This window comes from Chenopodium quinoa, unplaced genomic scaffold (genome assembly GCF_001683475.1).
Source record: "Chenopodium quinoa cultivar QQ74 unplaced genomic scaffold, ASM168347v1, whole genome shotgun sequence".
Lineage (NCBI taxonomy): Eukaryota > Viridiplantae > Streptophyta > Magnoliopsida > Caryophyllales > Amaranthaceae > Chenopodium > Chenopodium quinoa.
In genome coordinates, this window is record NW_018744656.1 from 504,519 (window position 1) to 612,573 (window position 108,055).

Genomic DNA, 108,055 nt, shown 5'->3' on the forward strand with positions numbered 1-108,055 from the left:
AAATTATTCTACTTAGCTTATTTTTTAGAAGTACATTGTATAATATTTTTTTTAACTAAATTAATTCATTAATAAAAATTCATACGACATCTACATTGTGTAGTTTTATTGAGAATAACATGCACTATTAATATAATATAATATAATGTATACTACTTTTAAATATCTTCAACACAACTAATCAAAAATAATATTTTTTTTTTTCTCAATTGTAATTTTAAACATTTTTGCCTTATTATTTCATTTTTCTTATATGCATTGCATTTGTTTATTCCACATGACTTGCCTCATCTTTATATTATATCACAAATTAATTATGGAAAAAAAGATTATTACTACTGTGCATCGTACGGGCACTAATCTAGTACTATATACTAAAGTAATCACCAGAGTTATCCCTAATGTACACATGTCGCATTCACAACATAAAATTTTCCATCAAAAACTTTTTTTTTTTCTTTTTTTTTCCCTTGAAAAATAACATAAAAAAAAAGTTAATGAATAAAAGCTTACAATAATTTATAGTTTTTTTTTATATAATATATCTAACAAGAGAGTTCTAAGGGTAGACGACATTAAATGAATTCAAATTAAAAAAAAAAATATATAAAATGTTATATAAGTCATTTTATTTAAACAAACTTTATTTTAATTGACTTTTATTATTTACAAGTCTTGTTATTATAAAGCCGTATATTGTAAGGGGCAAAAACTAGTGTGTTGTAAAGCCCTTAGCCCCTTACCACAAAATTTAAGCAGTTAGGCCCGTAGCAGCCTGGGCATAGATGATAAAACATTTGAATTTTGAAAGTCCAATCAACTTTGTGGTGGTTTCTATAACAAACTCGTGTGAAATGAAAATGTACAACCATAGGCCATAGTCATTTCTTTTTGAAAGGCCGTAGTCATTTCTTAATCACTTATTCATTAGATCTTTTTAATTTTGATAATTCTGTGCTTAATTACCTTCTTTGGCTCATTTAACAGGTTACAAACTAACAACCTACAAAGGACAAATACATTTATTTTATGGGGACATGGTTTATGACAAAACCACAATTTGCATGCTATTATCTTCACGTTTGGATGGTGATAACGCAATAACGACTATTGACATGTAGTTTTAGCTTGCCCTACCAAATTATGGCACTAGCTCCATACAAGAAATGTTGAGTGCTATTATATTCTAGATTTCTAGCTCGATCAAATAGTGTTCTTCCCTATTTGTTTTTTAAAATTAACATTAAAACTTTTGTCTATTCTATTAAATGATGAATTTATTATCAATTTCTTTTTATTTATGTTTAGATGAAATTTACATTATTGCATTTTGTAACTCTATAGACGAGGAAATGACGCTCTTTCCCACCGTAGCTAGTGGCTAACGAAGAATGAGCAAGATGTGTGTAGAAGTGGGAGGTAAGTGGTGAAAGCGCGAGCTTCACACAAGCCATTGATAAGACAACGACGTGGAGCATCTTGTGGACTTGTGGTGGCCCTGCACACTTGGCGGCTTCCTTCTCCGCTCACTTTCCTTACACTTTCCTTTTCTTGGACTCAATCAAATCTTTTTATCTTTCCTCACATCTTACACAAAATTAGACCAAAGAAAAAAATAATAACAGCAGCCAATATGATTCCTAATTTCTCAGAATTTGTCAGAACACATCTTTTTCAGGTTTTAGTGATTGGAGTAAAAGAAATATGCCATGGAATGAACCAAAAGTAAGCGGTTTAAAATAAACACGCATCACCTTCAATTACTCCAAAGTCCAAACGAAAGGTATCACCACTTCAGTTCTTAATCAAGGAATAAAGTTTGTACATACGTATAAACAAATGTTATAAATTTATAATATTGGTGCCGGGTATCTTCAAGTTCACACCATCTATTATACTCCATAATGTCATTATCGTTAATGATCATCGTGTATTACGAGTATTAATTATTATCATCAGACATAGTATTAAAAAAATGGACCTAGTTGTACATTTGGATATTATTCATTTGGATATAAAATATATTTCAATTAAATTTGGATAAATACGGATAAAATACTATTCAATTTCATTTTACAAATAAAATTAATTTTAATTAAATTTAGATAAGTGAAAATCGTTTTTTTTAAATAGATTGCACTGTAACAAATCACTTTTTGTTATTCAATTATTTAAATGCAAAAACTAACGAACGCCTCGAAATTGGATAAGATAACTAAAAGTAGAATTATTAAATTAAAATAGTGAACATTAACAAATCACTTTTTGTTATTCAATTATTTAAATGCAAAATTAACGAACGCCCCGGGGCGTTAGATAAGATAACTAAAAGTAGAATTATTAAATTAAAATGAACATTAATTACACCAATCGACGCGTGATTTTGTCATGCATTTCCAAATTAATACCAGTTTAGGTAGTATTTTAAATACTTATCTAACGCGCTGGAGACGTTAGTTAGCAAGATCCTTATTTTAAAGTCTTTTTTTATTTTTTTTTGGTGTGTGTGACATGGCAATTTGCATGCCACATATGATGATCACATTATGACAACCATCCCCATTTTCCATGAGCTTGAGAATTTCAAATAGACTTGGACACTTGGTTAGTAACGTAAAATAGTCAAAATGTCAAATAGACCCCTTCCTCAAACAAGGTCAGTTTTAGTGTTTTATACTTTAAACTTTAAAAAAAAAAAAAAAAAAAAAAAAAAAAAAAAAAAAAAAAAAAAACTTAATTTAAACACACACACCAAAAAAATAAAAATAATAAAATCTGCAAAACTGGTAGTTAACTTTCTCTTCCCGCATCTATATATTCGCCATTTCTTCTTATCTCCCTCTCCTCCTCGATCCATCCAACCACCTTTCTCCCTCTCCTCGAGAAATGGCTGACCCTCATGAACCACTCCTCTCCGCCGCCACTAACTCCGACGAGGGAGAATTCGAACCAACCGAAAAAGTCCACGTGGTAGGAATCAACGAAAACGACGCCGCATTAGACGACTCCAAAACGCCGCCGTTTTCATGGAAAAAACTCTGGTTATTCACTGGACCAGGTTTTCTGATGAGCATAGCATTCGTAGACCCAGGAAACTTGGAAGGTGATTTACAGGCTGGTGCTATAGCGGGCTACTCTCTTCTATGGCTACTGTTTTGGGCCACTGCTATGGGCCTGCTGATCCAGCTCCTGTCGGCCCGTCTTGGTGTTGTTACGGGCCGGCACTTGGCTGAGCTTTGTCGTGATGAATACCCGAATTGGGCCAGGTATCTGTTGTGGGTTATGGCGGAATTGGCGTTGATTGGGTCGGATATTCAGGAAGTTATTGGAAGTGCTATTGCTCTTAAGATTTTGAGTCATGGTTATTTGCCCCTTTGGTGCGGAGTTCTCATTACTGCTTCTGACTGGTAATTTACTGCTTCATTTTATTTTTCGTCTCTATTTAATTGTCACGTTTCTAATTATGTTATGTTATTATCAGTCTGATAATTAATTTCAGACAAAAAAAAATATCTTTGCTAATTTTTGGATTTTTTTTTTTTATTTGTTTTTTTTTTTTTTTTTTAAATATGATTAACTGGTTTTGTCAAAGTGAGGGTTGCATCAGTGTCAGTGAGGCATTTTTCTAATTAATTTTATTTTTAGGGTAAAATGAAAATTTTAATTTTACTTTTGGTATGGTATTTGGTGGGCTCGTAGAAAGGAGAATGAAAATAAATTTAAATCTTGCTAGTAATTAATTTCATTTCATATTTGGATTTTGGAGTACGAGTACAAAGTTTTAATTTTTTGGTAAGGCTTGTTTTTACCTAAGATTTTTTTACATGCACCCGATATATAATAGACAAGTTGGTTATACAAATTTTAGAGGTCAATGTACTGTAAACTTATTTCAAGTGTAATAGAATTATGTTTGGATTGCATATGTTTACAATGCAGGTAAAAAGATGCAATAGAAAAATGTTTGCTTTATTACTCTCTAATTGACTTTTACTAGTTAAGTAGATTTGAGTTTTACTTTGACTGGTTGAGACAAACTTAAACTATTCTTACTTTAGTGATAAGTCCACTTCAGAAACTGTTATGTTGAATTTGTTATACAAATTAAGTTCACTAATACACTCCAAAAATTGAAAACTTTAGCCTGAGGTTTCTTGGCTTTGCTTGATATATCGTTGGAACGTTTACAAGACACCTTAGGGGCTGATATCTCGTGCTCGATTTAGCTAGAACTAGCATATCTTACCATGAGTGTTTATATTGCAGTTTCATGTTTCTATTTCTCGAAAGCTATGGTGTTAGGAAGCTTGAAGCAGTGTTTGCTGTACTTATTGCCACAATGGGTCTCTCTTTTGCATGGATGTTTGGTGACACAAAGCCTAGTGGTTCAGAGCTCCTTGTTGGTGAGCGAATGTGCCTGAAACACCACATTCCTTTTTAGCAGTGTTTAGTGACGATGGGATATATTTCCTGTTTCATTTCTAAATGGTGAAATGGCTTTTCATTCTTGCAGGTGTTGTAGTTCCGAAGCTGAGCTCAAAAACGATTCAGCAAGCTGTAGGTGTTGTGGGCTGCATAATCATGCCTCATAATGTTTTCTTGCATTCCGCCTTGGTACAATCAAGAGATATTGACAAAACCAAACGAGGGCGGGTTCAAGAAGCTCTCAAACTATTCAATAGAGTCCACTTTTGCCCTCATTGTCTCTTTCATCATTAACCTGTTTGTCATGACCGTTTTTGCTAAGTCATTCTATGGTAAACCGGAGGCAGAGACTATAGGCCTTGTGAATGCTGGTTATTATCTGCAAGAGAAGTATGGGGGAGGGCTGTTCCCAATTCTATACATATGGGCCATTGGTTTGTTGGCCGCTGGCCAAAGCAGCACTTTAACTGGCACATATGCCGGGCAATTCATCATGGGTGGATTTCTAAACCTTCGGCTGAAGAAATGGATAAGGGCGTTGATCACACGAAGTTGTGCAATCATCCCGACTATTATTGTTGCTCTTTTATTTGATACGTCTGATGACATGTTAGATGTCCTGAATGAATGGCTAAATGTGCTGCAGTCTATCCAGATACCATTTGCTGTCATTCCACTCCTTTACTTGGTGTTTCGGGTGAAAACAATGGGACCTTGCCGAAGGTCCGATGAAATGGAGAAAACTAGATTCGATCCAAGTAATGTTGGGCCGAAGGTTTCCTGCACAGTAAACACACGTAAACTAGCCTCGGGGGTGTTGCCGAGGAAGGTCCCTCCGATGCTAAAGTCAGTACAGTGTGTTGAAAGAGAAGACTATGCAAGAGAATTAGTTGCTTGAGGCTTTGCTTGAATGAATGTACAAATGTAATATTGATGGCTTTTATACCTCTTCATACATGGAGAAGTTGGGCCTTAGCCCAATTGGCTTGCCTTGAGAACTGATCTTTGACTTTAGCACAATTGGAGAGATGAACCTTGACCTTGGGCTTTTAATTGGATCATTTAATGCCTAAGCCCAATTGGACTAAATTGGACCCAAACAACTTGCCTCCCAGACCCGATTTGGAAGGATGACGAGTCGGGTTTGATTTAATCAGAAAAGGAGGGAAGTGAATGATTTAATTAATCCAAAAATTTGAATTTAAACCGTAATTAATGAGATAACAACGGTTAAGGTGGATGATTGTGGAAGTTGGACGGATAATGGGCAGTTTAATCGCAAGGTCGTGTGTTTAATAGTTACTTAGTGGGTATTTAAGAGAAATTGAAACGCGGACTCCCCGTATTCCCATTTCTGGAGATATAATCAGAGGCGCGTCATCTCTCCTCACTTATTCACCAACACAAACCCAGAATTCTCGAGAGAACCCAAGAACCCGCATCAAAACTTCGCAAATTCCCCGAGCATTAAGCTTAGAAACTGAGACTTGCCACTACCAATTCGTAAATCGACAACTTTCGCTTCAGATTAAGGTAAATTCCTTTGATTTTAGTTTATTTTTCTTCGAATTCGAACTCCTTCCCTCTTTTTTTTTCGACTTTTTTCTTCGAAATTATCAATGGCAAGAGGAGTTAGGGGTAGAGCCCGTGCTCCAAGAAGAGCAAGGCCAATTCCCGATCCTAGGAACAAGATTAGGACCTGGAATGGACAAAGAGCAGAGTCTGACCCTGCTGAAGGGATTAGGGCGACTCCAATTTCCTCGGCTCCTTCTCAGAGAACGGAGGGGTCGAGCGCTTCTGGGCGGGACGATGAAGTTCCCGCTGTCCTTTGGGATATCCTCCCCGGGTTTTCAGAGTGGGAGGATGCCGAAGTAGCTTCGGCCATGATAAAGAACCGCCCCTACTCATGGTGGGTGGAGAATGCCGAACAGTATCGGTTTGCCGAACAAATTGAGTTGCATTACGGCATCCTTGAAGCTGATGGGTATTGGTGCCGAATGCCCGTGGCATCCGATAGAATCCATCGTCCACCCCCGGGGTATGTGGGGGTGTACACAAGACAACTTCAGTATGGGCTGAGGTTCCCTTTGGACGTATCGTCCGAGACTTGCTGATCCATTACAATATTTCCCTATGTCAGCTAACTCCTACTAGCATCCGAAGGGTGATGACATACTTATGGGTCTGCAAGTTCTTCAAGTATGTGCCGAACCTGCACTGCTTCAAAAAGCTTCATCGGCTAGTGCCAAATATTCAAAGTGGGCACGGAAGTCATGGTTCTGGGTGGTACCGGATTGAGTCTCGGCCCCAGTACCTAACCATGTGGCCGAACGACTCTTCAGACAAGGACTGGAGAGGTCAATGGATTTGGGTTAGGGCACCCATGGACCCGGGCCACCCTTGCGTCTTCAGCGCTCCCCGATACCTTGCTGAGCCTGATCTCGACATGGGAAGCTTAGGTCCCCCCGCAGATAACGGCCCAGATCCAAACCTTAATCAACAGAATATCTTCGGCAAGCTGCCGAACCGGGGGGGCAGCGGCCGAATGCAGCATATCCCGGAGACTTGGCTCCCCGATACGCATTATGTTTTCCAAGAGAACATGCTAGCAGCTGTCGGCCTCAGCCGAAAGTTTAAGGATGGTAAGCTTCTTCGGCTGGGGCCGAGGCCTTTTAATTATCTATTTTTCTCCTCTCACTTCGCTTTTTTATGCTGTGCCAACCTAACTGAACTGACCTTTCCCCTTTTCTTTTTCAGAGCGGGACGAGACCAACGTCGGCATTAACTACGCTCGTCTTGGCGTTAACCGAGAACGAGTTGTAACTGATCGGGCCCGCTCTATCACTGAACCGAGGCATAGGGAAGTTCATCTAGACTCTTCCCACTTCCAAATTGAGGCTGTTGCTCTGTATCAGAGGCAGAAGCCTTGGTGGAAGAAGAGAGATCCCTGGTTTCAGCTGCTGGACGAAGAAGCTGAAGCTGCCCGTACGGTCGAAGAGGTTGCACGGGTTATTGAAGCTTGTGAAGGAGGAGAAGGGTCCTCCAGGGCTGCTGAAGAAGAAGTTGCAGTTAGGGCAGCTGAAGAAGACGAGGCTTTGCTGAAGACCTCGGTGAGCTTTCAGACTTAACTTTGTCTGTTTCTGTTTTTTTTTTTTTTTTTTTTTTGTACTCACATTCTTCCTCCCCCCTGTCTTTTACAGTTTGAAGAGAGTAACAGACACAGAGAAGGGAAAGCCCCTGTTCGTCCCGAAGACCAGATACAAGAAGAGTCTTCAGACTCAGACATGGACGAGCAGCCGCTTCAGAAAAGGCGCCGAAGAATGGCCATCATCGGCCCGCATGACTTTCAGCGGAGGCCGATGACCATCGGCGTTGAAATAAGGGAACCCGAGGAAGGCAATGGATCGCCAAGGGTTCCCCGGCCACCACCTCAATCACCTCCAAAGACCCCTCCGCCACCTCCTGAGATGGAGGTGGATCAGAAAACTCCCGAATCTAAGGGAGGGGTCCAAGAAGAAGTTCAGGAGAGTGCTGCTGAGCACAAGAATGAGGATGCCGTGATGCCCAGTACTGAGGGTTTCACGGCAGACATTGCAAGAGGGGTTGAGGCTTTCGTCCTCACCCCTGAAGAAGCAGAGGTCATAATAATTGACTCTTCTGAGAAGGAGGATGCTGAGCCATCCAAAGTTAAAGAAGCTCCGTCATCATCCTTTCCTTCCTTCCAGACTCTGCAATCTGGAGAAATGAGTTTCTCGGCCCCCCGAATTCCAATCCCAGATCTCATCTAGGACCTCATATGGGGTCAGAACCGAGAAGGTGCTGCAGCCTACTTCGGCGATTTTGCTGGCACGTCCGAAGTAGATAGGGCAAGAATCTGGTCGCTGAAGGCCACTGCTGGGATGGGCGAATCCAGCAGATCAGTTCCTGACCCAGCCAGGTCTAACCAACTGCTGATGATGCAGGTGATTTTCCTTGCCTTTATTTCCTCTAAAATTCAGCTCTATTTTTATTATTATTTTTTTATTTTAACTTGTGCTCTTGTTTTCAGTTCGTGCACAATCAGACTCTCACTGTAGAGCTGATAGATACCCTACAAGATAGGGTAGACGCTGCCGAGCACGACAAAAAGGTAGCCGAAGAGGAGTTAAAGCTTGCTAAGCTGAAGCAAGCAGCAGCTGAAGAGAAGCAGCAGAAGGGTGAGGAATACGAGAAAAAAGCTGCTGAAGCCTTCAAAACCTTCTGCGACGCTATGGAGAAGGAAGTTTTTCCCCCACTGATGGAAGGGGAAAAATTCCTCCAAGAGCACATGGAAGTGGACATCTCCAAATTCAAGGCTACCATTGAGAGCCGAATCCAGGAAGGAGCTGCTGCACAAGCTGAAGTGCAGCAACGGCTAGAAGCTCTTGAAGCCAGCAGAATGGCTGCTGAAGAGATGCTCCAAGCCAGGGATGTCCAACTCTCAGAGGCTGCTGCTGCTGCTGAAGCTCAGAGAGCTAAGCTTCAAGAAGCTGAGGATCAGCTGATGGCCAAAAAGGAAGAAATGGCCCAAGCTCAGACAGAGGCTTCCCAAGTTCAGCAGGAGCTGAATGAGCTGAAAGGTTCCTCCTCCAAGCTCGCCGATGAGCTGAAGAAATCCAAGGAAGACTTGGAGGAGACCCAGAAGAAGTTGGCTGATGCTGAGGCTCTACTCAAAGTCCGTGTCTATACCCAGGAAGAATATGAAATGGGTTTCAGAAACGGGTTCAGAGTGTGCCGAAGAGTCTGCCTTCATGCTGAGCCGAAGCTGGACTGGTCCAAATGTGCTGAATGGGTCCAGAATCCCGAAGACCCTCATATGAAGTATGCAACTCCAGTCGAAGCTGAAATCCTTAAGGCTGAGGAAGCCGAAGAAGAAGCTGAGAGAATGGAGTTGGAGGCTGAACAGAGGGAAAGGGAGGCTCGGCAGAGTGCAAAGCCTGCTTCTTCTGCTGCTGGGGCTGAGACCACCATGGGGCTCAACAATGCTGACCAGTCTGATCCTCGGGCTGAAGCATAGGAACTCGGGCAGTCGTCTTCAGAATCTTGCGGTTCATCATGCGCTCAACTTTAGACTTGCCGCTTTCTGAATTTTTTTGCCTTGTTTGTTTTTTGGTTCAGCTTGCCTTGTCGTACAAAACAGTTTATTTTTTTGCTTCTATACGTATTTCGGCAGCTGTTATTTTCCGCTTGTGGGCGGCTGCCGATACAGTTTATTTGAACTTGTAGCTCAATTTCTGAGCATAAATTATTATTAATTTGATGTTCTTTTCTTCAGCTGCTTTGTTTTTGAAAACTTTACTGTTTCTTCAATTCTGCTGAACATAAATTTGCACTGGTAGTGCTTCTTGCCCCCCCAGAAATTGAAGTATGGCTTCAGCTGAATAAACAATTTCTTTATTTCCTAAAAATGGGTATTCGAAACACAGGGCCAACTGAAGGCAATGCTTCGGATAATGGCTTTTTGGGATAGGCAATATCCCAAAATTGTCCATGGACTCACGCCTTTAGGGAACAAATCTTACTGAAGCTTGACTTCAGCTGAAAGACTAGAGTTCTTTGAAAAATGGATATCCGAAACACAGGGCCAACTGAAGGCAATGTTTCGGATAATGGCTTTCTGGGATACAAGGCTCAGTTAAGACAATATCCCAAAATTGTCCATGGACTCATGTCTTTGGAGAACAAGTCTTACTGAAGTTTGACTTCAGCTGAAAGACCAGTGTTCTTTAAAAAGACGAGTTTTGTCAGCAATCTGAAACCCAGTTACCCGAAGGCGAAGGTTTCAGACGAGGCTGAATAAAAAATTTCCAACAGTTGCTGTTATCCTTGATTTTCTGTCTATCATTGAAAAATGGATATCCGAAACACAGGGCCAACTGAAGGCAATGTTTCGGATAATGGCTCTCTGGGATACAAGGCTCAGTTAAGGCAATATCCCATAATTGTCCATGGACTCATGTCTTTGGAGAACAAGTCTTACTGAAGCTTGACTTCAGCTGAAAGACCAGTGTTCTTTAAAAAGACAAGTTTTGTCAGCAATCTGAAACCCAGTTACCCGAAGGCGAAGGTTTCAGACGAGGCTGAATAAAAAACCCTTAAAGAGTAGATAGAACCGAGAAAACTTTGAAAGGATAAAAAGTTGTAAACATTTATATAAATGGCAGCTCCAAGGCCTTTCATTAGTTCAAAATGTACTTACAAAAATTGTTCTGCCCCGAAGGGTTTACACATGATATTTTTTCAGTACATCAGCGTTCCAGTGATTTTTCAACTCAGTTCCATCCAACTGCCGAAGTCAATATGTCCCTGGCTGAAGCTCATCACAGATTTCATAAGGCCCTTCCCATGCAGCTAAGAGTTTCCCATGGATTCGGCCTTTCTGAACTGCATCAGCATTTGGAAGGACAAGGTCTCCAATTTTAAGAGGCCTTGAATGGACCCTACGGTTATAAAATTTGCTGATTCTCTGCTTATAAGCGGCCATTCTGTCTCGGGCTGAGTCTCTTACTTCGTCGAGGAAATCGAGAGATTCCCTCATCAGTTGCTCATTCTCAGCCGAGAAGTGGTGCACTCGTAGGCTCTCAGAGCCAATTTCTACTGGAAGAACGAATTCGGCACCATACACCAATTCAAAAGGTGAATAGCCCGTTGCCTCTTTTTCAGTTGTCCGAAGGGACAAAAGGGTTCCTGGGAGCTCCTCCAGCCACTTGGGCTTTTGATCTTTCACCCTCTTCTTGAGGGCATTTAGGATCTGTTTATTTGCAGCTTCGACTTGTCCGTTACTTTGCGGGTGGCATACCGCTGAATATGCCAGTTTGATGACGAACTGATCTGTATACCGCTTCAACGGTAAGTTATCAAATTGCCTCCCATGATCGAAGACAAATACTCTCGGGATGTCAAAACGAGTGATGATATTCTGCCAGATAAATTTTCTGACAGTTTGCTCTGTAATGTTCGAGGCTGCTTCGGCCTCGATCCATTTACTGAAGTAGTCAACACCAACTATCAGCCATTTTTTCTGGTACACAGCCTCTGGAAATGGTCCCAGTATATCCAGTCCCCATTGGGAAACGGGAGTGGATTAAGGATCGGCTGAAGATCCCTTGCTGGCTGGTGGATAACTGGAGCGTATTTTTGACATTTTTCGCATTTCCGGACCAGCTCCTTAGCATCTGCGATCATGGTGGGCCAGTAATATCCAGCCCTCAATTCCTTGTGGGCTAAGGTCCTTCCCCCAATGTGGTTCCCACAGATGCCGAGGTGAATCTCCTGTAGGATATAATCTGCATCTGTTGGTCCCACGCATTTCAGCAATGGGGCTGAGAAGGACTTTTTCAGAAGTTCCCCCCTGAAGACAATGAACCTCGAGCTGGTTCTCTTCATCTTGGAGGTCAAAGCTTTATCTTCGGGAGTTTCTCCCCGAAGCTTGAAAGCTAGGATGGGGTCCATCCAACTAGGCTCTGGGTCAGCGCAGCACACTTCAGGTGCTTCGTCAACACTTCTCTCTCGACGCACTTCTACATATACAGATCTGTTCAGCTCGGTAAGAGATGAACTGGCAAGTTTGGAGAGTGCATCGGCTTGAGTATTCTGACCCCTTGGGATCAGCTGAACCTCAAAAGTTTTCAGCTCTGCAATGACTGACTTGGTCTTGGCAAGATAAGCTATCATGGAGGGCTCTTTGGCCTCGTAGCTGCCGCTAATCTGATATGCAACTAGCTGAGAGTCTGTTTTCAGGCAGACATGATCGGCTTCCAGGGAGATGCACAATTCTAGGCCGGCGATTGCTGCCTCATATTCGGCTTCGTTGTTCGAGGCCTTAAAAGAAAATTTTAGTGCATACTCAAAGGATTTGCCTTCGGGAGAAGTTATCACTACTCCTGCCCCCGAACCGTTTTCGGTGGAAGATCCATCTGTAAACACGGTCCAGATTTTCTTTTCATTGTCTAGCGCTTCTTGGTATGAGCATTCGCCAAGAAATCCGCTAGAGCTTGTGCCTTAATGGCAGCCCTCGGACGGTAGCTGATGCTGAATTCGGTGAGCTCAAAAGCCCACTTGGCTAGCCTACCAGATTTTTCAACCTTGCCGAGAACTTTTTCCAACGGCTGATCAGTTAAGACCACTATCTGATGGCAATCAAAATAGGGCCTCAGCTTCCGAGCAGCCACTACTACTGCGAAAGCGACTTTCTCGAGTAGAGGGTAGCGAGTCTCGGCATCCGTCAGTGTATGACTGACAAAGTAGATCGGTTACTGACTTTTACTTTCTTCCTTCAGCAGTACTGCGCTGATGGTGGCTGGGCTAACGACCACATACAGGTACAAAGTTTCTCCTTCTGCTGGGCTAGCCAGCGTTGGGAGTTGAGCCAGATGCTCCCGAAGCTGTTTAAAGGCGTCTTTTTGCTCTTCCTCCCAAACGAGCTCTTTTGTTTTCGGGAGTTTCAGGGCTTTGAAGAAAGGTAACCCCTTATCCGAAGCTCTGGAAATGAACCTCGAGAGGGCTGTCATTCTTCCGGTGAGCCGCTGAACATCCCGCTTTGTTTTCGGCTCAGGATCGAGCGCTGCTTTGACTTTGGAGGGATTGGCATCAATCCCCCTTTTGCTGACTATGAACCCAAGGAATTTCCCTGACTTCACACCGAAGACACACTTCTTCGGATTCAGCTTCATTTGATGCTTTCTTAAGGTGGCGAAAGTTTCAGCCAGGTCCTTAACATGGTCCTCAGGTTTTTTGCTTTTGACGATCGAATCGTCGACATAGAATTCCATGTTTCGGCCCTTTTGATCGGCAAAAACTTGATCCACCAGCCTTTGATATGTTGCCCCCGCATTTTTTAATCCGAAGGGCATCATTTTGTAATTGTACACCCCAGCGTTCGTGACGAATGCTGTCTTTGCTCGATCGTCGGGGTGCATGAAGATCTGATGATACCCCGAGAATGCGTCCATTAAACTAAGCAAGGCATGGCCACTTGTCGAATCGACTAGCTGATCGATCCTCGGCAAGGGATAGAAATCCTTCGGGCAAGCCTTATTTAGGTCCGTGAAGTCAACGCACATCCTCCAGGTACCATTGGCCTTCTGAACCATCACCACATTTGCCAGCCATTCTAGATATTGGCAAGGTTCGATGAAGCCTGCCTCCAGCAATTTTTTGACCTCGGCTGCGATGTCTCGGTTCTTATTAGCGGAGTAATTCCGCTTCTTTTGCTTAATTGGTCGACACGTTGGGTCAACATTAAGCTTATGGGAGATGAGGTCTGGACTTATCCCGGGCATATCAGTTGCCGAGAAAGCAAACACATCTCTGTTGTCCCGAAGTAGCTGAATAAGTTCACAACGGGTGTTCGGATCAAGGTCCATCCCGATTGTTACACATTTCTCAACGTCTCCTTCGGCCAACTCAACTGTTTCAGTCTGTCGGTCCATGTCCATTGCTGATGGACTGGACTCTTCATAATCTGGCCTGTTGCCTATGTCAGCAGGTGTCCCAGTCTTTTTGTTCTTCGGCTGGCTCTCTGAGTCTTGCTGTTCAGCTGAAGAGCTAGCCTTTTCCCTTTCGGGCCCTTTACCTCTGGGTTCAGATTCTTGGGCCGAAGCACTTAGGCCTTTCGGCTTTTTTGTGCTTGGCTCTCTTTCTTTTTCTTTCTCCTCCTCATCCTTGTCGTCATCTGGGCGACTACTGGATGGCTTGAGGTAGTTGCACCTTCGGGCGTCCTTTTGGTTGCCCTGTATCCTTTCGGGGAAGCCGGCGTCTAAGACGTAAATCATCAGCTGATGATAAGTTGAGACGACCCCTTGGATCTCATGAATTATGGGTCTCCCCAAAATCACGTTGTACACTGAAGGAGCGTCAATGACCAAAAATTCAATCATGACATTCCTGGCTGCCTCATCGCAGCCGATGGTGATAGGAAGTGTCACCTTCCCATCTGGATAAGTTGAAGCCCCGTTGAACCCGGATACCGGGTAGGGTACCGGCGTAAGGTGCTTGGGCTTCAGCTTGATTTGATTGTAGGCCTTTCAGAACAGAATGTTTGCTCCGCTGCCACCGTCAACAAGGACCTTACTGACGTCGTGGTTGGCCACCGTGGCGATGATCACCAACGGATCCTCGTGAGGGAACGTTATCCCCCGGCAGTCGGCGGCTGTGAACGTCATGTTCGGCACCGGCGATTGGGGAGACTGAATGTCAGCGTTGTTCACCTGGTGAGTCAAAGCCCTAAGGTGTCGCTTGTGCTCCTTCCGAGAGCATATTCCTCCCGAGATAACATTGATCGGAGAGAATTTCCCCTCCGGCTTTTTACTGTTCTTCTGGGGGAAGTCGAGGTCTTGCCGAGAGTCCTTTGCTGACTTCTCGGACTCTTTTTTCTCGCGGTGATCCGCGATGTATTTTTTCAAGTATCCCTTCCGGACCATGTCCTCTATCTGGTCCTTCAGTTGGATACACTCCTCAGTGTTGTGTCCCGGAGACTCGTGGAACTCGCACCACTGATTTTTATTTTTTCGCTGATACCACTCTGGGAGTGGTCTCGGCTTTCGGTAACTCTGCTCCTCCTTCGTCACGCTGTAAATTTTGGCGCGTGGAAGAGAGAGCGGAGTGTAGGACTCGTATATGCCTGTGTATGAGGCAGATTTTTCCTTCTTTGGGTCGCTGGCCGAAGATTGCTCCGAGGCCTTTGACTTTCCCTTTGCCTTATGGCCTTGGCCTTCAGACAAGGGTATTTGTCTTTGTTTCCCTCCCCCGAATTGAGGTTGGGTTTTCGCTTTGTTCCATTCTTCGGCTCGGATGAACTTATCCGAGGCATTCAGAGCTTCCTCCAAGGTCTGCGGGGTATGCATGACCATGAAGTCTAGGAACTTCCCGGGCTGAAGGCCATTCTGCATTGCAAAAACGGCTAGCCCCTGGTCCAGCTGAGAGACGCTGGATGACTCGTTACTGAAACGGGTCAGATAGTCTCGGAGGCTTTCGGTTTCCCCCTGTTGCAGACTCATGAGTTCTGCAGTAGTCTTCTCTCGGCGGTTTGCCGTGGAAAACTTGCTCCTAAATTTGGAGGACAGATTATCCTACCCCTGTTATGGAGCCTTGCTTTACTCCCTTGGAGATCCACGCTTGCGCGACCCCCTTGAGAATGGTTGGGAAATATTTGCACCAAGTCGCTTCGGATCTGGGGCAAAGATGCATATGAGTCTCATACGAGGCCACGTGGTCCTTCGGATCCGAGGTCCCGTCATATGTGATGTGCGACGGTATTTTAACCGTGGGCACGTGCTCTTCCAATATCCATTGCTCGAATGGCGAACTGGCGGGTAGCATAACGGCCTTGCCCTTGTTCCTGGCCGAAGGGACCGCGCTCCGCCCTCTTAGAGAGGTAGGAGTGGTTTTCGTCCCTGGCTGGGAAGTCTGGGCCTCGGCCGCAGGGAACGAGAGGCGACTGCGCACGCTCGGTTCCTTGCCGCAGAGTCGGTCGAGGACGCTTCGGCGAACAGTCTCAGGTTCTCGGTGAGTAGATTCTGGCCGAGAAGCTGAGCTGCTGCTCTTATGCGTTTCTGGTCGGGAGGATGAGGATCCTTTTAAAAATTGAGGGTTCTTTTTCCTCTCTTTTTCATTTTTCCAGGTATCCTCTTCCCACTCTTCCAGTTCCCGGAAGGAAGGAAGCTTCCCACCATCATGGTCTAGCTTCCTCCGCTGATGCCGGGTATGCGGAGGAGTTCGATCACGGGGTGGTGGCATATTTTGTGCCCTCATCGCCTCCATGAGCACTGCCAGCGCTCTTGCCACCTCCTCCGAGCTGGGCCCCGTCAAAGGGGTCCTCGGCCGAGTATGGGAATGAGGGCGCACAGTCGATGGTTGGCTTTGGGGCACTGAATGTGTCCTATGATCGGACTCACCCCTGCTAGACCGAGAGTGACTCGGCCTATGATGAGAGTCATGAATTACGGGAGAAAGGGAATCCTCCCTGTATGATCCTCCCCCCAAGCTGGCACCCTTGGGAGAGTTCCGGTCCGGCGAGGGTGATGGTGTAGGGGTTTTAGGCTTTTCGCCCGCTCCTTGACGGAGGCCTTTGCTCTTGCGGTTCTTAGCCATTGCTACTAAGATAATTGCAAGATGATCTTGGTTAGAAATTTGGCTTAAAGATTTTTGAAAGTCTTCCCACAGACGGCGCCAAATTGTTTCGGGTGAAAACAATGGGACCTTGCCGAAGGTCCGATGAAATGGAGAAGACTAGATTCGATCCAAGTAATGTTGGGCCGAAGGTTTCCTGCACAGTAAACACACATAAACTAGCCTCGGGGGTGTTGCCGAGGAAGACCCCTCCGATGCTAAAGTCAGTACAGTGTGTTGAAAGAGAAGACTATGCAAGAGAATTAGTTGCTTGAGGCTTTGCTTGAATGAATGTACAAATGTAATATTGATGGCTTTTATACCTCTTCATACATGGAGAAGTTGGGCCTTAGCCCAATTGGCGTGCCTTGAGGACTGATCTTTGACTTTAGCATAATTGGAGAGATGAACCTTGACCTTGGGCTTTTAATTGGATCATTTAATGCCTAAGTCCAATTGGACTAAATTGGACCCAAACACTTGGTTTCCAAAGAGGATGTCATGGGTGATTTTAAAATCGGTCCTGTTCTCAAGGTATGCTAAATCTAGCTTTACTCTGCTTGGCAGCCAGGGTTTTGGTTTATTTTTATTTCTCGTGCTTTTCTGGACATATTTGCTTAATTTAACTAATTAGATTTGCTATTTGTGAACACGACACTTCACTTAAAACAATCATTCAATTTCTTAATATTTGTCCTGCTACCAATAGGCCTTTAACATATTCTGCAGACCCTGGCTTGCTGAGGTGTCAGCGTGACCCTGATAATTTTAGAATAAGTGAGTATAACTTGAGAATGAAATGAATTGAAGTTGTTAAAATAATAATTACTAGTTCAATAATTGCTTTTTTTTTTACATAACTCTGCGCAAGTAAGGCCTTGCTCGTTTGAGCTGCTGTGGTCTGCTATGCTCTGCTGAGTATTAATAATCACTCTAGCTGTTTCTAGGCTTTTGTAGGTCTTTATATATGTTCCTCAGAATCATATCAGGTAGTTCTTCATGTTTTCTTCAAAAGCTAAGCATGTAGCTTTCCATTTGTTTTTCTGTTTACAGACACTGGCTTGGCTTGTAGCAGCCCTGGTGATTGTGATCAATGGGTATCTGATGGTAGAATTTTTCTCCGGGGAAGCAAGAGGATTGTTGTTTGGCTCCATAGTAAGCGTTTTCACAGCTGCATATATCGCATTTGTCGTATATTTGATTTGGAGGAGTGTTACCTTCTCATCTTGGTTTAGCTCCAGTAAGTCGAAGAATGTTGTGACCGTTGTAAACTAATTCCATGTTTACTGTGCACCACCCCCGTTGATTAGCAAAGGGCCAAAATAAAAGGGGGATACCAATTACCTAACAGAACAACTAATCAATCTACTGTTATCTCGCGTTCCATGCATGTTCGTCTTCCAGGCTGAGTGTGGTTCATTTTAATTTTGATTTCCACCCTAATTATTGAAGGGCCAGATTTGTACAAATCTAGGACTTGGCCTACTGTATTTCTATCTTTCTTCTATTTTTGAAGGTATGAAACTGAATTTAGGCCTGCCTTCTCTCGAGGCCTATTTGTATTTCGTTGTGCCATACTGCCATATGAAGTCAAGTAGAACATATTGTTTCACCTGACAGTGGTCATGCGCTACCTTACTTATTAGGAGAAAAAAAAAAAAGGGAGTTCTATGTTTCAGTAAATTTGTAATACAAGTAGTTTTTCAGCAATATGTATAGTGAGCACAATATTATTACAATGTACTGCAAGGGTTGCTGCAGGTGGTATGACCATCATTGCCAACCAGCAGATAACTCCTCTCTGTATACCTGTGGAAGTTGTTGATCTCAGAAGACTAAAGTGGAAGCAAGTGTGCTTTTTATTCACATGCTTAGCTTCAATTTTTACTCATTGTTTAGGTTCAATACTTCTCTTCTTTTTAAGTCTGATGGTATACCGAGTAATTTGAAAAAAATATAGCATTTGCATATACTGAGAACTTGATCTACAGTGCTCACTTAGCATCAACATAAAAATGTTAACTTTCAACACTAAAAAATGAGGAACATTATACGGAGTAATACAAAGTAATGAATTTTTTTTCCTTGTCAAAAAAAAAAAAAAAAAAAAAGTAATGAATTTTTTTTCAGTTTTGTCCCTTTAAGTTTGCTCCATATTATTTTTGGTTGTAAGGGACCATACATTTACTCTCAAAATCTCTACGTTTGGTTTCTCAACTATTCTCTCTCATTAATTTCTTCCAACTAAAAAAAAAAAACAACTTTACCCTATAGAACAAACAAAAGGGGAGAGAGAGAATACTATGCAAGCATCTATGCAATTATTTGTACGGCCTTTGGAATAGGTTATTTTAAAAGAATTTTTAAATCTAGTACAAGTACATGTCTCTTATATCAACCATCACGTCCAAAAAGCAATGTGATGGCTAGGTGGCTAGTGTACAAGTACAATTGTGACCAATAGGGCCAAGCCAATGTGCCTTAGGTTAGAAATATGTAACTTGATATGAAGATTTAGAATGTTGTGCTTGTATCGTACTTGTGCTAAATTTTAAAATTTATGTATGTGAATAGCACATGAGCACATATAAGCCTCTCACGTTACTACAGGCTTGTGATGGGTCAAACTTTTTTTGTGCCGTGCTTGATTGGCCTTTATGTTCGCCGGATCCATACCTTGCTCTATGCCTCTATCTATAATTGAAGCACAAAAAGAGTTTCTTACGCCTAGACCAAGCGAAACGTGGAAGGAGGGATAAGTATCATTTTGTTATTGTTGCACAAAGGTACAAAACTGACAAAATTAGCTTAGCTGGAGAGCGGTGGCTGTTTGGCGAGGGTTTAAACATGTTCTAGTTCTACTGTTCGACCGAAACGCAAAACAAACAATAACGATTGTTTCTGATTCGTGATATTTCTAGGAACCACAAACTTCTATCTGTTTTGCACTTTTGCCTCATCAAAATCTTATCTCTCTATTCGCTCAACCTTGAATCTCTGCTCATTTCACATTTGTCTTATATCCAGGTACGATTTTCTAATTAATCCTCTTTCTTGATAATTTTTTTTTTTTTTTTTTCATTTATCATATAATCTGTTTATGCTTAATCGCTTTGTCAAATAATTTGATGATTGTTTGAGGGAGTTTCATGGGGTTGGGTTGGATGTTAATTTGTTCAACAATGTCTGAAATTAGAGAACTTTTTTGAAGAATTGAATTAATACCTCTTTCAATCTACAACTAAATTGAACATTAAAGTTTGTGATTCTTGTACTTTGAAGCTTAGGTATGTTTTAGGTTTAACATTTATGATGATTGTAAATTAGAAAACGGTATAACTTATACAATCTGCTAAGAAACTGCTCTAGAAGTTAATTTACCGCTATGTATGAATATTGTGATCTTTGGTGAGGCGAAGAGGATTAACTAGTTAATATCTGAGATTTTTGGAATGATGCAAGTCTCAATCCAAAAATACTAGTGTACTCCTACAAAATCCCTTTAGAATTTTTTAACTTAAGGGGTTATTCTATTGAGATATGCATATATTGAAATTAGCATATCTTCTGTTGCACGGCAACAAACCTTTAACCTCCTTTTCCTGCCTCGTCTTAAAAGAATCCCTTTTAGAGGTGTGTATGGTAGTGGTTTATCAGGTTGAATATAGAGAAGCACCTTGGTAATGACTTAGTGTGAGTAAGGATTGTGGAGGTGAAATTTTATTTTTTTCCTAAAATTTTTCATGGCTAGTTTGGTAGCATAGAAATGGCCGAGGTGTTCATTTGTCTAGTTATGGTAATTAAAATGTGATTCAAATAGGCATATAAATGGTTAAAGAGTGGTGTAAATGAGGATAGAGATTTTTGAAGAATCAATGGTTTCTGACAATAGTTGCACCAACTTCCATTAATGATCCTTGGCTTCTTTGCACACATATAGACGATATAGTTTTAAAAAAAGTTAGTTAATTACTTTGTTCCTCTATAATTAAACTATATAGGCTCAACATATAAAATAAACAAGTTAAACGGTAGACCCATAACCATGCCTTTTTAAAGGGAATAGCGATGGTTCATGATTTAGCGATCAAGTAGAATACAATCAGGGGCCAAACAAGCCTAAATATTGGTGTTTCGTACTCAGCTAGAAATAATTTCTTTCTAGCATAATGATGTGACATCTGAATATCTGATGAAGCAATGAAAGTTTTGGTGTGTAAGGCAAATATATTTGCAATTTTGTATTTAATCTATTCATGCATCTTGTATTTTGATATGGATTATCTTCATATTGCAGCCCTGGCGAACGGTTACACAGAAATGGGTGATACAGAAGAAATGGTTGAGATCAATATGACATCCTCTATTGAGTTGAGCTCATCTCTGCTAGAACAGCTAGGGAAGGCATTAAGTGAGCTGGAAACTCATAACGAAACTTTCAGCACTCAGGTTCCATGGAATGATGTTGAAGCACATTTCCGTAACTTGGAGTCAATGACGAAGAAGACATTTGAAGAACTTGAAGCCAAAGAAAAGGATTTCACAGCTAGGGAATCTCACTATCACATGCTTTTTGCTGAGAAAGAGGCAGCAGTTGTGGCTAAGGAGCAAGATTTGTTAGATCAGGTGCAGGAACTAAAAGATGCTGCTGTGGCTGCAATCACTAAAGCTAGGGACAACCATAAGGTAAGCAGCTTTGTTGATGATGAAAATGCATCAATTGACACCCAAGAACGGAAACCTCCTCATAAAATGGGGGGAAATGTTGAAGGTGTTGCTGCCGAGGTTAATCCTTGTGCAGAGCTGACACAATTTTGTGAGCAGATGGATTCCTTAGGACTTTTGAACTTTGTCATGGAGAACCTAGAAAACCTTTCCTCTCTTTGGAAGGAACAGCTGTCAGTTGCACTCGGTAGTGCGACTGAGCCAGCACGTTTGGTGCTTGATGCACTGGCGGGATTTTTCCCTCCCAAAGAAATGACCCAAGAAGTGGATATTAGAGATGCTGCCCTTCATGGTATGCGTCAGTCTTGTCTAATCCTTATGGAAGCCTTGTCTGCCTTTTTGTCAAAGGCTGACTGTGCCATGGATGTCTTTCTTAACCCTGAAACCCAGCAGCAGGCGAAAGTTATTGCCAATGAGTGGAAACTTAAATTGGCTGGGGAAAGCATTAATGCTGCCAATGAAAATTCATTGGAAGCAGAAGGGTTTTTGCAGCTGCTTGCAACCTTTAGAATTGCTTCTGAGTTTGATGAAGGACAACTCTGCAAGTATGTTCTTGCAGTTGCTCATCACAGGCAGGCAACTGAGCTCTGCCGCTATCTTGATTTGACACAAAAGATACCAGGTTGGTATTCTTTCAACCGTCCTGTCTCTGAAGATTGGACAAGATATGCGTCAATGTTCTTTATAGGTTTATTCCCCCAAGTAATGTAGTCTGTTTTGTTGGTTATATGGCCTTTTTATTGTTTAAAGTGCCTATCTATTGTTAAACTGTTAAAAGTTGCTACTCTTCAGAACTTAGAAGTGTACCCATTTGAGGCTTTGAGCTCTTAATTCTTTTGCAGGTTTGGTTGATACACTGATAAGTAATGGGAGGCAAATTGATGCAGTACATTTTATTCATGCTTTCAAGCTCTCTGAGGCTTTCCCTCCTGTTCCTCTTTTGAGAGCATATTTGAAAGAGCTAAGGAGAAACTCACAAGGAAATGGCAGTGCTGCCTTACAGGTATTAACACATTGATACAAAGAAGTGATTTAGCATTATAGCTGTATTTAGAACCATCTATGAGGTTTTCGTTGGCAGCTTCTGATTGCTGAAATTTCTGTGTCATATTCAGAATGACTACAATTCTCGAGAACTTGAAGCATTGAGGGCAGTCATTGCCTGTGTGGAACAATATAAACTTGAAGCTGACTACCCTCTTGATCCACTCCATAAAAGGGTTGCCCAGCTAGACAAATCTGTCAGAGGTGATACTAAGAGGACAGCTGAAACCGGTCATCACCAACATAAAAAAAAGCCGCGATTTGATAGAGGATTCCAGGGCCAACGAGCTCGGGGATTTGGCCGTGGGAGACATGGCCCACCACCAAGGGCAGCATATACGGGAGTAACTGGACGACCAGAGAGGTACAATCCTGCTTTTCCAACTCCTCATAGCTATACCGTTACTGCTCAACTTCCTTATGCTGCTCAAGCCACTGATCAAAGGTTATATTATCCGCAAGATACCAGGCCCAGAGGCCCGTATTCTCCTGCTGCCCCTAGCTATGGCTCTAATCTGCAACCATCACACCAACCATATGCCTAAGATTCAAATGACATTAGATCCAACTTAGTCTAGCTTTAATTGATTATCAAAGGATTTTAGGCAAGCAGTTACGTGTGTTAGGAAGGTACATTTTGTATCAGATCATTGCTGAGCCAGTACTTTAAGGGTTGTGGTTCACCGCTGTGCAAGCAGTAACGTGTTGTTAGGGGGCTACAGTTTGTGTTATTTTCATCTGTGTTAAAAGGTTTTTGCGTATTGCCTTTTATTTAAAAATTATACCCTCAGATTGTTATTGCAGCCCCTGTATCTTCTTGTAAGATGCTGTTTGCTAGTTGCAACTTCTCTATGTTGAGTGTTGATTATTTTTTTTTAGAACTGAAGCATTTATACCGTGAAGTTGCAATTTCCATGTGAAAAGGAGTTTTGTACGCAAAGGCACATGTTCTTTTACAAACTTCCTGAAATGAAGTGGATAATAAATATTGGGGTATATCATCGCCTAATTTTTTTTCTTTTTTTGGGGTTGTTCATTACTGGCTTCAGTTTCCACTTACTGAAAGATTTTTTGTCATTCGAACAAGAGTAAAATAAGTGTATTTAGTTGGAGTTTGCAATGTTATTCTACAAGGTTATATACTAACATGCACGAATGCAAAATGTGGTGTCGAGTTGTATCTGCTTTGTGCTATTGTTTGGTGAGCCATTTTCGAGTTCATATATCAGGCTGATATGACCTAGTACCATATCTAACCGTAGAATTACTCTACATACTGTAAATTATTTAACCAAGATCCTGTAACTATAGGCTATTAGTAGATATTTCCTTCAACAACTATCACCACACACTGTTATTCCTGCTAATTCAACAAAAGCATGTGTACTTCATTCATAATAATTGGTGAGAGATATCAAGAATTCAAGATGGATAAAAGTTCATAAGACGAGCAAAGAGTATAATCACATGAAGTAATCTCAAAATGAGATTATATTATACAACTAATCATTATAAAATTTTCTCAAAATACAGATATCTATAGTTCGGTCATCAATAAACTATTTTTTAAAAGGAAAGTGTTGTAGCAGTGCTTCTTGTTATCCACTTATACCCTAATCACACTTCCAAATTATGCATTTTTTTTTTTGAATAGATCCAAATCTTGCATTAGTACATTCATTTATTATTAAAAAAAAAAAAAAAAAAAACAAAACAAAAAAACTAGTAGATTAAATAGTACAGTACATATTATCAAAAAAAATTACAGTGTACTCGTATATAAAAAATGCCGCGTCAATCACCTAACTTTATACGAGTACAGTACTTGAATCCGCAACCGTCCAACAAATATAAGTACATCTCTCTCAATCTCTCTCCAACTTTTGTTGAAGCTTCAACATCCTTCCAGTTCCCCTGATTCAAACATCCCGCATTTCACTCACTCCAACTCACCATGACGCGGCGACGGCTCCGATTCGCCGCCGTTACCACCACCACCATCTTCCTCCTCCTAATCTCTCTCCTCACCTCCGCATTTTCGGTTTCCTCCGCCGTAAATTCCACCTCCGACGACCTCAATCTCCGCCGTACATCGCCGCTAATTCTGCCTCTCTCACTTTCCCGGAAAATTCCTAGCGCTAAACTCCGGCGTCTTCTTCAAGCTAAACGTGTTCCTATTAATGCTCGTATGAATCTCTTCGACGATCTCCTCTCTAATGGGTATGTATAATATGTGAAATTCTCCCATTTTTTCAATTTTAGGGGAAACTCAATAATTTTGGGGGTTTTTTTTAGGTATTATACGACGAGATTGTATATAGGAACTCCACCGCAAGAATTCGCGTTGATTGTAGATACAGGAAGTACTGTTACTTATGTTCCTTGCTCTGATTGTGATCAATGTGGAAATCATCAGGTATTTTACTGTAATTTTTATTTAATTTTATGTTAAATTCGTTTTTTTTTGTTGATTATGATTAATTTATGAATGTGAGTGATCTGATTGGGAGGAACTTAGTAGAATTTGGATTAACTTTGGTAGTGATGGTTGGTGGATCTGAAAAGGATAGATTGATAATGTATAAATTAATTTGTTTCAGTGCTTTACAAGCAATACTTTATTTCTGTTTTAGTTATTATAATAAACGTGAAATTGAAGCTTCACTGCTCTACATTTTGTTGCCACTATGTGATTATTCGGAGCCAATTTTAGAAATGGATTTAAATTCGGATTATGGAGTTATATCAATGTGGAAGTTGACATAATAGCTGACGGTATAACTTTATGAGCATACTTTCCATTTGGGAATTCGTCGTGATGATGATATTGAATACATGTAATGTGACATTTATATAATTATTGCTTTATACTTATTGTATTCTACTCATGCAGCATTCCCACAATCCCACATACAGGTTTTAATTTAGAAACTTATCTAGCTTATCCGTTAATTTGGTTTCCAAGAATGCAAGCTCTAGTTCCATTTATATGATGATATCTGAGTGTGCAATATGTGGATGTGGCTGTTGTTTTGTGAAATTTTCTAATTATTGGAGGGTGTAGGCTTATGTGTGGATAAATATGTGTAAGCATCTTCTAGTTTGGAAAACGAGCTGCTTTATGTTACCTTTCTTGCAGAAACATTGGATTTTTGGGTTGAAACTAACCAAAATCGGAGGGTGGGTGTAGGCTTATGTATGGTTAATTACGTGTAATGATCTTCTAGTTGGGTAACTGAGTTGCTTTTAATGAAACTATATAACCATACTCGCTGAAAGATAGGATTTTTGGATTGTAACTATCCAATTGTAATTTCGAAGCATATAAAAAATATAGTCATCCTAGAGTATGGTTGTCAAAAACTAGACATAATGTGTTGAGGCAAGAGATTTGAATTTTAGATACTTTGCTTGAATTCTTTCTGTAGGAATATGTATACTATATTTTTTTTTGTTTGTTCTCATTTGAATTACATGCTTGGGTGCTGCATCCTTCTAGGGTTTCTCCCTGTAATTCCTGTGCGTGCTTTCCACGTAGTATATGATAAAAACTAGTGAACATTCGGAGTATATCATTTGTTTTCTTTCTTTCCTCATTTATTTACTTTTGTAATACATGCCTAGGTGTTGCATTCTCCAATTGTTTCCTTTTGCCATTCTTGCGCACTTTCTATGAAACAAAACTAGATGATTTTACTTCCCCTGGTTCTGTAAAGGGTGTGTTGGATAATTTTGTTTCCTTTCTTCTTAATTTTTTTTATCTGTTTATCACTGGTTCTTTGCTTAATTGCTTTACCTCTTTTTTTTTTTTTTTTTTTTTTTTTTTTTTTTTTTTTTTTTTTAATATAATTTGTAGGACCCAAAGTTCCAACCAGATCTTTCAACCACCTACCACCCCGTTAAATGCAATCCTGATTGTACATGTGATGCTGAGAATGCTCAGTGTGTATATGAGAGACAGTATGCTGAAATGAGTTCTAGCAGCGGCGTTCTTGGTGAAGATATTGTATCATTTGGCAACCAGAGTGAGCTTAAACCCCAGCGTACAGTTTTTGGTTGTGAAAATGCGGAAACCGGTGACCTGTACAGTCAGCATGCTGATGGTATAATGGGTTTGGGTCGGGGTGATCTGAGCATTGTTGATCAACTTGTTGATAAAAGTGTAATTGGTGATTCCTTCTCACTTTGTTATGGCGGGATGGGTATTGGTGGTGGTGCTATGATTCTTGGCTCTTTGTCACCCCCCTCCGACATGGTCTTCAGCCATTCTGACCCTGACCGCAGGTATGAGCTGAAAGGACTAAATAATTGTATAATACTTTATATATTTTCCTTAATATCTGACACATTTACTCTAGTTTCTGGATGCCAACAGTCCATATTACAATATTGAGCTGAAGGAATTACATGTTGCTGGGAAGAAGCTGGCTATTGATCCGAAGGTTTTTGATGGTAAACATGGAACTGTTCTGGATAGTGGTACAACATATGCGTATCTGCCAGAAGCAGCATTTGTGGCATTTAAGCGTGCGGTAAGCTTTTTTTTTTTTTTCTTTTTCTTTTTCTTTTTATTACTAACGACTTGTCTGTTAGCATTTTACTATTTCTGATTCTAGATGAGATGACAAAATAAGTTTGCAATTTGAAGATGCACTGTAGAATCTATTCTCCCCCCCCCCCCCCCTTCCTTAATTTTTGTTCTATTCATATATCTTGCTTTGACTAAATCTGTTTATTACGGAGTAATATATAAATACAAATAGTATTATGTATTTATATTTTTTACTACTCCGTAATAGATATGTAAGGATATCAATTGTTTAAGTTCTGTGTTGGGGAAAGTGAAAGTAGAAGGTAGACCAATTTTAAAAACGGAGGGATTATTATTGTAAGTCATGTCTTTGTTGCAATTCGACTATATGAGCAATTAAACAAGAATGTCTTAGAGAGAAAGAGAGTGAGGAGTGTCTTAGGTTTATTGACCACTCAATTATGCTAAGAATAGGGTTATATTCTGATTTATAATTGAATTACATAGAGAAAGTGAGGAGAGGAGTGTCTTAGGTTTATTAACTATCAATTATGCAAAGAATAGGTTTGGAGTTTGATTTGGAACTATATATAATCCTTTTCTTAACCATGTAAGCATAGAGGATGCTGTATCTTTCTACAATATATGTCAATTAACTATTATGCGTGATGTTAATGCAGTTAACTAGTGAACTCCATGGCCTTAAGCAAATTCGTGGACCTGACCCCAATTATAATGATGTTTGCTTTTCTGGTGCTGGAAGGTAAGTTTATACCACTGATGACTTGTACACTAGCAGTTGTTCTATCCCAAATTTTAAATTTCTGTCATACTTGTGTTTCTGCAGAAAGGTTTCCGAACTTTCAAAGACATTCCCTGCTGTTGATATGGTCTTTGAAAATGGTCTAAAATATTCACTATCACCGGAAAACTATTTATTTAAGGTGATTTTGGTGGTTTATTCCTTGTTTTTGTTGGCTTGTTTCTTTTTTTTTTTTTTTAAGAAAAAACTTTTGACAACGTTCAATTCTAGGCAAACTTCAGGTTTAAATAGTAGGATGGGGATAGTATGACGTAGTTAAACTTCTGATTTATATTAGAATTTATCTCATGCTCACATATTACTTCCTTATTCAGCATTCAAAGGTGCCTGGTGCGTATTGCCTTGGAGTTTTTCAGAACGGGAAAGATCCCACAACTCTTTTAGGAGGTATTGTGTGCTTAACTATTTATCTGATCTTCTAATTTAAATCTTTTCTGGTTTTTTTCGAGTTTCGATGTTTTGTTTATTTTGTGCTAACAGTCTCGCAATGTCCTTTTGCTTAAATTATAGGAATTGTTGTCCGTAATACTCTCGTGACATATGACCGTGAACACTTGAAAGTTGGATTTTGGAAGACAAATTGCTCTGAGTTATGGGAGGGACTTCGTGTGACTGATGATTCACCCACACCCGCACCTGCACCTGCCCCATTAAACGGGGAGGTTTCCCCTCCAGGATTGTCACCAACACCAGCATCAGCATCAGCTTCAGGACCAGCACCAGCACCTAAGGGAGTGCCAAGTTATGCTATTCCAGGTACATTCACCAAGTGTTCCTTCTTTTGTTGTGGTATTAGACCGAAGAATTTATTGCATTAGAATGACTTGTTCAAATGTCAATATTTCATCAACTTTGTAAATTAGAGTTTTTGTTACACGTTTATATGTTTGTTGACGTCTCTTTTCATTGATTTCATTAATCTCAGGAGAGGTAAAAGTTGGATTCATTACATTTGATATGTCTTTGAGCATTAAAGACTCGGACTTGAAGCCTCGCATATCAGAGCTATCTGGCTTCATTGCTCAAGAGTTGGGAGTCAATACATTACAAGTGAGTTGAGCATAAATTTGATCTTTCGTTAACAATTCTATTGGAGCTAAGATGTAATCAAAGTTTTGCGACTGCACTTTCCCCTCTAGCTATAGAATGGTTTAAGACATCACTTTACATCTTGAGCTCTACTCAGGAAATTTTATTTGCAGTCCAATAATCTTCTTGCTTTTCATCATGTGGGAACAGTCTTCAATGTGTCTAATAGTGGGAGTACCATAAGATATTTTTAAAGCAAACAGCATTTCACTTGTTTTTTGTTGTTTTAATTTATTTGGTAAAGAGCTCTTTTGTTGGTTTCTCCAGGTTCATTTACTAAATTTGACTTCGTCTGGAAATGGTTCCCTGATAACATGGGGAATCTATCCGGAAAGATCTGCCAATTATATAGCAAACACAACTGCAGTGGTAGGTTGTTTTTGATGAAAGATTTTAATTTTGAAGGAAGCTGGATTGTTATTTCCTAATATTGATTTGATCATTATCATTGCAGCATATTATTGCCCATTTAGCAGAACATAATGTTCAACTTCCAGAAACCTTTGGCAGTTATACGCTGGCTAATTGGAAGGTTGAGCCTCCTATGAAACGGTAAAGTCATTATTTCAGTTTCCCTAATATCTTGAATATGCTGGTTTGTGTTTTTCTTGTGTATTTTCCCCCTGCATACTTAATAATCAGTATGCATGTGTGTATTATTCTTTCTCTGACCATTCTGTATTTTGCGACTTTACTAGTCTGTGATTTTGTAATATCTATATTCCATACAGTTGGAAGAGTATAGTTTTTGGATCTTCTCAAGTATTTCTGTATATTTTGTTCGTGATGTTTCAATGAAGTGCTGATTGCTCTAGTTTCTGCTAATATTGAAGTATTCCCTTTGTCATATTTCACCTCCATGATCTCATGTGTTTACTTTTTAGTGGCATGAGTACCAATGCAATGAATCTCAGAATTCAATTAAAGTTCTAATCAAGGTTTCTTTTTTTTTTTTTTTTTTTTTTTTTTGGCTTTTGAGGTCACTGCTCAGTATGCAATTGATGATGAAAGAAAGCTTATGCATGTAGTTTTTGTGGCAAAAAAATTGTTTTCTTCGTAGGGAAACTGACCTTGTTCTTTCAGCCAAGTTTTGTATATTTTCTGCTCTCCTTAATTTGATTCTTTTGATGCAGGAGTTGGTGGCATCAACATTACTTGCTAGTGGTCATGGCAGTTATTGCTTCACTGATGTTGGGTATATCTGTTTATGGGATTTGGTTCATTCGGAAATGGAGGCAGCAAACAACAATACAATACAAGCCTGTTGATAGCGATACTGTTGTTCCTGAGCAAGAACTCCAGCCATTGTAAACGAATAATGAGCTATTCTCCCATTCTTTTACTTCCAAGATTTTGCTTGTAGCATTTTGTTATTGTAGAGCAAGGTAGAATACATACAAGTTTAATGCCTAATTAACGAGGGAGCTGTCCTTGATTAACGCAAAATGCCTAGAAGAGTTAAACTATTGCCAGTCTTCGTTTTGTAGATAAATTCTTAATTTCTAATACATGATGAAATCATCAATAGTTTACAAATGTTTCTTCTGTTATTGTTACATGACTTTTTATCAAGTGCATTTCTTTTGTCCTCCCAGCTCTTAAGTATCCTGAATAGTACTCTGTATTACATGATTTACATCTCTTTGGATTGGGTGTGTGACAATAGCTCTAAATACTAGTACTCGTATTTGTTTTTGAGCTTAAATATTACCAGACCCCAAGTTCATATCTTTCAATTTGTTTCCTCATAGTTCGATAAATGACATGATAGTGATTAGAAAAATGACAATACTATTTTGAAACAGAGTCACAAAAGTAATAATGTTATGTGGTTTAGTGGCTTAGGAGGACTCGAAAGAAGACCTAAAAGGCTAGAAGTCTTTTAATAAGTGGAGAGGACTTCTAGAGAACTTAGAAATTCAATTTTTAAGAGTAGAAAGTTTTGATACCGACTTTGTATAATGGTGATTATGTAATTGATGACGCTGCTTATAAGACCAAACACGCTCTATGGTAATATAACTTGCCAGGGAAGGCAAGGGAATTCCACCCCCAAATTGTCATTATGGGGATTGAACCTCCAACTTCATAGTTGGAAGGTGCTCTCCTTTCTACTAGACCAAGATATGAGTGTTGGTGTAGAGCTTATACATGTTTATGAACTTCCCTTCCTTTGAGCTTGCTTATCATACATCATATTTTTTTTTTTTTTTTTTTTTGACGTCAATGCATCATTTTCTTTGGTAGTAATAATATTAAGTAAAATTTTACAAAATGAGTTTATAATCCTTGATGAATTGACTAATCGGCATCAAATAAAAAAATAATTAAGCAACCTTTAAAAAGATTCAATTATACTTGGTAATTGTTTGATTAAAATGTAAAGAGTATACTTATGACTTATGAGAAATACGAAGCATACAAAAGTTAACTAATTGACAAAACCACTAAAAGTCTTATAATTATCGCACTTTCAATATGAAATGTAATATCTTAATTCCAATCACATAGACGACTAATTGTGGAGCATGCGTCAACACAATTGAAAATAGAAAATAAATTTTCTCAGTTTTCCTACCTTATAATTCCAGCAATCACACAATTTCCTTGGCAGTTCGTAACAAAATTGGGTGAACATTAGAACAACCTAGAAAATTTAAGATAAGTTGTTGTAGCTTTTTAATACGAGTAGCTTAGCTTGTTGACATTTTTAGTCAAGGTCTTCCCACAAAAAAAGCACTTTTTATATAAACGGGAAATTTAGTACAACAACTAAAACACGGTATAAGTATAACTCGACGTGTTTGAAAAGTCTATCTTTCTCTCTTCTTTTGTTTCTTTCGCCATTTTCGCTTATTTGTTCTTCACTTTCAGGTAGTTCTACTTCTTTCTTTATTCTGTTTTAAATACTCCTGTAATTGTTGATTAATCTGAACTAAAAGATTATTTCTTTGATTATAACTTTGTGTTATTGTACTAATTGTTTGCTAATTTGACATTTTTTTTTATTTTATTTTATTCAGAGTTTCACTGTTTGATTGCAAATTAATTTTCTTGTCGTTCAATTTGTTTGAGCCTTGAATTATTGATTTATTTTCGTGGTATTGGATGCTAGAAATGCGGTTGTTTATGTATCTACTTAGTTTCCGAGGTCGAAAATATTCTGTGGGTAATCTCTATCAATATGTATACTATGATATTTAATTTTTTGAAACTTGGATCAGTTGCATTATTTCATCTCATGTATAAGTAGTTTTCTAGGTCTCAATTTCATAAACTTGAATTAGAAGAAATTAAGGGGGAATGGAGAAATATAACGAGTAGTTTTGAGAATTTAGTTGCAATTGCATATATTTCATTAATTTGTAATTCCTACTCAATACTCATATAAATCAAAGGTTTAATAGGCTTCCTGCATGATTAATTCTTCTCGCGTGTCGCGCGTTGTATACTGATCATAATTCATGATAGCATAGAAAGATGGTGATATGTGTTGTTTTGGTACAGAACATGTGCACAAGAAGAATATAGAGGCATTAAGCTTATATATAAAAAGTCCCTCAAAAATTAGTCCATCATGGTTTCATACACTGACTTAGAACAAGATATAGCTGGAGATGTCAATCAGCAGCAATTGCACAATTCATCAGAAGCCGGCAAAATCAATGAATTAGGCATGATGGCTAAGGATCAAGATCTTCCTGCACCAGCAACAACAGGCACTCAGCAAAAAGAAACCAAGGATCAAAATCTTCCTGCACCAGCAACAACAGGCACTCAGCAAAAAGAAAGGAAAAGATATAATCCTAAAATTCGAGTTCAGTCGATGGGACTTTCACCCATGATTGTACCTTTGTCTGCAAGGGAAGGTCAAAATGAGGTTGCTGCAAGATTTGAGACCCATGTAAAGGAATTAATAGAAAATCTGAAAAGTACTGCACTTGAGACAGTAAGGGAAGCCACCTCTGAGCTCCGGATTTTAGCCAAGGACTTGGACAACCAAATATTGATAGCGAGTTGTGGGGCTATCAGCCCTTTGGTTGACCTCCTTCGTAGTTCAGACATGATAACTCAAGAAAACGCGGTAACAGCTGTTCTGAACTTGTCTATCAGTAACAACAATAAGGTCAACATTGTAAAAGCTGAGGCGATTGAGCCTTTGATCCATGTCCTTCAGACAGGGACCGATGAGGCTCGAGAAAATGCAGCTGCAACTCTTTATAGTTTATCTGTATTTGAAGAGAATAAGATTAGGATAGGGAATTCAGGAGCTATTGGTGCTTTGGTAGATTTGTTAGGGAATGGAACACCCCGTGGTAGGAAGGACGCGGCCACTGCTTTGTTCTACTTGTCTACATGTACTGATAATCGGCTTACAATAGTGAGATCAGGTGCTGTAAAACATCTGATAGACTTGATGGATCCTGCAACTGGGATGGTCGACAGGGTAGTGGTTGTGTTAGCAAATCTTGCCTCGGGTCCTGAAGGGAGAAAGGCTATAGCCGAAGCAGGGGGGATATCTCTTCTTGTTGAGGCGGTTGAGTTAGGTTCACCCAGGGGAAAAGAGAATGCTGCTGCAGCACTTGTGCATTTTTGTGCAGACAGTAATAGATACTGCAGAAGGGTGTTAGAAGAAGGAGCTGTGCCACCTTTAGTAATCTTGTCCATGTCCGGAACCTCAAGGGCCAAAGAAAAGGTACGGTACAAATTTTTGTGATCGTTTCTTACTCCTTCCGTCCCATATTGAATTTCCTTGTCCATGTTCGAACCTCAATATCCAAAAGAAACACTCAAAACGGCCCCAATTATATTAAAATGGGGTGATTATGAATCTTTGTGTATCGCGATTTGTTATTAATCAATTCTTTTGATGTATTGCAGGCTAACAGGATTCTGCAGCATTTGAGAAACCTACAAGCAGCTTATAATGACATAGCAGGCGGATCGTATACCTGAAATTTTGTTATGTCATATGTGGTAACTTTATTTTATAATCAGTTGAGAAATACATGGTATAAAATTAGTTGTTCTGAATTGTTTGATCTTCTGTGAATATTGTGTAAAAGAAAAAGTATACAAAGTATTTGCCTTGATAGTTAGGCAACTAACAGGATGTAAATTGTTCTGTTAGGTCAAGTTGGACAAGTAAGAGCATCTTTGACATTTCACCTCCTGTTATCTGCTCAACTGTTGTAGACAATTAGCCTTGCTCCTGTAAACCTGAGCTTCTGATTAGAGGATGATACGAAGTACTCCGTATTATTTTGAAATTACATTACCAACAGTACTACAAGAAATACGTAATTGTGCAAATGGTAGTAAAAATGATGTTCGTGTGACACCAAAGCATTTATTTTAGAGTTTAAAGTGAAACATACCGTACATAATTAATATTACTCATAAGAACATATTTTCCTATGTCCGTATATAATTTAAAAAATACTAACGTAGTTACAATTATTTCCGGACAAAGGGAGGGGAGACGATAGATCAAGTTGTTATTCTCAGTAATACAGTGACCCTAAGGGCACTTGGGGTTGCCCTTAGAGTTCACCATGTCTCTGTAGCAAGGACATTCATGTTTGTTGCCATAAGTCCCTGATGGTACACAATTACACTTAAGGCAACACTTGAGGCAAAATGTTAGACATCGGTCATGTCCTGATTTACTGCATCTCACCCCACACTTGGAGTCACAGTCCAAACCTGCATTCCAGAATCAATTAAATTCCAGCATTCAGTCTTTAATTTCAAAGGCTAGTTAAGTAAATGGAGAGAAATTGAAATTCTGAAATATTAATTTAGGAATCAGGAACCCTTCATTATTTTTTATTTTTTTGAATTTTTCGGTACTAGAATTTAACTAATATGTCTACTACAGTAGATAGTAGTCAAACACTCCCATAAAACATCAAATAACTTTGCTTCTTTTGAAGTTGTTAAAATGTGCATTTATATGTATAATTTTTGAACTGAATGTGCATTTACTCGTATACAATATAGAAATCTTTTGAATGGCAAATTTTTCATTTTCCATAAACTATAACTAATTGTTGAACCAATAATATTTGCTAACTAAAAAAAAAAACCTACCAATTCAAGCAAGTCACACAAGTTTTACATAGAGACTAGATTATCTTTGTTCAAGGAAAGTGCATAAAATTAAGCATATTGTATTTGATGAAAAGACTTCTTACTTGAGTTAGGCTTGATTGCATCAGAAAGAGCCATGCATGGATGAACTAAAGATGAGACAAGAACGAGGAAAACAATTGACAGAGTTGCAAAAACAAGCTTCATTTTTCTTTGATTTTATGGGGAATTGTAGCTTTACTTCTAATTACTATGGACTTGATTATATAGCTGAAGAAATACTAAGAAAGCTCAATTATTAACACATGTTCGGCTATTAGGCACTGCAACAGAAATTTTCTTACACAGGACACCGTATGTCGTCTGAGTTGTGACTCAAGCAAATACATATTGTATACAGTACACTCAAGCAATTAATCTTACTTTTAATACGTACTCTTAAAAGAGTAGGACGATTTGCTTAGCTAAATAAGTAGCTAAATACACGAAACGAGAAAATTGTAGTAAGGTTTAGGTACGTAATCTATGTAAGACGACTATTGTCATTTCACTTCTTTGTTAGTTGCCTAACTGTTAGACAATTAAGTTTGTTCTTGTAAAAATGAAGTTTAGGTAAGAAATCAGTTTATATTACTTATACATGTTACACAAATTACCAATATAATATGAAATTCATTAATACAAAATGGTACATATGAGTAAAATGATGTTGAGTGACACCAATTTATTTATTTCGGAGTTTCGAGTGAAACATACCGTACATAATTTACTCTTTAAAGCATACTAATTAAACCTATGCCCATACATAATTCAAAACAAATATACGACTATTATAGTGACAATAATTTGCGGACAGAGGGAAAGGTGACGAGATCTAAATTTATCCTGCGAAAAATCTTAAGGGCACTTGGGTTTGCCCTTAGAATTCCTCATATCTCTGTAGCAAGGACATTGGTGTTTGTTGCCATAGGTCCCTGATGGTACACAATTGCACTTCTGGCAACAAATTTGGCAGAATTTCATACAGCCTTCATGTCCTGCTTTACTGCATCTCGCACCACACATTGAACCACAATCCAGATCTACATTCCAAAATCAACAATATTCAAGCTTTCAGCTAAATGAAGAGAGAAACAGATCTTGACAAATTAAACCAGTCAAGGCACTTCCTTTAAATAAAACTGGCTTTTTTTGGGTTACAACTTCAACTAATGCTTGCAAAATTACTCAAACTAGAGGCTATTATTTTAAATATCATATTGTAGTATTTGAGTTCCATATGAACTAAGTAATGAAAATTAGCAGATTAGATAAAAACTATTGGGAAAAAAAAAAAAAAAAAAAAAAACACATAACACCCTTTAGTAGTACAAGTTAGATATACGGCGTAATGATATTGAGTGTGAAATAATAAGATTTGTAACTATTGCTAGTCTTGAGTTCAAACTCTATTATAAACGTTTTTATTGTCATTAATACACGAGACTTGTCTTTGTCCATACAACATTACTAGAAACATAAAATATATTTTCATAGAATTATGATGCTTTTAGTGTTAAGACTGTTAACTATAAATATAATAGTAGTGCATATAATGATGAAGATCAATGTTCAAAATTGACTTCAAAAGTTATTATTCTAGTCTTGTCTAAGGAAATGCATACAATAATTAAGCATATAGTACTTGATAGAAAACCACTTACTAGTGTTAGGCTTGATTGCATCATTAAGAGCCATGGATGGATGAACAAAAGATGAGGCAAGAACAAGAATAACAATTGACAGAGTTGCAATAACAAGCTTCATTTTTCTTTGATGTCTTTGCAATCTTTACTAAGACTTAATTTGGTTTCTTGACTTGGAGTTGTAAGGCTTTATAATGGGGATATATTAGCTGAGAGTGAGACAACAGTACGGTGTATAAGATTAGGTCATTCAAAGCATACTACACATGGCCAAACTAAGGACCCCTGTATTTTTAGAGCGTCCAAATGTATACATCATGGTATGAATATGAGATAGACACAACAAGTTCAGGCTACATACCGAAAGGGACTATATTTGTTACGTAAATTTTAAATCACTATGTACAATAAATGCGAGCTCATGTGCTCAAGATATGTTCATATCCAAATATCTGACATTGTACATACAACCCAACAAAAGTTTCTACGTAAAAAGTAAATAAGAAATCCATATAATTTCATCAAGAAAAGACAGACTTTTACGTTCTAGAAAATAGTTACTAGCCCATTATGAACGCGATGCGTGAGTGATTCTATATGTTTCATATGTTGTTTCCAAAATTTCCTAAAGGCTCGGACAATTTCAATCAGAAAAAAAATAAAATTGCAATATGCTCAAGATATACATGAACATGGGATCACATGCCGAATATGACAACACATAGAAGGGTGGTCCTATGTTGTCCTTCAGGTTTTTTGGAACTTTGGCTCTCGTTCAGTGAACATTAATGAGTCATATGCATGCGTTCGTGCATATGCCAAATTTTGTAGCGCACATAAGGTTGAATGTAGCATGAGCGTGTCCTTAAATAAGGGAAAATCGTGTACCTTGCACACTACTTGAAGTGTCTAAATAAACAGCTGCCCTAGCATCCGTGCTGCTTGGCGCGTCCTCACGATGAGGTTATGGCACCCCTGCATTACTGTAATACACAGCCTGCCTCTTTTAGGGGCAGTTCTTGCGGAACCTGCATTCATGATTCTGTACTTTAGGGTATGGGGCTTATCTCTGAAGACAATCTTTTGACAGTCCGGTTGATATTGTAATTGATGTTCTTAGCTCTAGGTACACCCAAATGTGTAATGAAGTTTGCAAACAATTGGTGAGTGGTGAGTGATTTATAATTTGGTGGGAAAGGATGTCAACATTGAATTAGTGCCAACTTCATCTACAAAGAAAAGGTGTTGTATATATTGTATGCAATTTTATATGATCAATTAATAATCTCCGCATCTATAACATACAGAGTAGAAAAAATACTTTGTATATTTATATGGAATAAGGTAATGTACAACAACACATTCATACAGGAAACCTATTTACAAGCTATCTCAATTCTTCTGAGGAAGATTTGATCCTGACCTGAGATGCAGAGGCCATGGTACTACAAATTGATTCAGCAATGACCTTCGAATATGAAGATGTAATTATGTAGAATTGCAGATGAAATTTATACCATTATACATTGCAAACTTAGTATGATATATATTTACTAGGATCAACCACCAAGGCTAAAAGACGGGCAGGACTGCTGTAAGTAAGAATCGTCTTCACCTTCCTCACTAGATGATAGCAAATTTACCTGCCAAAGCATGGTAAAAGTTAAGAATGTTTACAAGCCATGAATCCACAACTCCGCGTATACTAGCCAGAGAAAACTTGCATAAACAAAATTACCTTGATTATTTCACACTTGGAGTTTGATTGCGCATAAGAAGCTAAGATACTCATGTTGAACGGCTGCCATTTACAAAATAAAACAAAATCGTCAGATATACAGATTCACAATTACCTATACCCCTACAGGCCAATAATATCCTCTCTATTTTTGTTTATCCGCAGAGAAAAGATTACAGCAGGAACAGAAAAGGTTTACCCTGAAAGGATCACTCCTCAAGGACTGCACGAACATTGCTTTGTCTGAGCCCTTCCCCTGCAAATCATCCAGGAAAAAAATTGAGTACAGGGATGAATAAAGAAACTAAAAGTCTTACGATCTGGAAGAAGTTGTAAAATTGTCCCAACTCCCAAGCCCCAACCTCTCACAATTAAGGATATTACATGATCTAACAAATTTCCCCTCTATACTAGTGGTTATGCTATCTTCTCTCCATCACTCAATTGAAGAAGAGCTTAATATAAAACCCATTCATAAAGATGTATAATATTCATGGTAAGATAACATTTCCTGGACATTCTAAAGTACTATATATGATCTTGATATGAATTCCAGACAAATGGAATGTTTTCATGCTTGAAAATTTGTAATTCAAGAGTTACCTCAAAATAAACATCTCTCAGTCGCCTTCCTGTCTGAGCACAGCAAATGCGGACAACATGTTCATCAGAACTGCCAGTAATAATATAGTCGCTCCCATTCATGTAATATGAACGTGTATAGTTATGTGAACTTCCACTTGAAGCAATACCAAAGTCTGTGTGCAGTCTCCCGTCAGCAGCCAAAAGTTGTCTCACCTAGGCAATCAATTTCAAAAGGTCACAAGTTTTGTTCTTTTTACTTTAACATAATATTCAGGTTAAATAAGTTTAATAAGTGTCAACTGTCAAACTCATATAAGATCCATGTAGTTCAGATAAGAGCCAGTAAATCCATTTACGAAGACTACCTCATTATCTACAGCTGACACAAGCAGATACTGGTCATCAGGGGAGAAGCAAACCATCACATTGCCTCTTGAGCTAGTAGCAGTATAGCAAGGTCGAACCATTTTTTGTCTAATATCCCACATTTTCACATCATGATCAAATGATGAAGTCGCAAACATAAATGGAGAGAGATGGGAAAACTTGGCAACATTAATGGGCTCTTGATGTAGATTACTAAATAACTGTGAGCGTTTTCCAGTAACCATATCATACATGGCTACATTTCTCGTGTAACCACTCACAAGAAGCATTTCATCAGTTGAGTTGATATGAACTGAAGTCAACTGCTCAAACTTATCAGAGGCATTAAAGACACCATCATAACAGGAATTTGCACCCTTTGCCGAAGTTTTACTGATGTCATACAATCTTAAAATACCATTATCAGAACCAGCAAGTACCTGGTCATACCATACAGCTATTTTATTAGCTCATCCTATTCACCCAAACAGTCTGAAATTATGAAACAGGATAGAATAATATAGAGAAACTAATTTATATTCCATATGCCCTATTTTCACCTTATTTTCATTTGCCTGAAATCTTACAAATAATTCACAAAGCCACAAAGCTTATTCTTCTAAGGTTATTCCTCTTTACTGTTTTTCTATGCCTTTTCAAATTAACTATGTATAGCATCTAATGGGACAGAGGGAGTCCAATGTAAAGACAATCTAATTAACTTAATTTTAGAAACTGTCACAAATAATCTATTTATAATTTAATATGCATGCCAGTATTTTACAGTGCTAAATTTGATGCTTCAAAGACCATAAAACTATGCAAATTGTGTGTGTGTGTGTGTTGGGGTTGGGGGGGGGGGGGGGAAGCAGAAGGGGTATTCATTATTCAATATGATCGACACTTTAAAACGTGTGCCATACCTTGGAGGGGTACTTCTTAAGCCAACAGAGACCCAAAATGCTATTCCTTGCTCCCAAGGGTGGCATGTAAGCAAATTTCTTGCCATTCTCATGGTTGATCACCACCACTTCTCCATCCAAAGTTCCAAAATCCATAAGGCTTGAGTCGGAAGGATGATATTCAAATTGCCTAGGACGGAACCTCCTGCTCTCTTCATTTGTAGCGAAGCTAATATTAGAGAGGGAATTTAAATGTGGCCATGGTGATGCACCTAACTTGGCTGCACAAAGAGACCTTGAAAAACTAGACTGATTCTTCCTATGGAAAGAAGATTGCTTTGACTTAAAGGGAGTTCTACTGGATGCTATTTCACGATTATGAAGGATGCGGGAAACATTCTCTTCTGCATGTCTTTATATGGCAAGTACTCAAAATATGTTGAATGTATCACCTGAGCTAGTTTTTTGTCCTTCTTTGCAATAGGTAAATTGTCTAAAACCTCTAATTGCGGCAAGGAAGCAATCGTGAACTCCCTGTAATGTTTCTCGAAGCATAAAGGTGAAGGATAATATGAAATGTACTTCTTTCTTGCAGAAGCAACTGTTACGCCTTCATTGACGTCAAAATCATACCCATCTTGTACATTGGACTCATCACGGAAAGTCTGAAATGTACATAGTAAGTGAACTCATTAAAAATTAACAGTGTAACAGTAATTCGGGTGTGAAAAATACCTAGACAAGCATAAGTTATCCTTACCTTTTTCAAACCAGAATGGGAATCAGATGATAAATCCAATAAGCTTAAATTTTGTAGATTATCAGAACATGTATTAGTCTGTCCAGTGGAATAATCAGAGTTGCTGACATGAAAACTAAATCTATTGGTAGAATATGCAGGGCATGGACCAGTATCTTCGCAGCACAAACAGTTCTGAAATCGAAGTTCTACAAGTGAAGAAAGCTTAGACAGGGCAGTGGTAGTAGTCCAGAGATTAGCAATTCTTGTCTCACACATAGAAAGATGCATTAAGTTGGGCATGTTAGAGAAACAATCCTTGTGTAGGGTAGTCAGTGAGGTGCAAAAGTCCAAATTGAGCTTTCGTAATTGCATAAAGCTTCCAACCATGTCAAGCTTCTGAAGACTAGAAGAGCTCAGCTTTAAAACTTGACAGCACAAACCACTTCGAAATAGATACCTAACAGGGAAAACCTCATAGTGTTAATCATTAGCTAACCATGAATTACAGTGCCTGACAAGAGATTTGATAATTGACAAGAAAAATGTTATAAAGAGCAAAACAAAAAACTGAAAATTGAAGGTCAAAGCTGTTATTTGACTTAGGTCCTATTCTTTCAAGAGTTTCAACTTATGAAAATAAGGTTCAGTAATAATCAGTGGTTTATCAGACAAAAACACAAGTAAAAGGGCAAATTTTTTATAATCAATAAAATAAAATTGCAGCACTGAACCAAACAGAATGTTTTGAAGAGAATAGGACTTTATACATGGGTTAATAGGGAGAGAATAGGACTCTATAAGTGCTTTAATGTGATTATTTATGAAAATTGGATTGCCACCATAAGCACACATAAATAAGTAGCTCTCAAAACCACACAACAAACCTCAAGAAGCGTTTTGTAAATGGCAAATCTTGAAGACTAACTGTACGGAGTTTCCGGTTGGCTGCACACATCAGTGAAAGAACCTGATCTTCATTTAGAATGCAAGGTGATTCATCGAGTATATCAACAGCATCAACATCGGAAGAGTTCATTGCATTGATCATATCAATAAGAGGCAAGAAGTCAGCATCCTTCAGGTGGTCCAGTACAATGACGAAGTTACTTAGCCTTTGAAAAGATTTCTGACACTCAACCTGCATATGTAGGATAGCCAAATTTGTTTCTATGGAATTAGCATAAATCAGTCAAGATACTTGTATATTGTTTGTAATTCTATTAGTACGAGACCTCTTAGACCTATACAAACAACATGATCAATTCTAAACTGCTCTGCATCCTCGATAGAGAAGTAACTGATCACATGTATACCACAGTTGAATTACAGTTTTTGAGGCAGTGTTCTGTTGGTAGGAAAACCTTCACAAGAATTAGATTTGTGACACCTGAACCAAACTAAAGGTTGAAGTGCAAAAGCTGATTATAGTTGAAAAGTAATGTACTTGGAAAAATTGCAACTCAACAATGTTTTCATCCTAGAGAGTGTTAGGTTGGGTGTTTTCCAGCAGTTTTAAGCGTTTTGAACAAGGAGTTTCTTGGCACGGAACGATCTTCAAGCAAGAGAATGTTGTCAGAAGACTCAAAACTAGCTGATGAAGAATAGATGTGGAGTAGCACTTTTTAATTAAGACCTAATGACTTACACATACCTAAAAATTCCATCTTTGAATGCTGAAATCAATTTCATTGAACTACTTACTACTGATAAAGTGATAATAGCTCAGAAGTCAAAATATACCTTGGAAAGAGAGCTCAAAATAGCAGGATTAGGCAGCACCTTGTACCTTTTGCAACAATTTACATACCTAATACCACAAAATTATAACAATTTTTTATCAGTATACTATTAATGGTTGTTGCAGAATGAGGCACATAAATTACTTAAATGATATAAATGAAATTCATGCAAAATATAGTTAATCCAGTTATACATGCAGAGCACTTCAAACTGTTAAAGTTGCATCATATTCATTCAAACAAAGCTCAAGAAGTCACATTTGATTCCATAAGTTAGCAACACTTCCTAATTCGATATTACTACAGCTTCTAGTTTTCAGTATTACAATTTTTCAAACCGACTATACATGTACTTCATAAGTAGAATTAGTCTCATTTGCACTAAGATATTCATGTTAATTCTGAAGACTGGACGCAAAAAAACTGGAAACTACTCTTTCTAGCTCCCACAAACTTGTTCATAGCTTTTAAAAAATATGCAATGATTACTAAAAGGCCAAGCTCAAAATTGATTCAACTACACAACAAGTGAAATACTACAACTTCTTCTTTTCAAATGATCCTTATTCCACAATAGGCATTAACAAGGTTCGGAATAACAATCATTTGTAACTTGTAGTAAATGCACAAAATTTAAATTAGTCAACAATCATTACCTTTGCTTCTGGATAATCATATCATAATACTAATACACCAATATTTATAACTTGTAGTACATCATAATTAAATAATTGAAAAGATAAGATAAAATTTGGAAGAAATTATTTCGTGAAACATGTTTAAGAATAATTTGGGGTAATGAGAAAACCAAATGGAAGACAATCATTTCAATTTGGCAATTTGCTCAAAAACTACTCTAACAAATAATTGTACGGTTGGCTAACTAATTTTTTTTACAGTATTAAATTTCTTTGAATTTGATTGGTAGTGTTTTCAACTTTTGATTAATTAGCAATGTCTATCAACATTGTTGTAATTAACTTTAATTAATTATGGAGTAGGTTACAACCAATTTGGATTGATTTATAGGGATTTTCAATTTTGCTATCATATCCCTCGTTGAATTTTGTTTTTCCCAAAATTGATTACAAATATACGCAACATGCATGTATCCAATTTTATATCAGTAATAAGTACTTTCGATCTTTATGTAATCATATATGTGCGTTTTTTTTTTTTTTTATGAAAAATATGTATGTGGAATTTTTAATGTGATATTTAACATCAGTTCATTTAAACAAATACATTGATATTGTAAAATGCCTTTAATTGATTCATTGAGAGGGTGAGTTTATTCTCTTCTTCTTCTTTCTCAATTAAAATTTGATTTTCCTTAATTTACTTTTTATTATAGGCGACTATTTGACTAATCATTTGTCATTTATCCTCAATCCTATGTTATAATCTAAACTTGTAATCAATCCTAAAAGTGGACAAATATCACAATTATAAAAAAATGGTTTTTGTGTTACTATCTAACAGAAACAAAAATAAAAACTGTTATTATCAAATTATGATTGTGCTTTGTGTTGGATTATTGTTGATAAGATCATAAGACCTTTATTTTAATTATTATAAGTACAGTAGTACTCCGTATTTGACTTGCCTTGCTATTAAATTAACAAGTGACAACCAATATGATAAATAAGATAAGCATGCACTTACTTGTTTAATTATAAGTTTGTAACAAAGAAAATGTGAGCGAAATCTACCTCTTTAATTTGAGGAAGTAATTGTTAGTTAAAAGAAAAACGTAGGAATGTTTTAATATTTGAACCATCTACGAACAATATTAAAAGTCATATTCGTAGATGATAGAGTTATGAGAAAGAGAATGTTGGAAAGGTTAGAGAGAAGGAGAGAAAGCATAATTATATTGATAAAAGAATACAGCTATTTATTACAGTGTTATAAAAGAATAATCCTAATACAATCTCTATGATTCACAAAAATCAAAAATTATAATAAGTGATTACAAAATATAATATCAAAAGTATATATATTTACATAACATGTAGTATAATATATGTAAAAGAATTTTATAATAATATTGATATCAAGAGACTTGATATCTGATGCACAATTTCATTCCACAATACGTTCTTGATTTCATCATTAGATGCAGCAATATAACGAGAAAAAAATAGTGATACTTAATCGGAAAATCCTTGTTGATCTTCTTGATTGACAAACAACGTTAATCTAGGCCCACCTGTCTTAGTAAGGACGCATTTGTAAATTCATGCCGCTGACATGTACAAACACACACGCCTACGCTGTAACACATGCCATGTCATTCTTCGCCGTTTAAACGTTGCCTGACTCATTAGTGGTGAGTTTAACTATGGTTAGGGTTTTCAAACAAATCAACACCAATTTTCACTGTCTCTCACCTTCAACGACTGTCGCTGAACAAACCAGAACAAAAGGAGGCCTTCAATTTGGTAAGATTTAACCAAATGTGACTGTTTTGTTGCAAATTGTACTTCAATTATGAATAACTTGTTTGAATGATACAGGTTGGTCGTATGGGACAACTCGTTGTGGGAAAAAGGAGGCGTCCGATGAATGACGATAGTGGTGGTTAGAGGTGGCCAGTGGGCCGGGTTGGACCCAGCCCACCCTAACTCGCACGGCTGGTGGGTCACGTGGGTCCGACCCGGTTTCAATCCGGCACAGCCCGGCACAGCTCGGATTTAATCCGGGTTGTGTCGTGGGTCCAAAATTTTCGACACAACCCATTTCAACCCAGCTCAGTTTAACCCGTTTGATTCGACCCAAATCGCACAACCCGTTTTGACTCATTTAATTCGACACACCTAGCCCGTGAACCCACCTAACCCGACCCACCTGGCACAACCCAGCCCGCACGGCCCACCCGCACGAATGACCCACCCAACCCGCACGAGCCAACCCACCTAACCCGCACGCATGACCCACCCAACCCGCACGCATGACCCACCCAACCCGCACGGCCGGCACAACCCGCACGGCCCGCACAACCCGCACGGCCCGCACAGCCCGCACAATTCGCACGACCCGCACGGCCCGCACGGCCTAACATCCATTTAAAAAAAAAAACGGCTAGTTTTTTGTATCTAACGGCTAGTTTTTTGTATCTAACGGCTAGTTTTTTAAGTGTATGATCATCCATTCTATTTTTCCTATAAATACCAATTCCATTTCACTCAAATTTCCACACAAATTCAAGCTTTCTTTCTCTCTTACTTAAAAATTCTTATTGTTCTCAAATTCTCAAGTGTTATATAGAGTTATATTTTTGTTAAAAAAAATCTCCTTAATATTATTATTAGTATTCTTAAGATTCTAAAAAAAAAAAGTTCTTCTCCATATTATAATTAGTAATCATACAAAAAAAAATGAGCTCAAGAGGAGGAATGGGAAGGAGTCAAAGTGGTGGTCGAAGTGGTAGCCAAAGGAGTGGTGGTGCAAATTTTTCGTATGAAATTAATACGGAAAATTTAAACCAATTTGTCAATGAATATGGAGATTATGGTTTAGGAGATAGGCAAAATATTCAAACGTCTCCACCACAACATTTCTCCCACGAGTCCCACCAATCATCAAGTTCAACTATGCCACCTCCATCGCAACCAACATCTCAACCTTCATCTCAAGGTAATTTCTAATTAAATTTTTATTGTTACGAATATTTAAAAAAACTATTATTAATGATTATAAAGTTAGTTTAGTTTCCAATTTTCTATGATTTACAATTAGTTAATTACCATGAAAAATGCGTTTAAATAAGTATAATTAAAATATTTAAAATTTAAAAGCTTATTTTCTTGAATAGCATTTAAAAATTAATTTTAATAATTTGATTTATGAAAGGTGGTGGCGGTGAAAGTAGAGGTCGAGCACATTTTTCTTGGGTGTGGAAACATTTTGAACGAGTTGAGGTCACACCCCCGGGATGGCAACCTGGTCAACCAAAGAGGTTCACGTGTACATGCCTAGTTTGCAAGGCGCTAGGTGCAAATGTCAAGTCATATAATTGGAAAACGGGAGATGGAACCGGAACCTTGAGTCGGCATTTGCAAAATAAACACGACTTGTTCGAAAATGGCCCCCGTCCTTCGGGGGGTGGCGTCCAAACACAATTGGGTGGATACATGAACCAACCCGGCGGAGGTACACCTTTCATTTATAATAAAGATAGAATGATTGATGAAATGAGTACTTTAGTTATTGCTAATGAATACCCTTTTAGTTACGGTGAAAATGCAAACGTTGAGCATTTTAATAAAGTTGCATTACAACCTGCATTTACTCGTGTCCCCCGAAATACCCTAAGACGTTATACACAAACTTCTTATTATAAGTATAGGAGTGGTTTGATTGAATTATTTCGTACTTTTGATGGTCGTGTTAGTTTTACAAGTGATACATGGACTTCTAGTTTTGGCGAACCTTTTCTTTGCATTACTGCTCATTGGGTGGATGATGATTGGTTTATTCAAAAACGTATACTATGTTTTCAAGCTATGGAAGAAAGGCATACCGGTTTTAACATCAAAGTTCGTATTTTGGATTGTTTAAAAGAATTTCACTTGAATAATAAAGTTTTTTCTTTGTCTCTTGATAATGCAACTGCAAACACAAAGTGTATTGACTATTTGAAAAATGACTCCGAGTTGAATTTGTTGTTGGGTGGTAGTCTCTTGCATGTTAGATGTTGTGCTCATATTTTGAATTTGTCTGTTCAAGAGGGTCTCGCTGAGTTGCAACCATTGCTAAACCCAATTAGAACAGTTATAAAATGGATTAGGATTACTCAGTCAGTTAGAAGAAAGTACATAGCTATGTGTAAAGAGAGAGGTCTTAAGAAAAGACAATGGTCTATTGATACCCCTACCCGTTGGAATTCTACTTTCAAGTTGTTGAGTGATGCTATAAAGTATCGTGATATTTTGACCCAACTTTACAATGAGACTCGTGTTGATCCTACTGAGTTAATAACCGAAAGTCATTGGACTAATGCTTCTTTTGTTCGTGATGTTTTAAATGCTTTTGATAGTGCAACTCATATTTTCTCTTATATTTATGAGCCTAACGTTCATTTAGTCATAATTGAGTGTGTTAAAGTTGTTCACACCATCGAAGAGCATATGAAGATTGATGGACTTCGTCCCGTTCTTGATAGCATGAAACGTAAGTGGCATACTTATTTTAGTGAATTTCCAATCATTTATGGAATTGCTGCTATTCTTGACCCCGGTGTCAAAGCTGAAGGTTTGGAAAATCTTTTAGAATTTTATTATACAAGTTTAAGTATCGATTATGATGTTAGTGAATATATTAACAAATGCAAATCTGTTTTGGGAGACCTTTATGATCATTATGCATCTATTTATGGTTTTGATTTGGCAACACCAACTACTACTAGCACTTCCGATTCTAGATTTGGTTTTCTTGATAAAGTTATGAAAAAAAAACACAAAGCATCTACATCATTCTCATCATCATCTTCTTCAACACTTGCTATTAATGATTATTTGTCATATCAACATGAGACCAACAACAACTTTCAAATTATAAAATGGTGGCAAGAACATAAAAAAAGTTTTCCTATATTGGCGAGAATTGCAAAAGATATACTTGCAGTTCCCGCTTCATCTGTTGCTTCCGAGTCTGCTTTTAGTGCAGGTAGAAGAGTGTTAGATGAAAAAAGATCTCGCTTAACTCCGGAAAGCATTCAAATTTGTGTTTGTAAGAAAGATTGGGATCAAGCTGAAAGAAGAACTCAAGGTTTAAAGGAAGACGAAGACGATGAAGATGATCCTGTGATGATATTGGAGTCGTCAACGGATGATGCAGCTTCCGGGGATGATGATGCAACAAACATGGGTGGCTAGAAAAGTCTAAATCAGGTACGCTAAGAACTACGTGGGCTTTGATTCTTTCGGGATACGTAGGCAACTTATTTTTCGAAAATTACAATTTAATTGCAAAATTAAATTTTAGTTTTCTAAAGATAGGTCCAAGCCCCCCCCCCAAATTTCAAAAGAAGTACAATATAAGAACTACGCTGGCTTTGATTCCTTATTTTATAATATAAGGATACGTAGGCATCTTAATTAAGAGCAAGCCATCAAATTGTTAATTTTGTAAAAATTAAAACACCACACAACCCACCCGACCCTAACCCACGAACCCACCCGACCCTAACCCACCTAACCCACAAACCCACCCGACCCTAACCCACTAACCCACCCGACCCTAACCCACCTAACCCACAAACCCACCCGACCCTAACCCACTAACCCACCCTTCGACCCACCCTAACTCACTAACCCACCTTGACCCGTCTAACCCACGAACCTAGCTCGACCCACCCATGACCCGTCTAACCCACAAACCCAGCTCGACCCACCCACGATCCGTCTAACCCACAAACCCAGCTCGACCCACCCACGACTCGTCTAACCCACGAACCTAACCCTGGTGTGTCCAACTTCTCCGACCCAACCCACGACCCGGCCCACCCTACCCTACGTGTGTCGTGCCGTGTGTCATGAAACCCCAACCCGCGACCCACCTAACCCTAACCCAGCTCGCACGACTCGCACGGTGGACACCTCTATGGTGGTGAAGCATACGAGGAGGAAGACAAGTCTGTAAGTCGCTAATCACAATTTTGGTTGCTAAATTCTGACTTTAGTTGACAAGAATCGTTAAGTATAGAAAAATGGGTATAATTGTAGAATTGTTAATTTTGAATTGTTTCAGGACTACATATACTTGAATTGTTCACAAAATGGGTAGAATTCAATTATATTTCCAGTTCAATTTTTCAATTGTAGCTCGTAAGAGTTTTGAAAAATGTTTTAATTGTTGATTGATAACTCTATTATATTTCAGTTGGGATTATCTATTGTAGCTCGTAAATGTCTGAAAATGGGTATAAACTATAGTTTTGATTTGTAAATGCAACAACGGGAAATTGGTAATGGAATTGTTCACAAAACAATTGAATTACATCCTAGACTATTTACGGTAATGACTAATGTTTTTGTACCAAAACAATTGAATTACCCAGTAACAATTGTTCCATTTTAATACCAATAAGCTTACGTAGTTGATGGATTGTAGGATGACACGCTAAGTTTGGGTGGTTAAATGAAAGCAAAAGGGCAAGTGATTAATCAATATTCTGCTGCAATGCGTAGAGTGAGTTCCATGCTTAAACTGTTTATATAAAGATGATGGTATTGGTTTATTAAAGGTTAATGTAGGCTAACATATACATTTTGTTGTGTCAAACATGAATGGTAGCCCCTAAATATGACTTGTCGGGTTGAGTCCTTTGGTAGAATATGCCAGAAATTTGATGAAAGGAGGAAAAGATGGGTATGTGAGATGGGATTTGGGGGACTACTACATTTTGCTTCCCATATGCACTTACCCCGACAATTAGCATACTGGATTATGACACGTATTGATCCAATTAATAGGTGCTTAATTGGCACAAATGGTCCTTCGGTTTACTTTTCGAAGAACCAAGTGCATTGGATCTTAGGAATTCCTTATGGGGAACATCCTAGGATATGTCTGGGGTCGTTCAGAAGAAGGTGCAAAAATTATTATTAAAATACGGGAGGGCATGGGAGACGAAAGCTAATAAACATTGTTCCAAGACATATACTTCAGTTGGCATTCTTGTTACTGGAATGATGATGGATAGATTGGAGGGACATTTTGAGTCGCATCAGGAAGAAGAATTCAAAACCTTATTCCTCATCATTTCTCTACAAATGATATTGTGTCCAACACAATCACCTAGACTGTCATCTGATTTGTCACCGGCGTTGAGTTGTTGTATGGATAGCAAAAACTATGATTGGTGTGAATTGGTTTTATAAAAATTCTTAGATAGTGTCTCAAATTTTGTGAGACGGTTTTATGCAAATGGCTTTACAGGTGGAAGCGGTGGCTGTTCTATATTTGCAGTAGTGAGTAAATCAAAGATTTCATTAGAAATTTAAAAAATCAACGAATACAAATTTTGTTTTAGATTTTTAAGTCATAGTACTAAACAAAGATTTACAAATATTTTCGTAAAGAAAATTTTAAAGATCAAGACTAACCTTCCAAACATTTTCGTGATTTTGATGATTTTAGCCATTTGTTACCACCACTTGAAATGATCCAAAATCAACATCTCTCTGGAACGATCACTCAACTGTTTCAATCATTCTTCTGCCGCAAGAAATTTTCTACAAATTTGCTACAGTATGAATCTTGGAAGGGAAGAAATAACATTCAAACACCTAAATTTGACCGGTCTCTATCTACCAACTACCAACAATAAAAGAAGTCATTAATGTCCACCTTCACCCTCAAGTAACTCACTAACTCACCCACTAACTAATGGACCTAACAGAAGTAAACTACCGGCGTTAACATAAATCTTTCCGACGTGTACCTTCCTTCTGCTGAATCATCTTCCAGTCACTCAACCTGCTGATGTGGCGACAAAGATTAACAAAGTTTGTCAATCAAGATGATTAATTGGGCGGCCCTCATACTTAATAAGAGTTTAATTATAATTTGTTTTTTTTTTTTTTTAATATAGTTATGAAATATTTACGATATGCAAATTCATATTTAGAAAAGGCTGACATTGTTTTACCAGCTGCTTAAACTTATGTAATCTAATTTGTTTGTTTTACAAAAATTTAGTTTCTTATAGTGAATTTACTTAGTGCAAGTTGCTCAAATATGTTAGCAACGTCCTTTTCCTAAACATGGAATGATGTACAAGCCACAGCCCACAGGAATGTTGACGTAGATAGAATAGTTAGATATTTTGAAACTTGTTGATAAAGTATCATAGCTAGGAAGATATTTTTTGAATCATCAGTTTCGAGCAAAATGGATAGAATCGATGTGGTAAAGAAACTTTATTCGATTGTTAACATCATCTGCAAAGATGTAGCTGTTGATGTAGTTTTGAGATAGATCTTGCTTGTCTTAGTTGAAGATTGTACACTAGTGATCACTTTATTACTCTTGTAGATAAACGTACAAGATATGGAGCAGTAGATTATACTTTATTATACTTGCTGCTTCTCAGTCATAATATTGCCTTCATCCCTAAATGTTTAGTTTGACCTTTACATATTTTTCATTTTGTTAACTTTGAATTAAGTGAAGTTAATAAGAGACAAATTAGTTGGGTTAAAAATATTTTATGGATAGAAAAGGTCAAGTAGCTATGATAAAAAAAAATATTAAAGGACCAATTTCCTACCATTTACTCCATATGATATACGAGGCAAACATTTAGAAAAGGTTGCTTTGGGTCACGTTAGGGTTCTACATGTTCCTACTAAATATCAATTTGTAGACATTTTCACAAAAGACCTTCCACAAGACTTTATTTGGATTTCAGATCCAGGCTTACCGTATGACCTCCTCCCGCTATGACTGCAGGGATGTGATAGATATTATCGGTGTGTTTGGATTGGAGGAAATGAAGGGATTGGTTATCTTTTATTTGGATAACAAATGAAAAAGGAAGGGGATTGGAGGGGAGAAAAATGGAGGGATTAAATTGTAAGAAATTCATCTCTCCATCAATAGAGAAATTTGAAAGGAAAACTTCCCTCTCCTCTCCTTCCCTCCCTTCCCCTCCCTCCCCTTCTTTTCCTTCCCTTTTTAATATCCAAACACACTATATATTATTAGATTAGCAAAAGCTATGAAGGTTTTATATAATTAACCAGAATTACAAAGCTATATTTATAGCTAACAATGAACGAGATAATCCCACAAAGCTAGCTAACAACTATCAAGATAAACTAGAGGGATAAGTATATATCCTTATTAGTAGGAAAGCTAGAGTATGATAAGCATTGACTGAATAAATACAAAACATAAAGCTAAATAATACGATAATTAGTTTATTCCTTTACACGCCCCCGCAAGATGGACGGCCGAAGGGAAAATTCAATCTTGAAAGACGATTATGCCTTAACACGCCCGCGCAAGACGGATGGTCTGTAGACGAGGCCAATCTTGGAGCACAAGGGAGTGAAGTGTGTGACTGTAAGAGGTGTAGTGAGAGCATTTGCAAGTTGATCATCACCAGAAATATGTTGAATTCTAAGAGAGTAGTGAGTGGGTTTCTCCATAAGAGTTTGGAGAAATAAGTTTATGCTTGACAAAACTTGGTAGATAAATTACGGGTTGTCGAAAATGGTTTTGTTTCTCCGTAAGGGGTGTGGAGAAAAAAAAATGATAGTTGGCTATCCTTGTAGAGAGATTACAAGGTGCCGAATTATGGATTTGTTTCTCCGTAAGGGATTTGGAGTGAAAAAAAAAATTGATAATTGGCATTCCGTGGTAGATAAACTACGTGGTGCCGAGTTAAAAATTAGCTTTGCAGGCATTCCATGGTAGATAGACTACAGGGTGCCAAAGAGGGATTGTTTGTCCATAAGGAGTTTGGAGCTATCCGAGAGGGAAGTTGAATATGGTCACCATCATTTGTCGGCGTTGACAAAGGGTTTTGATGGTGTAGCCATGATAGTAGCGGAAGCGGAAAAAAAAAGTTGGATCAATAGCTCATGATACCATATTAGATTAGCAAAAGCTATGAAGGTTTTATATAATTGAATAATAAACCAGAATTACAAAGCTATATTTATAGCTAACAATGAACGAGATAATCCCACAAAGCTAGCTAACAACTATCAAGATAAACTAGAGGGATAAGTATATATCCTTATTATCAGGAAAGCTAGAGTATGATAAGCATTGACTGAATAAATACAAAACATAAAGCTAAATAATATGATAATTAGTTTATTCCTTTACATATATTAGAGAAATATTTGTCGTAGATTTCGAATATATTTTGTATATATTTTGTATCCTTATCGTACTATGTTTCTTAACTTGATTAGCACTAGTCTTATAAACGCTACATACATAAATACATTGATCAATGATACATTCTCTAGGTTAAAGAGATTTCCTGAAATCTAATACTTTGTAGACGTAATTAGAAGTACTCCGTAATATTTGATCACGGACTCACGGAATAGTACTTTTGCATACATTTACATACACATTAATACGTCATTGTCTAATTCCAAATCATGAATATAATCAATCATATATCACGGACCTAGGATTATTCGAAAAAAGTCTTCTCTGTGATAGTGTGATCTAACATTCTTCCTTTACCTTTACCATTCAGGTCACTTTCGTTCATTTAATGGGCTAAGATTTTCTTTTATTTCCCATTTGGGCCAGGGCTTTGCTAGAAATTATTGCAGATAGGCCCATATAACTTGCATAGTAATCTGGGCTGAATTTTCAAGTGATCCATATGAAATATACGGAGTACTTCCTTACTTCCTACATTCATAATTATTGGCTTTGAAACATTATATTCTGTAATGTAAAATTCAGCAAATTTTGATCTTTTATTTATACAAATTAGATATTAAAAAAATAAAATAAAAAAAATTAAAGTTGTAATGTTATTTGTTGGATTAGTCTCAAATCTCTCAATGTATAATGTATAAATTATGTGCTAGCAAGCTTAAGATCAAAATGTTGCAACAATTGAACAAAAGAAGTGTTAGTCTATACTAAAATGATGATAAGGAGCATAGTTTGAAAGAGATTTTTTTTTTTTTTTTTTCATAAAGAGCCACTAAATAGAAAGATGTATAATGTAAATAATATTTAATCTCAAATATTGTGAAAACTTTATATATACGATATACCTGCAAGATGTACTCAAGGTCAATTTAGCTCATTAGATGATTAAATAAGCAATAATCATCCTTTAATCATCAAAATGAGCAAAAAAATATATTTGGATGCACCTTGTGTTTGGGTGTATGTAACAACCTTTGTAAATATTAGGTATTATCACCACCCAACATTTTAACCAACACAGGTTGATATGACTATTTGAATGATATCTATTGAATGGGATTTTGCAATAACGTAATCAATTGAATAATAAAGCTTAGGTCTTGTTTTCGGTACCATAATATAAATTTTACTCTTAAAAACCAGTAATTTCATGACAAAATTTACTTGATCATGTGATTCGTGTTGTTATGTTAAAAAATTGTCCAACTTGGGGGCTAATATGTGACTAGAGCTAAGGCTTATTGTTAATGGGCTTAATGTGAGAACCCAATTCGACATGATTTTGTTAGTTTTTGGTTGAAAGTTGTGAACAAGATTAATCAGAAGTAAAATGACAAAATTTACTAAGATATCACCATCAAAGATATTCTAACTTTTGGTACTCGTAATTGCTTTGAGGTGATGTTGTTTTCTTTTGTCACGTGTTTATGGAGCCTAAATGCCTAATGAAGCGGCACATGTCATGGCTGTTTAAGTGCTAATGATAGTTAATGGATAAGTCGCAATTCACAGTTACTGCCGATTAATGTTTTAGTGCTAATTGATAGTTAATGGATAATGTTTTAGTGCTAATTGATGGTTAATGAATAGGTCGCAATTCACAGTATCGACATAATAGTTAACTTTGGATCGACCTAATAAAATAATCCGCGAAACAACTTCCGAAAAATTTACAACATTAGAAGATAAGCAGACAATTGAATTCGAGAAATATCATTTGAGAAATGAACAAAATTGACAACATGGGGATTAGGTAGATCTGAATAAATAGAATAGAATGGAATTGTATAATATAAGCTCAATAATAAATAAAATAATATTACAATCAATGTATATAGCTCAATTTGTCTAATTTCGATCCCGTGATATTAGTTGGACATGAGCTAGTAAATGAATAAAAAATTCATCAACACAAAAAATAAAGAAGAGATCGAGTGAGAGAAAGAAGAAACTAATCTATTTAGAAACTTTAAAAAAGAAGCACAGCAGCGCATCCGAATGCTAAGCTGACCACCAATTTAGTTGCCCATGTGATCTTCTCTCCACTCTGCCAATTTTGGATTTAAACAACATTAGTAATTGATTAATTATCAAACACATGATTAAAATATTGCCATAAATTAAAGAATTAGCCACTTGTTTGACAAAATTAGTAATTAATTTGGTGTATACATTGACTTTTTTTCATTCCAGTACAACATTTTAGGGATTTGTACAAGTTTAACTTGTACTCTAGTCACATTGAATCATTTAGGTTTTGAAATCATCAATTTGCTATTGTCATATTGTGAGTGTACAACAGCACACGTGGATACTCCACACAATCAATGTTCTTATATAATTAGTACATTGTCGAAGTTTAGTTCAACTCAATGTCCGCTATTAAACCTAACTCCCAAAATTTACCTAATCGGAAAACTCGATCAAAACCCTGAACATACTTTGTGTTCTAATAAATTTTTCCGTAGTATTTAATTGAGCTATAAATCATTCAAGCTTTAATGAATGATCTGATGTAATTATACTGTGCATGATTTTTCAGACCACAAACAAAAGTATGAAATAAATTTAGGTCAATTCCAACGGCTATATATTTGACACGCTAATAGTTCCATCACTTCTACCGACTATTACAGTATTACTCATATTAGTCATATAGACCACTTTATAATTCAACAGTGAAGCACAGGTCAAGTTGACATTTTTACTAAATATAAATAGTTCTATAATTTTATTATTCATTTTTTAACAGTCATATAATAAAAACAAAAATAATTTCACATGTATACAATGACTATAACGGTGTTACTTATATATCCGGTTAATATTTGTGGCACACCGCACACAAATACACAATTGTGAATTTGTAGGTAACATAATATATGAATATATAATGGACATTTTATATTGGAGCACCTTTCTTTACACATGTAAGTGATAAGGATATGATAATTTTAACAAATTATTTATTTTTCTCTATTATAAAAAAAAGTGAGTGGTGAAAAATAGAATTATAAGCTTTTTCCCATAAATGGACACCAGCTTTCTCCACCATTATTCCTATTGTGGCATTGCATGAATTATCTCGGGTATACTTTTGATTCCTATCTATTCGGTAATCGGTAGTCACGCAACCACCTATAATTGACATTATTTTAGAACGTACGGAAAAAGTTACTCGGAATTATGGCTCACTTAATTCATTGAAATTGTGATCATTATTAGCGAGATAAAATCTTTTAACTTATTCATACGGATTAATAAATTTTCTAATTAATGATAAATTAGTTTTCATATAAATGATTAATTCATACTCAATGATAATAAGTAAACAAAAGAAAAGTGAATGGTGAGTAAGTAGTAGTGGAGTAGTGTGCTTACCGAAGTATCATCCTCAGAAGGACCAGGACCGTAATCATCAAAGCCGCCGTTAGGTCCAGGAGCCTCAGTTGGCGGCGCAGGTGGGCTTAGAAGCTCAGCTGGAGCCGGAGCCGGGGTTGCGGCGCGATGCTTCTTACAATGCTTCTTGTTCTTGAATTTACAGTGGTACGGAGGTGGAGCGTGATGCTTCTCGGGAGCCGGAGCCGGAGCTTCGACAGTAGTTGGTGGAGCCGCCTCAGGAGCCGGCGCCTCTGGTGGTGGAGCTGGTGGCGAACTCTCGGGAGCTTTAGCCGGTGTTTTAGCTGGTGCTTTGGCTGGCGCTTTAGCCGGTGCTTTGGCTGGCGCTTTAGCCGGGGCTTTAACTGGAGCTTTAACTGGGGGTTTAGCGGATGGAGATGGAGCTTCGGCTGGAGTTTCCGAGATTACTGGAGCCGTAGCTGGAGCTTTTTCTGGAGCCGGTGATTTCGGCTTGGAAGGAGCTGGAGCAGCTGGTGTGGGTGAATCGGCGGCTTTAGTTGGAGAATCGGCGGCATTGGTTGGAGAATCGGCGGCTGGAGCCGGGGATTTAGTGGGGGAAGCGGAGGGAGATTGGGCGGTGGCGTGAGATACAATCAACAATAGTAATACGAGGGAGGAAATGTTTTTTATGAGAGCCATTGTTGATTGTTGGAGGAGAGAGAGAGAGAGTGGTGAGAAAAGTGGAAGGAGAAGAGAGAATAAATAGCCGTTTGCTTTGGGAAGTAAAGAGGAGTATGATTTTCTAAAACAAAATTAAAAATGGAAAATAGAGATGGAGGGAGGGCCCACGCGTGAGAAAGAGAAACAAGAGAATATAGGCTGTGATTGTGTCGGTTACCAAAGTGGTCGGAGTGTGTGATTAGGGCTTTAGGTGAACAAAACGGGTATGGGATTAAAAATCCATCCATACTTCCTCTGTTACTTTGTATATTATCCCATTGAGATGATGTTTGTTTTTTATTTTTGATTCAAGGGAGTTAATTTATGAGAGAAGTATTACTATCTCGGTATCTCCTGACTACAACCATTTACACTTTTTAGTATGCAGTAAACTCAAAGAAACAATTTAAAAATCAAAGTGGACTAAATATTCAGAGACAAATAGAGCAATTGGAATTGGAACTTGATGTATGTACACTCTTTATTCCAAAATACATGTCTTATTTTTGCACATCTACTAATTTAAAACTTTAATCGATAATATCTTTAAATATCAGTAAATGAGTATAAATTATAAAAAAATTGATATTTGTGTAATGAAATTCTAACAAATACACACATTACTGGATTTAGTCTAATAAAGTACAAATTACCCAACAAATACATACATGACTGTGTTTAGTCTCATACACGCGAAATTGAGCTTGACAAAATTGATTTAAATGTGAGCTTACATTGTTATCATTTTTGTTTGGCAAAATTGGGCGTAACACCCTAAAGTATGGTTTAGGTGCACTGAGCACTCTGAACTATGCGTAGTAGCCAAAACACCACCAACTATGGTGTTAGGTGCGGCGTGTGCCTTAAATGAAAATTTTCGGCCAGTTATTTTGTCGGAGGAGGTGAATCCATGCGTGTTAAGTGGATAGAAGACTACATAACTGTTCTATAGAGTGAAGATTCACCTCCTCCCGGTGAAATAAGTTGCCGGAAATTTTCATTTATGGCACACGTTGCACCTAACACAATAGTTGGTGGTGTTTTGGCTACTACGCTAAGTTCAGGGTGCTCAGTGCACCTAAGCCATACTTCAGAGTATTACGGTCAATTTTGCCATTTTGTTTTTGTTTCAAATATGGGTTTAAATTGTTTTAAGATTAGGTCGATTCAGCAATTTTATCCGATTTTAAGTGCTTGATTAACATCGTTTCAAGTTTCAACCGATCCAATTTCAAACAAATGAGAACCAAAATCAAAACTAAAACTACGGAGTCGTAACAACAAGTTTCCAATTCAATACAGTGATTCGGAACTAGAACTCTAATTCCGATTCCAATTTCATTTATTTATTTATTTTATTTTATTTTTTTTTTTTTTTTTTTGGCTCATCCATCCATATGACATAATGAATTATATGCTTACTTAAATGTGGTTGAGATGCATGTGATAAACAGGTAATACTCGAATAAGGATAGTGTGGTCTTTATTGTACAATACTTCTTGTGTGGCGGAGGGGGAAAGACTGAAATGGACGTAGCCGCGTTTATAATTTGCCTGGAATTCGGCGGACTTGCATCTTTTCCAGGTCAAAGTATCAAGAGTTGGTGGTGAGATCTTTCAGTTTGGAATTTGGATTATCAAATTATTTTTTTGTAACCGAAGCTTCTTAATCATTATCCCTATTTTGTACTAGTACTATGAAGGTATTTGATGACAAAGTACATTAATACAGTAAGACACTAAGATGGAGTTTTCCGGAGTAGTAATATACGAGGAATAATTAATCTCAAAGAGTAGAATCTTCCTAATCCAACAGTTATCTTAATGTTCTTAAAAATTTTCTCTGACGTATTACTCTAACCCGAAAAATCATATGAGACATAATTAAAAGGAACCTTACATGTGAGGAGGAGTGTGGAAAAATAAACCTTTCAAGTATCATCATATGTAAGTGTAATATCCCACATTGGTTGAAGAAGAGAAAGTTTTATCACTTTATAAGGCTAATAACGGGATATTCTTCCTATTGCCATATGGTTTTGGGATGGAGACTCTCGCTCATGGTTTGCAGGTGTGGCCCACGATATCAAAGTCAGACCCACAATATGGGATCCTAAATGGCTAAAGTTTAATGGGCCAATAGTAAGTCCATGTGAGGAGGAGTGAAAAAGTACTCTAGCCTAAAAAAGGGACCTTACATATGAGGAGGGTGTTGAAGAATACCTCTTTAGTATCACCACCTAGGATACATGGACACTTCATCCAACTGCCGGACACCGTGTCAGACACCGACACTCGTGGGACACACGACAATACGTCTCGGACCGTATCTTATTATGATATGGGTTGTTGAACTTTTTTTAAAAATGAGAAAATTTAAGTAAAATAAGATAAATAAGGTAATTCTTAAATAATATGGGTGTCTTTATATAGCTCATTGTTAATATGATATAGGACGATCTAATGAGAGGACGGAATAATAAATATACGGTCAAATTCCTTTTTTAAAATATATTACTCCCTCCGTTTTTTTTATAAGCTAGAGTTACTATTTTCGTCCATTTTTTTTATAAGCTAGAGTTTTATTTTTGGAAATCTCTTACAATTTAATAATACATCTTTACCCACTAATGTCTCCACTCTTTCTTACTTCATCATTTCTCACTCCTCAAATGATCCCCATTCCCTCTCACACCACTTTACTTTTCAATAAATAATATCTACCCCACTAACATCTTATCTTATTAAACCACCTAAAACTCCTCGCAATCTCATATCTAACTTATTAAAAAAAAAAAAAACAAAAAAAACGGAGGGAGTACATGAATTTTAACATCCTGTACTCGTATCCCTTATTTTGAGATATACGTTTTTCCATAGCCGTATCAGTATCCGTTCTTGTGCAACCTAGATCACCACATAAAAGAACCTCCTTTGGACTTTTCTCTTAGTTTACGGATGCGACTCAGACACGCATTTAACAGATTATTCATCAAATTAGAATCTTGTTTCTGAAAATCTTTAGCACTTAATATTTTATTTTTGTTTCACTATAAAAATTTAAACAATAATATCTTCATATCTATTAATAAAATATTATGAATATAATTTCCTTTATGCATGAATTGCTGTTAGAGTGAAATTCAAAATAGCGTCAAAATTAAAATCAAAGTTGAATTCTATTAAAGAATGAAGCAAATAACAAAATAAGGCCCCGTTCAATTCACCTTTTTTTACTAAACTGAAATTAATTTTATAGAACTGAAATTATTTTTGCTGAACTGAAATTATTTTTACCGATTCTCTGTTATATTTCTTCTGAATAGTTACTGATTTCTACTGAACTCAAATTTTTTTTGCTAAATTGAAATTATTTTTGTTGAAGTGAAATTATTTTTACTGAGTATTATTTTTTTAAGGTGAATGAACAGGGCCTGATACACAGTAAAAAGATTAGAATAAAATAAAAGTACTCCGTACGCGCGTAGTATGATGAATTAATCAGGAAGCTATGATTATAATTGGCTAAAATTGTACTACGTATAATTAGTGATGATTTAATTCATTATAATTAGAGTGGGTCAAGGTAAGCAAAGCTGGAGCCAAGCTGGTGATTAGTAAGAGGGGACAGCTGTGTTAAACGTCAAATCAAATATGCACACGTAAAAACCTTTTGTATTTAGTTAACGGCTGGCAATTGAGCTGTTAGCTATTAGCTTATTCGGATTTACATTCTTTGAGTTGAAGCACTTAAAAGGCAGAAGAAGTAATAAACTACGAGTAGCAATGTACTGACCTAAAAGCTAAGGTGAGCCTTTTGTGGGGGCATTGTCTTGTAGTTGCTCAATCTCTTTCAACCTAATTGTGCTGCCTATTAAAGTATTTATATAACCGTTGCCTAACGTTTTAGAAACTATATTAGGCTCCTGTACCATCATCACATGTTATGTGCACTGATTTGGAATGACCAAATTATTTATAATACACTATCTTAAATATAAATAAATGATTTTCTTTTAATTTTTCATTCTAGTGCCTTAAAATGATGTGAAGTATTGATGGAGAATATATTACAAGTAAGTAAATTTTAATTAAACAAAATTACATTATAATAAGTTTAGATTAGTTAAGACGACTATTATTATTGAATGAAAAGAATACACTTTATCCTACCATACTCAAGTCATGTCTAAAGAATTTTAAAACTAGTGTAGTAATTCAAAACATTCAATTTTGCTCATATTTTTAATAAGAATATATATAAACAAGTGCACTAAATTTTAATAATTTATAAGTTATTGTTATGATTCTTATGAAATTAATCTCCATAATCGGAGTAGCTACCTATATCTCATATGGAGTGCTACAAATTATAGCTATTTATATACGTAGTTGAAATTAATTTATTTTATGTTAATCAAGTGAAGATATATAGACAATATACTTTATTCTTGAGAAATACTATATTGTAGACTAACCCTTACGTCAAACATACGAAGAAAGTAAAAAAGTATAAATCATTCATTGAATGAGAAAAAAACAGTGTAATTAAGTAACCATGATAATGATGTATGCTGAAAAACTGTAATAACATGATTGGATAAGATGAAAATTAGAACCCAATCTTTGCAAAATGAACACATAAAAAATGTATGCATAAACTTTAGTGCATGCGATAATATGTACAATCATGCATCAATAGCTTACTTTATATAAAAAGGTTGATGAGGTGTTAGCCTTATCATTTAGCTCATTAATCTTTAGACTTCAGGGTGAAGTAAGAGAGGCTTGTAGGCTGAAGAGAACTTTGGAATGAAGAAAATAAAGCTATTGGATGGAATATAAAGTACCACGTACAAACATAATATTACCATGGATCTTAACTTAAAAGCTTGTCTTCTTTGTGCTAAACTTGGCTTACTAATGTCTATATGTCCCAAAAAGCTATTAATTTTTAACTTATTTTTCTTGATTTATTAAAGTTTTGTGCAAGTACATTTGCTTATAATTCATCTTCAATACACTATGTATACATGCATTTATGTTGCATTATTATTTGATATCTTCAATTAAATCTACATTTGGATCTTCTATATTCTTCCATATATACATTTGGTGAAAGACCCACCAGAATCATTACAAAACTTGTCAAGTGGTTAGAGCTCCCTTCCTGATTCCAACTGATCATGGGTTCGATTTTTATCCCTTGCTCTTGTGACTCTATAAACACTTAAAAAAATTACAATCCTACTCTTTAGTCGTCAAATCCTATCCCACTACACGCAAGTGCACGATAATTATTCAGCTTATGAAAAAAGAGATAATTTTTTTAAAATAAAAGAACATATCTCATTTTCATGTTTGTTTTACTCGATTATGAATTCATGTTCTTTTATCACAAATCAAAGTTCTTTTATTCCAAATTATATGCTCATTTAATTTGAACCTAATATTTACTCAGTAGTATGATGCAAATCATATTTTTGAGTGTATGATCAAATTACTAATCATCATATTAAATCATGTGTTTTTACTTAGAGCCACTTTACTACTTCTAAAATAAAAAAGCACAAATTTTCTACGAAGTATATTTCTCCACTTGACAATTAGGCCTTTTGACCCAACCCAAACTATACACATAACAAGCTGATAAATTCACAAGTCCAGATAAAAAGGTTGGCCCAATTCTAAAATCTTCAACTAACCCATTCAAAAAGCCCATTTTAAAATCCAATACTTCATATCAAGGGTCAGGATTCAATGCAGGAAAATCAACGGACAGAAAATCAAGAGACAAAGACACCCCTAAAATTCATTTTCAAGAAAAATAAAAAACGTTATCCAAGGAATTGAACCAAAAGAGCGCACTCTAGGAAACACACAGCAAAGAAGAGAGAGAAAATAGCAAAAATGGCAGGAACAATTGGGTGTGGAATGAAGGCGGTGGTTTTTGAGGGGAAGAAATCGTCGTTTTTTGGTGGTTTTCCGGTGATTACTCCGTCGACGTCGGTGTGTTTTCCGGTGGGAATTGGCCGGAAGTTTGGAGGAGTGGCGGCGTGTGCTACGACGCCGTCGACAACAAGGAAGCCGAGAGGAATAATGAAGCCTAGACCAATCACTCCTGCTCTTCAAGAATTTGTGGGTGCTCCGGAAATTTCTAGAACTAAAGCTCTTAAGGTTATCTGGGAACACATCAAAGCCAACAATCTTCAGGTCATCTCTTTTTCTGAGATTATTTTCTTTAATTAATGATTTTTTTTTTTTTTTTTTTTTTTGCGCAATTTTAGTAATTGTAATTAATTATGGTGCTTGGTAATACCCGTATTTGAACTTAACCCGAACTAATTTGAACTGAACTGAACTTCTAGAACTTCTTGTTTTAGTTGTAAATTACACTTGGTAGCTATTGTTAACCACTTAGCTCTTATCTTAACTTATCCGAACTTAACAGGAAGTCAGGTGAACAAAACACAGCCTGAGATATGTTTTTTCTTTTTATGTGTGGGATTAAGATTTTAGAGGTATAACAAAACACGGCCTGAGTTATGTTATGTATACTGTCATGTGTTATGTATATTCTAAATTTCCTGTGTTTACATGTTTGGATGGTGAATTTTGTTGTTATATACTAAGTGTATGTTTGTATTTTGATGTTATGCCAATCAAATTCAACTAATTAGGGGTAAGACAAGGCTACAAACAATAGCCTCATTTAATCGTATCGTTAAGCTGTGTACATTCGACTCCTCTTAACTGCCTAAGGCAAAGTTGCAGTGTTAGTGGCATTCAAGTCATTTTATTTGCATGGATTATGGATTGTTGGGGTTTTTAATGCTGAATTAGTTGATATGGGATTTCTTATAGGAGAATATGTTCGGTTTTGTAGTGAAAGAGTTGCAATTCGATGATAAGGAGGTTTAGATATCGTTTGAAAATCTTATCAGCATAAAACAGTGAACCCAAATGTTGTTTTATAAAGGCATACTTCGTACAATATTTGAGTGGAGATGTTTGTCTCAAGCTCAACAAGGGAGGCTTCACTTTAATTACATATATTTTGTTGAAATTTTTTTGTCACCTATCATAAAATAGTTTTAGTTTGTCATTGAGTGACGAGGGAGAGGTGAGTGTGGGAGTGGTACAACTATAATAAAGCTTCTTTCGGCAAAATTATGCTTTGTATCATATCTCTAATTATGAGAGGTTGTTAGACTTGGTACAATTTCACAGGGTGGTTATGTATTCTATCAAGGAGTAGTATCAACTGTTTCATCAACTCAATATGCTTTTTGAGACAAAGTACTAGATTAGTATGAAGTAAAGCAGTAGTAGTGCTAGCTTACTGCTTTCCTCCTAGTGTAGGATAGTGTTGTCATTGATGAATGGTGTTTTTGCATTAGGCTCCCATTACATTCATATTAGGTCCCATTGATTCTTCGGAATTAATGCTTTATATCTGATCAACTTGTGAAGCTTGGAGATTCAATTAGAAATTGGATATTGGCTATTGCTTTTAGTTAGTCACCCCCCCCCCCTTTTCTGTTTTTTTTTTTTTATAAAATAAAGTACACCTGAGTTGTGCAATCAAGAATTAGCAAGAAGCTCCTTCTCTTTCATGCATACAGAGCTTACAGACAGTGTAGATGGAAGAACTAAGAAAGGGGGCAAGGGGTGCTTGCATGTCAGTTGCATTTAATCTTTTGCAATTATTGTTGAACATGCTATATGAAGTATATACTTGCAACATGAGTAATTTAAAGGACACACGCGATACGCTTAGTCATTTAGGTAGGATTAACAAACAGAACCTTACATATTTGGCTGTTGTGATCTGTGCCGGTTCTAACTGCTAAGATGCTTATGCAGCTAAAAGCTTGCTGGCTATCTTATGTATTGAATCTCCAATTAGCAGTAATAGTGTTTACTGATGTATGAGTGTTTCAATAATATGAAGTTTTGTATTGTATTTAGGATCCCAACGACAAGAAAGTCATCATATGTGATGAGAAGCTGAAGAAAATATTTGCTGGAAAGGAACGTGTGGGATTCCTCGAGATCTCAGGATTGATCACTCCACACTTGCTGTAGCTGTTCAATTCTAGTCAGCAAGGAATTGTCACTGAGGCAGCTGTGTACTTAGTATTTAGTTTTTAGTAGAAAGTTGAGCTGCAGAGCTTTGCATTAGATGTGCCCTTTTGCTGCTTTTGGGTTTTAGTGTTTTTTGCTAAGTTTTGACTTGCAACTCAGTGAATTTGCTACTCCAGGTGTTTGTTTCTTTTTCAGACTACGATCAAGGGATTTAGGTATTCGGAAGATGATTAGATGTTCAAGCCTTTTCTGTTCAAATCCAGGGACATCATATAATTCTGAAATGATCAAGATCATTAATCTAGTATTTTCTGAAGTTCTTTGTTGATCATTTTCATTCTTAATTTCTTATGCTTTTGCGACTTAAGTCCCAAATCTCGACCAAGTGCCACTTCTGCTAAAGTTTTAAGTCTTAACCAGGGACTCAGGGTGCGTTCTTTCTTTCATGTACATTTTTAACTCTGAAAGCAACTGTGATCGAGAATTAGTTTTAAACTGAAGGTAAGTTTTGCAGCTCACCAAAGGTAAACTCAGAAATATGCACAAATTCCTCTCCATGCTCTGTGGAGGACTTACTCCAAGGGGTAGCAACCTTTTTTGCGTGATTTGCAGGCTTGGTCAGGCTAGCCGCTCCGGGCTAACCAAACATTTTTGCCTTGGCTGAAATGGAGCTCTTAATCTAGTCGCACAAAACATTTTTTTTTCCCTCCCAAATACATGGACTTGCAGGAGTGCAGGACTGCATATTATATTGTTATGGCTGTCAGGTTAAGTTTTGTCATTAGTCTACATAGATTTTGCTGTCTAACTCAGGCTTATATTTGATTAGTGAGAAACATTCTCCCTTAATCATGCTTTTTATTCCTAATCTCAAAGACTATCCTCACGCTGTGAACCATTAGCGCGTTGTTCAGACAGATGGCATGATTAGAACTGATTAACTTAGATCTAAGGTCGCAATACTTTTAAAGAAGCTGAAAAGAATACTTTGGCTTTGATTACATACAAAGTAAATTAAGATAAAGTAAAGCACACACATTTAGCCACTTTCTCTTACTTAGACTTTAAACCCTTTACTAATTCTGTATGGCAGGCAGCCGTATTTTCTCGAGACAATCACAGTTGTACTTGGAACCTTATATTTTGGTAACTTTTGGGAAATTTCTTACGAGTATTTGATATGAGTGGGAAGCTACTAATTAAATTAGGTTTTGTCATATTAGTGACATGTGATTAGTGATTGGAAGAAAATTAAAGGTGGAAATGAAGCTGCTATTCTCGTTGTCATTTTGCGTCTTTGCATATGGGAGTAATCATAACACTCATGATATCTGAAGTTAAATCTCTTTGTTATTGCACCTAAGAACTCGATCATCCTGCAAATCTGGTTTTTTAATGTGATGGTTTGAATTTTATGAACACACTCTTGTTGTTTAACTCAGGCTGTTATAAGGTATCTTTTAATTGCAGTGGTAAAAGTCGGCAACAAAAGTTTTCTAGTAGGCAAAATTAGTAAATAAATAGCTGTCCAAGAACACAAAAGCACCTCAGCTTATTAATCAATTCAAACCTCAACATGTATACTCGTAGTGTACGTTACTCATAGTGTACGTCTTATACTGTAAATTATGATCTCCATCATACATTCGAATGTAATTTTACCCATATTATACGTTACTCATAGTGTACGTCTTATATTGTAAATTATAATCTCCATCATTCATTCGGGTGTAATTTTACCCCTTAGGCAACGTTATGCTCTTGACCACCTTTTGCACTATGTGCATGACTCAAATCCTCGTGGAGGGTTATTTGCTGATGAGCAGGTCTATAAGTTTAAATTCAAACCTTATTGGAGGACATTAGTGCTAGCAATACCAAACAATAATACTTTCAAAAAAGTTATAGCTAGCTAGGTCATGTTTGAGTCAACCATTTGTATACATGATTAAACTTTATCCAAAGTTCTCGAGCTATAACCCTTTAGGGTGACGCAGACATCACTTTGCCTTTTTAAAAATCCTATTGCATGAAAAATATCATTTAATACAGCTTATAATTAATAAATTATATACCTTTCTTGTTCTACCAGATTAACTAATCAAATTACATCATTAAAGTTAAACCATTGCCTTATACACCAATATTAATACATCTACTCTTCAATCACTCCAACTAATCATACCTCTTTCATATTTTCCACCCTTCAAATATAAACCAAAAAAACCATATAATAAGGTATGAAAATCAACCCACCTGAAAAATCATGCAAAAAATCCTATTGTTTTTTCTGTGCAATGAATGAACCAAACCCACTTCGTAGAAGTAAAAAAGTAGCCAAATGTTTCAAAGAAATGCCATTTATAGATGACCAAGAACATGTTTTGGTGTTGAGCAGTCTTTGGAACTTAGCCATGAACCAACCAAATGATCCAGAATTTCCTTCCCTTGGGATTTTCCAATGCATGTCCAACTTTATTCTTAGAGGTCTTAATCATAAAGATTGGCTTCTTAAAGATCAAAACATATATATACCATATTATGCAGCTCATATAATAGGGTCATACACCATGAGCCAGCCTAAATTTGCAGAAAAAGCAGCAAATTCTGGTGTAATTCCACCACTGTTGGAGTTGCTAAGAGGTAAAATCAGTTGGGTTGAGCAGAGAGTTGCGGTTCGTGCACTTGGCCATCTTGCAAGTCATGAAAAGTCATTCAAGAAGCTCAAAGATTATGAAGGGGAGATAGTTAAATTGTCCATGAAGATGGCTTCTAGTTGCTTAAAAATTGTATATGTCAGTTTTGTCAGAAAATCAGAATCAGAAAGGTTGAAGTATCAGTGTGATTTGCTGACAAGAGGAGTTGGAGGGTTCGAGTTTGAAAATCGAAAGGCGGAAGAGTGGGCTAGTCAGCTGCAGTGTTGGTGTCTTTCTCTGTTAGACTGCTTTGTGAAGAGAGAAAAAGGCATAAATCTGATATGCTGCAATCAGAGTTTTCTGAAAGATTTAAGTGTGATGTGGGGTGGTTTAGTTAACAAGAAATCTCCTTCAGGTATTGGTCTTATAAGAAGTTTGTGTCATTCAAAAACTGGAAGACTTAGTGTTGCAAGTTCAAAAGAAGTCATTTTAAGCCTTTGCAATACAAGCCGATCCTCGGATGATTGGCAGTACATGGCTATTGAATCCCTCTTGCTAATGCTCAAGGACTCGGATACACGATACAAAGTTATAGATCATGCAGTTCTTTATCTTAAGGATTTGGTAGAAATTAGGAGTGTTAAGGGGAGAAAAAAGATTGGGGAGATGATTACACAAGTTTTGTTGCAAGATTATGGGAAGATTAAGTATGGTCAGTTGAGATTAAGTGAAGAAGCTGAAAAGGCATTGGAAGAAGTATGGGATGTTAAAGTTGACAAGAGGAAAAGAGAGAAATTGTTAGGTGATGATGAGATTAAAGAGAGGAAAATTTTGGCAACCCAAATGAAGAAAGAAGGGAATAAGTTATTTTGGGAAGGGGATATTGAAGGAGGTTTGTGTAAGTACACAAAAGCCTTGGATTTGTGCCCTTTAAAGTATAGAAAAGAGAGGATTGTTTTGTTTAGTAATCGAGCTCAATGTTATTTGCTCCTTAAAAAGCCAGAAAGTGTACTTAGTGATACAACAAAGGCGATATGCTTGTCGAGTAGAGTTATCAACAACAACAACAACAACAATCCACATAGCAAAAGCCTTTGGAGGAGATCACAAGCTTATGATATGTTAGGATTCGCTAAGGAAAGCTTGATGGATTGTTTATTGTTCATTCATTGCAATAAGAATTCTAAGTCCAATGGAAGGAAGCGTTACAATGTCCAGTATTATGCAGCTCGTTTAATAAGTAAACAGACTTGCGCTACTTGGCTCTTCACTGGTCTTGATTCTACTTCTCAATGTGATCATCTTGAAGAAATAATTCAAGAATCAGATGATGGTAAGTAGCTAAGATATGTTTTGTTTTGTTTTGTTTTGGGGACAGGTTAGCTAAGAGCAAGTTAATAATAGCCATATGTTTATGGAATTTTGTTGATTTTGGTAGGAAATATGGTGCATTGATTCATTAGGTATAATGGATTCAATAATTGGTACTTTATAATATTAATTTAGCAAAGTGGATTTTTTTGTTCCTAATCTACGTAATTCCAAATTATCCCTGCTTTTCTAGCTCTTTTTTGTTGTTTTTTATTGGTAGTATTCTACTGTAATAGATTTGTGAGATTTCTAGTCTTTTGTAGATTAGACATTCCTGTTGAAAGTAAAAAATGCGACCAATATAAATTAGGATGTAAATTATTGAACTAGATTTCGTGCTATTTTTGTGGTGTCCTGTTATTTGACACAAGTGACATTTAGGAAGATAAAATTAGTTATTGAACTAATCCAAAGTTAAGCTCAAAAGAAGGTTTATTGTAATTGTTTTCAAACAGTAGTTTTTGGTATATGCTTGTACTATGCAATTTCCAAGCTTCTAGCCAACTATAGCTGATGTTTTGCTTGGAACTGTTAACTCACCAGAAAGTTGAATAGACTCCATTTTAGACTCTGTATCGATCCCTTCGTACGCTAGATCATCATCATGACCCTGTTCCGGACTTTCGATGTTCCCCTTAGACTTTAAACTCTGACTTGGTAAACAAACTATGAACATATGATTTTCAGAGTTCCAAAGCCAACGGCTTTACTTTCTCAAAACTCAAATTGTTGTATATCAATTTCTGATTCCAATATTCTGTAAGTTGTAATTGTGGAGAATAAGTGTTGTTTGCAAGTTTATTTAAAAACAAATTCAATTTAATATACAAAGCATATATGCAATCAGCTAAAAGATACGGAGTACAAGAGTTTAGAAAGTTGGAGGAATTGAACATCCCACACAGAATCAAACTATCACTATCCCCTACAGAAAAAATACAAAATTTATTGGGAAAATGGTGCAACTGAGAAAAGAACATATCAAATATGGAAAAAAAAAAAAAAAAAAAAAACTAATGTACAACATACAACAGTTTAAATAAATAAGATAACTGTGGTCTGTTTTACATCGATCTCAACCACGGCTCCTTTTGCCATCATACGGATCCATGCTACAGCAGCATTTTCACTGCATGCATATAAACAGGTAATTGTGAATAACATCTTCAAGCCACTTTTAAATGCCACAAGAGGATAGGGTATAATGTGAATTTTCGACATCAAGAGGATCCTCATTACACAATATTTTTAAGGAAAAACTTCCAATTAATAATCTCAAAAGGAAGACAGAATTCAAAGAATTTTGTAGTATAGCATGATGAAACTGTGGTCTTTCTAAATTAGTAGCAGAATAAAGTATGACTATGAGTGAGGGAGCAAGTCATATATACTTGCCAGCCTCATTTCAAGGTCCTGTTAGAAATCAACCAATGAAGGGAGGAAGGGGTCTCTGCGCCATTTCAATTACCTCTTCACAAATTTGAAGATATCAGTTATTGTAAGTGCTGAGAGAAGCTATGACAGACCCAGTAGTTGAAAGGGTTGATGCAACATCTGGGTATTCTTTCCAAGATGTTGTCGCCTTAAGATTAGGATACAGCCATTTCTTCACAGATTCCACAAAGGAGTCAGGATCGAAAGTAAGAATAGCTTCCCAGTCAACTAGCATTCCTTCTGGAATACTTCCCGAGAACTCCATATTTGCTGCAAGACACAATCCCAGCAAAACTACAAATCCAACCACAGCAGAACCTCTGGAAAGTGGCATGAAATTATACCTGCATAGGCATATCAAAACCAGTGATGAAATTTTAGTTAAATCCTCTATATCAATATCATAATCTACATAATTAGAATACAAGGACATTTAAAAGCACACCTTGTTAAAATTAAACGAAAAACAAAAGAAAAGACAAGGAAGCAAAAGGCAAAAGTCCTCCCATCCAAACAAAACAGACAGTAAACAAACTAATCAAAGACCTATTTAAAAAAAATAAGATGAATTAAAACGGGCAGCACAAAAGAAGATATCATAGCTACTGCAACAATTTGAACACAGAAAATGTAACACAAATAAGCAAGCAATTGTCATACCAGTAGTATGTCATCCTTAAAATTGCATCTCTGACATTTTCAAGGGCATTGAAATCAGTAGAACCATAAGCCTCGCCACAATATGCATTGCACAAAGCCTACAAGCACAGTATTTAAGATTTTTTACATCAGGGAAATAGAAGCAAAACACGCGAGAGCTGTTTCTAATAAATTCTTAAAAAAGGTGAAAAAAGACAAGAACATAGTTATGATCTAAACTGTAAGCCAAAAAAGTTGATTTAATCCATAGTACCAACAAGCCACAAACTCCGTATTTTTTGCCAATAAAAGATTGACCAGGTTGGATCTTATGTTTCTAAATGTAGCACAATATGGTATAATGTTACAGGATCATACATAGAGATTTAATATGTGCCAAATAGTGTCATACTCAAAACAAGCAGAGACTATAAACTTTGTTTCCAAATAGTGTCATACTCAAACAAGCAGAGACTATGAACTTTGTTTCCAAATAGTGTCATACACATTATGTTTCACCAGAAGACTACCATTTGATTCAACGAGAATTATAAGGAAAAAAAAATCTCGAAAATAAACCATCTGTTTCTTGAAAAAAGACCTCTGTGACTGTGAAGAGGCTCAAGTTCTCAAGATTGCACCCCAGACAGAACTACTAAAATTGAGGTAACAATAACAGCAGGGTAAGTAAATCAAACTATATAATTTACAATGAATTTCATAAACAAGGTGCAGTAAAAATTGTGTTTGAAAACTACTGATAACTAACAGCTTTAGAAGATACATGGACAAATCCAAAGGCAGAACTGAACAAGGAAGAAGGAAAAAGAACAGATGACAGGAGTACATAGCATTTATACACAAACCTCCCATGCCATTGCCATTTCAGCATCAAACTCATTCCACCTAGAAGGTGTACAGGGTGTTCTTATTGCAAAATCATATCCACGTTCTCCCCTAAAAAGACATCACATAAAGGCAAAATTAGTGTTGCAGCAACTTATTGCTTAGAGAAAATACAGTGAGCCAAATATATCAGACTAATCATGCAAATCAAAGAATTCAGATCATACGATTTCAAAAGGGTGATTCTTGTCCCCTCCAACTGCTTTCTGAGAGAGGCAAACAAGAAGAAGTCAATTTGACCATAAATTTCAACTACAATAGTGAACCTTATCCTACAATATTAATGAAGATAATGAGAAAGGGTAATGAAGTCTACATAGTCAGAGGAGTTCATACATGTAAAATTGCGTTAAAGCCATATAATTATAATCACAAGCATATACTTACCCCTCAAATGCCATACTGTCGCACCAAGTAGACACCCAGAAGTCCTCACCAACAGCTTTGTGTAGATCAGAGCAGGAATCAGCAAGCATAATCTGCATATAGTTGAAAAAGACTAGATTCAAAAGGCACAACTAGAGGACAAAACTATTAAGCATACAGAAAACGATGTGGATGTAAAAAGCAGAAAGCTCAACTAAATGAGCAGCTGATACTTATCAGGAACAGACAGCAGAATATAAACAAATGAGACGTGATCGCATACTGAATTACATCCTATTAAAATTTGTGTAAGGGGGAGGGGAGTTTTGAAATTGGATGTGAAAATCATTTAAATGTATGTATGTCTCCCAGAACTTGCAAGAACTTATTCATATCGTATTGTCAGCAATTCAGCACTGTTGTTTTTGTGACAAATAAAATATTGCTTTATATTCAGAGAATCTTACAGATTTTAATAGATCAATATAATGCATGTCATTTGGCAAATGGAGCAGAAAGATTTCCAGTCATAGTTAGGGGTGTCACTTTACAGCAATACTCCGTTCTTAGAAGTTATATGTATTTTTAAGTAATAAAAAAAAAAAAAAATTACAATGGGATTTATATATTTTAAGTAAAAGAGAGAGTTTCATATTAGATGAGGAAAATAAGGTTAAATAAAAAAAATAAAAAAAAATTAGACCAAACCTTGTCGTTTTATTACAATTTTTCATATCCTTAATTCTGTGATGAAAAGAATTATCAAAATTACATTTTTGGAAAATACATATTAATACAAAGCTAATTAGATTTCATTTGATAAATTTTTCTTAATGTATTAGCGTATGTATAAGGTCAAATTTTAGTCAAATTAGGCAGTAAAATCAGATTAAAAAAAAATAAAAAGTTCAGATGCGATCAGATAAACAAAGATAAGGTGAACTAAACATAGCCTTAATAATACATCCTTTGTACCCTAATATTGCAACACGGTGCTATTGCACAGATTTTAAGATGAGAGAAAGAGATATAAAGATAGGGACGTAAGGAGAGAGGTAGAGAAGAACCATGTAAAAATAAGAAAATATTGCAGTATTTGTATAACTTACTAAAATGGTAATTGTTGCAATATTAGGGGAAGAGGAAATTATGTAAGTAGAATGGGCCTTCAAAAAAAAAAAGGTGGGTAGAATGTCATGAAATGGATTGAAACGGAAAGTGAATAGAGCTTCATGTAATTAAGTTAGTAGAACTATCATGACTTACCAATTACCAATGCAGAAAGAGACATACATTACTCAGATAGGAGATTCACTTACATTTTGCAACTTGCTGTCATCAGATAAGTTGATAACAGCATCAGCCTTACTGCATGCATGCTTCTTTTCCTTTATTGCAGCCTTGGCAGCATTTAGTGTTCTGAGGTACAGTCGTACAGAATTTCAAACAGGGATCATTGAAAGCTTCAATCTATATTAAAGGGCGAAAGAACCTCATTACCTGTGAAAGTTAGGGAAATAGCGGACAACTCTTGCTTGTCCTAGAATGATTGGAGTATGAGACCCAAAACCAGCATTAAACTCTTCACTGAAAGGCAAAGAAATTATTAGTTCTATATCCCGAAGGCATGAGCTGCATTCTACAATGGCAAATTGACAATTAAAAATTTCAATTTATGAATGAAAAGAAGAGCTCAAGTCTAAACTTAAGTTTTTCAGATTATTGTAAGATAATAAAATTCCTTAACTAGAGTGATTTCCATCGATCAATATAAATAAAGTTATAATTAGATATCAAATTATATTAGGTAACTACAATATACATAAAAATAATCTAAGATCTGCTAAGTTATTATTTTACACATATATTCTAGATCTAGTTAGAGAATATTCTGCATATGTTTTCTATCAGACCCTGTAGTTGGAACGGGAGAAAATCAGATGCTCAGACTGGATCTATGTCCAAATCAAGCACCAACCAGTGAAGGATACATAACCCATGATCAAAAGGAAAAGCAACGATTGTGCTGATGATGATGAGGGGGGAAGCAACAGGCTTACAGGCCACAATCTATGCAGAGAAGAAAAGGATGACACATGAGCTGGATGAGAAGGAGAAAGGCAATGCATGGGCTGCATATCAGGGCCAAATTGCGAATTTGAGGAGACGACACCAAAGAGTGTAGTGATTGTCTTACTTCTAGTAAAATAGGCTAGTTATATTGGATTTAAGACATGACATTGTTATCAATACTTTCATACTTCGTATATTTTCGATTTTTGCTATGACCTATTAGACTTTTTATAATTGTTCTAAAAGAGCATTAACCTTTAGCATCTAATGCATTTAGGTTTTAGGTTGTTAACTTATCTTGGAAAAGGAAAATTTGAAATTTCCCTCTCCCATCAAAGATTTTACTACTGACTCATGGATATTGTTAACAGATAAGCAGTGAGTTGAAGTGCATGGTGCACTCTGTTTATGGCTGCAAATGCAAGTTAATGCATATTACCTCAACTTGTTGATCCACACAACAGGATCACAAGGTTCTGAGATTTGTCTCCACTTTACAGCCAAGGAATACACATCTTGCCATGACATCATCACTCGGGCAGATGGCCTGTCTTCTAAAATGCCATGTGAAGTTGAAGTGTCTGATGAACTACTAGTACTGCAACAAGGACCACCCCTGTTCTGACTGGGCATATTTACAGTTTCCCTTTTCCGAGCTCTCCTGCCATGTTTACCAGTATTTTTACCAGTATTCTTCAATTCTGTCTGCAAAGCTCGCCAGGCCCTTGAAACTCTTTGGGCTATTTCAATAGCAGCCAATCCCGCCATACGATGCTAAGGATGATCAATACTTGTCAATACTTTACAAGGAAGAGCAAAGAGGGGTAAGATAGTACAAGAATAATAAAATAGAACCACCAAGTTCAACACAAGATCAATAATTCCTCATGCACTAGGAGGCCAATGTCTGTTATTCTACAACTAAAAGGTTCTGCTCTTCTGCTACATGCCAATAGATTACACTACAAGAAAATGCAGGAATGACAACTCATTGGGTCATCAAGCCTTTATTTTTGGAATAAGAGAAGGGGGTAGAGAATAGAGATAATGACTGGGCAACAGCAGTAAGTACCTTTCAAATCAGATAATACTTGTCAATCAAAACAAAATGTGATTAGAAGGTTGGAATTAGCACACGATAAATTAGGTAAAAAAATCCATAGTGAGAACAAAAAGTCCAATAATCTCTTGTAAAACAACAGAACTACAATAGAAGATTCACCTGACGCCTATTGGGCAAGAAGCCTGTAGCATTGTATTGAATCTTCTGTCCAATGAAATCTGCAGCATGAATAAGAGCAGTCTTCTGCTTTGTCATAGCCAAATCTTGCTTCCTGAGTTTACTTTTTTTCAGGGAGTCCCGCAATGTAGGTTGCCTATAGACCTTTTCACATACATCCTTGGGGTGCAATCTTTTGCACCAGTATTCCTGAGATTTATGATCACTTGATCAGTACCATATATTGCTATAATTGGATGGGACAACTTACAGGCTTTCAGGTCATTATTAATTCTTGTAAGAGCCTAATTCTTGTGGGGGAAACTAGCAATGCATACATTTCACGTTAGAACAATGAAATTTAATAATGTCCTGATTCTAAATGGTAGAACAATGTCACCAGTTGTCATAGGACATCAACAATGCATTAAGTCATCATAACTCACCCTAGACCAACACGTCAGTTATACACAAGAACAATGCAGTTACAATCACGATATCAGAGTTGCAAACAGACATGAAGGGTTAGTGGCCATCAGAACGATCAAGGGTAATCTAAGCCTTACTGTTTTGGATAACAAAAGACAACTCAACCCTTACGAGCTTCTGCAAATTATCACTTTATACTACTACTTCCTCCACATTTCTTTTTTATATTTTTTTTTTTGACTAAAATCGCAACAACCAAGGTTTAAAGCAATGGCTCATTGCATACCATGATAAGATAGTTAGACTTAATTAGGACATGAAGCGCCTTAGAGTTAGGAAGTTTCCATATTTCATAGAAAGAAAATTCTAAAAACATCTTATAATTTGTGTAAACAGTCTAACCACATAGAAGCATAAAAGTCGCAAGGAAGAATGCTATATATATTCACATAATTGGATATCATCTAGATAGAGAATGCTTATACTTCCTCTGTTCCCCTGATATTGCAATATGGGGATGGGACACGGATTTTAAGAAGCAGAGAGAGATAGAAAGGAATAAAGATAGGGACCCATATGATGAGGAGAGAGAAAGAGAGAAAACATGTGCAAATAAAGAAATGTTGCAATATTTGTGAAAACTTCTAAAATGGTAATTGTTGCAATATTTGTAGAACGGAGGAAGTATATTTTTAGCCTTATAAGATGACAATGCACAGGTTACACATTTGAAGTTAAATAAGCATAAATAGAGTTCAGAATTTAAAAATCTAAGAATGAGGGTAGTAGCTACTAGTTAGAAATAATTTTCTTATAAAAAATATTCTAAAATTTAGCAAAGATGCAAAGTATAACAGTAATATCACCTTAAAGAGGGGATCGATGTCACCATCAATGTCAAACCAGCAAAACTCACTGTTTAGTTTTGATGCTGTATACAGAGCCAGTTCCTTCTGCTTATAGACAAAACAGAGAAGGTTAAATTTTCAGAATAAGACATAATCAAAATTTAAGGAAGCAATGAAGTACATTAGGCATTTAAAATATACTGAAACAATTCCTGACTACTTTATCTAGTTATGAAGGCACATGAATCATACAAAAACATGCAACTCAATTCTCCTATAGGAAGTTCTTTTGCCTATTTAATAGAAAACAATTGCTCATCTCCTGTATTAAAGGAATAGGAAAAATTGAGAAGCAGTGAAACACAAAAGAAATTAAACTTTTCATAATTACACTCATTTTGAGCATCAATAGGAGGCAGATGGAGGCTATTGTTGCGCTTAAAACATTTTTCGGATGCCAGGAAAACCAGTATGATAATATTTACGGCCTAAAACATATATGCCAGTCCATTTTTCTTGATACTCCACCTCTTTCAAATTTCTATTTTTTTCTACTAATTTTTGTACCAAAAAAATTAAAAGACTAGGTCAATAAAAATGCAGTTCATAGTCTTCACACAAACTAGTGAGTAAAATAGATTCACAGTCTTTGAGGATATTACATCCAAAATTAGTATAAATACTTGCATAGGAAAAATGTAAGTTGGCAATATCCAAGTTTTTTCAACTATGACAATCACAATGGTACAGATGGAATGCATAGCGAGATAAAGCAATAGTTCATAGAAAACTGTTATAAGAATATCACCTGGTAAAATGCAAGGCACTGAAGCACAAATTTTTCCATAGAGTCTAATTCCAAATCTAAAGCAGCATCATAGTCTTTGACCTGGTTTCATAAGATTAATACTAAACAATATGAATACTACTCTTAGAAATAACATAAATGGTTGGTAGAAAATTGAGCTGAATCTCTATACCGCTTCTTTGAATTGTCCTAGGGCATGGTGACAGGATGCTCTTAAATACAGACACTCTACATTTGAGCTCTCGATATTCAGCGCCTTGGATATATCCTTTATGGAATTCCTGTTGGTAAGGAACTCCATCCATATGTCAATAAGTGGAAATGACAATTAGCAAAGAAGAACACAATAGTAATTACCCATGGCAGCTAGCAACAAACAAGCAGAAGAAAGTGTATTGCACATATGATGGATAATGATGTCACATTCTCGTTCAAATGGCCAGGATCCGATTCTTGGTTGTAGTTTTATAGGTTGGGTGTGTTTTTAAATTGTATTTTGCCAAAATAGACTTAAAAGGTTATAACCAGCAAAATGGGTACTTTTGCTGGTTGTATTAGGCAAATTTCCTTCTTTTTTGTTAAAACAATATACTTTCAACTAGTTTGCTATACAAAACAATTTCACTAGCTATGGAGTTTCAAGTACATATACTAGTATTGTTTGACTATATTTATTCATTTGACCATAGATTATACATGCCCAACTTGCATGTGTTGCGGAACCAGCTTTCATCCTACATATCTTAACCTTTAACACCCTGAAGCCTAAAATTAATTTAATTGGCAATATGGTCGTACCTGTGATCTCCCATTCCATGATGAAGCAATCCACGCAAGTAATATGCTTTTGCATACCTAATTTAGACCATTATACACAAAAATATTAATTAAGAGCTCAACAAAGAGGAATGCATGTTCAATTGAGATGGGACTAGTGCACAATCCGCATCATCAACCACATCAAGAAATGAATAGAGAAATATTCACAACATTACCCCACATCAATCTCTAGAGCTCGTGTAAGGCATTCAAAAGCCTTAGCTGTATTTGCCAAATCTTGATAAAGCTGCACACATGAAAAATTTGATCATTAAGCTGGTATTGACTAATTTGTTGATACTCCAGTAAATTTGTTTCTCTATGAAGACACAACATATATCTAGTTGAATAAGTCTTACAGGATTACAGCACAATCAAAGCAAGTAACATCAAACAAATTGATTTAAACTAAACGAGTAGCTATGAACTAATAGGCAATAGACATTGTACTGTCAAATCAAACAAAAGATAGGAGGACTTTTGCACTTGCACTTGCAGCTTCAATTAATACTAATAATGATTGGCGCTTCTTGAAAAGTGAAAGCTGAAATCACCAATCTAGTCAAGTATGTAGTGCACTCATACTGCAAACACGAAATTAAAAACATATATGTATAGATACTCCCTCCACCAAAAATTGTTTTAACACTTTTTCATCTGTTCTGAATCAGTTTTCGTATGTACACTTCTAGGTTTTTTTTTTTTTTTTTTTTTTTTTTTTGAAACAAATCAATTCATTAATCAAAAGTCATACGGCATCTACAAATGAAATCTAAATCAACAAATATATAAAATTGAATCAAATAAGGGTTTCCTTCATCAAAGCTACGATCGTTGAATAGATCTTGCACTGTGGTACATCTATTGCACACATTGCTGGAATATACAACCTTTTCGGAGAAACGATCTAACGTTTTGTTGTAGCCGTAAGGATGTTTTCATCTGATTCACTTAAACGCCTTTGAAGATTTGACAACCGTTGCGATCCCGGACAACTCTCTACCAATGAATTGATAATAGGGCAAAAGATGATGACCCTTTTAATAAACCCTAACACATGAAAAAGCCCTAAACAAAAACAATCAACAAAACTAACAAAAACTAACAACTCCACCATAGGAAGACGGACGAATATCTACACTACTCGTGTAGATTTATTGATAACTAAATTGCAAAACTAAAGAAAATTAAGGGAAAATTTCGGAAGAAATTAGACTATTTCCGGCCTAAACGGCCAAGAATTCAGAGAAACCCTAGAAGAGAGGAGGAGAGAAGAGGAGAGGCGAGGCAAGATGTACACTTCTAGTTTGGGGTAGAACCCACTATAATTTATAACTCTCTCCGTCTTTCTTTCTCCACTACTAAACAATCAGGGCTCTGTACTCTCTTTGTTAGAATAAAAAGTACACCTCAATATCTCCCGTCACATCTATCTTTTCAATAAGATAACAATAGATAACCAAACAATTTATCACCTAAAATTATACCCATTATAAGTGCAAAGACTATTTTGATATACTGAGAAACAAAAAGATAGTAACTGATTTCTGTTTTAAAGTCAATTCTAAAAAGGTGAACATTCAAGACGGGAACTAATCAGTTATGATGATTTACCAAATTACAGACAACGGAACTCAGCTTGAGGACCAAATTCACGACAGAAGAATGTGAGAAGAAAGAGGGAAGTTGATACACAGTACCTGAGTTAGATGAGTCCAAGCCTCAAGAAATTCACGGTCAAATTGGAGTGCTTTCATATGCGACTCCTCTGCTCTCTTGTACTCACCAATTGATGATAAGGACAGACCCTAATGATATGATACTTAAGCCAGTCACCAAGAGGAGGAAGAAGACAGACATGTATACAATTTCTTGTGATCCAACATCCACATTATGAAATGAGAAACTCACCAAATAAGTGTATGCAGATTTATTGCCCTTATCAAGCTTGACACACGTAGAAAGGTCTTTCACAGCTGAACCAAAATCCTTAAACTTGAAATTAACAATACCTGGACAGAAAATGTAAATATATATCAGAAACTTCCTACCAGAAACAGTGCTGGGTTTTTACTCTAAGCATTGATGAGTGCAACAAGTGCATTTCAAAAAAATAAATCATCATATGAAGATTAAAAAAAAAATAAAAAAATCTCTTATTATAAATATTCATGTGCTTCAATTGTACAGTAATTTCTAGTTCTTCAAGAGCTAAACCTCCAACCAAAAAGAACCTTCAAGAGAAACGTCTTCCTAAAAAAATATTTAAAAAGACTCAGCTAGAACTTAGGAACTGGCAGTTTAGCATCTAGTCAAGACTGGTAGCCATGATGGAACTTGATGGAAAAGACAAATAGAAAATTAAGAAGGCCAAGGTTTGAACTCTTAACCCTTAACCTCATAGCCAGATTGTACTCACTCTACCTACTGTGATTTTCATAGCAGGAACTATCTCAGCATTATTTCACATAATAATTGGTAAACTGTGACACTTCATCAGAATTCAATTGCTTGGATAAGGGTTTAAAGCAACAGCCAAGTTGAAAAATTAAAAACCCATAGAAAGTGGTCCGTTAAAACATCATCTTCCATATTAACCATTGTTTCTAGGCAACGCAACACAAGGCCAAGCAAAAGCAATGCAACAAAAGGCCAAGGCCAGGCCAGGCAAGGCAAGGCATCCTAAGAAATAATAACGAGTGATGGGCCAACATGAATGAGATGGATTTAGACACCAAGTAAGCCTCTCAAGGCCTTTTCCAAGCCTTTTGGGAAGATGCTAATCCTTGCCGAGTCCGAAAATGTTGTCTATAGGCTAAATTTGAAGGCTACAAGAAACGAAATCGGACTTTTTCATATATTTAAGGCCCGACATCAAAAAATCAAGTGATGGTAAGGGATGCATCACATGGTCATATAAAATAGTTTGGAACCATATACAACCACTAGTCGGTCACATAAAAGCCTGTGGTGGCCTTGAATCGATGAAGGGAGGTGTGTACATAACCGACTAAATTGATAGGATACAGGCAAAGTAGATGATTCCAACCACCCAAATGACTTTCTGGGGTCTCGTGAGGTCCATAGGAAGCATTTCATCCTCTTTCTTTTCTGGATCGGAAAAGTAAAAAAATTATCCAAAATTGAAGGCTATAATCCACGCTTTTGAACCAATTTCGGGATTTTTTTCTAAAATTAAAGTAAATGTAGAAGGTGGCCCCCGGGGTCATAAAAGTAAGTTAGGAATCATAACAAGTCTACAATCAAGTCTATAAAGTTCCAAAAATGAGGTTGGTTTAATTATATGGCTATTTCGAATTTTGTTATAAGGGTATTCAAGAGTTGCAAGAGACAATTCCAATGACCAACTTGGCATCCCGATGTTTTGTTAAAGTGTTCGGAAACCCATTGGGAATATTACTATTGTTGGTGCATGCATGAGTTGTTCATATTGGTGTTAGTGTGTTACACAAGCCATTACCATTATTGATTTTGGTTGTTTACAATTATTCATAATTTTATAGTGAAGCCTTTGTTTGTGAAAGTATCCATGAATGGAGCCTCATCATGGTTGACTAGAATTATCATTATTGATTAAAAATCATCACTTATTTTTCTTCATATTTTCCATTTACCCTTAATTATTCCCTATCCCTATTTTATCAAATAAATTACGTAAAAATAAATTTCATAAATACAAGCATGTAAACAATGTCTCTTATCACCAACACAAAAAATGCCTTCCTTGAATCACATTGCACCATTCTTGGCTCATAACAAGCCCTGAACCGAACCCCAAAAATGAGCACCATATGACCCCAACAAACTCCCAAAGTGTCGTATACCATCCCAATATATTTCCCCTTTTTTGCCCTATTTTTCACCTTAACTAAAACAATTCAAAAAATTTAAAAAAATAAAAAATAAAAAACAACGGTGATAATACATATGTTGGACTCCTGCAAAATAATTTTTTTCTGACAGTTAAATCAAAGGGTGTTTTTATCACATTTTTACAAGTTTTGAGCCATAATTATATGATTGTCAATTGGGCATTCACTGGGAATACAAGCTAAACCCTTAGATAACATGACAACAGAATGATAAATTGAAACCCAAAATGACAGGCAATAGAATATCCAATATGAAAACTGAGAAAGGCAGGCAATGGAAAATAATGAAGGGATCGTAGTTATGGGAAAGATATGAAAGGGAGGGAAAGGAAAGAAAAGATAAAGAGACAAACATTAAATGCATTGAATAAATCTCAACTTACCCCTCTCATGCAGTATGTCAGCAGAATTGGGCTCAAACTCCAATGCCTTGGACAAGTCATCAATAGCCTGGATTATATATTTGGTGAGTAAGATTTATAATAGCAATCTAACTTTAAGCAGTTTGTATATTTAGCCTGCAGGATAATTCACTCAGACAGAGGACACTTGGAAACAATTGCAAGGAAGTGCTCGTAAGAGTCTTAACAACAGTTGACTCTCTGGAAGTTGTATGGAATTTATCTAAATCTCATATGCATACCACCTTGCAAAAGTATTATTTTTATAAAAAGAAAAGGGAAAAAATGAAACTTTCGCAATCAAGATTTAAAAATAAAAAATAATAAATAAAAAAATGCAACCATCAATGGAATTGCATGGCATGCCAAGCATCAGCCATTAACAGAAAAGAGCCTTAGAGTCCACACTGGTCAAGGGCATACCAAGAAAGACTTAGTGACCAAAAATCTGATAAAAAGAAAAGTATTACAGAAAAACAATTATTTCCCAAAGGAAAGGCTTTCAAATCACAAGATAGCTGGAAAGCACATATGCAAGTAGACTTTTGTTCTTTTGTGCACCCATAACACCAAAATCCTAGAGCATAACCTTAGAAATACCAACATAGTAAGGACAAATATTATGATCTTCAAAAGAGAACAAAAGGTCCAATGACTCTTGTTTACAAGTGTGTAAAGCATTGGAGGAAAGAATTGATGGATGAAAGCCTATTAACTAGTTATGCAAGAAAAAATGACATTAACAATAAAGATGGTAGACCTATGAAGCGTCTAAGGACTTTAACAAGCTTTTGAAAGAAAATAGAAATCTTAATTCCAGGACATGAACATGAATCACAAAGTGAACTACTGACTTGTTTGCATATGCTACTATTCTTTATTCAGCTATTTATACTAAAGCTATAGTGCAAAATTCATAGTAAGGCCAATTTTTCCACTCCTACAGTTTTCACTTGTGCAAGTCATGACATTTTTAGTGTTACTAAATTTTCTTCATTGTAGATCTTAAGCCTTGTAGCAATTACTAGATCATCCGATATCTAGTCATTCACAATGAAAATTGCATATACTCTATCATGCACCTAGGCGTACCTAGAGTTAGGTGCACCCATGGGTATATATTTTTTCCTTATTTGACGATTATTGCTCATTTGAAGTTTTTGAAATGTGCACAATTTATCATATGAGCAAAAAATATCCTTGGGTGCATTTTATACTAGGTTCACCCAGGTGCATGCAAGTATTTCACCAAAATAGCCAAGAATGTGAAGCAACTAGAACAGGATCAATTTTTGGAACTTGATCATACAAAATTATTGAATCTGTGTAAGGAAATATCAATCCTTCATATCATAAGGTAAGCAATTTTGATCACCTAAAGATTATAAACAAAAAAAAATAAAAAAATTTAAAAAAATAAATAAATAAATTAATCCCATTATTCAACTTCAAAAAAAGTGTTAAAAAAATCATCACAACAATTTCGATGATTCCTAATCCTTTGTCTCATATTAATGTGTATCTAATCACAATCAAATGGAAACTGATGTCCTGAACTTCTTCTGGGGTGGGTGGGTGGATGGGGGAGAGGAGGTAACATAAAGAAATAAATTGGAGCCATACTATCAGGGTATAAAATACAGAAAGCATCATACAGCAGATCAGTGCAATCTTACCCCAGCAGAGTCTCCTAAAGCAGCTCGAGCTTGTCCTCTACGTTTCCATGCCTCGCCAGCAGACGGGTTTGTTTCTATAGCCTAAACAGAAGTATATTATAGCTCATGTCAGAAAGACATTAAAGGTTCACAGAGCACAGTAATCTATTTTATACCTTAGTAAAATCCGCAATTGCTGCATCAAGTTCTCGTTGGAAAGCATATGCTGTCCCTCTTCCTATCAACGCCTCAGGGTAGTTTGGATCCTCTTTCAGTATCTGCAGAAGGGGAAAAAGTCAAATATTAAGATGATTCGGACAAAACTACAACAGGTATAGCCCCTTTCTGAGGGAAATTACAGAAGTGATAAAGGCAAAAGAGATAATGTCTTACCTGGTCAAAAATTGATATCGCATATGTGTATCTTCCCTCATTAACCTGCAAGATTTTTGATTTAATGCTGATGAGTGAAGTCCATATTAATTGATGAAAGCATGATTAGAAGTCAGTATAATAGATATATTTGGAGATATTCATAAAATTTATTTTTCCCCAATGCAATGTGCTCAGAAAAGTAATATTTCCTCCGTTTCTCAATACATGCAACAAGCTGACATTTAATGTATAATAAAGTCAACTTATTGCACGTATTAAGAAACGAAGAAAATATATTTCTGTTACCCTTGCAGTGAAAATTCACATAGAGAAATTGTCAAAGGCTGTAGCTTCCTCCTTACATAGTGAGATTAGAAAATAAGGCAACGAAGGGAGATAAAAGCATCACATAGGATTAGACTGCAGTATGACTAAGTGAGAGAGAGGTAGAAATTTGATAGTTTTCTTAGTCATATTGCGATCTAGTCCTATAGATTTGGTGTGTGTGTGACCATTTTAGAACTACTCTAATCACTTATTCCCTGCTTTTTAAGTCATTAGATATTTGATGGTTAGAAGACATATTGCCATCTAATCCTAAGTTCCTCCATACCTTGCTTGGACCTAATCCAATAAATTTGATGTGTGTGTACCACTAATGAGTTACAAATTAGAGTTATACACACACATACAAATTACTCTGAAGTCTAGAAAGACAAAGGAGAGCTTCCTCAGATCTAATACTATAAATTTCACGTGTGTGTAACCACTAATGAGTTACAAATAATAGTTACACAGACACATACAAACTACTCTAAAAAGGCCAAAAGGACAAGGGAGAATAATAGGGAACAACGATCACTCTTAAGCTAAGCCATAAGTTGGCCATCAAGTTTAGCTAAAGTTTTTAATGTACTACTTTCAATTTAATGCAGTGTGATTGTCATTGACTCATTGTTGAAAATCTCACATACACATCTATCACATATCCAACTCACATCAAATAAATAAATTATCACCAAACCACCCGTATATAATGTGTAACTCACTTGTGGCAGTTATTAATAAGTACAGATATGGCCCGTAAATAAGGTATGGAAATCAAGCATGAACCAAACGCATTTAAAAAATTACAACTTTTTTGAGACAAACAGCGCAGAAACGATGACAATCACATTGGAAAAAGAGAGAGTGAGAATATACTAGAGATAGAAATGATCCTATTACTGCTCAAACATCAAAACCATTAAGCAGCAAATCATCAGTTCAGTGGGGCATGGTCCTATGATAACTACAAACAAATGGAGGGATAAAAAACATACCTCTGCTATCCCTCTTGACAACCGAAAATCTAGGCTTATAGATTTCGTTTTTGAAATTCGAGCAACACAAACTTTCTGGTTCTTCTTGACAATGTCGCTACGCTCAAATTCTTCAGAATTCTTACAATTCAACTTAATTGAAACCTTAGAAGTAGTACTTTTATTGCGCGGTTCCTCACTAGGTTTGTTGAGGGATTCCAACTCACTACTCAATTTTTTGTAAGTACCGTTCGGTTTGCTTTCAAATTTCTTTGCTTCCTTCATTTTCTCCACTGTCCCATTTTTCCCATGAGACTCGGGAACCAATTTGCTTTGCACCTCAGACATATGGTCAGATTCACTGCTCTTTTCAGAGTCATCTCTCAACTTATTAGGGTCCTTAGCAGGTTCACATATACCATTTCCTTCCGACACTGACAATGGTGCAGATGACCCATTACTATGCTCTTCTTGATTATTTCCATTTGCATTTTCCTTTTCAAGAAGTTCTTCTAATTCTAGTAATTGTTTCAAATCTGTTGACTGATTAACAGCAATGCCATAGCCTTGCTTCCAGACTAACACAGCATTATCTTTCCTTCCCAAGGCAGAACAAGCATGACCTACAATTTAAAAATCATCAAATTTTTTTATTTTATGATGTTTACACATTCAGTTCAGACCATCGGAGATACCATATACAACAATGAGTGCATCAGTGAAGAGTTAAGGCAGTAAGAGTATAACAGGTTATTAGAGTCACCAAGATCCTGCTCATTGGAAACTTTTGGAGGAATTAAGCCTTTGATACATAGTTTGTGATGAAGAATCCATGCAGATGAACACGTAATTGATGAGGGTTTTTTTCATTTTCGTGACAGCCTCTCAGAAATATGGTCTTTGACACATAGTTTGGGGTGATTACAGTTCTACATAGCAGCTAAATTAACTAGTGTGTGATTTCTAAGAAGGCGTTAAAATGTAATACCCTTATTACACTTAAATGATACTGCTTCCACAATTTGTGATCAATGCAAACTTGGGGACTTAGGTCACAACTCACAAGGGGTACACAATTTTTTTCATGTACTGTAGGAAGGAATGAGCCTGCCCACATAACAAAAAAAATACCTTGTGCTGAGTAGGGAGGAATGAGTATGCCCACAGGGCCACATAAACTCAATCAACAAAAAAAATACCTACAGCAGACGAGTGCAGATTACATGGGTAACTAACCCCCTCAAGCACTGCAATTTATAGTATTAGATTGTTCCGTTAGTATGTTAGCTTATCTTAAGTCACTAGCCTCAAGAATTAAATTCGACACAATTATTGCGCTTTAATTGATCATAAGCTACTCCTACTAATTAATTTCTTAATAACACAAATTTAAGCAGCACCAAATTATACTCGATTATTCATTCCCTGAACAGTATTTCACGTAATTAAATTCAATAAATTAAAAAAAAATCCAAATAATTTTAAAAACTCAGCGACGAATTCATTTCAAAATTCCCAAACCACTCCAAAAAAAAAATAAAATTGAGTAACGTTACAAATGAATTTATAAGCTGACCTTTAAGAATGTAAGCTTGAAGAAGACAAGGATCAAGCTCAAGCGCACGATCGCAATCCTTAATCACATGCTTATGGAGCTCCAATTGACTGTAACAAAACGCTCGATTGCTGGTTTCAATCAACACCAAAAAAATCGGAGAAAATTCAATTCGTTAGAAATCAATCAAACAAAATTGATCAATTAAACAAAATCCATGACAAAAGAAATGCAAATCGAGAGAAAAAATCCAAATGAAGAACACGACAAAAAATTGAAAAATCGAGAAAAAGAAAATTAAAATGAAGAAGATAAAAAAGAAATACCAGAGGTCTTGAATGGTGGAAGAACGAGCAAGGAGAGAATCAAGAATGCGAATAGCCTTAGACCAGTTCCGAGAGCTACAGAGCTTCGCAAGCTCCACTCTCTCGGAGTTTCCCGACGCCATTGACGATTGCTTGATGAGAGAGAAACAGATAATTTTCTCTCACTTCATAGCAGCATATATATATATATATAAATCAATTTACAAAAATGGAAGTAAAAATAATTGGACAGAAAATTAGCGTGGTTATATTTATTACGAGTACAAAAAAATAAAATAAATGAATAATAAAGCCGGAAAAATAAAAATAAAAATAAAGTGAGTTGCAGTGGGTAAGGAAGGGACCAAGTGAGATTGTGGGAAATGAGAATGGTTTGAGACTTCGAGTCTTTGTCTCTGTGAGGCGTGGCGTCAATTTTTAGGTTTTTTAATTTTTATTTTTCTAATTTTATCCATTTTTACTTTGCTATTTTTTGAGTGGGCCTGGTGGACTGAATCTAAGATAATAGGCCCATCACATCAGCATTTTGTAACGCGTTAAAGGTGGGCCCGTAGTAATATAGACGACTTTTCTTTTTTGAAACACAAGATAGACGAATTTGATGAAATAAAGAGTACGGAATTTCGTAGGAGATTTTGGTAGTTGTACTTGTACACTATCCTATAATATAGTTCGAATTTTGTGTTATTTTTTTGGCCGCCTCACCCTTAATATGTTGTTCTTATATATCTCAAATTATACTCTTAAAATAAAAAAAGGGATATATTTCGTAATTTCTTCACCTGATAATGATATAAACAAACTTTATTTCCTCCTTTTCATACCACAAAATTAATGTTGACTTTGTGATTCATTGGAAGAGAGGCCTTCTCCGTGAGTAAAGGTTTTTTTTTTCTTTTTTATTTGAACGGGGAGTAAAGGTATTTTTAAGACTATTAGATTTTGTAGAAAAATTTAGACATGGCCATATATTTGAAAAAAGAAATGAAATGATTTTCTTTTTTATCATCAATATAAAAATTATGATAAGTCAAAAGCTAACAACCAACTCGGGCGTTGGTTTAGAGGATCAAAAATAAAAATATTAATTATTAAAAATAAAAATTTACACCAATCGATGCATGATCTTGATATACATTCCCAAATTAATAGTAAATATATTATATAGTTATCTAACGCCCCTTCATTAGCAAGATCCATTTTTTAAATCTCTAAGTATTTTTCAAAAATAGTGGTACGTAGACGGAACATTGCCAATTTTCTTCGGAAAGTTGGTTATTTCAACTGTCCTTTACTTTAATTCATGTTTATGTTATTAGTTTTAATAAAACAACCCTTGAGTGCAGTAAGTGCCTCTATATTGAGCTTTGTTCAATTTCAGTTTTTATGAGTTCAATGTTATACAAGTTGTTTCATACTTTCATGGGATAAATATTTATGCATGTACAAAAAAAGAAATTAATCCTACAAGGCTATAATTACGATTAGTTGAAAAAACTTTGCCGAAAAAGATTATAAATTACAATGATATAAAAAAAAATATAAATAATGTACAATTTGCAACATCAATATGTCACATGCGTCATCACTATGTGGGAAGTAAAATTTAAAGTGTGACATTTCAAAATTTCATCAACCAAATAATACCACAATTTATCTTTTCACTTCCTATGAAGTAGTATTTGATTTTTCATGCCAACCAAACAATCACTATCATTTTAACAATCAGACTTGTCAGCATTGACAATCAAACTAGTCATCATAGACAATCAAACTAGATGACTAATGTAAAATTTTACAAGTAATCTAGCAAATCATTAATACTACAGTATTTTTTAAATCCCCAGCTATTCACGTATTGGAGTAGCCTCCCTTTATGCCCTTAAAAGCATTTTAGTCTACTCAATTACAGTGTGAGAACTTAATCTTTCATATAGATGAACTGTGGAGAAAGGTATCAGTACCCTGTTTCTTCAATACATTATTCACTTTATTCCAAGGGCAAACTTCACAATGCAAATACACACCAAAATTCTCATATATTGCCCCGACAATCCTACAGATCACGATAAAATGGCAATGAAGCTTCTCTGCATAATCTGCCAGTAAAAAAACTACTCATACAATTTATACATAATACTGTATATGCAGATTATTCCAAAACTGGAGCAAACTACAAATAACTCAGACCAATTGATTTAAAAAATATTTTAGACGAAATCAGAAACAAATGTAAAAATAGCAAAAAAGCATTGCTTTTTAGTACCAAGCAAAATGCAGCACCAGAGTAAAGGCCTGACGGGTACACAATTCCAGCATCCAACAGTAATAATACAATTATTACGGATTAATGTATTATTGTCAAAAAGGCAGCCAATGGAACTTTGAAATGAAAACAAAACTACAATTTGAAAGCATACATCAACATAATTATCAAGTCATAGCCGTCCTATTAGCAGCCAATAAGCAATATTGCCTCATCATTCTTTCTTCCCAATTCCATGAGACATGTTATAGATCCCTTTACCCTGAAGGAAAAAAGTGAAAAGTAACGCAGAACCAAAAGTGAGAACTGAGGACATGAAGCAAAGAAGTTCTCTTAAAACAAAAATGAAAATAATAAGAATTTAAAAAAAAAAAAACAACTTACAATCAGGAATAATGATGTAGCCGCAAGAGCAATAGGAATTGCAACAGAGGTGACCTTGTCGAGGGGTCCTTTTAGATATGTATGCTTCTGGACGCTTTGGAAATACTTTTGCCTCTCAAGAATCTTCTCCCTTGGGACAAATGGAGCCTCTTGCTCTGCCATCCTGTTTGCCAATAAGAGGTAAAAAAATTCAGCAAGAGCCTCTCGAGAAGTCAACCAAGTGCAAGGCAATTAGCCAATGACTGGTGCATAGCAAAAAATGACCAAACCAGATCCAGAGGCCTTAACAAGAAGAAAGATAGGAGTAAAAAAAATCAAGACTAGCCAACCACAGACAACAGTCATGCCCTTCACTTTTGTAAAAGGTATTGATACAATTTCCGATGTTCAAACAAGAAAATACTATTGGTCTACATTTAACAGAATAACATAAACTAGTAAATAATCACATATACTAAGCAAGCTCTAGACCCTTATATTTTTAAATAAAAAGAGAAAGAAAAGGTATCCAGAAACTTGTAAATAATCACAACAATTTAGCAAGCCCTCTATACCCTTGATTTTTCAAGCTAACAAGAGAAAGAAAACCAATCCATGAAAGCAGAATCTGCCCCCTCCAATATATCATTATACATCAATGCTAAAAAATCAACTCGACATCAAACTTCAAAATCTTATTCTTTCTCAAGTCGCAACAAGTAATAAAATGTGGAAAACAAGATATGCCAATTGGCAATCAGGACAAAAATTATTTTCCTCTGCATCGTGAACAATCATACCAACCCATACACTCACGGTGACAAACACTGAAATTGAAGATATACTTGGCCACCAACAATCCAGGAACACAGGATAATGATAACTATTAATCAACAATTAATTTACAGCATCAACACTAATAAGTGAGCAAGATGATAGACCCAGAAGGGAAAGTTAAATGGAGAACATAGCAAGGCAATTGATGGGCCAAACATTGCGGTACAGGCGAGCAGGAAAGCACCATAGATAGAACCATGATGTGAAAGTAAAGGAATACTAGAGGAATGGTTGAATGCCTCAACTTGAGGCATCTCATACCTATGCATAAACACTAACATCAATCGTCGTTCTCAAGCTAACATTAATCATGTTTCTCATACTAATATCAATAATTGTTCTCAAACTAACATTAATCATAACATCTTTTCATGGCTGCAAGGAAACTAAGCTCACGCAAATTACAACAACAAAAAGTCAATTTCAAATTTGCAATATTCACGCAAGTTAAACTTTTTTTTGATCAGATCAGATAAGTTAATGAATACAACGACAAGAGATAGATCTTGAATACGTTGACAATTACACAATAACATTTGCAAGATAATCAAAATTATAAAAAAATAATAATCGAAATAAAATTTGAAATCGAAAAATTTACTTGAGATGGTAGGATAATTTAACAGCCCCGTCTCTGAGGCAGGGCAGGAGGGGCGGCCGCCCGGAAAAGAGATCTAATTTCATATTCAATTATCTCGAGAAACACATAATTTAAGGGATATTTGATTCAATAATCAAATTAGGCTCATGATTTTAGGGAAAATTGATTCAATCATCAAATTTTGGTTATGATGTTTCATAATCTTAGAATTTAGTACCAATAGTTCAGAATTTTCGAACCCTAAACTTAATGCACTGATAATTAAATTAGATTAGATCAAATATAAACCCTAGATTGTGAAATTGATATGATGATAACAAAAACAAACAACTTACCTCAGAAGCTGCTTCAATGGGGGATACAAGAATTAGATTCAACGGAGAACGTGAACTGCGCTTCAATGGAGAACGTTGAGTGCGTCAATGAAATAACTGAGAGAGGTTAGGATTGGAGGCCTTGGAGTTGGAGCCCTGTTAAAAGCCATGACCCGCAACAGTTAAAAATGGGTTAGATCCGTCTAATAAATAAATTGGGCGGGTTTTTATATGATCGCCTAATTATAAGACAAAGCGGACCTTATGAGGGTTTTAAATAAACCTATTTTAAAAATTACTCCGTATTAGTTTTCCTTTATCCTTCCATTTCTCAAATTTTACTTTCACACACAAAAGCTTGTATCAATTCATTGTAAGTTTTTTTTGGATATTTTTATTTTGAAAAAGGCTAAAATTACACTAATTAAATTGAGCTTACAACAAACCAAAGGAAAGTAAAGTAACACAAATTACTATAGGCATAAGAAAGCCCTTACACTACACCAACTGGTCATTAACAACATTTACCTTAAAGCTATTACAACAAGTGCGGACAAAATACCCCGCATTTTAATACGCTTTATAAATTAATTTATTATTTTATAAACGTATTTTATTATTTTAAAAAAAGGATTTTGTAGCATTTATTTCTATTTAAATGTGTAAAAGTTGAATTTAAATTAAAACCCATCAATTATTTTATTAAAATAATTTTGGAAACATTTTATTTTATATTTAAACATTCGATAAATTTTATAGGTACACTATTCTACATTATTTTATTTATTTTAATCCACCTAATATAAGAATTCTATTCATATAAGTAAACTAATTAAAACAAATTGATGCTTATATAAATCCTCTAACCTCACTTTGCTCAACGACAATTATTAACATTCAATTTCTGCACACGCACACGCACTCATTGACGCTCAATTTCTATGCATGCGGCTTTAATTTTCATTAGCAGGTGTTAATTTTTTTAGTGGATACCAAAACCATTCTTAGTTGACATGTTTGTGAATTATATTCATGATTATTAATTATTTATCATAGATCTAATCATAGTTCTTTAATCCATTTAGAATTTTCACCATAATTCGATCCAATGGCTACTGAAAATGGTGAAAGGTATGACTACTAGATAAAGATGATCCAAAAAATCCCTAGATTTAAGTTTTGAACTGGGAGATATGAATTAATCAAGCAACGATGCCAATTTTTCAACTCACAGGTTTTTATAGATTTACACTTGTATCACATTTCAATGTCAGTTTATAATTATCATTATATACAACAATTTACAACACTCAGTACCATATATAATTGAATAATAAGAGGGATTATCAAGAGTTATATACTAGACTTCTTAAAATCATCAAATGTTCAGGATTCCCGAATAATACCCTAAAACTTAAGGTTGGTGCCCCAGTTATGCTACTTGGAAATATAGATCAACCTAATAATCTTTGTAATGGAACCAGATAAAAGATTACTCAATTGAATAATCATATAACAAAGGCAAAAATAATATCGAGAAACAACATTGGACATAAGGTATTTATTCCTCAGTTCGCATGCTCCTAACTCCAACATATTAGATACAAAATTGTCGTTCAAGTTTCAACGAAGACAATATCCATAAATCGTTTGTTTTGCAATGACTAACAAAAGTCATTGACAACCTCTTTCACATGTGGGTATATATCTTTTAAGACCAGTCTTTAGTTACGGTTAATTAAATGTCGCGATTTCAAAAAATTATAAAGAAAAGTGGACCGAATGTTTTGGTATGTGATAAAGAAGGTCAAACATTTAATACTACCCACAATGTAGTGTACAAAGATGTATTTTAAAATTAAGCACAATGAGGTACTATCTAATTTTGTAAATAATGTTTTAGATTTTTATTATTTTAATTTAAAAATTATTTTATTGCACTATTAGGGTTTTTTTTTCTTTTTTTTTCTATTTTATTTTGCGTTGCTAATACGCTTATGTGCTACGTAGACCATTTTCATTACGCCACATCATCTATATATTCAACCTCTCATCGTGCCATGTCATCCAACATCCTCTTTAATCATGTCATATTACTCCATATACAAACATAAGGTCAATGAGATTCGAATTCCTAACCTCTTATAAGAAAGATGATTGTTTAACCATCTAAGCTAATTATCAACAATGCAATAAACTTGAAAAATGTATACAATTGCCAATCGCAAGGTCTAATTAAAAAAGGTAAGAAAAGACACCATAAATATTTGAACATACAACTTTTAGCTCTATAAAAAATGTCTTGCCACCAAGCTATAATATTAATATGTAGTGAATGTAAATATGAATATTAAATTGGATTAATACCGTTTTTTAATCCCAACTTTCACCAATTTGTTTTTATTAATCCCAACTATGGATTATTCCTCAATAATCCCAACTTTAAAGTGGGTTATCATTCTTCATACTCAAACCGGTCAACAAAAGTCAACAACCTTCTATTGTAGGTTACTGGACACGTGTCGCCGCGTGAGTGGTCCTTTTTTTTTTTAAAAGAAAAAAAACAGAAATATTTTTTGGATTGGTCTAAAAATTAAAAAAAAAATAAAAATTACTGAACCGATTTTTTATAAAAAAAAAGAAAAACAACAAAAAAATTTTTTGGATTGGTCTAAGAATTAAAAAAAAAAACCAAAAAACTAAACATCCAGCCACGCAGCCACCGGTGGTGGCCCTTCTCCCCTGCCAGCCTCCCGCCGTCGGATTTTGCCACCAACCAACTCTAACATCTAAAATCGGTCCCCCCTACCTCAACCACACCTTGGAAACCGCCACCGCCCTTCTAATGCCGCCACGATACCTTTTCCGATTCGATTTTCCGCAAACCACAACCAAAACTCCGTTTAAACCTTCCAACCATTCAAAACACCCTCGAAACCCCTCCCCTACTCCCGAAAACCCCCAACAGCCACTTCTTCACCGTCGAAAATCCTAGCCGCTAGGGTTTCGAGGTAACCGGAGTAGTGGTTGGAAGTTTTCGAAAAGGCGAAGGGGTTTTATTGGCGATTCGTAGAGGTTTCGGGGGTGGTTGGTGGTTTCAGGGTGAGGGGGAGGGGAAAGGTGGTTGGCGCGGCGCTCCGGCTGGGGGCCAGGCAGGGGGTTGAGCTAGTGGGGTTGAGCTAGTGGGGCTGCGTGGAAGGTGGTTGGGCTGGATGGATTTTTTTTTTTGTTTTTTTTTTTATTATTTTTTTCATATATTTTTAACCAATTAATTTGTGACACGTGTCATTTTAACAAAAAAAATAAAATTAACCCATTTAACCGGTAACCGGTTTTTGGGATTGAAGAATGATAACCCACCTTGAAGTTGGGATTATTGAGAAATAATCCAAAGTTGGGATTAATAAAAATAAATTGGTGAAAGTTGGGATTAAAAAACGGTATTAATCCTATTAAATTTAATTATATTAAAAAAAATTGAGTCCTAAATTAAAATGTATTCTAATATAATGATCAATGTAATTACCCAGAGCATTGCAGAGCCCAAATACTAGTTTATTTATAGTAAATTGTATTATCTATAAGATATTTTTCGTCTATCCCACACATACTTATTCACCCTAGTAAATTTTGTAAATAATAGTGCTCCAGTCACTTAGGGGTCGTTTGGTTCGTTAAATTAGAATGAATTGGTATGGAATCTCATATTAGGGAGGTGTGGATTCTAAACCCCATATTTTTCTAAACTTGTTTGGTTTATTCTTTGGAAAGGTTTTTTTCAATTCACTAAAGGAATGGATTATGAATTTTGTAAGGTGTGTATGGGATTATAGGGAAATAGGGTGGAACTAGAACCCCTTGGTATGAGATTTCATAACTAAATTTGCCTAACCAAACAACAAAATAGACGGAATGGATTTTAACTCAATTCCTAAAAGTCCAACCCAACAGTCTCTTAGTGCTCTTAACAAATGAGTTCATCGTCTTCATTTTTGGTTCTCATGGTTTTACCTTGTGATCCTGAAACTTATTTCCTCATCAAGGGGGTATCCCTATTCCAGTCTGTATCAAAAGGGGAAATCTACTTCCCTTATAATTAAGGTTGAACTCCTTGGTATTGATGAGGAAAAATATCGACATTAATGATGAAGCTATATATGGCGCTATCTGTTTTTGGCGAAAGGAATAAAAATGAGGAAGCCATCAACATGAACAACAAACTTGCTGAGTTTTCAGTGGGAAAATTATGCCGTAAGTTTCATCTCATCGAAAAACTTCAGATATACGAAAGTGAATCTTCTAAGGAACATGGCATCCTCACCATCTCCTTCTCCATGGAAAATGGCGAAAATGATTTAGACCCATTATTTGGAGATAATGATCAACTATTTGGTCAAGGATGTACTACGAGATCACGATCGCTTATTTAATCAAAAATTGGTTCCCGACATAACTCGTGAACAACTCGATGAAGAAGTTGAGGGACAAGTGTTAAGCATTTCCGGCGAGAAGAAAGTCGATAACCAATGGCGAATTTAGCATTTTTTATAAGTGGGTTCAAATCAACATAATCATGGGATATTCTATTTGGTGGTCTCGTGGTTTTAAAAATTCTACATGGAATACAAACTTTTTTTGAACTCTCTTTAGAGACACTGTGGTTTAACATAATTAATTTCAGTGGCCTAATTATTATTAAATGGGCTAACCAGAAACAAAATGGTTCACTTTTTTACCACATTACATAAAAAGACTAACCTACCCCTGAATTAATTAATTCCCACCTCCTTTTCCTTAAATGGTGACTAACCTACCCCTGAATTAATTAATTCCCACCTCCTTTTCCTTAAAATAATAAAATTACTTTTATTATTAATATTATAAATATAAAAAAAATAAAAAAAACCCACCACCATCGCCACCACCTTCACCACCATTCCATCTCCCCCTCGCCTTCACACACGCAGCTCCCCTCTCCTACAGTACAGAAACCGGACGGCCGGCGTCCAACTCACCCACCGCCGCCAACACTCCCTGTTACCCCGACCTCCCCTTACCCGTCGCGCCACTCATCCAAACGAAACCCTTACCCGCGAAAACCAACCACTGCAGCCCCGATTCCACCACTTCTCGACCACCGCAGCCCCGAAACCACCCCCTCCCCTGTTTTCCGGCCACGGTAAACCCAATTCCCTCACCTAAAACCACCAAAAATCCATTTAACCCAAAAAATCCGAAATCCTAGGAAACAAATTTTCTGGGTTAAACCCGAAGCCCAAAAAGGGGCTACAGTGGTGGCGTTAATTACTGCCTAGTGGTGCGTGTGGGAGCAGGATGCGTGGTGCTGGTTGCTGTGGTGGTGCGTCTAGGAACAGCGAAGGGAGATGCGGGGGTGGTCGGTGCTGCTCTTGTTGGTTAGGCGGTGATGGCAGGGGAGTGAAGAAAACAGGGGAGGGGGAGAGGTGGTGGTGGCAGGGTGGTGGGTGGATTTAAGGAAAAGGAGGTGGGAATTAATTAATTCAGGGATAAGTTAGTCTTTTTATGTAGTGTGGTAAAAAAGTAAACCATTTTGTTTTTGGTTAGCCCATTTAATGATAATTAGGCCACTGAAATCAATTATGTTAAACCACAGTGTCACTAAAGAGAGTCCAAAAAAAGTTCGTCTTCCATGTAGAATTTTTAAAACCACGAAGCCACCAAATAGAATATCCCTAAAATAAATGATATTAAATTTTTTTTTGGTAATTATACAAAAAAATGATTATTGTTAAGGGTTTTTAATACATGTAATTAAACGGTTCAACATGACATGACACATTTAATTAAAACAGATCAATATTGAGAATCTCTAACACTACATTAACCCGACTCAACCCATCTAATATAAAAACCCTACAATTTATATAATTATTGATATATTATATAGAATAAGGCTAATTAATATTTTTCATACAACATGATACGAACCAGACACGTAAAAAGTGAGTTAGTGTTAAATGTATTCAACATTTGTAATCAATCAGATTAACACGTCCTCAACTTGTTTAATTTTCGACACAAATACGACACGACATGATTGCCAGCCCTAGCTACATATAGTGCTTGTTTGGTTGCGTTGGAAATTAAATTATGATGGTAATATATATTTCTTAAGAAATAATTTCTTTCATATATTTTATTTCATAAGAATTTGATAAACTTGTTTGGTTGACCTAAGATAATTTGCATTTTATGTAAATTGTGAATGACTTAGGGTAAGTTAGGTATAGAGTAATTACCATTACAAAAAAAAAGGTGTGAAGTAATTAACTTCCTATGAATCTATGATAGGTAGGACCTCAAAATTTCCAAAAAGTTACCATTAGCCTATTTGTACGGAGTATATATCATGCTAAACAAGCAACAAGGGATCTAAGCATTTTATAGGAATTTCTATTGCCTATGTTAAACAAGTACAACCAAACAAGCTCATATCATTTTCATCATTTTCTTAAATTTGTTTCTTTTTTTAAAAAAAATAAAAAAAAGTCGAACTGTTAAAATAGTACTGGTACTTTGTAATAGAGAACATTAAAATTTTTGAAATATTCTTTTTTTTGAAGAAACTTCGAAATATGCTTATTTCATTTTGCCAACGTAGGAATTGCATATGGTAAATTCAATCGTAAGGTCTTTATAAAATTATTTGGTTATCGACGTGAAAAGTAATTTTTCATAAAAATTTCTATCTACCTAAAGGATTAGGTAATTGAATTCCTACCTATTGTAATTTTTTTTACTTATGTCATTTCCCCTTTTTTTTTAATCAAACAACTCCCCCTAATTACAATTTAAGGAATTTCTATTTCTCAATTTTTTTTATGTCAACCAAACATCGCTTACAAAACGAAAAACTAATACCCCATACTATGTACTCTGCGGTTAAATTAAAAGGTTAATGTACAACAAATAAATGGAGAATCCATCCTTTCTCCTCTCTATTTGCGGGTCTAGCCTCTATATGTAGGGACCAATCTGGAGATTGGGTCTCAAAGATAGTCTTCCACATCTGTTGTTGTGTTAACCCACTACAAGCTGAAATTCTTGCAATTTTATCGGCTTTTTTCTTAATTAAACAAAAATGATGAACCCATGTCACAATTTACTAATTTAGTCAGATTGTCACAATTAGAGCAAGATCGACTATGATTCTATCTAGAATTTGTAACCTCCCAAATTAGAAACTTTTGAATGCTTGTTATGTACTACGTAATAAACAGAAGTTCTACTTAATCTGATGCTGAAACTGGAAACAACATTGTTTTAACTGCTCTAATGGCATGTATATCTAATTTGCTGTATGTTTAATATAGTAATTTGATAATCACCATCTAGTTCGACACTGGTCAAGTACCAAGCACTGACTTAGAGCATTTCATTAATTTAAGTCAAGTTCTGTGAAGGATAGAAGACCTTGGGGAAAGAACCCATACAAACTTTCTCGGAGCAATTACTAGTGTCCCACCTAGCCACTAAATGGGCAACCGTATTATTAATTATATGCTCTTTTTACATGAGAAAACATACAAGCATTAAAAGACATAACTATTCTACGTACATCATCGTAAATAAGCCTTATAGGAGACCATCCAGCAGCAGACCCTCTAATGGTGTTGATTACCCTCAATGCGTCCCCTACTCCCTTTTGACTCATGATCATACACTTTCGTAACCCAATCTCTTAGCCATTTGACACCCTAACAGCAGCCACCTCCGCCAATTCCACATTCCAGTCCATAGGAGTCTTATTATCCGCAGCCCATAATATGCGGCCAAAGTGATCCCTCGCAACAGCACCTGGACCACCACTTGTGCCAGCACCAAAGTGAGCGTCAACATTTATTTTAATAATACCCTCAGGTGGGCAGCTCCATGTAACAGCATAATGTAGCATCTTTTTCAAGTGGGTATTGAATACTCTAGTCTCATACAGCGAGTAATCACAAACAAGCTTCAAAAAACTAGCAGCAATAATACCCATATTCAGCGATATTCCTTCAAACAGGAGCTTATTTCTGCAAACCAAATAATAGACCAAGTTGTAGCCAAGATGGTACAGTAATAAAATAATCAAACACAAGATCAACAAATAAAGTTCATTAAAAGACCAACTATATCTATCTATTAATCAATTAAACCAACTCAAAATAATAACAAACAACCAAACTATCTTCATTAAAATTGCTACTCCATAATTTCCAAATTTCATTCAGCATTACTCACAGTTTTAGCACAAACCCACAAATTTTTTTTTGTTTTTTTTTTAAAAAAAAAAAAAAAACCCATAATAAACTTAATAAAGTACAGGAGAAAAGTCACAATTAAAATAATAGTAAAATTGAATTGATTTTTTAGATAACAAAAAGGCCACTTAAATTTGAGGGAAAGAAAAGGAGAAAACATGTCTCACAATTTAAGGTGTTGTATTTCTTGCTTTCATATTCACTGTCCTTGTTCCGTCTTTTTCTTAGACGTTGTTGCAGCTCCTCCTGATCGCGCCCACGGGTCAGCCACCGTTGCTTTGTCCTCTTTCCATTGTTGTGGTTGTCGATGATGTGTTGCTGTCGAGACATAAAATTAAAAGAATTTGAGGATGATCAGATTAAAGATTTTTCTACAACACTCAATACCCATGGTGTTATAACTTTCAATATTTTCTACAACACTCAAATACCCATCAAGGGTTTATTTTCATAACGTTTTGTATCCTATGTTAGTATGTTACTACCTTAAATTGCCAAGAAGTATAGTTTACCAGATCAAATCTTTTTTATCAAAGAGACATCATATCACAGTGTTGGTGATCCAACAAGCAAAGATGAAATTCAAAATTCAAACCGATCATTTAAAAAACGTACCAAAATTCAGAAAACCAAAGTAAAATTACAGAAAGAAACTGTCAAAAGGCCGTATAAGATCGAAACAAAGGGAAAAAAAGTAAGACAAATAAATAGGAAACAGTTAAATACGATTGATTGCAGAAGAACATACCTGATTTGGGTTTGATATCTTCAAAGGTAACACCAAATTGTACCCAATCAAGGTCTATACAGCTCAATTTCTGTATCAAATTCGAAAAAAAAAGATCAACAAACATGCATACAAAGCAAAAACTCCAGTGAACCATAAAAATACTATAACAAATTGAATAAAAAAAAACCGCCTTTCTGTCGCAGCCAACGTAAGGGGTGGTCCAAACAACCATCGTAGGGAGGCGTTCTCTAGGATGACTGGATGAGTGACTACCCTAAAAACTTCGAACTTTCTCTGAGGAGAGAGAGAGAGAGATTGAAGGAGAAAGGTGAGGGCTGACCAGCTGAGGAGTAAGAAAGAGTTCAAGGGTAATAAAGCTGAGAACATTTCATTTCTGTAATAGAAACCACGAACACTGTTCCTAAGCACAGTCCAGCAAGTTTTGCCTTTTATACTCTCTTCCTCACCCACCCCCACCCCCTCCCCTCTGCTACCCCTTCCTCTCCCTCCTTCCCCCCTTTTCCTTCGGATGTAAGATATTTACACTAATTAATAATTACAAGTATATAAGTGGTAGTACTTTATATATAAAGGTTCAATATAGACATCTCAAAACAATTCTGAATTTACCTTAACCACAAAATACATTCATATTTTTGTCTCTGTGATTGTCCGCCGTGCCTCTAAGAATAGTCAGGCCTCAGGCCCAAGCTTTCTAATAGCTTCAGCTATCTCCAAATTCCAGAAAATGATTACAATCCTCACACCTGTAGTCTGTAGATACAAATAAGAAAACTATAAGGCAAAAGATGTTGCTTCAATTCTTTCTTTAACAATTTTTGAAATAATAAGATCAGCACAATGTGATAGTCTCTCTCACTGCATTTCATTGACTGAAAAAAAAAATTGCTAGTCTGGCTAAAAAGTAAACATCATCTTGAGATGGAGGTTACCAAAAAAAATGTTGATCACATTTTATATATACATCTTGAGTAGAAACTTCAAGGTGTATGAGGTTGGTGAGCAAGGGACATCGACAGCAATTACGAGTTGCTGGAATTGTTGCAGCTCCACTACCATGTATACCCCAGAATCTCAGAATTTTTATTTTTTTCGATTGATTGAATTTCATTTTGAGGTCTGTATAAAGAGTATACCTAATTTGCTCAAAATTCCAAACAAACCTGATAAACCATCTAGGATATTGATCTTCAAATCTAAGTCCAATAAGAATCCTAATTAGATTCATGATTAAACACTATATTGAGGTATTACTATTCTATGAATAAAAAAGCAAACATCTTAATTAATGAGTTTGAGCAAAGACCCAGGAAAGAAAAAGGCATAATTTTTCAGAAATGAGAATTTTTACATCTTATTTAAGCACATCAAAATTGAAACAGAGAAAATACATTACAAGTTAATGAGCTTAATCTATATTATAAGTGGAGAAAATATGTTATAGACTTGTTACCCACCTCCACCAAGCCACCATTGTGGGTGTACACAAGGAAGTAAAGTGGAAGAGGGGACAAGAATCAACCACAGCAGTTGGCAACCGCTACTCTTCAGCACATGAAGACAAGGGACATTAAGGAAACACTTAAGAAAGTGGCAACATGGGTGTGATTTATGAATTGCTAATGTGCAGAAGAAGACAAACACCAATTAATGTTAGGTTAACCTTTTGTAATTGGTAGCTTGAGTATATAAGTAGTAGTAAGAAGCCAGTAGAAATTATGTGAATTGTGAGGAAAATTGTTGAGAGAATGGTAACCTCAAGTTACTAAGAGAGTAATACCCTAATATTATCAAAGAGAGTGATGACCTAGAGCTATTAACCTATCCCTTTGTAACGTTATTAGCCATTATTAATCAAATTTTAAGCTTTCATCTTTATTTATTAGCCTTGTTAAATCAGAAATAGAAGCCTGATGATTTAGTCTATAACAAAATCAAGAGAATTGGGATCGAATTGGATCAGAAAGAACCTTAGCTTGTCAGTCATACTTTCACCACTTCCTGCAATCAAATCAAACAAAGAGCTTAGTTCAATTCAATATTAATAAAGCTAGTGTTAGAAAAATAAATAAATAAATAAATAAATAAGGCAGAGAGAAATTATGGCCAATAAACATAAAATTAAGATAAGCATAATTTTTAAAAAATCCAAAGCTTTTTAATATGTTAGCTACACAATTTATCACGCTCGATTTTTCGGGTTTTTTCTTTCCTTTTCTTTTTTTTGAGATGAAACACTCGACTTCAAAAACCATTTCTCCTGTTCACTGCAACCAGTGTTAGGGGAAGAGAGAGACAAAGAGGGAAGAAGAAAAGGTAACTCACAAAAGTACAACCATGGTACTTCAAACATGTCAGCTTTGGTGTGCTCTTGGAGACAACTTGAAACAGACAAGAGAGCTTTCTTTACAGTTGAAAATTTCCTGCCATATAAATTTCAGGAAAAGAGTTAATAATAATGTAGAAAAGGCAATTACTCTGATTTATGAAGAAAAGGGATAGATGGAACAAGTATACTATTAAAACAGAGCTATGAAAAATCATGGACAAGTGACATTTTAGGCTTATATATGTCTTGTGTCATCCAATGCACAGCACTTCTTGATCTTAAACACTATTCCTAGAAAGCAGCAAAAAAAAGACATCAAGGAAATCTACTTTGACATTGATCAAAATAGATCATAGTCTCCTCTTCATACTAAGACCCAAATAACTATTTTCAGATGGACAGCATATATAGGGGTGAGCAAAGACCCAGGGTACCCGGTACCGGACCCGGAACCGGTTAGGATCCGCCGGGTCCGGACCCGGAACTGGTCCCACCGGTTCCGGGACCGGGTCCAAAATGTCGGACCCGGTTGTAACCGGTTCCGGGACCGGGTCCTAAAATTTCGGACCCGGTACCCACTGGGTACCCGGTTTAAACCAATTCCAGTTCCGGGTACCCGGTCCCGGATCCAGACAATCCGGGTACCCGGAACCGGAACCGAACAAAACCGAACCAAACTGAATTATAAGCCCAATCTGGCCCAAAACTAAATACCCTAGGTATATAATGAAAAAATAAAAAAACCCTAATTCCTCTAATCCTCTCACTACCTCTCACGCTCTCAGCCTTTCTCCACTCTTTCGTCCTCCCTCGTCTGACTGTCTCCTCTGAGTCTCCGACCACCGTCCAGTACACCAGGACACCAGGCGACCACCGTCAACGGTCCACCTGCTTCTCTCTCTCCTGTCTTCTCCTACTAATTAAGGTATGAAATATGCAATTTGCGAATTCAATTTGCGATTTTAATCGTTTCTCTACTTACTTGCTCTCTCCTGTCTTCTCCTACTAAAGTACTAAATACTAATCGTTGCTACTGCATGTTCAATTGTGAATTGCGATTTTAATTTGCGATTTTAACTTGCGATTTTACTTGCTACATTTTAATTTGTGAAGAATATGGCAATTGGTGATGCTAAAATTGATGAAGTGGTCGAAATACTTGAGTGATTGCTCTGTGCTGCTACTGCTGTGTTGATCTGCTGCTACTGGCCTACTGTTTTGATGTTCTGCTGGCTGCTGCTACTGTTCTGCTGTTCTGTTGCTACTGTTCTGCTGTTCTGTTGCTACTGCTTTGCTGCCTGCTGGATTGATCTATTCTGCTGGCTGCTGCTATTGTTCTGCTGTTCTGCTGGCTGTAATGTTGCTGAATGTTGATCATGTTATGTTTAACTTAAGTAGTTCTGTTAAAACTTGTTTAATTTGAGTTTGTATGGATTGATTGGTTTGATTTGATACTTTGTTAGTTTGTTATTTAAACTGAAAACTTAAGTTTGTATGATTTGGATTGGTTTGTAGACTTTGTACTTTGTATGAATTGGACTAAATTTGTTTGCTGTTATATTTGTTAATTTGCACTGCTTGCTGTGTTAGTGAGAATAGTGACTTAGTGTGTTGATTAATGAGGCCCAATTTGCAGATTAATGAGAATAGTACTTTGTGTAATGTTTATGTCTTATTAAAGTTTAATTTGTTCCTATTTCAGAACTATGAGCAATACCGACAATTCGTCAGTCCCTATGGATGATGAAAGTGAGGTTGGAAACGAGAATGCAACAACCAAATCAACCAAGGTTGGTGACAAGAGGAAGTCTGAATACTGGAACCATTTTTGGGATTTTAGAGATCCAGTAACCAAAAAAATTGTTCAAGTCAAATGCAAATATTGTGAGAAAATGCTAACAGGTAATACTAATAATGGAACTTCTTCATTAAAGAAACACCTTGGTGCATGTTCAAAATACCCTCCAAATGTAGACAAAAAGCAAAAACTCATTTCTGTTTACAAGTCTCCTGAATCTGATGCTACTATAGTCTCTAATTGGAAATTTGATGAAACTGCTTGTAGACTTGGTTTGGCAAGAATGGTTATTGTTGATGAACAACCATTTTCTATTGTTGAGCGTGAAGGTTTTAGGTATTTTTGTAGTGTTGCTGTACCTCAATTTCATATACCTTCACGTTTTACAGTTGCAAGAGATGTGAAGAATATATTTGTTTGTGAAAGTGGAAAATTAAAGAAATTAATTGGGTGTTTGAAATCGAGAGTGTCACTAACAACTGATTGTTGGACCTCCATTCAAAATTTTAATTATCTTTGTTTGACTGCTCATTTTATTGATGATAATTGGAAGTTGCATAAAAGAATTTTAAATTTTCAATTAATGGATAGTCATAAAGGTAAGGAAATTGGAAAAGTTGTGGAGGCATGTATTCTTAAATGGGAGATTGAGGATCGATTGTTTTCTTTAACTGTTGATAATGCTAGTTCAAATGATGTGGCGGTTGGATATTTGAAAACACATTTTCATGATAAACTTGTTTTGGAGGGTTCATTTTTTCATATGAGATGTGCTTGTCATGTTCTAAATTTGATTGTGAAAGATGGTTTATCTAGTGTGAAGTCTTCGATTGCTCGAATTCGTGCTGCTGTTAGATATGTGAGGAGTTCACCTTCTAGAGCTAAATTGTTTGCACACTCTTCTATGTTGGTTAAAGTTTCTTGTAAAGGTTCAGTTTGTCTTGATGTGGCAACTAGATGGAATTCTACCTTTCTCATGCTTGAAACCGCATTGAAATTTGAAAAAAGCTTTTAATAGGTTTGCGGAAGATGATCCTGATTTTAGTAGGGAACTCAAGGATGGAGTACCTACACAAGAAGATTGGGTAAATGCTAAAGTGTTGTCTTTGTGTTTGAAATTATTTTATGAGTCTACAAAGAAAATGTCGGGTAGTTTATATGTTACTACAAACTTGTATTTTCACGAGGTTTTGGAGGTGTTAAGTTGTTTGATAGAATGGGAAAACTCTACAAATATGGATATTCGTATTATGGGTAGACAAATGAGGGAAAAGTTTGATAAGTATTATGGGGATCTCGGTAAAACTAATATCATGATGTTAGTTGCGGTTGTTTTAGATCCTCGATATAAGCTTAGGTTTTTGAAGTATTCTTTTAAAAAACTTTATCCTAACGACTTTGCCAAAGTCGATGTTATTTGTGACAATTTGTATGACAATGTTCAGAAGTTATTTAACCATTATGATGCTATTATTGCTTCTTCCTCTTCCAAGAATAATCGTAATATTAATGTTGCCAATGTGGATAATGGTTCTGAAAACTTGAGCTCTTCAAATAGTGAGCAAATGAAAAAGTTTTATGATGATTTTGATGAGGAAGAAAGTGATTTTATTGTTGAAAAAAGTGAATTGGATTATTATCTTGAAGAAGCTCGGGAGAGAAGGGTTGAAGGGGAAATGTTTGATATTTTGGGTTGGTGGAAAGAAAAAAGTGACAAATACAAAGTATTGTCAACATTGGCTAAGGACATTTTGGCTATACCAATTTCTACGGTTTCTAG

The 108,055-nt window shown here is 36.3% G+C and overlaps 9 protein-coding genes, 2 long non-coding RNA genes and 2 pseudogenes across 18 annotated transcripts; 6 read left to right on the top strand and 7 right to left on the bottom strand.

Annotated features, from left to right (window-relative positions):
* The first annotated feature begins 2,491 nt into the window (after nt 1-2,491).
* Nucleotides 2,492-18,442, top strand: LOC110701747 (annotated as a pseudogene).
* A 223-nt stretch (nt 18,443-18,665) lies between these two features.
* LOC110701746 (FRIGIDA-like protein 3) lies at nt 18,666-23,172 on the top strand. The gene is made up of 4 exons (XM_021879379.1): nt 18,666-19,578; nt 20,849-21,898; nt 22,119-22,279; nt 22,392-23,172. The coding sequence occupies exons 2-4, from the start codon at nt 20,872-20,874 to the stop codon at nt 22,863-22,865; spliced, it is 1,662 nt and encodes a 553-aa protein (XP_021735071.1). The 5' UTR covers nt 18,666-19,578; nt 20,849-20,871; the 3' UTR covers nt 22,866-23,172.
* A 242-nt stretch (nt 23,173-23,414) lies between these two features.
* Nucleotides 23,415-30,331, top strand: LOC110701745 (aspartic proteinase nepenthesin-1-like). Its single transcript, XM_021879378.1, has 12 exons — nt 23,415-24,540; nt 24,616-24,736; nt 26,177-26,604; nt 26,696-26,852; nt 27,532-27,614; nt 27,699-27,795; nt 27,989-28,061; nt 28,185-28,430; nt 28,600-28,724; nt 29,031-29,132; nt 29,218-29,315; nt 29,897-30,331. Exons 1-12 carry the CDS (start codon nt 24,275-24,277, stop codon nt 30,072-30,074), a joined length of 1,974 nt encoding a protein of 657 aa, XP_021735070.1. The 5' UTR covers nt 23,415-24,274; the 3' UTR covers nt 30,075-30,331.
* Nucleotides 30,332-31,480: 1,149 nt separating this feature from the next.
* LOC110701748 (U-box domain-containing protein 4-like) lies at nt 31,481-34,101 on the top strand. 2 transcript variants are annotated; one of them, XM_021879380.1, is made up of 3 exons: nt 31,481-31,637; nt 32,271-33,459; nt 33,645-34,101. In XM_021879380.1, exons 2-3 carry the CDS (start codon nt 32,341-32,343, stop codon nt 33,717-33,719), a joined length of 1,194 nt encoding a protein of 397 aa, XP_021735072.1. In that variant the 5' UTR covers nt 31,481-31,637; nt 32,271-32,340; the 3' UTR covers nt 33,720-34,101. The 2 variants fall into 2 exon arrangements, with proteins under 2 accessions (XP_021735072.1, XP_021735073.1); XM_021879381.1 differs by lacking the exon at nt 31,481-31,637 and having other exon boundaries at nt 31,687-33,459.
* A 159-nt stretch (nt 34,102-34,260) lies between these two features.
* Nucleotides 34,261-35,095, bottom strand: LOC110701750 (peamaclein-like). Its single transcript, XM_021879382.1, has 2 exons — nt 34,961-35,095; nt 34,261-34,469 (listed from the first exon to the last, which is right to left on the bottom strand). The coding sequence occupies exons 1-2, from the start codon at nt 35,061-35,063 to the stop codon at nt 34,285-34,287; spliced, it is 288 nt and encodes a 95-aa protein (XP_021735074.1). The 5' UTR covers nt 35,064-35,095; the 3' UTR covers nt 34,261-34,284.
* A 408-nt stretch (nt 35,096-35,503) lies between these two features.
* LOC110701700 (peamaclein-like) lies at nt 35,504-36,824 on the bottom strand. Its single transcript, XM_021879326.1, has 2 exons — nt 36,560-36,824; nt 35,504-35,938 (listed from the first exon to the last, which is right to left on the bottom strand). Exons 1-2 carry the CDS (start codon nt 36,660-36,662, stop codon nt 35,754-35,756), a joined length of 288 nt encoding a protein of 95 aa, XP_021735018.1. The 5' UTR covers nt 36,663-36,824; the 3' UTR covers nt 35,504-35,753.
* A 1,053-nt stretch (nt 36,825-37,877) lies between these two features.
* On the bottom strand, nt 37,878-42,695 carry LOC110701707 (annotated as a pseudogene).
* A 12,587-nt stretch (nt 42,696-55,282) lies between these two features.
* Nucleotides 55,283-57,723, bottom strand: LOC110701751 (lysine-rich arabinogalactan protein 18-like). Its single transcript, XM_021879383.1, has 2 exons — nt 56,915-57,723; nt 55,283-55,580 (listed from the first exon to the last, which is right to left on the bottom strand). Exons 1-2 carry the CDS (start codon nt 57,569-57,571, stop codon nt 55,503-55,505), a joined length of 735 nt encoding a protein of 244 aa, XP_021735075.1. The 5' UTR covers nt 57,572-57,723; the 3' UTR covers nt 55,283-55,502.
* Nucleotides 57,724-63,425: 5,702 nt separating this feature from the next.
* LOC110701752 (upstream activation factor subunit UAF30-like) lies at nt 63,426-65,996 on the top strand. The gene is made up of 2 exons (XM_021879385.1): nt 63,426-63,805; nt 65,564-65,996. Exons 1-2 carry the CDS (start codon nt 63,503-63,505, stop codon nt 65,678-65,680), a joined length of 420 nt encoding a protein of 139 aa, XP_021735077.1. The 5' UTR covers nt 63,426-63,502; the 3' UTR covers nt 65,681-65,996.
* A 1,697-nt stretch (nt 65,997-67,693) lies between these two features.
* LOC110701754 lies at nt 67,694-70,028 on the top strand. The gene has a single exon (XM_021879388.1). The coding sequence runs from the start codon at nt 67,921-67,923 to the stop codon at nt 69,655-69,657; it is 1,737 nt and encodes a 578-aa protein (XP_021735080.1). The 5' UTR covers nt 67,694-67,920; the 3' UTR covers nt 69,658-70,028.
* A 460-nt stretch (nt 70,029-70,488) lies between these two features.
* On the bottom strand, nt 70,489-89,853 carry LOC110701753 (suppressor of RPS4-RLD 1-like). 2 transcript variants are annotated; one of them, XM_021879386.1, is made up of 24 exons: nt 88,735-89,853; nt 88,430-88,539; nt 86,875-87,476; nt 85,571-85,615; nt 85,354-85,455; nt 85,199-85,279; nt 83,505-83,571; nt 81,140-81,240; nt 80,929-81,036; nt 79,405-79,475; nt 79,208-79,264; nt 78,582-78,690; nt 78,410-78,490; nt 77,620-77,709; nt 76,328-76,534; nt 75,545-75,879; nt 74,533-74,619; nt 74,352-74,451; nt 73,054-73,145; nt 72,834-72,872; nt 72,627-72,717; nt 71,782-71,879; nt 71,156-71,465; nt 70,489-70,816 (listed from the first exon to the last, which is right to left on the bottom strand). In XM_021879386.1, exons 1-23 carry the CDS (start codon nt 88,854-88,856, stop codon nt 71,177-71,179), a joined length of 3,084 nt encoding a protein of 1,027 aa, XP_021735078.1. In that variant the 5' UTR covers nt 88,857-89,853; the 3' UTR covers nt 70,489-70,816; nt 71,156-71,176. The 2 variants fall into 2 exon arrangements, with proteins under 2 accessions (XP_021735078.1, XP_021735079.1); XM_021879387.1 differs by having other exon boundaries at nt 77,620-77,706; nt 88,735-89,851.
* A 1,089-nt stretch (nt 89,854-90,942) lies between these two features.
* On the bottom strand, nt 90,943-93,289 carry LOC110701755. The gene is made up of 3 exons (XR_002507376.1): nt 93,137-93,289; nt 91,385-91,547; nt 90,943-91,262 (listed from the first exon to the last, which is right to left on the bottom strand). It is a non-coding gene; the product is annotated as an uncharacterized LOC110701755 (long non-coding RNA).
* Nucleotides 93,290-100,505: 7,216 nt separating this feature from the next.
* On the bottom strand, nt 100,506-104,813 carry LOC110701756. Of its 6 annotated transcripts, none has more exons than XR_002507381.1 (6): nt 104,474-104,813; nt 103,606-104,149; nt 102,758-102,894; nt 102,146-102,215; nt 101,565-101,715; nt 100,506-101,169 (listed from the first exon to the last, which is right to left on the bottom strand). It is a non-coding gene; the product is annotated as an uncharacterized LOC110701756 (long non-coding RNA). The 6 variants fall into 6 exon arrangements; XR_002507379.1 differs by having other exon boundaries at nt 102,758-102,901; XR_002507380.1 differs by having other exon boundaries at nt 104,119-104,149; nt 104,474-104,759.
* Nucleotides 104,814-108,055: the final 3,242 nt, after the last annotated feature.

Coding starts and splice junctions, on each gene's coding strand:
- LOC110701746 (XM_021879379.1), top strand. CDS start 20,872: ATGGGTGATACAGAAGAAATGGTTGAGATCAATATGACATCCTCTATT. Junction 21,899..22,118: donor TTTGACACAAAAGATACCAG/GTTGGTATTCTT, acceptor ATTCTTTTGCAG/GTTTGGTTGATACACTGATA. Junction 22,280..22,391: donor ATGGCAGTGCTGCCTTACAG/GTATTAACACAT, acceptor TGTCATATTCAG/AATGACTACAATTCTCGAGA.
- LOC110701745 (XM_021879378.1), top strand. CDS start 24,275: ATGACGCGGCGACGGCTCCGATTCGCCGCCGTTACCACCACCACCATC. Junction 27,615..27,698: donor TGCTTTTCTGGTGCTGGAAG/GTAAGTTTATAC, acceptor GTGTTTCTGCAG/AAAGGTTTCCGAACTTTCAA. Junction 29,133..29,217: donor TAGCAAACACAACTGCAGTG/GTAGGTTGTTTT, acceptor TTATCATTGCAG/CATATTATTGCCCATTTAGC.
- LOC110701748 (XM_021879380.1), top strand. CDS start 32,341: ATGGTTTCATACACTGACTTAGAACAAGATATAGCTGGAGATGTCAAT. Junction 33,460..33,644: donor CCTCAAGGGCCAAAGAAAAG/GTACGGTACAAA, acceptor GATGTATTGCAG/GCTAACAGGATTCTGCAGCA.
- LOC110701750 (XM_021879382.1), bottom strand. CDS start 35,063: ATGAAGCTTGTTTTTGCAACTCTGTCAATTGTTTTCCTCGTTCTTGTC. Junction 34,470..34,960: donor TGCAATCAAGCCTAACTCAA/GTAAGAAGTCTT, acceptor TCTGGAATGCAG/GTTTGGACTGTGACTCCAAG.
- LOC110701700 (XM_021879326.1), bottom strand. CDS start 36,662: ATGAAGCTTGTTATTGCAACTCTGTCAATTGTTATTCTTGTTCTTGCC. Junction 35,939..36,559: donor TGCAATCAAGCCTAACACTA/GTAAGTGGTTTT, acceptor TTTGGAATGTAG/ATCTGGATTGTGGTTCAATG.
- LOC110701751 (XM_021879383.1), bottom strand. CDS start 57,571: ATGGCTCTCATAAAAAACATTTCCTCCCTCGTATTACTATTGTTGATT. Junction 55,581..56,914: donor CTTCTGAGGATGATACTTCG/GTAAGCACACTA, acceptor CAAAATTGGCAG/AGTGGAGAGAAGATCACATG.
- LOC110701752 (XM_021879385.1), top strand. CDS start 63,503: ATGGCAGGAACAATTGGGTGTGGAATGAAGGCGGTGGTTTTTGAGGGG. Junction 63,806..65,563: donor TCAAAGCCAACAATCTTCAG/GTCATCTCTTTT, acceptor TATTGTATTTAG/GATCCCAACGACAAGAAAGT.
- LOC110701754 (XM_021879388.1), top strand. CDS start 67,921: ATGAAAATCAACCCACCTGAAAAATCATGCAAAAAATCCTATTGTTTT.
- LOC110701753 (XM_021879386.1), bottom strand. CDS start 88,856: ATGGCGTCGGGAAACTCCGAGAGAGTGGAGCTTGCGAAGCTCTGTAGC. Junction 85,280..85,353: donor CAATTGCGGATTTTACTAAG/GTATAAAATAGA, acceptor ACTTCTGTTTAG/GCTATAGAAACAAACCCGTC. Junction 74,620..75,544: donor GTGTGGATCAACAAGTTGAG/GTAATATGCATT, acceptor TTTGCCTTTCAG/TGAAGAGTTTAATGCTGGTT.